The sequence below is a fragment of the Silurus aristotelis genome, assembly GCF_946808225.1.
Source record: "Silurus aristotelis genome assembly, chromosome: 7".
Taxonomy (NCBI): domain Eukaryota; kingdom Metazoa; phylum Chordata; class Actinopteri; order Siluriformes; family Siluridae; genus Silurus; species Silurus aristotelis.
Window position 1 is genome coordinate 6,474,344 of NC_139580.1, and position 115,000 is coordinate 6,589,343.

At 40.3% G+C, this 115,000-nt stretch overlaps 2 protein-coding genes and 2 long non-coding RNA genes across 7 annotated transcripts in view; 1 reads left to right on the top strand and 3 right to left on the bottom strand.

Annotated features, from left to right (window-relative positions):
• The first annotated feature begins 1,097 nt into the window (after positions 1–1,097).
• LOC310729253 lies at positions 1,098–2,406 on the top strand. Its single transcript, XR_014534525.1, has 2 exons — positions 1,098–1,412; positions 2,163–2,406. It is a non-coding gene; the product is annotated as an uncharacterized lncRNA (long non-coding RNA).
• A 41,900-nt stretch (positions 2,407–44,306) lies between these two features.
• LOC310729026 (venom phosphodiesterase CdcPDE) lies at positions 44,307–101,216 on the bottom strand. Of its 4 annotated transcripts, XM_083546981.1 has the most exons (26): positions 101,138–101,216; positions 98,935–99,009; positions 94,698–94,785; positions 85,999–86,127; positions 85,601–85,726; positions 85,052–85,112; positions 83,376–83,473; positions 83,157–83,236; positions 81,884–82,003; positions 78,423–78,532; positions 78,157–78,222; positions 76,801–76,873; positions 74,454–74,562; positions 73,657–73,779; positions 72,046–72,077; positions 71,668–71,795; positions 71,528–71,597; positions 71,307–71,394; positions 63,354–63,526; positions 62,708–62,753; positions 61,927–62,081; positions 56,770–56,911; positions 53,623–53,700; positions 51,202–51,352; positions 48,647–48,803; positions 44,307–44,554 (listed from the first exon to the last, which is right to left on the bottom strand). In XM_083546981.1, the coding sequence occupies exons 2-26, from the start codon at positions 98,977–98,979 to the stop codon at positions 44,381–44,383; spliced, it is 2,622 nt and encodes an 873-aa protein (XP_083403107.1). In that variant the 5' UTR covers positions 98,980–99,009; positions 101,138–101,216; the 3' UTR covers positions 44,307–44,380. The 4 variants fall into 4 exon arrangements, with proteins under 4 accessions (XP_083403107.1, XP_083403106.1, XP_083403108.1 ...); XM_083546980.1 differs by lacking the exon at positions 101,138–101,216 and having other exon boundaries at positions 98,935–99,114; XM_083546982.1 differs by lacking the exon at positions 101,138–101,216 and having other exon boundaries at positions 51,220–51,352; positions 98,935–99,112.
• A 6,718-nt stretch (positions 101,217–107,934) lies between these two features.
• enpp2l (ectonucleotide pyrophosphatase/phosphodiesterase 2-like) overlaps positions 107,935–115,000 on the bottom strand; it is a 32,556-nt gene continuing 25,490 nt past the window's right edge. Inside the window, exon 25 of the mRNA XM_083546963.1 lies at positions 107,935–110,599. Within this exon, the coding sequence (XP_083403089.1) occupies positions 110,429–110,599 (171 nt within the window). The 3' untranslated portion in view covers positions 107,935–110,428. The remainder of the gene's footprint in view (positions 110,600–115,000) is intronic.
• The window catches only part of LOC310729185, a 7,299-nt gene continuing 3,702 nt past the window's right edge, over positions 111,404–115,000 (bottom strand). The window contains exons 2-3 of the long non-coding RNA XR_014534481.1: positions 112,181–115,000; positions 111,404–112,085 (exon numbers count right to left, since the gene is read on the bottom strand). The exon at positions 112,181–115,000 is cut by the window's right edge and continues 3,012 nt beyond it. This is a non-coding gene — a long non-coding RNA (uncharacterized lncRNA). The remainder of the gene's footprint in view (positions 112,086–112,180) is intronic.

Below are 115,000 nucleotides of genomic sequence, written 5' to 3' on the forward strand. Positions count from 1 at the left end.
GACCCTGCCTCAGAGAAAAGGTCCCTCTTGGAAGTAGTGCTGTGATTTCTTCAAAAACAGTTCGCCAAAGGGTTGTCTCCTTCCACCCTAAAGGTTTATGTGTCCGCTAATACTCCGCTTGCCGAACAGTCGTAAAAAAAAAAAAAAAAACGCTAGTGACAGTTTCCTCCACGGCACCTTGAGGCTGAGACAGAGTGCCTGTATGGGACCTGGCTGTTTTTCTGGAGGCCTTGTCTAAGCTTCACTTCAATGTCCAAAGTGCCCTTGAGATTTTTGACAGGCAAGTCAAGTTTCAAGTTTAAGTTTTCTCTAAAGAGGTTCGGGGACCTTCACGTGCTTTCTGTAAGCCCCTTCTGTCTGGAGTTTACCCCAGGCATGGCTAGTGCCTTCCTCTACCCCTGTCTGTGGTGTGGCAGCCACTAAGGCCTTATCCCCTTTGGTATCTCTCCAAGACATTTGCAATGCTGCAAGCTGGTCGAACCTGCTGACCTTAGTCAGGTCTTAGAGCCTTTAGCTTAGTGCCACTCCTGGCCCCTTCAACTTCCACACTGGGCAGGGATTAATCAGTCTGGCGTTATTGGACACTCATTCCCAAAGCGTTGTTGATGCAGCTCGAGTTTCTGAAAGGCAACGTCTCTAGGTTACGTATGTAACCCTGGTTTCCTAATGGAATGATACTCCATGCCAGAGTCCCTGCATCCCACCTTCACTCTCGAAGCTAGCGGCGAGAGTTTCCTCCACTGCATGTGTTCTTATAACTTCCTGGTCGTGATGTCATTCCGCCGGTGACGTCATGCAGTTCCGTTGGACAGATTACACACGTGATTCAGAGTGTGGTAATGCAAAAGCGTTCCCAAAGCATTGTTGACGCAGTGTCTCATTCTATCAGGGTACCAGGGTTACATACGTAATCTAGAGACGATTCATATGCGCATTTTAAACATCCCATCCCACATTTAATTTCTATTTGCTGTTATAAGAAGTTCCACGCTTTTGAGCAGATCCACTACAGTTCCACTGCATTTTGGAGTGTGCTCGTGCAGATTTGTGGAGATTCATTCAGCCACAATAGTGTTAGTGTGGTAGTGGGAACAGTCACATGGTGGAGCGGAGCAATTGGAATGATGGCCAGGTTTCGTTTATCAAATTAGTGGGTCTATAAAAGGAGCAGTCAGTGTCTGGTGGGAGTGTGTTTTCCTGAACACTGGTGATGTCACCGGCAGCTGGGAGAGGTTTGTGTGGTAAGGACTAAGTTGTCATGCCTGCTTGGTAGCCTGATTGTGTGGATTGGGTTTTAAGGGTGGTTTGATTTCTTCTTTTAGTGTGGATTGAGGAATCCAGCCATTATCAGATTAAAATCACCTCACTTCCTCGTTTAGAGTTTCGCGGCGCATCGTGACCTGGTTGAACCGGTAAGTTGGTTAACTTTTGGGTATTAATATCTGATGTCAAAAGATGCTAACTTTGTGCTTATTTCTCTGTAATTAGGAAGTGAGGAACTGAGAGCCGTTGTGATGGGCGGTCTTAACAGGGCTGTCATACCGGGCTGCTGTCTTACCTGGGTGTCTTACCAGGGCTGTTTTATCTGGCTTCTTGCTGGGCTACCTTTTTAGTTGCTTTGCTGTTTTGCTGGGCTGTCTAGCTGTTTGGTTGCTTCACTGCATGGCTGTCGTGTGGTCTGCGGGTCGCGAAAGCACGGACGGAGAGACATATTGCATCTGCGTGCATGCTATCTACATGCCGAGCATCAGTGTGGGACGCATGGCCTGGCCATTCCGTGCTATAGCTAACGGCTTACTGGATTAGCCAAGGAGCTAAATGCTAGCTCGTTTGTGGACTGTGTGCTTTATTTATACACATGTATATGTGTTAGTGTGTTTGTTTTAGTGCTCCTTACTGTGACAGTCATCTGAGAGGTGGCCTAAGAAACTGCTGAGATATATATAATCTCTGTTTAGCTGAGGGGTTTGAAGACCTGGATGCTACTCAACAGCTAGCGGAATGCTAAGAGGTCAGGTGCTTATTTTTTGAGGTGTATTGAATGGAATTGACTGTTTTTATTATTAATGTTGTACTTTCCTTTGCTTTTTGTTGTTTTTGTCCTTTCGTGTGTGTGTGTAGGTAATGTGATTTGACCATACTGTGGTTTGCTTCTTCTCCAGGTGTCTGGGAGACTAGTTCTAGTGTGAGGGACAAGTTTCTCTCTGCTTGGTGGTGGTTTCCTTCGGTGTGCAGTCAGTGGTCGACAGGTGGGGTTGTGGTGTTGTATGAGTGCACGTGTGTTTGCTGTGGATAGAAAGTTATTAGAGTAAGGTCCCCAGCCCTGGAGTTCAAGCATTCTTGTGTGGTATATGATGTATGGTTTGATGTAATTTTAAGAGTTCTTAATAAACTGTGTGTATTATACCTCTGTCTCATGTTCTGACTCAGCTGTAGACGAACCTGGGTGCCTTGTGCATTTCTTTATAAAGGGTTATTTCCGGTAACTGAGCTCCCGGGGTGGCATAGTCGGTTTCTACTAGTAACATTCTCAAATCTAGTTCTTACATTTTATTGTTAAAGTATTTTATGTCCTAAATTTCTCAATTTTTAGGAGTAAATTGGACGTGCTGGTGCCACATTAGTAAAGTCAGATACTGATGTAGGTGAGTTGAGGAGATCTGGCTGGAATAGACATATTGGGAATTATGTCTAAAATGTTCCTTATATTGGTTTAAGAGGGCGATGTTATTATTTTTTTATTTACAATAGAGTTTCTGTTACTGCTGTTTGCTTGTTAGTGCAGAGAATCTAACCCAAACTTCCTTGCTGTGTCATACATTATACATAGTCAGTTTCTGTTGTCCTAATTAGCAAAAAAAAAATCTAGCTGAATCACTGGAAATGTAATTTATCTACAGTCTAAGTCACTCTAGATTTACTTTAGAGTACCACATTGACACAACCGTGTCTGTAAACCAATTTAGAAATACAGACAATATTTATCTAAAATTGCTTGCCAAGCTTGGAGATTGCACAATTGTGTGTGTATATACAGTACGAGATTGATCTTTTGCCAGTAATTAGCGCTATACAATATTACATGAACCATCAATCCCTGCCTGTCACATAATTGCCTCATGACTCATAGATACCTGTTTCATGCTGATCTTTATTAAAGACTTCATTGACAAGCTTTAGTTGTTTACTGTAATGTTTTTTTTTTCCACATAAAGTGTGCTTCATTTTTGTTACTAGGGTTTTGTGTTATTGCCTAGTGTCCAACAAGTCTACGCTTGCATCCACCACCTTTCTGATTACCGAGCTCCTCTATTTGTATGAGATTATATTATACAGTTTCTTAGCAACAACAAACCAAGCCCCAGAACAAGAAATATAAAGACTCAGACAGTGCACAACAGTGCATGGTTCCACTGATAACATTTGGGGAGTGCAATTTAGAAATGCTAACTTTTGCTTGTACTCTTGCATGAGCCTGAAACTCTTAGTAAACTTTAATGTGTGGAAATACCACCTGGAAATGCTTTACTTGTGTAACAAACACGTACCAGTTCATATCAGCTCGGTTTACATGATTGGCTCAAGTGCATTCAAGTATCTGGAAATACAAAAAGAATGATAAAGACCAGATACTAGCTTTTTCCCATAGCAAGTGTACACCAACTTACTAACTTATTATGCTGAATAAATTATTTATTACTATACTATGTTCTATTCTTGTATGCAGTTTGAGACAAAGCCTATACACTGGTACGCTAGAGTTTGTGATTTAGTCGGTAAAATTGGTTTACCGACTATGGTTTTCATGGTCCATGGTTTTCAGTAAATACTTGCTCATTATCAGGGGATCCAAAGGCCATACCATGAGTCACATCATATTAATATAGTAATACAAAATAATTGAGTAATACAAAATAATTTTGTTATCTAATGAATGTACAGTAATAAAGCTAAACATCCACCATATGCACAAGCAGAGAAAAGATGATGATGATCAGATGATCAGGAATGAGTCTGTTTTCAGTCATGTTTGTATCACTGACTTCCTCTGTCTCATCCACATAAACCCCAGATGTCTTGTTGCCTTTTGCCCTACTCACAGCCTATATCTGTGGTTTGTGAGAGCCAGGAAATGATACATAAGTGGTATATTGAAAAAGCGTCACAGAATAGAATAAAACAAACATAACGGTCTGTTTTAAAAATGTAAGAAGTAAAAAGTACAGATATTTGTGTAAAACATTTAATAAGTAAAAGTAAAAAGTGGTCAGAAAAATAAATAGTGAAGTGAAGTGATAATACAAGAAAAATCTACCTAAGTACAGTAACAGAGTATTTGTACTTCATCACTTCCCACCTCTGACACCACTGAATTACCAGATGTAGTTTCACTGTGGTCATTGTAAATAATAATACTGAAACAAAATGGCTACTTTGAAGAAGTCCATTAATGAGCGAAACACTGGCCTGTTGGTCTTTACTCATTCAGAAATGTACTGTAACTATGATGCTCCCCAACAAATTACACAACTCATTCTGGATTCGGTTGAATCAAATAGTAATCTGTATAATGTATTAGGAACTTCTGAGGATGCTGCATGATGAATTTAATTTAGTGTAATCTAATGCCTCCTATTCTGAGTGCTTCCTGGTAAAGGGTCCTGCTGCCTTCCCAGCCATCATACACACACACACACACACACACACACACACACACACACACACACACACACACATCCTCTTCTTCTTCTTCTTTCGGCTGCTCCCATTAGGGGTCTCCTCATTTGTGATCCGCATATTTGATTTGGCACATGTTTTACGCGGGATGCCCTTCCTAACACAACCCTCCCCATTTACCCAGGTTTGGGACCGGCACTAAGAGTGCACTGGCTTGTGCCTCCCTAATGGCTGGGTTCACTCACTCACTCACTCACTCACTCACTCACTCACTCACTCACTCACTCACTCACTCACTCATATTGTCTTGTAATTAGCACTTTATTTTGTAATTAACAAATATACAGTACAGACCAAAAGTTTGGACACACCTTCTCATTCAAAGAGTTTTCTTTATTTTCATGACTATGAAAATTGTAGATTCACACTGAAGGCATCAAAACTATGAATTAACACATGTGGAATCATATATGGAATTAAATACATAACAAAAAAGTGTGAAACAACTGAAAAATGTCATATTCTAGGTTCTTCAAAGTAGCCACCTTTTGCTTTGATTACTGCTTTGCACACTCTTGGCATTCTCTTGATGAGCTTCAAGAGGTAGTCACCTGAAATGGATTTCCAACAGTCTTAAAGGAGTTTCTAGAGAGATGCTTGGCACTTGTTGCCTTCACTTTGCCTTCACTCTGTGGTCCAGCTCACCCCTAAACCATCTCGATTGGGTTCAGGTCCAGTGACTGTGGAGGCCAGGTCATCTGGCGCAGCACCCCATCACTCTCCTTCTTGGTCAAATATCCCTTGATGCCTTCAGTGTGACTCTACAATTTTCATAGTCATGAAAATAAAAAAAACTCTTTGAATGAGAAGGTGTGTCCAAACTTTTGGTCTGTACTGTATATATGCACAAACATATGTCCACACAAACACACACGTGTAAACATTATAACATTATGAGTGGTGAAGTGATTAACACTGATTATCTCTTCGTCATGGCACCTGTTATTGGGTGGATATATTAGTCAGCAAGTAAACATTTCGTCAACAAAGTTGATGTGTTAGAAGCCAGATTATTGGGCAAGCGTAAGGATTTGAGCGAGTTTAACAAATTGTGATGGCTAGACCACTGGATCAGAGCAGAAGAAGTTAATGCTATTAATGCTCGATGGGTCAGGAAAGTTTTGTAGCAAAAAAGGGGACCAACACAATATTAGTGAGCTGGTCATAATGATATGACTGATCGGTGTAGATTGGCTGAAGATCACAAACACAATCACTGAAGTATTTTATTGGAATCCACATATGATTGTTACTTATGACTAAAGGTCGTACGGTATAAATATATCCATATAATTTATATGGATATAAAATGGTATTTACCTTTACATGTGGCAGATGCCCTTATCCAGATTAATTTTTATTTATCTCATTCATACAACTGTTGAGCCATGGGGTTAAGAACCTTGCTCAGGGGTTAGGGAATGACAGATTGGTGTGGCTGGTATTTAAACTCATTACCAATGGTCAATGTCTTAACCACTAAGCTACAATCGTCCCTGCTATAAAGAAGTGAGAGAGTTTACTGACCTTTCCCAATTAAACAGTCATGTCAGGTGATGATGATGATATACCCCAACATATATGAGTTAAGTTTGGATCAGAGTTTTCCAGCAGTTATAAAAAATAAAATAAGGCTGAAAGTCGCCAAGACAAGGACTTTACATGTTATTTGGACTTGACTGAACTGATTTACTGTATAATGAGAAAAAACATGATGCAAGAAAAAAGTGTTCAGTCTTGAAGGGTTTGCCAATTTAAAATCTTGCCAATACAACAACTGTTGCCTGTTCTTTCTGGATGAGGATGATGGCATGTGCTTTATAGGGCATTTTCCTTTGATATTGAAAAGGTTTTGTTGACAGACTTCGTGTATCCCTTTGTCTTTAACTGTGAGAGGTTGTGTAATGCTTGGCATTGTCATATCTCATGATATTCTGCATTATCACATTATTGATTTATTTTATATTTAGCCCTCAGATCTAATATCACAACAAGATAAAAGATATACGGACATGCAGGGTGTCACACACACACACATTTATGATGCCTGAGAAACAAGTAACGAGTATTTTTATAAACCGGAATACTCAAGTCAAAAAAATTTATCTCTTTTCGGATGACAAAGAACACCATCATACTTCGATCATAAATCTCTAGTTCCCAGTCAAGTGCAGTGCCAGTAATACAGAAAAAAAACCCTTGACTGTCAGCTAGACAAGTTCTGGGGAATGTAAAAAGATGAGACATTTCCCCTATGAGAGATTGCTGAATTGCAATCGATCAAAACAGTGTGAGGTGGTAGCTCAGTGGTTAAGACCACCAACTTCTCTACACCAACACAAAATTCCTTACCCCTCAATTGCTAAATTGCTTTGAATAAGGGTTTCTGCTAAATGCTGTTACCAAATCCATTAAAGAGTAAAGTAGAAAACCAATACCACAGTTGTGGGATTTAGACTTGTGATCTTCCAGTCAGAGGTTCACTGTTTTAAGTGGTACCTCAGTGGATAAGGCTATTGGTTACTGATCGGAATGTTGGGAGGACTTCAAGCCCCAATATCACCAAACTGCCACTCTTGGGCCCTTAACCCTTGGGTGCTATATCATGGCTGACCCTGCACTCTGACTTCAGTTTGCTAACATTGCTGGGATCTGTGAAAAAATAATTTCATTGTACTGTAATGTACATGTGACAATGTACACTACCAACCTAATTACCTTTTCCTACAAGTCCATTCATTGAAATCCTGACATGTACATTATACTTTGTTTGGCTTGTTGGTGCAAAAGCCTATAACATGACAGGTCCTACATTAAAAACATGTAATACTAATAATAACAACAGACCCATTCTTTCTACATTTATTAAATACAGTCTGTCCAAAATCTACAAACCACCTAGCCAAGATCTAATTGTGGCCATGCTCACACCTACTTATCAATAACATTTTTGAAATGCATCATAATAGCACAGAGACGGCCCTAGTTAAGGAGGTTAATGACCTGCTATTGGTCTCTGATCAGGGTTTTGTCTACTTGCTTGTTTTGCTTGACCTTAGTGCAGCTTTTGACACCATTGATCACACTATACTACTTGCTAGACTTGAGAACGTTGTTGGAATAAAGGGAACAGCTCTCTCTTGGCTCAGGTCTTATTTGACTGATCGCTATCAGTTTGTTGATGTAAAGGGTGAGTTATCCACACTCTCTGAGGTAAAGTTTGGTGTTCCTCAAGGATCTGTCTTAGGCCCTCTGCTTTTCTCTTTATATATGCTGCCTCTTGGTGAAAGTATTCATAAACATGGTATTCACTTCCATTGCTATGCTGATGATACACAGCTGTATATTTCAGCACAGCCAGATGAGAGAGATCAGCTTAACAATGTTAAAAAGTGTGTAAAGGACATTAGACAGTAGATGCTTGATAACTTTCTTCTGCTCAACTCAGATAAGATGGAAGTAATTTTACTAGGACCACATGCAGCTAGAAGCAAACTTTCAGATTACATAGCATCTCTGGATGGTGTTTCTGTTTCAGCATATACGGCTGTCAAAGACCTTGGTGTTATTATTGACCCGAGTCTTTTCTTTGAGGCTCACATGAATAATATCACCAGGATCGCCTTCTTTCACCTTAGAAATATTGCTAAAATTAGAAATATGATGTCGTTACAGGATGCAGAAAAACTAGTTCATGCTTTTGTTACATCTAGATTAGACTACTGTAACGCTTTACTGTCTGGGTGTGCAAATAAGTGCATAAATAAGCTTCAGTTATTTCTGAATGCAGCAGCAAGAGTCCTCACTAGATCTAGGAAATATGACCACATCACCCCTGTTTTTATCAGTCTACACTGCTCCCAATCAAATCTCGCATTGATTATAAAATACTACTAGTGATGTATAAAGCACTATACCGCAGTATCTGATTGAACTTCTCACCAGTATGATCCTCCATGCCTACTTAGATCAAAAGGTGCTGGCTATCTGTTGGTTCCTCAAATAATGAAGACTACAGCAGGGGGCAGATCAGTGTTCGGGACTCATACACAGTCTCAGTGTTCAAGTCGAGGTTGAAAACATATTTATTCAGTCAAGACTTTGATCAGTGGATTTTTTCTTAGGTAAAGGCTCAGATCTGAAGGGAACATGGATATAGAGTTTGGTGAACTGGGATATTTGAATGCTGTTGTCCCCTCACATTCACACGTTCACTCAGGTTTGTTGACGGTGGTGTGGTGGGTCGTCTCTTATCCCAGAGATCCCTCATGTCTGTGTTACCTTCTGGTTCTCCCTTTTAGTTATGCTGCCATAGCGAGTCTTGCCGGAGTCCAAACTGCACAGTGATATTAACTTTCAAACAACAATAAGGACACATAAAATATCCTTCTCTTCCTGTCACCCTCTTCTCTCTTTCTTTCTCTCTTTTGGTCGCATTAAACATGCTCCTGAGGCTCCAGTGACCACTGTTCCTGCCCCTCTCCCCTCCGTGGATCTTTGCACTTCGTCCAGGCCTGCCTCTGGATAGTGTTCTCTTCGACTGGAAGCCACTCTGTGCAGCTTGGGACGGTTTCTCATCAATGCCTTGGGTGGTTCCATGAAATGCGCTTTGAGGATGGATTGGACTGTAGTTAATGTCAACAGTCTCATACACTGACTCAGGACTACAGTTTGTCATCAGGGACAAACTTACTTATAAAGAACATATTCACTTTTAATCACCACATTATCTGTGTAAAGCTGCTTTGAGACAATGTTCATTGTTAAAAGCGCTATACAACTAAAAATGACTTGAATTGAATTGAATAGTTAGGTACTTTGAACACACATGTCCATGTTTTTAATATAGCAGGATTTATTTATTTGAGATAATCAGGGTAAACAATTGTAACCTACCATGCTGTGCTAAAAAAATCAGTGTATCCTAGACCGACAGACAGACAGACAGACAGGCTTAGCTTTAAAGAACCAAACAATCCCAGATCATGTCAAATCGTCACCAATATAATACAGCTAATTGAGTAATCGATGCAGGAAGAATGGAGCCCATTTATTTAGCAAAGTTTAACTTATTCACCATATTATAATTTTTTTTTCCTGAGAATTACGTAAAATTATGTTTTTGCAGAAAATATTATATCATATTTGAATATTCTGAAGCCTCTGGATGTTGGTATTGAAGCAGATTTATACATAAAATTATTTATGTATAATAAATACAGGGTGTAAGGAAGTGTTTTATCCTCTGCCACCTGGACAGGGTATCCTTCTGTCGTCTAGACAGGATTCACTCGAATTCAGCCTTTCCTCTCAATCTCTGCTGTTCTACAAACGCTTGGGGAGGTCTCAATGAAACACACAAGTCAACTTTCAAAGAGAAGTTCCAAAGCTTTATTGTCTCACACATGACGATAAAATTCCGAAGAGAAGGACAGGAAGGGGGGAGGGCTGCCAGGTGTGTGTGTGTGTTAGAAGAGACAACTTCACAAGGTTATGCTGAGCCTGCAAAAGATTAACCTAAAACAGAAACACAGGAACCACTGCCACAAAAAGATAGTTCAGGGTATGGTCAACAGAGTACATGTACACAAAAATAAGAGGGATCACTTCCAGTGGGACATTTCTTAAATTTGGTAGCATGGATCCACTGTGGAAAAAGGTCAGTTAATACACCTGTGCGTGTAATTGCGACTATTTTTGCTGGCTCTTCATATTTGCATTTACCCAATTGTCTAGTTTTTAGATACGTAGCTTTTCACAACGGACATACTTTACATACATCAACAGTGAAGGTGAACGGTGTGCATTTATCTCTGATGAGCAGCCATGGCAACTGTGGCAAGGAAAAACTCCCTTAAATGTTATGAGGAAGAAACCTTGAGAGGAACCAGACTCAAAAGAGGAACCTATCCTCATTTGGGTGACATCAAGAGTTTGATCATAAATACAAAACACTGGAGAGTAAGAACTAACATGAATACTGGAGTGTGTGATAAGTAATGTTCTTTCTACAGTCTTTTACAGTCATTGTGGTTAATAAACTAGGAGCTACTTAGCAACTCATAAAATAGCTCAACATTTGTGATCATCACAGATCCAACACCAGCTTCTCCATTCCAGAGCCTTTAAACACTCCAGGAGGTCCAATGTCAAAACTCCAAACAGGTAGTGGGATCCAATTGGCACTGGTACATCTCTAGATGGTTCGGGATGTTCGGCATCTACTTCTTCAAAGGTCCATAATCTTAATGAGGTGGGAGGTGACTGGAGCTGGCCAACTTCAGGATGCCTCGGGATGGGGAGAGAAAGAGAAGCAGTGGAGAGGAATTAGCGTAGCTGCGGTTCATGATATTAACAGCACAAGTTGATAATGTGCATGTGATCAGATGTTCTGGAGCACAAGGTTATTATGTGAGACATATATTATGTGTAGGCTTTGCTGAAAAGATAAGTTTTTAATCTACACTTAAACTGGGTAAGTGTGTTTGAGCCCCGGACACTGTCAGGAAGACTATTCCAAAGTTTAGGAGCTAAATGTGAGAATGATCTACCGCCTTTAGTGGACTTTGCTATTCTAGGAACTACTAGAAGTCCAGAGTTTTGAGATCTCAGGGAGCGTAACGGATTGTAGCATATTAAAAGTGTTGTGTTGGTGTTAAAGGAATGACAGGTGTAGATTCTGAAATTAGTTCATAATGTTTTGACAGTGTATTAGTCAGGGCAGCAGAATACTCGGCGATGTGCACATCTAGATCAGTTGTACCTATTGCTGGTTTACCTTCTCTCCAGGGTGTTGGAAATGGTCGCCCAAAAATAATTTTGTGTCGTGGGGTCATTCTCATTTCGGCAAGGACCGCAGGTAGGAGATCCACCCAATTCTTATTATCTGTGGCTGCATAGCCTTAGTCAGTTTGTCCTTAATCATCTCTACAATACCGGAGGACTGAGAGTGATAGGGAATTTGGAAACTCCATGACAGGGATAAGTATTTACATAAGTCCTGTGTTACCGTCGCAGTGAATGGTGTTCCTTTGTCTGAGTCAATCACGTGAGGAACACCATATCTTGGTATAATCTCTTTAGAAAAGATATGTGTGATGACCTTAGCATTTTTTGGTTGACAAGGAAAAGCTTCAAGCCACCTTGTGAATTTGTCTACCATCACCAGGAGATACTCAAATGGGCCTCAGGGAGGCATGTGAGTGAAATCAATCTGCCATTCAGAGAATGGAGCAGTGGGTAGTGGTAGGCATTCGTGTTTTGCCACTCTCTTAGTGATGTTATTCTGGGTACAGATCAGACATCTAGATAAAATCGAGTCTATCAGGCCTTTATAGGGTTAACTATTTATTCTGGGTAGGTTATTTAAATATCTATCTTTCTGCATTATAAGCTAAAATCATGGTTTAAGGTATTTCATTAAAAAAACACACCTGAAATTATTTCTTTTTCATCTTCTCACTCTTCCTCTCCTGCAAGCTGTAACGATGCTTCATTTATCAGTGAAGCCTTAATTTATTTTCTTTTTAAGTATCTTTACAGTACCAGTTATGTTCCCCTAAATATACTGCATTTATAAGATGATTTAATTTTCTATTCTAAGAGCAAATAAAACCAGATATCATTAAATGTTGCGGCGGATTTTTATTCACTGTGTTTGGTTGTGTGTTTTGGCTATAATAGGTCTTCCACCTCCACAACTTTCCTTAATTCTTTTCTGTGAAACTCAAGGAAAGGTTACTGTAGGGTGAAGTAGGGTGAAAGGATACTTTGTTTCTTCCATCAAACTTTGTGATTTAAGCGTTAATATGATTCAATTTTGCATGACGTTTGTGGAGAGATGAAAAATTGGACATTCGGTCTTGCCAAAATGCACTACTTTATAATTTAACAAGAAAGAAAACATTGCTCATCAACTAATAATGACTTATGGTGTACAGAGTTAAGATGTTTTGTCATGAAGCCTGGGTTATTCTGGGAAAAATGATCTTTATCCCCAGTCCCTGAAGTTGGTAAATAGTCCGCTGCTTTAGTCAGAGTTACATTTGTTCCATATGCTTTCGAATTTGTAATAAAATGTATTTAGTTCTCAATAAATATATATATATATATATATATATATATATATATATATATATATATATATATATATATATATATATATATATATATATATATATATATACATATATATTTCCAAAAGTATTTGAGGTGCAGGGGTGGAGTGACCTGGGGTGCTGTCAGCATTCCAATTCATCTGAAAGGTGTTAAGTATGGATAAGATCAGAGCTCAACAGCAGGCCACTCAAGATCTTCTGTTAGGATGTGGGTAGTTTGAGGAAGGACTCAAATGCAGGATGCCGCAGGGCTAAGATGAAAAACAGTTTTTAATTAAAGAAGAGGCAGGGGGAAAAAAACCAGGGCAAACTATCCAAAACCCAAGCGCCAAACCGAGTCCGAAAAAGTAGTCCAAAATCCGATAGCAAGCAGACAGGGCAATGGGGCAAAGGCAAAAACAATGTAAAATAAACAATCCAGGTCCAAATATAAATTTCGTGCATAATCATTTTTTCTTTCTTGTCTTCATGTCATCACGACTCAATTTTCTTGTGACCTTGACATAAACTTTGTATCCTCATGATCAGCACTTTTTTGTTTACTTTTTCGGTGTATTTGGCACAAGAACATTTTCTACAGACGGCATCATCGCAGCATCATAGATGATTGGTTTCTCTGTTACTTTGATCAGTGACTCACTGAAAGTGAGTGTCTGTGTGTCTCTGTGTCTCTGTGTCTGTCAGTTAATGACAAGTTACACATAACACTGTCAGGTTTCAGACGCCAAAGTGTACTCCATGATATACACCAGAAGCCTTCACAATGCATTAGATTTTCTTGCGATACAATATAGAATATATGCTAAATATAGAAAATAATATTTTTATAAATATAGAACTAATCAAATGAATGCAATACACTTTTTATTATATTTATTTAATTCAGTAATCAGTTTAATTGGCCCAAATTAAATTTTTTTAATAAATGAAAAGATTTAATAATTTCGTTAGACCACATTTGGGTAATACAGGTGTGTGTGTGTGTGTGTGTGTGTGTGTGTGTGTGTGTGTGTGTGTGTGTGTGTGTGTACTTTAAGGCTCTTCTCTGTTCTGGCACCGAAGAGGTGGAATGAACTTCTACTAGATGTCCATACAGCGGAGTCCCTGGCTATCTTTAAGCGATGGTTAAAGACCTACCTCTTCCTGAAACACTAAAATTAGCACTTTCCAAGGTTGCTTTGTAGAATTCGAGAGTTATATTTATATTAAGTTTGTAATCTTGCGTACCAGTGTAGATTTATTCATTGCTAAAAACTCAAATCACTTTTGTACGTCGCTCTGGATAAGGGCTTCTGCTAAATGCCGCAAATGTAAATGTGTGTTTGAGTGTGTGTGTGTGTGTGTGTGTGTGTGTGTGTGTGTGTGTGTGTGTGTGTGTGTGTGTGTGTGTGTGTGTGTGTTTTACATTTAATATAACATTTTCTAAAGATCTACTTAACTGTTCTACTTATTTCAGCAGATTTCAACAAATGTCTTCATTCCTTCCATCCTTCATTTATTCACTCTATCGATATGTGGAATTGTAAGGATTTTCTCCTTTGAAGAGAAATTCTTGAAGCTGGAAGCAAAAGAGTCAATAGCATCAGCCGCTAATCAGGCTAAATCAGGCTAATCTCACAGCTAAATGTTATTGTTATGGATTCCAGATTCAAGATATTTCATTTTTTTGACTTTTCATTCACTGCAAGTTGTATCCTGCATTTAACTATGTATATTCTATGACAAGTAGAAAACCTTGAATCATGAATCCAGTACTAATATGTGTACATGACACCCCTAATATATACACTATATGGACAAAAGTATTGACCTTGACCTTTCTTGACCTTACTTGACCTTTCCTGCCATATGTGGTTCTTCTCCAAACTGTAACCACAAAGCTGGAGACACACAAATGTAAAAGACGTCTTTGGATATCTGGAATAACCTGTTCCAGCATGTCTATGCCTGTTCCTAACCTGTTCCAGCATGTCTATGCCCCTGTGCACAAATCAAGCTCCATATAAATATGGTTTATATGGTTTGGAGAGGAAGATCTTGAGTGGCACCTTTGGGATGCATTGCAGCACTGCATGCTATATATATTTATATATATGTGTGTGTGTGTGTGTGTGTGTGTGTGTAGTCAACAAAGGTGCCAAAAGTACACACATCCTTCCCTTAAGTAAAAGTGCAGATATTCATGTTTTTAAAAACTGGTAAAAGTTAAAATACTGCTTATACTTTTTCACTCAAGTTAAAGTAACGACTTTTGGGCTCTCACATGTACTAAAGTAAAACGTAGCCATTACTACTACCTGTTTTAGTGTCACACTGGTAACTGGACGTCACATTATATTAATATTAGGGCTGTCAAGCGATTAAAATATTGAATCACAAAGTAATCGCATATTTCTATCAGTTCTAAATTTACCATTTTAATAGCACCTCCCACATCCATCTCATGCACCAAGTCAGCCTGATATGCCTGCAACACCACCTCAGTATTTCAGAGTGATTCTCAGAGAAAGAGAGGTGGAGCTCTCTGGAGAGGTGGGTTCTGGAGGAACGTTGTTTCATTTCACTGTGTACTGCATCAGCTATATATGGTTGAAGTGACAATAAAAGCTTTTTGAATTGACTTGACTTGACTTGACTTGAGCTGCATGCCTTTGTCACAGGGGGAAGAAACTGCTGAAAGGCATGCTTCCGAAGCCTGTGAGTGAGAGTCTAGCGAGTGTAGTTCTCTCTTTTTTTGAGGAACCCTCTGCAGGTGAGGTCGGAGCCAAAACCGCGAGGAGAGAGGGCACCCTCCTCTGAGAGTGCCCAATGAGACTGGTGCGACTGCAGGGACATACGAGCACAGTGCTCACAGTCAGCTCGCTCGAGAACCGACAGCATGCTCCGCTCCCAAGCAAGCCACAAAAAAATGTTTCTTGATGCTTTGAGATTTAAATCTCAAGTGTGCTTTGCCTTTCTGTTTGCTTTCATATTTTTAATTTTTTGAGAGACAAAAAAAATAGACAAACGATACATACACACATAGCACTTTGTGAACAAACAGAAACTGGCTCTGGCTTCACTTCAAGTGCGTTTTGGACTTTCTGGTCGTGACGTCGCCACGTCCAATTTGACTGATTAAACACATTATTTCACATCATACCGATTACATCATCAGAGAATATTTGTTTTCGATATGATCTGGTTTATGTGAAATTCAGGTTGTTTTATTTATGTGTTTGTAAGGGGAGATGACATGGCAGAGAGCGCCCCAGAGAGTTTTCTTTATTTAACAAGAGCACAGCATTTTGTTGTTATTAGGAGTGTGTACAAATCAAATTAGACCGTTTTCAGATAAAAAATGATGTGGTGGTTCTATCTGTACGATCATAAAATACAGCGATTTAAGTGAGTTTCGGCGTTATGAGGAAAAATGCCACACGTAAATTGTGTGAATAATGGCGGATTTTGGTGTTTGATTTGAGAAAACAAATCACATTCTTTTATATTTTGTTGTTTATTTATGTATTTATATATAAATAACATTTATATATAAATGTTGTTGTTGCAGCAGGTGTCCAGGTGGGTGGTCTCAGACAGTCTTGGATTTGAAAAAAAACAAAAAACAAATAACCCAGCCATTAGGGGGGCACAAGCCAGTGTACTCTTAGTGCCGGTCCCAAGCCCGGGTAAATGGGGAGGGTTGCGTTAGGAAGGGCATCCAGCGTAAAACATGTGCCAAATCAAATATGCGGATCACAAATGAGAATTTCATACCGGATCGGTCGAGGCCCGGGTTAACAACGACCGCCACAGGTATCGTTAGCCGACAGGGTACCGGTGGAAATTGGACTACTGTTGGCCGAAGGAGGAGAAGGAGAGGAGGAAGGCGTCTACAGAGACGGCAGGAAAAGGAACAGTGTAGGAGAGTAGAGGTTCGGGTTGGTACTTTAAATGTTGGTACTATGACGGGTAAAGGGAGAGAGATAGCTGATATGATGGAGAGGAGAAAGGTAGATGTGTTGTGTGTTCAGGAGACCAAGTGGAAAGGGAGTAAGGCCAGGAACATTGGAGGTGGGTTTAAACTGTTTTATCATGGTGTGGATGGGAAGAGAAATGGTGTAGTGGTGATTCTGAAGGAAGCGTACAGTAAGAGTGTAGTGGAGGTGAATTTCTGATAGGGTGATGATCGTGAAGGTGGAAGTTGAAGGGATGATGATAAATGTCATCAGTGCCTATGCTCCACAAGTTGGCTGTGAGATGGAGGAGAAAGAAAGATTCTGGAGTGAATTAGATGAAGTGGTAGATGGTGTACCTAGGAAAGAACGATTGGTGATTGGGGCAGACTTTATTGGGCATGTAGGTGAAGGGAACAGAGGTGATGAGGAGGTGATGGGTAGGTATGGTTTTAAGGAGAGGAATGTGGAAGGGCAGATGGTGGTAGATTTTGCTAAAAGGATGGAAATGGCAGTGGTGAACACGTATTTTAAGAAGAAGGAGGATCATAGGGTGACGTATAAGAGTGGAGGAAGGTGCACACAGGTGGATTATCTTCTGTGTAGGAGATGCAACCTGAAGGAGATTGGAGACTGTAAGGTGTTGGCGGGGGACAGTGTAGCTAGACAGCATCGGATGGTGGTCTGTAGGATGGTTTTGGAGGCGAAGAAGAAGAGGAGGAAAGTAAGGTTTGAAAGAAAAATAAGATGGTGGAAACTGAAGGAGGAAGAGTGTAGTGTGAGGTTCAGGGAAGAGGTCAGACAGGGGCTCGGTGGTGGTGAAGAGGTGCCGGATGATTGGGCAACTACTGCAGGAGTGATGAGAGAGGCAGCTAGAAAAGTACTTGGTGTGACATCTGGAAATAGAAAGCAAGACAAGGAGACGTGGTGGTGGAATGAGGAAGTGCAGGAGAGCATTAGGGGAAAGAGGTTGGCAAAACAGAAGTGGGATCGACAGAGTGATGAGAAAAGTGGGCAGGAGTACAAGGAGATGCGGCAGCAGGTTAAAAGGGATGTGGCGAAAGCCAAGGAAAAGGCATATGAGGAACTGTATAAGAGGTTGGACACTAAGGAAGGAGAAAAGGATTTATACCGATTGGCCAAGGAGAGGGACCGAGCTGGGAAGGATGTACTGCAAGTTAGAGCAATAAAGGATGGAGAAGGAAATGTGTTGACTAGTGAGGAGAGTGTGTTGAGAAGATGGAGGGAGTATTTTGAGCAGCTGATGAATGAGGAAAATCAGAGAGAGAGAAGGTTGGAGGATGTGGAGTTGGTGAAGCAGGATGTAGATAGGATTAGTAAGGAGGAAGTGAGAGCAGCGATTAAGAGGATGAAGAATGGAAAGTCGGTTGGACCAGATGACATACCGGTAGAAGCGTGGAGATGTTTAGGAGAGATGGCAGTGGAGTTTTTAACCAGATTGTTTAACAGGATTCTGGAAGGGGAGCGGATGCCTGAGGAATGGAGAAGGAGTGTGCTGGTACCGATCTTTAAGCATAAGGGAGATGTGCAGACCTGCAGTTACTACAGGGGAATTAAGTTGATCAGTCACACCATGAAGTTATGGGAAAGAGTAGTGGAAGCCAGGTTGAGAGAAGAGGTGACCATCTGTGAGCAACAGTATGGTTTCATGCCGAGGAAGAGCACCACAAATGCCTTATTTTCTTTAAGGATGTTGATGGAGAAGTATTGAGAAGGACAGAAGGAGCTGCATTGTGTATTTGTGGATTTAGAGAAAGCGTACGACAGGGTGCCGAGAGAGGAGTTGTGGTATGTATGAGGAAGTCAGGTGTGTCAGAGAAGTATGTGAGGGTGGTGCAGGACATGTATGAGGACAGTGTGACGGCAGTAAAGTGTGCAGTAGGTACGACAGACTGGTTCAGAGTAAAGGTTGGACTGCATCAAGGATCGGCCCTGAGCCCTTTCCTGTTTGCAGTGGTGATGGACAGGTTGACGGACGAGGTCAGACAGGAGTCTCCCTGGACTATGATGTTTGCAGATGATATTGTGATTTGTGGTGAGAGTAGAGAGCAGGTTGAGAAGAGCCTGGAGAGGTGGAGATATGCGCTGGAGAGAAGGGGAATGAAAGTCAGTAGGAGTAAGACAGAGTACATGTGTGTGAATGATAGGGAGGGCAGTGGAGTGATGCGGTTGCAGGGAGAAGAGGTGGAGAAGGTGGAGGAGTTCAGGTACCTGGGGTCAACAGTGCAAAGTAATGGAGAGTGTGTTAGGGAAGTAAAGAAAAGAGTGCAGGCAGAGTGGAGTGGGTGGAGAAGAGTGACAGGAGTGATTTGTGATAGAAGAGTATCTGCAAGAATGAAAGGGAAAGTTTATAGGACTGTGGTGAGACCTGCGATGTTGTATGGATTAGAGACAGTGGCATTGAGTAAAAGACAGGAGGTGGAGCTGGAGGTAGCAGAGCTGAAGATGTTGAGGTTTTCGTTGGGAGTGACGAGGATGGACAAGATTAGAAATGAGTTTATTAGAGGGACAGCACATGTAGGATGTTTTGGTGACAAGGTGAGGGAGGCGAGATTGAGATGGTTTGGACATGTGCAGAGAAGGGACATGAATTATATTGGTAGAAAAATGCTGAAGATGGAGCCACCAGGTAGGAGGAAAAGAGGAAGGCCAAGGAGGAGGTTCATGGATGTGGTGAGGGAAGACATGCAGGTAGTTGGTGTAAAAGAGGCAGATATAGAGGACAGGGTGGTATGGAGACGGATGATCCGCTGTGGCGACCCCTAATGGGAGCAGCCGAAAGAAGAAGAAGAAGATTTGAGAAAATGTTTACTGATTGAAAATATTTTCGGTGTTTAATTATTTATTTTATATCTTAGTAAAAAAAGAACGATGTCAATAAAGGTATGTTGTGCTGAAAGTCCTAATATCGCTTCTTTTATATTTTGTTGTTTATTTATGTATTTATATATAAATAACATTTATATATAAATGTTGTTGTTGCAGCAGGTGTCCAGGTGGGTGGTCTCAGACAGTCTTGGATTTGAAGATGCTGGTGTGGTTACATGTTGTCTGTGGAAATTAACATTCAATTCACGGGCAACAGCTCTGGTGGACATTCCTGCAGTCAGCATGCCAATTGCACGCTCCCTCAAAACTTGCCTCATCTGTGGCATTGTGCTGTGTGATAAAACTGCACATTATAGAGTGGTCTTTTATTGTGGCCAGCCTGAGGCACACCTGTGCAATAATCATGCTGTTTAATCAGCATCTTGATCTGCCACACCTGTGAGGTGGATGGATTCTCTCAGCAAATGGTTACTACTCGTATTTTTTTGTCATTGCACTGCTTTTTCAATCCACTAGTGCAGGGGTGTCAAACTCAGGCCCGCGGGCCAAATCTGCCGGTGTAATTATATTTGTCCCGCGAGATCATATCAAATGTGTTTTAGAGCTGGCCTGCTATTATATAGCACATACATCGCTAATACTACAAATCCCAGAATGCTTTGTTAGTGCGTTGGCTTGTCAGTCGAGACAGCTGGAAAACTGCGTACTCAGCGCTGAATTTACCCGGAGATTTACTGACTTTGAAGCACAGAAACTTCTCTGTAATCTGTTTGTGGTTGACTTGGAAAGCGCACCAACCAACCTCCAAATGGAGCTGATTGAACTCCAGGGTAGAGATTTTTTTTTTTTTTCACAGTTTCCATGTTTCCTCCTCGACACACTGCCCCAACTCTGTGCCCAAGCTGCTCAAACGCTCTCTGTGTTCACCAACACATATCTATGTGAACAACTGTTCTCTTTGATGAAGATGAACAAAACACCACTCAGGAGTCTCACTGATGAACACCTTCATTTAATCCTGAGGATTCCCCAGCTCAGAGAGAGATGCAGGTATCTGGTTTGAACCAATGTGCATCAGAGTAAATCAGAGTGTAGCAAACGGAGCTTGAATGAATGTTGTCTTTATGCACTCTTTCTACTCCAAGGCATGAACTGTTAATGGTCGAAAGATTGCTTTTTTAATTGAAGGAAATTATTATTATTTTTGGTTGTGTTGTTGTTGGCCTGTGAAAAAAGATTTACATTAAAAAGGAATTCGAAAGGCTACAGATAGAGAGACATAATTCATTCATTCATTCATTCATTTTCTCCCGCTTATCCGTAATTCGGGTCGCGGGGGCAGCAGTCTAAGCAGGCCCCCGCCTTCGACTGCTGCCCAATCCTCATAGCACCGTCCCTCACGGTCCCTCCTGCAGGTGGTGAGCCCACGGGAAGGCGGCCCCACGTCACTCCGACATCACGGACCTTGATATTTCCCTCGTAAGGGAAGAGAGACATAATAAAAAAACGAATACCACTGATGTGTGTTTAATTTTATTATTAATTTCTCGTGTGTATATAATATAAAACTTTGGTTGTTCCAGATTCAATGTTGATGCAAAAATAAAGTTTGTTTCCAAATGAAAAGGTTCAACATTACACATCTGGAGAGACGGGAAAACATGCACAATTGCAGTCAATTTTGAAATAAGTTTGGCCCGCGACCTTATCCCAGTTTTTCATTTTGGCCTACTGAGAATTTGATTTTGACACTCCTGCACTAGTGTATCATTACCTGGCTTTCACACACCACAGCTAGTTTAGGAAGCAAACAATGAGCAGTCAGAAGGCAACAAGAAGTATGAGCTGTTCTCAGTCATGTTTTACATCGCTGACTTCCTCTGTCTCATTCACGTTACCCTTATACTTCTTGCTGCCTTCTGACTGCTCATTGTTTGCTTCATAAACTAGCTGTGATGTGTGAAAGCCAGAAAATAATACACTAGTGGATTAAAAAAGCCGTGCAATGACAAGAAATGCGTTGATGGACTGAAAACAGAGCAGTGAGAAGAAAAATTATTGACATTTCACCAAAACTAAAATAACAAACCTGTTTTGAAAATGTAAGCGATAGAAAGTACAGATATTTGTTTAAAACTATAATGAGTGAAAGTAGTAGAAGTACAAAAAGTAGTAGAAAAAATATACTGAACAAAATTATAAACGCAACACTTTTGTTTTTTTCCCCCATTTCTCATGAACTGAACTCAATAATCTAAGACTTTTTCTATGTACACAAAAGGCCTATTTCTCTCAAATATTGTTCACAAATCTGTGTAAATCTGTGTTAGTGAGCACGTCTCCTTTGCTGAGAGAATCCATCCACCTCACAGGTGTGGCAGATCAAGATGCTGATTAAACAGCATGATTATTGCACAGGTGTGCCTCAGGCTGGCCACAATAAAAGACCACTCTATAATGTGCAGTTTTATCACACAGCACAATGCTACAGATGAGGCAAGTTTTGAGGGAGCGTGCAATTGGCATGCTGACTGCAGGAATGTCCACCAGAGCTGTTGCCCGTGAATTGAATGTTAATTTATGTACCATTAACAGTCTTCAAAGGCATTTCAGAGAATTTGTCGGTACATCCAACCGGCCCCACAACCACAGACCACATGTAACCACACCAGCATCTTCAAATCCAAGACTGTCTGAGACCACCCACCTGGACAGCTGCTATAACAATCGGTTTGCATAACCAAAGAATTTTTGCTCAAACTGTCAGAAAGCGTCTCAGGAAAGCTCATCTGCATGCTTTTCGTCCTCATCGGGGTCCTGGCCTGACTGCAGTTCGTCATCATTAACGACTTGAGCAGGCAAATACTCACATTCGATGCCTTCTGACACTTTGAAGAGGTAGACTCTTTATGAATGAAACCCGGTTTTCATTGTACAGGGCAAAATGTGTGAGGCAAATGGGTTAGGGTTAGGGTTAGGGTCACACCAGATACTGACTGGTTTTCAAACCCCCTAATGCAGTAATACTGCACATTATAGAGTGACCTTTTATTGTGGCCAGCCTAAAGCACACCTGTGCAATAACCATGCTGTCGAATCAGCATCTTGATCTGATGTCTAGATAAATTCACTAAGGTACCAATAGTTGCTGCGGGGGTTTCATTTCAACATTTCAGCCTTTATGTGCTGCATTGTCAATCTACTCTGGCCAGGGCCTTCAGAATCAGTAGTGCTGGCCATTGTACCTTAGACTATATTAAATATAGGTCTGTTTATTTAACTAATCAGATTTTGAATTTTCCTCACAGGGCCAGCTAGCTGGCGTAGAATATCGTCAGCATTTACCCATCCTCTGATTTGTTGATCTGTTACAGCTAAGTTGGACTAGCAAAACACATGCTTTGCACACATTAATACACCTGAGCTAGACTTTTTTTTACAGCCACAACTGAGAAAAAGTTGTGGCTCACTTACAGCTGACTGAGAAAAAGAAATTGATTTGGTCTCAGACATACTTAAAAATCCATTTTCATGGCGGACTTTTCCCGAAAAGCTAGACATCATGAGGAGGTCGGCTAACCCCGAAGCTAGCTAGCGTGTCTCAGCCCACTGAGTTTGTTCTCCACTTCCAGATCGGTGAATACGAGTGGTACCACTGGATTACAGCCTCTGAGGAGCGGTGCAAATTATAATTCTGCATCTCTGGTGAGTAGGTTGTATTTTATTTACATATTGAATGTTTTTGTCATTATATTAAACAAATATTGATTCTGAACTGCTCCAGATGATGTAGGTGCACAGTTGCGTGTGTAGTGTAGAGGTTTGGAGTCTTAACTGGGTTTCTTGCTTTATTAAAATGGTATTCACCCTCCATATGTGAAATGCCTCTCTCTCTGTAATGCCACGTGTTGTTATATTGCCTTTTTGTATAGTATTGATGGTTTCTATAATTGCGACGTGATTGTGGTGGCATTAAGAGGTGGATTAAGTCGGTTAAGTCCCCACTGAAGGCCCAGGTACGAAATGCACGGCCCGCCACTGATGTATATATAAACGTTTAGTAAAACTAATCTTTAATATACTACATTTTGTTTCTAAATTTATGAATATTTAAATGAACACTTTTATTGACAGTTGCATGATTTCTCATGGTAAATAGTTACACCAGGTTTAATTTAGAGGTTCCACAGCAATGGTAATTAATACTTAAACTATTTTGTTTAAATTGGACAAACAATATCAGCAGAATGCACTATTTAAAAAAAGAAAAGAAAATTTTAAAAGGGGAAAAAAAAAGCAACACTAAGCTCAACATCCCACAGTGACACATGGATGGAACATCATGCTATCTGTTAACCTTTGCTTTTTTGTCAGGAAGCCTGGTTGCTACCTGAATAATGACAGTCTTGCACAGTCACTGCCGTTTCTTGAAAAGTCTCCTTTAGTCTGAGTCATAATACACAATACGCAATATAGACAAAAATATTGGGACACCTGACCTTTTCTGCAGTAGGTGGTTCTTCTCCGAACTGTTACCACAAAGCCGGAGGCACACAATTGTACAGGATGTCTTTGGATGCGAAATAATAAAACTGCATTCACTTGAACTTGGAAACCCAAACCTGTTCCAGCATGTTTCCTTCTTAGCTGTTGTGCTTTTCTTTCCCATAAAGAGTGTTTCTTTGCCATTACATGCTTTGGAGAGAAAGATCTTGAGTGGCCTGCTATAGAGCTCTTATCTCAACCCTATTGAACACCTTTGGGATCAACTAGAACGCTGACTGCACCCCAGGTCTCCTCACCTCACCTTCATCGGTACCTGACTTTACTAACACCCATGTGGCTGAATGAATCTCCACAAATCTCCATAAGCACACTTCAAAATCTACTGGCACATCTTCCCAGAACAGTTAAAGGAATAAGAGCAAATTGGGACTAAATATTGAACGTGATGCTCATAAAGCACATACCATATGTGCGACCAGGTGTCTGAAAGCTTTTGGCAATATAGTGTATATGGAATCATAAATGTAATTATGTAGAAAGTAGATTATATCTTTGATACCCTGTAAATATTGAGAGGAGACAAACAATACTTAAGTGCAGTAATGAAGTAGATTTGCAAGCATGAAGTTTGCATGTTTTGGAAAGGAAGATCTTGACCACGCATGACCACGACAAAGCAATGACTTTAAGACCTTTGGTATAGAGAAATGCTCAGCTATGAATGTCCACATAATTTTATTCCAGGCTGCAAAATCTAAAAACAAAATTGAAGAGGTGTAAATACTTGATTATATCATCCTGTATTTATAAACTGCCATAAATTATTAAATGTATACATATAAATAGACAAATAATAAACCACATTGTTTTTGTAACACTAAACCATGTCTTTAGTGAGTACTCACTACTCTCCCTGTGTAGTGCTGTATACAGTAAAGGACATAAAAAAGTGATTTATTTCAGACATTTGTATTGTTGCATTGCCAAAGCAGCCCATATTATTTTTATAATCTATAGTTTATTCCCTTCTGCCCTGCCAATGATACCACCCAAGTTAAAAAGAAATATTATGGCTGGCTTATTTATGAAGCCCATACTCAAACCATGCTCATAAATCTACTCTAGCAAGCAATTTGCACTTCATAAACACAAATTTGGTAGTCTGGGATTCTCTGTAGTGGTTTGTCTGTCTGTCCATATTACAATTCAATTCAATTCATTTTTATTTGTATAGCGCTTTTAACAATGATTATTGTCTCAAAGCAGCTTTACACAGATAATGTGGTGATTAAAATTGAATATGTTCTGTATTAGTAAGTTTGTCCCTGATGAGTGAGCCGGTGGCGACTGTGGTGAAGGAAAAACTCCCCGAGATGGCACAAGGAAGAAACCTTGAGAGGAACCAGACTCAAGAGGGAACCACATCCTCATCTGGGTTGCACCGAATGTCCATTTGTAGCAGATATACAATATTGCGGGGTACAGTGATGATGATCAGAAGCGAAATGTATCCTGAGTCAGTGTAGCAGACTGTTAAAATTAACTACAGTCCAATTCATCCTCAAAGCGCCCGTTCTTACTCCGGAATTTCATGGAACCACCCAAGGCGTTGATGAGAAACCGTCCCCAGCTGCACAGATTACAATACAGTAATCTGTGAACAAATATAGAAGATGAACAACATAATTATAAGCAGGTTGAGACCTGTGATATATAAACGCAGTCATGCCAGACTATGATTGTGTTTATGATGCTGATTATATCATTATGTCTCACCACCAATATCATGGTGATGTTCAAATAATGGAATTTTTTCTTTTTTTTTTCTTTTGCTGTCATAGCTAGTCATTTATTTTATTCATTTTCATTGCAAAGAACCTTCCTTAATTTCATCTCCCTTGTCTAAGTGCTCTATCTGTATTTCTTTTTTTATTTATGTATGTAGATTTGTTGAAACATCAATGACCTGCATCACACACAATAAATGAAGGTCTATGTGTGCTGTATAGTGATTTAGTCAATTAAATTCATTTTTATTTGTACAGCGCATTTAACAATGAACATTGTCTCAAAGCAGCTTTACACAGATAATGCGGTGATTAAAAATGAATATGTTCTTTATGAGTAAGTTTGTCCCTGATGAGCAAGCCGGTGGCGACTGTGGCAAGGATAAACTCCCCGAGATGGCATAAGGAAGAAACCTTGAGAGGAACCAGACTCAAGAGGGAACCCATCCTCATCTGGGTTACACCGAATGTCCATTTGTGGCAGGTATACAATATTGCGGGGTACAGTGATGATGATCAAAAGCGAACTGTATTCCTGAGACAGTGTAGGAGACTGTTGACATCAACTACAGTCCAATCCATCCTCAAAGCTCCCGTTCTTACTCCGGAATTTAGTCTGGTGTGAATTTTAGGTAGTATGAAAATGTTGATGTATGCTGGTCCTTTGTTTGTTTGACTTTAAGACCTTTGGTGTAGAGAAGTGCTCAGCAAATAATGTATATCTTAATGTCTATTTGACTATAAATATGATGTTTGAGAACACTGTCCTGTGTACTGAATTTTTTAAATATTTAATTCATTATTTCGTCAAGGGCAAGTGGATGCCAAAAGATGTGAGAGTAAGTGTCATATCATGTACTGCTTTTTAGCCACAAAATGACTAATAATGTTTCCATTTCCCAGCAGCCTCACAAATTACATGAACAGCAATCACTTGTTCTTTCCCTTTTTAGTCCTGTTTCCTCTATGTTTCCTTGCATTTCAGCTTTCCTATCAATTGTTGTATTGGAATTATGTTAAATATATATTTTATTATCATATCACTGACTAGTTGTATAGTGAAGTTGGTTTCTGTGAGCTGTAGTCCAGACGGATTTGCATGGTGTTGAAGTACGGAACGGTAGCCATGTTGGTTCGGGATTCCTATCACTTTCCGGAATAAGTCTCCAAAAGTCCCTGCTCCAAAACAACCCCAAATCATAAGGCTTTTTAACAATGTTTAGCTGTGGGGTTGAGGCAGTCCTCTAACATATTTTCTTCTGTTCTCTGTCTCTTCTGTTTGTCTCCACCAAACTCTTTTTTTCCAGTCATTTACTTAAATTTTTACATAATTTTAGCTTGTTTTGGGCTTTTACAGAGTTTGACCAAAAACAATGAAAGACTAGGTGTTTAAAAACTTTTGACAGACACTGTACATGTACCATGCACAATATACCCAGTTTCCAGTAAATTCTGGAAAGATTTCGAGGCTCAGCATGTGTTTGGTGGTTAGCAGGACCATCTCATCTTCTGGGCTGTAATCTACTTTGATTCATACACTGTTTACTGATAATTATTTGAGCTCCAGGATTGGGGTTGGCTCATTTCCAATTATCTGGTTTTAAGCCAGAAAAAAAACAAAAAATGTATATGTAAAATATTGGGTCTATTTCATAAGTAGGAGCCCACTGGGTTGACTTGCTTAACAATTTTATATGGACCAGTGGGGAGTGTCTTTGACATGTCTTGTATCTATCTTAAGCTCATCCAGGGAAAAAATCCTGCTTGCAGGGTGAATGTACAAAGTGACCAATTATTTTAGCAATCTCAATAACAAAGTTCTGGAAGACAGATTGGATTAGTAATCCAATATGGCATGAAGAAGTACTCCTAGTAACTATTTTGTATGATGAAGTTGGTTTCTTTAACTTTTTCACCTTTCCTGATGTAGAGGTACATTTTAATGCTAACTGAGAAAAAGGTTTAATATTTAGGATACCCATATTTAACATTAAGTCAATTTAGACCCTTGCAATCAACCCAAGGTTGAATCTTCTATTTCCAGCAGTGGTGGACAGTAAGGAAGTAAATGTAATGTGTTACTGTACATAAGTAGCATTTTTATGTATCCATACATTACTGAAGTATTTCCATTTGGGAAGACTTTTACTTTAACTTCACTACATTTTAAAGTCAAATATTGTACTTTTTGCAAAATCAGTTTTTCCTTTTGGATCAAAACTTAACTGGTCAATCATGCAGCAAGCCACTAATTCGGGTCGAGCAGGCGCACTGTTTTAAACTTGTTTTGATTGGCGCTTGGTTATATATACTTATCACGATAAAACAGTTATGAGTCAGTTCCAAAAAGCAAGCAGAACATTTAGAAAGGAATAAATGATTAAAGAGAAACTCCTGACCCGAACTCAAACCCACAACAACACCTGTGATCTTTTTTTTTTATATATACAGTACAGACCAAAAGTTTGGACACACCTTCTCATTCAAAGAGTTTTCATTATTTTCATGACTATGAAAATTGTAGAGTCACACTGAAGGCATCAAGGGCTATTTGACCAAGAAGGAGAGTGATGGGGTGCTGCGCCAGATGACCTGGCCTCCACAGTCACTGGACCTGAACCCAATCGAGATGGTTTAGGGGTGAGCTGGACCGCAGAGTAAAGGCAAAAGGGCCAACAAGTGCCAAGCATCTCTCGGGGAACTCCTTCAAGACTGTTGGAAGACCATTTCAGGGGACTACCTCTTGAAGTTTATCAAGAGAATGCCAAGAGTGTGCAAAGCAGTAATCAAAGCAAAAGGTGGCTACTTTGAAGAACCTAGAATATACATTATATATCATAGTCATGAAAATAAAGAAAACTCTTTGAATGAGAAGGTGTGTCCAAACTTTTGGTCTGTATTGTATGTAGTTAAAAAGAAAGTTTTGGACTCATGATAATTTGAATAGACATCAATCAGTGTTTGACTCCTTAATATCATTCTTTTAATAGATTAGTGTGTTAAGAGTAACATTATAGTCTTTTCACATAAGTTGATTAAGCAAGAATTATAATAAAACATTATAGCCTAAATAATTCATAGTACTGGAATACTTAAATACATTTGAAGGCAAATACTTTTACTTAAATGAAAGTTTAAAGGGAGCACTTTTACTTTTACTCGAGTAATATTTTACCTTCTGTATATCTACTTTAACTCAACTACATGATTTGTGTTATTCATCCACCACTGATTTCCAGAAAGTCTACAGCAATAGTTGATGGGGAAGAGCGGTGCAAAGGTGTTTCTCCACCACAATATATTCTCCATTAGCTTAGTCTCAGGTATGAGGAGAGGGTAAACCCAGCTAGAAGGTTGATGGCACAGTTGCACAGGTGATGAAGAAGCACATCTGAGTCTTTAGCTTTACTAAAAATATTTTAAACACAAATTTCCTCCTACACCAAGACTCTTATTCTCAGTGGAAGGTTTTAAAACAATGTAGTTTTTCATGAAACCATGAGCAAACCCTTAATAAAATAAACCACTAATGCCAGCATCCTGCATTCCAGGATACACTAAGCTCATATTCATTTCATGGTTATGCTAAGATTGTTGAAACAGTGAGCTTACCAGTGTTTATTGTATATAAAATAGTCTCTGAATGTGAGTTTCCTTTGTAATTACTTTCTTAACCATACATTTCTTTAAGGTCAAGTGAAGGGAAATTTTTTCGAGTGAGAATAAACACCAAGCCGAATTCACAGATAGCATAATTCTTACGCTCAATCATCAACATCTGCAAACTTCCTTTTCTTCCACTGAATAACTGACTTCCATGGTTCTGTGGTTTGCTCATGAAGTCCATTGTGTAAAAGGACACAAGGGCTTGTTTGGCTTAAAACAAATCTGCCGAGATGTTTAGCTGAACCAGATATTCAGCAAAGCAGTGCGAAAAAATATTGTGTTGCAGAAAGTTCAGGATTGGAAATAGCATTTATTTATGTGACAGAATTAATTTGATTATAATGCGAGTAAGAGTTTTATTTCTTAAAAATGGAGAACAACTAACAGATGCAAAAAAAAATGTTGATTTTAATGAATCAAATGCTTATTTTTGGGAGCCCTAGCAGAGATATGCCACCCTATACACAACCTGCAGCCTTGGAAACAGCTTTGTACTGTAAATAATACAGAAATAGGTGTTTTAGTTTTTTTATTTTTATATTTAAGTGGATGGTGTAATGGATTTGCGGTTTGAACGGTATTCTTGGAGTAGGTGATGAGGTGAAAAGCATTTGGGGTTGAAATACAAATGCATGAGGACACGGATAGAAAGTTAGAAGAAAAAAAAGAATGATGCAACAGTAATGAAGCGCATGAGAAAGAAAACAATGTGTAAAGATCTGAACTCCTGAGAACATGGATGGAGAAATGCAGGCAAATGCATGCCCGAGTTCATGCCGCTTTTCACCCTGATAATGAGGTTATGTAAGTTCACCTGAAGGTTTCACCAGAAGCTTTGGATTAGGAAATAAATGTCGAAGGTGCACCAGTATAAGTAAATTCTTCATGTGTGCATATTTTGTAAATAGTATAAATAGTGTAAAAAAAACCTTGACATTGAAAACAATTGTTAAGTATGTGAAAATGTATATTATAAAATGCTCATTCATTCATTTTCTCCCGCTTATCCGTAATTCGGGTCGCGGGGGCAGCAGTCTAAGCAGGTCCCCGCCTTCGACTGCTGCCCAATCCTCACAGCACCGTCCCTTACGGTCCCTCCTGCAGGTGGTGAGCCCACGGGAAGGCGCCCCACGTCACTCCGACGTCACGGACCTTGATATTTCCCTCGTAAGGGATATATTATAAAATGGATATATATAAATAATATATATAATAATTATAAATAAATCAGTTGTTGCAAAAATTAGGATAAACAGATGAAATCTTAAATATATATATTTTTAATTGAGTGAGGTTCAGCAAATTACAATGCTTTACAGATTTCTTAAATTGTTCACCATAATTTCCATGTTTCGGCTTTTTTTTATTTAGGTCTACATAAATTCCATGGAAAGCCTGCTTTCCCAGGAATATTCCGAGCGATTGTATGTTAACTAATTCTGGAGGAAATTCTAGAGAAGAAATTGTTGCAGTAAGGTTAGGATGAGGTCAAGCCAAGGTTTTATCTTGCACTGCAATCCAGAATTTTGTAAGCAAGGAAGCAAATTGTGAAACATTGCATTGTCTTAATGTGGGGGAAATACTAGTGGTTTGGATGATTGACTTTTGATTGAAAGGTCATGAGTTCAACCAAACTGCTACAGCTGAGCCATTGAGCAAGGCCTTTAACTAAAATTATTACCCCAAATGCAGTCCTTTTTTGTAGCTAGCTGAAGATATAGAGATTAATGTTCTGAGATTATTTACTTCCCAAATCAGTACTGAGTTAAATATTTAATATCGAATTATAAATGAGAAAAAAAAAATCCTTTATTAAAGTTGTTCAAATCTTTCCTGTATTTCTTTTGTACTGTAGTGCTTTCCAGCTAAATACAAACGTGGGGTCTATTTCAAAGACATTGTTTCCATGTCTTCCTATGCCTAAATACAAATTTTCATGTTTTCAGTCAGGCCATAATCCTAACCCCAGATTTCCCACAGACGCTACAGTATAAACCTCATCTTTCACCATATAGCTCTTACCTCCAGAAGGCCATCTTTGACAACTAAAGTAATTTTTAAAGGATTCAATCTGACCTTGATGATTTCCTGGACGAATGATTTAATAAATGGATGAATGAAAACATGCATAGTATTCTGTTCCTTGTGTGTGAAGATAAAAAATATATATTTGCATCAAAAAGTAGAAAGTTCTGCAAACATAGTTATTGTTACCACACAATTAAAAGCACATAATTGTATCAAAATGCTGTAGAATCAAATATTCTCTTCTCTTCTCTTCTCTTCTCTTCTCTTCTCTTCTCTTCTCTTCTCTTCTCTATATGCAAAATGTATAGTGTTGTTATTTATGTCTGTACTTGTGAGAGTCAGCAACAGCTAAAATGAAAATTTGTTGGTCTATAAACCTGGTTCTGATACTGACTTGAACTTGGAGACTGAAGCCTGTTCCAGCATCAAATATGTGTGTGTGTGTGTGTGTGTGTGTGTGTGTGTGTGTGTGTGTGTGTGTGTGTGTGTGTGTGTGTGTGTGTGTGTGTGTGTTAGTGTGTGGGCAGGGGGAACACTTATGATAGCATAAGTGTGCCAGTAATGCTCAGTGCTATGCCTGGTGGAAAAAGGGTAGGTTTTTAATCTGAGGAACACACTCCCTACTGTGAAGCATGGGGGTGGCAGCATGTGCATGGGGGTGTTTTGCTAGAAAAAGGAGTGTTCTACTTCAGAAAACAGATCATGGGAAGAAAAAAAAATAGAGAAATATTGAAGCAACACTGAGAAGCCAGCCAGAAACTTGTACCAGTACCATGAATCAAAGCCAAAATCAATTATCAGTGTAACCATCATTACCTGAACAAACAGTGTATTGGATGAAACTAAAATATATTTTTTTTAAACAAGTAGAACCACATGTCTGTTTTAGAATGAAGAATGAGCATGGAATAGAATCTGCAATTTAAGTATTGTGTGAGATGTGTGTGAGAGCACATGTTTAGCAATTAAAAGGCTTAAATTAATTAAAATAAGTTAAAAGGTATAAAAATCTGACTCACTGAAAATCTGATAAGGTAAATGAATTCATTTAATGAAATTAAGCCACATGATGCTACTTGAAGAAACCTTAAAGTTCTTCAGTGGCATAGGAATTAATTGGAAACTTTAACAGAAAAAAAAAAAGACATTTAAGGACTAAAAAAAATCCAAACAACTCAGCTAAGATCAAAATATTGGACCTCTGCAAGTCCACACATTTATTTGGAGCCAAACAACTGAATCTTTGGTACGTTAAGCATCACTAGATCTAAAGATTAAAATTTAGCATGAAACCTACAAGAGCATGGCCTGCAAGGGTGTCACACGAGCCAAGAACCCATATGTCAAGACCAGCATAACAAAAAGACAGTGTGATGTTTCATCAGCAAATTTTGAAATGTTTGGCAATAATTCTAAGTGCAACATGTGGTGGGAAAATGGTTAAGGCTTTTAATCTAAAGAACCATCCCGACTGTGAAGCATGGGGGTGGTAGCATCATGCAGCTTTGGTGTTTTGCTGGAAGAAGCTGCCTTGTACATTAGAAAACAGATTGCACCATAAGAAACCAGATTTATATAAAAGCACTGAAGCAACTGGATATGCTGTCACTTAAAGAAACTTACTTACATGTTAATTAAGATTTTTTTTAACACCTTAAATGATTATCTGGGTCCTGCAGGCTGTTAAAAAGTAAAAAAAAAAGTCAAACAGTTAAAACACAACATTTGAGTCCTTAAAAAGCGTTCTAGGTCTTACGTTTTTGATGTCCATGTAACGCTACCTCTAATGCTGATTGAAACGCTCCAGCAGAACTTGTTTTTTTTGTTCGTTTTCACAAACAAAACCTCTTTCTTTCGCTGGTCCAAATATTATTCACTGTATTACGACTACAAATGAGACCAACATGCAACAGCCAAACAGCTTGTTATTAGTGCGAATCTTTCTTGGATTAACCCACAGACGTAAAACAGATTTTATGTTTCAGTTATGGGGAAGTGCAAGTTTAGCGATACTTGGCTTGGAAAAAAGGTTGGTTAAGGCCAGTTGCTAACAACATATTTGGTGCATGTGTTTTTGAATTTGTGATATAGGTCTTAAATTTTATTCTTAATGTCTTAAAAAGGTTTTAAACAGTCTCAAATTTCAGTTTGTGAAACCTGCAGAAACATTGTGATATAGGACCTTTCCATTAGTGTCATAAAACACTGGAAATTGTGTTTAAGTTCTGTCGGTTGTACATGCTTGTGGAATATCCCGAATTCTAGAGAACAAGCTACTGTATTAAATGCTAATATACAGACAGGACTACTGTATAATGATTTAGACTGGGACACAAAGTCTTGCCTTGCCATGGATTTTTCTTGCAGTGCCTTTAAACCCAGAACTCGTCCTATTATAATTCCACTTTCACTCCATTCACGTTATGGCAATCTATCGACAGGCAGATTGGCATGTCCAAGCAGATATTAGAAACACTATTGGGTTAAAAACCTGCCAGATTTTGATTGCCTAATGATTGTGGATTATTTTCCAAAACATGTGTTTAATCTTTGGCATTTTATTTGGATTTGCTTGTTGTGTTTTTGGTTTGCTTTATTGTTTGTTAGTTTGTTTTGTTAAGTTCGTATTGTAAAATAATGCATGTATTTGGACTCAAAAGGAGGAGTGCTGTATATGAATAATGATTATGATGTGGATGATGATAATGATGATAACGACAACAACAGCAACACTTATTATTGTAAAAAATTATTTGTAAAGATTGCATATAAAAATTATGATGTGATGGAGACAATGATGATGATGGTGGTGGTGGTGATGAAGACCAATACAACATCTAGAAGTAGTGGTAGTAGTAGTTGTAGTAGTAGTAGTTGTAGTAGTAGTAGTGGTAGTAGTAGTTGTTGTTGTAGTAGTGGTAGTAGTTGTAGTCGTGGTGGTAGAAGTAGTAGTTGTAGTAGTAGTAGTGGTGGTAGTAGTAGTAGTAGTGGTAGTAGTGGTGGTAGTAGTAGTAGTAGTGGTAGTAGTGGTGGTAGTAGTAGTAGTAGTAGTTGTTGTAGTAGTAGTGGTAGTAGTAGTTGTAGTCATGGTGGTAGTAGTGGTAGTAGTGGTGGTAGTAGTAGTGGTAGTGGTGGTAGTAGTAGTAGTAGTAGTAGTAGTGGTAGTAGTAGCAGTAGTAGTAGTAGTAGTAGACGTGGTGATTGTAGTAGTAGTAGTGGTGGTAGTAGTAGTAGTGGTGGTAGTAGTAGTAGTAGTAGTGGTGGTAGTAGTAGTAGTAGTAGTAGTAGTTGTAGCAGTAGTGGTAGTAGTAGTTGTAGTCATGGTGGTAGTAGTGGTAGTAGTGGTGGTAGTAGTAGTAGTAGTGGTGCTAGTAGTAGTAGTGGTGGTAGTAGTAGTAGTTGTAGTAGTAGTGGTAGTAGTAGTTGTAGTCGTGGTGGTAGTAGTAGTAGTAGTAGTAGTGGTGGTGGTAGTAGTAGTGGTGGTAGTAGTAGTTGTAGTAGTAGTGGTAGTAGTAGTTGTAGTCGTGGTGGTGGTAGTAGTAGTGGTGGTAGTAGTAGTGGTGGTAGTAGTAGTAGTAGTAGTTGTAGTAGTAGTGGTAGTAGTAGTTGTATTCGTGGTGGTAGTAGTGGTAGTAGTGGTGGTAGTAGTAGTAGTAGTAGTAGTAGTGGTAGTAGTAGCAGTAGTAGTAGTGGTAGTAGTAGTAGTTGTAGTGGTAGTAGTTGTGGTAGTAGTAGTAGTAGTAGTAGTAGTAGTTGTAGTAGTAGTAGTAGTGGTAGAAGTAGTAGTAGTAGTAGTATTAGTAGTAGTGGTAGTAGTAGTAGTAGTAGAAGTTGTCGTTGTAGTAGTAGTAGTAGTAGTGGTGGTAGTAGTAGTTGTAGTAGTAGTAGTAGTAGTAGCGGTGGTAGTAGTAGTAGTAGTAGTGGTAGTAGTAGTAGTAGACGTGGTGGTTGTAGTAGTAGTTGTAGTGGTAGTAGTTGTGGTAGTAGTAGTTGTAGTAGTAGTAGTAGTGGTAGAAGTAGTAGTAGTAGTAGTATTAGTAGTAGTGGTAGTAGTAGTAGTAGTAGAAGTTGTCGTTGTAGTAGTAGTAGTAGTAGTGGTGGTAGTAGTAGTTGTAGTGGTAGAAGTAGTAGTAGTAGTAGTATTAGTAGTAGTAGTAGTAGTAGAAGTTGTCGTTGTAGTAGTAGTAGTAGTAGTGGTGGTAGTAGTAGTTGTAGTAGTAGTAGTAGTAGTAGTAGTAGCGGTGGTAGTAGTAGTAGTAGTAGTGGTGGTGGTAGTAGTAGTAGTAGTAGTAGTAGTAGTAGTAGTGGTGGTGGTAGTAGTAGAAGGAGAAGTGGTGGTGGTAGTAGTAGTAGTAGTGGTTGTAGCAGTAGTAGTAGTGGTGGTAGTAGTAGCGGTAGTAGTAGCAGTAGTAGTAGTAGTAGTAGTAGTAGTAGTAGTAGTAGTAGTGGTGGTAGTAGTAGTAGTAGTAGTAGTAGTAGTAGAAGTAGTAGTAGTAAAATGTGATGGTTGTAGTAGTAGTAGTAGTAGTAGAAGTGGTGGTTGTAGTAGTAGTGGTGGAAGTAGTAGTAGTAGAAGTAGTTGTAGTAGAAGTGGTAGTAGTAGCAGTAGTTGTAGTAGTAGTAGTAGCGGTAGTAGCAGCTGTAGCAGTAGCAGTAGTAGTAATAGCAGTAGTAGCAGTAGTAGTAGCTGTAGTAGTAGCAGTAGCGGTAGTAGCAGCAGTAGAAGTAGCGGTAGTAGTAGTAGCAGTAGAAGTAGCGGTAGTAGTAGTAGCAGTAGTAGTAGCGGTAGTAGTAGCAGTAGTAGCGGTAGTAGTAGCAGTAGCGGTAGTAGTAGCGGTAGTAGCAGTGGTAGCGGTAGTAGCGGTAGTAGTAGCGGTAGCGGTAGTTGCGGTAGCGGTAGTAGCGGTAGCGGTAGTTGCGGTAGTAGTAGCGGTAGTAGTAGCGGTAGTAGTTGCGGTAGTAGTAGCGGTAGTAGTAGCGGTAGTGGTAGTTGTGGTAGTAGTAGTAGCGGTAGTAGTAGCGGCAGTAGTAGTAGCGGTAGTAGTAGTAGTAGCGGTTGTAGTAGTAGTAGTAGCGGTAGTAGTAGTAGTAGTAGCATTGATAGTAGTTGTGGTAGTGGAGGTAGTGGAGGCTTATCGGTTAAGGCATTTATGAATGTTATGAGATCAAATCCCAACCAGACTGAAGCGGCCACTCTTTATAACCTCATGCTCAATTATATTAATGAGATAAATGTAATTCGCTCTGGATAAGGGCGTCTGCCAAATGCTATAAATGTAGTATTAATAGTCAGATGGAATAATTCTTTCTGATGACTCATGTCCCACTCATGAAATATTTTCGGCTCTAAATAAGAAAACTCCCAGTTTTTTATATTCTCAGATAGATTAACTGTCCCAGCAACTATACAACAGTCTAGGGAAGAACACTGTGGGAAAAGATTAACCTCAGAGTACTTTTTAAATAAACTTTAAAAAACAATCAATCTATCTATCTATCTATCTATCTATCTATCTATCTATCTATCTATCTATCTATCTATCTATCTATCTATCTATCTATCTAGATAGTACATATATGTGGTACATATATATGATGAATCTCAAACTGTATATAACATATAAATCTCATGAACTATACTAAAACTAAAATATATGTAATATAAAATGGCAAAGTTTTGTAAAATAATAATTTATTTAAAATTATCCAGAATTCTGAAATTAAAAAAAAAAAATAATTGTATTTATCTCTAACAACCCAAACAAAATGTTCATCATGAAAATCTAAAAAAAAAAAGAATGGCCAAATAAGTATTTTGTACTTAAGATCAAACTCTTGATGTCACCCAAATGAGGATGGGTTCCCCTTTAGAATCTGGTTCCTCTCAAGGTTTCTTCCTCATTAAATCTAAAGGAGTTTTTCCTTGTCACAGTCGCCATGGCTTGCTCATCAGGGATAAATACACACCATTCACCTTGACTGTTGAATTCTGTAAAGCTGCTTTGAGACAATGTCTGTTGTGAAAAGCCCTATACAAATAAACTTGACTTGACTTGAGGTGCGTCAAATCACACTTAGCTCTTAGAATATTTGTTTTTATTTGTTATATTTGTCCATTGATTAACCCAGCCATTATGGATGCACAAGCCAGTGCACTCTTAGTGCCGGTCCCAAGCCCGGGTAAATGGGGAGGGTTGCATTAGGAAGGGCATCCAGCGTAAAACATGTGCCAAATCAAATATGCGGATCACAAATGAGAATTTCATACCGAATCGGTCGAGGCCCGGGTTAACAACGACCGCCACAGGTATTGTTAGCCGACAGGGTACCGGTGGAAATTGGGCTACTGTTGGCCGAAGGAGGAGGAGGAGAGGAGGAAGACGTCTACGGAGATGGCAGGGAAAGGAGCAGTGTAGGAGAGTGGAGGTTCGGGTTGGTACTTTAAATGTTGGTACTATGACGGGTAAAGGGAGAGAGGTAGCTGATATGATGGAGAGGAGAAAGGTAGATATGTTGTGTGTTCAGGAGACCAAGTGGAAAGGGAGTAAGGCCAGGAACATTGGAGGTGGGTTTAAACTGTTTTATCATGGTGTGGATGGAAAGAGAAATGGTGTAAGGGTGATTATGAAGGAAGAGTACAGTAAGAGTGTAGTGGAGGTGAAGAGAGTTTCTGATAGGGTGATGATCGTGAAGGTGGAAGTTGAAGGGATGATGATAAATGTCATCAGTGCCTATGCTCCCCAAGTTGGCTGTGAGATGGAGGAGAAGGAAAAATTCTGGAGTGAATTAGATGAAGTGGTAGATGGTGTACCTAGGAAAGAACGATTGGTGATTGGGGCAGACTTTAATGGGCATGTAGGTGAAGGGAACAGAGGTGATGAGGAGGTGATGGGTAGGTATGGTTTAAAGGAGAGGAATGTGGAAGGGCAAATGGTGGTAGATTTTGCTAAAAGGATGGAAATGGCAGTGGTGAACACTTATTTTAAGAAGAAGGAGGATCATAGGGTGACGTATACGAGTGGAGGAAGGTGCACACAGGTGGACTATTTGCTATGCAGGAGATGCAACCTGAAGGAGATTGGAGACTGTAAGGTGTTGGCAGGGGACAGTGTAGCTAGACAGCATCGGATGGTGGTCTGTAGGATGGTTTTGGAGGCGAAGAAGAAGAGGAGGAGAGTGAGGACTGAAAGAAGAATAGGATGGTGGAAACTTAAGGAGGAAGAGTGTAGTGTGAGGTTTAGGGAAGAGGTCAGACAGAGGCTCGGAGTTGTTGAAGAGGTGTTGGATGATTGGGCAACTACTGCAGGAGTGATGAGGGAGGCAGCTAGAAAAGTACTTGGTGTGACATCTGGAAAAAGAAAGCAAGACAAGGAGACGTGGTGGTGGAATGAGGAAGTGCAGGAGAGCATAAGGAGAAAGAGGTTGGCAAAACAAAAGTGGGATAGACAGAGTGATGAGAAAAGTAGGCAGGAGTACAAGGAGATGCGGCAGCAGGTAAAGAGGGATGTGGCGAAAGCCAAGGAAAAAGCATATGAGGAGCTGTATGAGAGGTTGGACACTAAGGAAGGAGAAAAGGATTTATACCGATTGGCCAGGCAGAGGGACCGAGCTGGGAAGGATGTACTGCAAGTTAGAGCAGTAAAGGATGGAGAGGGAAATGTCTTGACTAGTGAGGAGAGTGTGTTGAGAAGGTGGAGGGAGTATTTTGAGCAGCTGATGAATGAGGAAAATCAGAGAGAGAGAAGGTTGGACGATGTGGAGTTGGTGAAGCAGGATGTAGATAGGATTAGTAAGGAGGAAGTGAGTGCAGCGATTAAGAGGATGAAGAGTGGAAAGTCGGTTGGACCAGATGACATACCGGTAGAAGCGTGGAGATGTTTAGGTGAAATGGCAGTGGAGTTTTTGACCAGGTTGTTTAACAGGATTTTGGAAGGTGAGAAGATGCCTGAGGAATAGAGAAAAAGTGTGCTGGTACCGATCTTCAAGCATAAAGGAGATGTGCAGTCTTGCAGTAACTACAGGGGAATTAAGTTGATCAGTCACACCATGAAGTTATGGGAAAGAGTAGTGGAAGCCAGGCTGAGAGAAGAGGTGACAATCTGTGAGCAACAGTATTGTCTCATGCCGAGGAAGAGCACCACAGATGCCTTATTTGCTTTGAGGATGTTGATGGAGAAGTATAGAGAAGGACAGAAGGAATTGCATTGTGTATTTGTGGATTTAGAGAAAGCGTAAGACAGAGTGCCAAGAGAGGAGTTCTGGTATTGTATGAGGAAGTCAGGTGTGTCAGAGAAGTATGTGAGGGTGGTGCAGGACATGTATGAGGACAGTGTGTCGGCAGTGAAGTGTGCAGTAGGTACGACAGACTGGTTCGGGGTGAAGGTTGGACTGCATTAAGGATCGGCCCTGAGCCCTTTCCTGTTTGCAGTGGTGAAGGACAGGTTGACGGACGAGGTCAATCAGGAGTCTCCCTGGACTATGATGTTTGCGGATGATATTGTCATTTGTGGTGAGAGTAGGGAGCAGGTTGAGAAGAGCCTGGAGAGGTGGAGATATGCGTTGGAGAGAAGGGGAATGAGAGTCAGTAGGAGTAAGACAGAGTACATGTGTGTGAATGAGAGGGAGGGCAGTGGAGTGATGCAGTTGCAGGGAGAAGAGCTGGAAAAGGTGGAGGAGTTCAGGTACCTGGGGTCAACAGTGCAAAGTAATGGAGAGTGTGTTAGAGAAGTAAAGAAAAGAGTGCAGGCAGGGTGGAGTGGGTGGAGAAGAGTGACAGGAGTGATTTGTGATAGTAGGGTATCTGCAAGAATGAAAGGGAAAGTTTATAGGACTGTGGTGAGACCTGCGATGTTGTATGGATTAGAGACAGTGGCATTGAGTAAAAGACAGGAGATGGAGCTGGAGGTGGCAGAGCTGAAGATGTTAAGGTTTTCGTTGGGAGTGACGAGGATGGACAAGATTAGAAATGGGTTTATTAGAGGGACAGCGCAAGTAGGATGTTTTGGGGACAAGGTGAGGGAGGCGAGATTGAGATGGTTTGGACATATGCAAAGAAGGGACATAAATTATATTGGTAGAAGAATGCTGAGGATGGAGCCACCAGGAAGGAGGAAAAGCCTTCCAAATAGGAGGTTCATGAATGTGGTGAGGGAAGACATGCAGGTAGTTGGTGTGAAAGAGGCAAATGTAGAGGACAGGGTGGTATGGAGACGGATGATCCGCTGTGGCGACCCCTATTGGGAGCAGCTGAAAGAAGAAGAAGAAGATATTTAAAGAAGAAGATGATTACTAATGGTTCTTCTACTTTGTGATATGAAACTGTAATTTTATTTGTTAATTGAAGATCCTTTTTTGAAAGAATATTTGACAACTTTTTATTTATTTATTTTTTTTTATTCGCATTAAGAAGAGACCGTCGTGTTGATTTTGGTTAATGCAGTGTACAATTTAGTGTGCAATTCAAATTGTATTTTAGATAACTACCTCAGAAAAAACTGTTTTAGGCTTTTCACTAGCATGTGTCTTGGTGTTGAGGACTAGTGCATCTTTGAGAATATTCAAGTACTGTTTAAATCAGATACTTTAAGACTTGTACTCAAGTCACATTCATATTAGTGGTCTTTTAACTCAAGTTCTGAGTAAGGTATCTATACTTTTATCCAAGTATGATTTTCAGGTACTCTTTACAACTCTGCATATTCCTGTATGTTAAAATTAATTACAGTCCCATTATACAGAAGAGAAGGTTGAGAGCCTTGCTTAAGGGCCAAAAATTGGTAAATTGGCAGTGCTGTGGTTTGACCCACTTACCTTCCGAGCAATAACATAATGCTTTAACCATTACGCTCCCACTTGCCCAAAAACCACTTGACAGCCTTTAGGCAGTTTATTGCCATTTTACAGTTTGCATTTCACAGGGTCTGGTAGACCCACTTATCCAGAGCTGGATCTCATTTTTGATACAACAGAGCAGTAAAAAACTTTGCTCAAGGGCCCACAAGACCTCACAGCCCCAACATCTCCAACAAGTCCAACATCTTTAACCACTGAGCTTTCACTTCCTGCAAAGTTCTAAGCCATGCAAATGGAATGAAACCCAATAAGTCACGGATAAAACATGCAAACGACTACACAGACAGAAAACAGAATTTGAGGGGCCCTGCTTGCATTTACTGAATAAACATTAGATAGCAATATAAGCAGACGTCCGCTGCCTCATTTGAAACTCATTCCCTGGTATTTCCATTTTATTCCCATGCTCCATGACATTTATAGCATTTGGCACCCTCAACCAGAGTGACTTACAACTGAGCAGAGGAAGGTTGGTGGTGGCGGGATTTAAACTTGTGACAAAGTCCAATGCCAATGTTTCCTTATAACATTTGCTTTTTCTTTTCTATTTTTTTTTTATAATAAACATTTTGTTTTAGTCGTAAGAGATAAATATAATATTTGTATTACATTGTATTACAATATATATGATAGTTTTATTACAGATTTTCATAATTAATTTTACAAAACGTTTTCTTTTCCTTAAGCGTACTCTGTAACGAGATAGCTTGACATTGCATGCAAGGAAACATTTGGTCTAGCCACCACCACAACCCTTCCCCAAAGCTACAGTGCATCCAGAAAGTATTTACAGCGCTTCACTTTTTCCACATTTTATGTTGCAGCCTTATTCCAAAATGGATTAAATTAATTATTTTTCTCAAAATTCTACAAAAAATACCCCATAATGACAACATGAAAGGAGTTTGTTTAAAATATTTGCAAATGTATTAAAAGTATTTACAGCTTTTGCCATGGCACTCAAAATTGACCTCGGGTGCATCCTGTTTCCACTGACCATCCTTGAGATTCAATTCATTTCAATTCATTTTTAATTTCTATAGCGCTTTTAACAATGAACATTGTCTCAAAGCAGCTTTACACAGATAATGTGGTGAATATGTTCTTTATAAGTGTAAGTTTGGCTGCACAGAGTGGCCTCCAGTCGAAGAGAACACTATCTAGAGGCAGGCCTGGACGAAATGGGAAGATCCATGGAGGGGGGAGGGGCAGAAACAGTGATCACTGGAACCTCAGGAGATGCTTCTACAACTTGACTGGAGCCCACCTGTGGTAAATTCAGTTAATTGGACACGATTTAAAAGACACACACCTGTCTATAGAAGGGCCCACAGTTAACAGTGCATGTCAGAGCACAAACTAAGCCATGAAATTGTCCAAGGAATTGTCTGTAGACTTTCGAGACAGGATTGTATCGAGGCACAGATCTGGGGAAGAGTACAGGAAAACTTTGCACAGTGACCTCAATCATCTGTAAATAGAAGAAGTTTGGAACCACCAGGACTCTTCCTAATGTGGGTCACCTGGCCAAACTGAGCAATCGGGGGAAGCATATATCAGGGAGGTGACTAAGAACCTGGTGGTCAATTGGAAAGAGCTCCAGCATTTCTCTGTTGAAAAAGGAAAACCTTCCAAAAGAACAACCATCTCTGCAGCACTCCACCAATCAGAACTGTATGTTAGACTGGCCTGACAGAAGCCATCCCTCAGTAAAAAACACCACATCCCACCCCCGGCACCCTAAGCATCATGTCTGGAGGAAACCATCATCTCCTGGCCAATACAATCCCTACAGTGAAGCATGGTGGTGGCAGCATCAGGTTGTGAGGATGTTTTTCAGTGGCAGGAACTGGGAGACTATTCAGGATAGGGGGAAAGATTAATGCAGCCATGTACAGAGACATCCTTTATGAAAACCTGCTCCAGAGCACACTGGACCTCAGACTGGGGTGACGGTTCATCTTCCAACAGGACAACAATCCTAACCACACAGCCAAGATAACAAAGGAGTGGCTACGGGACGACTCTGTGAATGTCATTGAGTTGCCCAGCCAGAGCCCAGACTTGAACTCGAATGAACATCTCTGGAGAAATCTGAAAACAGCAGTGCACCAATGCTTCTTATCCAACCTGATTGAGCTTGAGAGGTCGGAAGAAGAATGGGAGAAGCTGCCCCAAAAGTAGGTGTCCCAAGCTTGTAGCATCAAAATCAAAAAGACTTGAGGCAGTAATTGGTGCCAAATGATCTTCAACAAAGTATTGAGCAAAGGCTGTGAATATTGTGATTTTTTTTTCTTTTTCATTTTTCATTTTTCATAAATTTGCATTTCAAACAAACTTCTTTCATGTTGTCTTTATGTATGTATTTTTGTAGAATTTGAGAAAAATAATTTTCCATTTCAGAATAAGGCTTTAGCGGGAAATATGAAACAAGTGAGACGCTGTTAATACTTTCCGGATGCACTATAAACACATTTTACAGAGCAGATTCAATTCAATTCAATTCATTTTTATTTGTATAGTGCTTTTAACAATGAACATTGTCTCAAAGCAGCTTTACACAGATAATGTGGTGATTAAACGTAAATATGTTCTTTGTAAGTATGTTTGTCCCTGATGAGCAACTGTGGCAAGGAAAAACTCCCCGAGATGGCATAAGGAAGAAACCTTGAGAGGAACCAGACTCAAGAGGGAACCCATCCTCATCTGGGTTGCACCAAATGTCCATTTGAAGCAGATATACAATGCTGCGGGGTACAGTGATGACGATCAAAAGACATTTCTGTAGCAAAGCACAACCTTGAAATCAAATGAGATCAATGCACAGGTGAGTTATTGAAAATATTGATAGATTCTTTAATGAACTGTTTCAGGTCTATTTAAATACAGTAAATACAGTAAATCATTGCTTCCTGTGCACGGTGGCTGTTGGGCGAGTCTTTATCTGCAAAACTTCAGGTATCGGACGGCCGCTTTTTCCCAAGAAATCCAATCCCGTGATCCATTCGACGTCTCTGACACGTACCTGGTGGAACCAAAGCAAGTCCTCAACCCAATGTGACTCCTCCTGGTTGCTCTGCATGGAAAAGAAGCCGCTGTTAATTTCGAACTAACCACATGCTCATTATAGAGTTATTATTGTGTTAATAATAACCCCAGTGTTGTGTGTGGCATGTATTTATCTTTCTCCTATTTCTCATTTACCCCCCTCCCTCCCTTTTGTCTTGCTTTTCTCCAGTTGTAGACCCTGTTTCCATTCATTGGGGCATTACAGAGAATTGCTGCACCCATCGGGGATGTAGATGTCACCAATTAAAGCTGTGTTGCGGAAGCAGAGAGAGAGATGGGTAAAGAAAAACCAGGCTCACACTGTGCAATTTTGGCCATGATTTTGGTCGTCTGAAATAAATCTTAAAAATCCTAAAATATTTCTATAATCCTGGGCTAAAATCTGTAATCTTGGATTGCTGGTTTGTTGACGGAAAGACGATTAATAGCTGTTGCAATCATTTATTTCCACTGATGAAGTTCTAGCAGTGTCAGAAGATTTAAGACTCTTTCCTCCAATGTGACTTCTCTTACAACGACCGTTAAACCAAGAAGCGCCAAACCTGATGATGCAATTAGCGCGACAACTTCAAACCATCTCAGGGAAAATGTCGAAGCGAGTCAGCCAAGACCTGCTACACACACGTCGTCTCTGTTTTTATTTTCAAGGCATGTCATGAACAAAATGAACGCTGTTTTTAGTTGCTGTTAGCTAACATTTTAGCAAGAGTATGCTGGTCTTGCTTTGGCTTATTTATTCTGCAGGAAAGGCCATATTGCCATCTACAGGATATTGAAGGTCCTCAGAGGTGGGAAGTAAAGTAATAAATACTTAACGTAATAAATACGTAACAAATACTTTGTTACTGTACTTAAGTAGATTTTTCTGTTATCAGTACTTAACTTTTTACTTTTACTCATTACATTTTTACACAAATATCTGTACTTTTAACTTCTTACATTTTTATAACAGCCTCGTTACTTTTTGTATTATTTCTTCTCTTGAGCGCTGTTTCCAGCATTTTTCACCATCTCACTGGTGTTTTATTTCCTGGCTATCAGACGTAGATGTTGGCAAGTCGAAACTAACAATGAGCAAGGCAACAAGAGGAATGGTTCATGTGAATTGAGAGGGAGTCACAGATTTTTATATATACAATATATATATATATATATATATATATAGGTCTCCTGGTGGTCTAGTGGTTAAGATGCAGCGCTCCCAGCGCTGCGACCCGGGTTCGATTCCCGGTCAGGGAACCATCCCCAGCCACTCTTAGTGCCGGTCCCAAGCCCGGATAAATTGGGGAGGGTTGCGTTAGGAAGGGCATCCAGCGTAAAACATGTGCCAAATCAAACGTGCGGAGGATCCGCTGTGGCGACCCCTAACGGGAGAAGCCGAAAAGAAACTTTATATATATATATATATATATATATATATATATATATATATATACAAAACTTCTGGGTCACCTGACATTTCCTGCTATATGTGGTTCTTTTCCAAACTGTTACCACAAAGCTGGAGGCACTCAGTTGTACGTCTTTAGTTGCGCTATAATCAAATTTTGCATTCACTTGAACTTGGAAACCCAAAACCTGTTTCAGCATGGCGATGCCCATGTGCACAAAGTGAGCTCCTGGAAGATCTGGTTACATGCTTTAGAGAGGAAGATCTTGAGTGGCCTGCTATAGAGCTCTGATCTCATCTCTACTGAACGCCTTTGGGATGAATGTATACACTGACTGCGCCCCAGATCTCCTCACCTACATCAGTACCTGCCTTTCATAACACCCTTGTGTCTAATGAACACAAATACCCATAAGCACACTGCAAAATGTAGTGGAACATCTTCCCAGAAAAGTGGAGGGAATTATAGGAGCAAATTGGGACTAAATGTTAAATTAAATGCTCAAAAATTACATAACGTACTTATGACCTCAATACTTTTAGAAATATAGTGTATACGGTGAGGAAAATGAGTATTTGAACACCCTGCTATTTTGCAAGTTCTCATACATAAAAAATCCAGAAATCACAATGTATGATTTTCTAACTATTTATTTGTATGATACAGCTGCAAATAAGTATTTGAACACCTGAGAAAGTTAATATTTGGTACAGTAGCCTTTGTTTGCAATTTTAGAGGTCAAACGTTTCCTGCAGTTTTTCACCAGGTTTGCACACACTGCAGGAGGGATTTTGGCCCACTCCTCCACACAGATCTTCTCTAGATCAATCAGGTTTCTGGCCTGTCGCAGAGAAACATGTAGTTTGAGCTCCCTCCAAAGATTCTCTATTGGGTTTAGGTCTGGAGACTGGCTAGGCCATGCCAGAACCTTGATATGCTTCTTACAGAGCCACTCCTTGGTTATCCTGGCTGTGTGCTTCAGGTCATTGTCATGTTGGAAGACCCAGCCTCGACCCATCTTCAATGCTCTAACTGAGGGAAGGAGGTTGTTCCCCAAAATCTCGCAATACATGGCCCCGGTCATCCTCTCCTTAATACAGTGCGGTCGCCCTGTCCCATGTGCAGAAAAACACCCCCAAAGCATGATGCTACCACCCCCATGCTTCACAGTAGGGATGGTGTTCTTGGGATGGTACTCATCATTCTTCTTCCTCCAAACACGTTTAGTGGAATTTTGACCCAAAAGTTCTATTTTCGTCTCATCTGACCACATGACTTTCTCCCATGACTCCTCTGGATCATCCGAATGGTCATTGGCAAACTTAAGACGTGCCTGGACATGTGCTGGTTTAAGCAGGGGAACCTTCCGTGCCATGCATGATTTCAAACCATGACGTCTTAGTGTATTACCAACAGTAACCTTGGAAACGGTGGTCCCAGCTCTTTTCAGGTCATTGACCAGCTCCTCCCGTGTAGTTCTGGGCTGATTCTCACCTTCCCTAGGATCATTGAGACCCCACGAGGTGAGATCTTGCATGGAGCCCCAGTCCGAGGGAGATTGACAGTCATCTTTAGCTTCTTCCATTTTCTAATGATTGCTCCAACAGTGGACCTTTTTTTTACCAAGCTGCTTCGCAATTTCCTGGTAGCCCTTTCCAGCCTTGTGGAGGTGTACAATTTTGTCTCTAGTGTCTTTGGACAGCTCTTTGGTCTTGGCCATGTTAGTAGTTGGATTCTTACTGATTGTATGGGGTGGACAGGTGTCTTTATGCAGCTAACGACCTCAAACAGGTGCATCTAATTTAGGATAATAAATGTAGTGGAGGTGGACATTTTAAAGGCATAATAACAGGTCTTTGAGGGTCAGAATTCTAGCTGATAGACAGGTGTTCAAATACTTATTTGCAGCTGTATCATACAAATAAATAGTTAAAAAAATCATATATTGTGATTTCTGGATTTTTTTTTTTTAGATTATGTCTCACAGTGGACATGCACCTACGATGACAATTTCAGACCCCTCCATGATTTCTAAGTGGGAGAACTTGCAAAATAGCAGGGTGTTCAAATACTTATTTTCCTCACTGTAGATAGATTTTTTTCATTGTTTGATATATGGTTCATTCTGGCATGTTAAAGAGGCTGTTGTGTTTATCTTGGTTAATGCAGTGTGCAATTTCATTTGTATTTCATATTAAACCTGATTAATGACAGGGTGGGGAATCCTCAGGGTGGAGAAATAAGCCCCTTGGGGCACACTAATAATCACTAATCAAACTTCTGCCAACATTCGTCACTCATGTGTAGTGTGATGTATGTAATGACAAGACTAATCTGGAATTAACGCAAAATCAAATTACATTACTTAAAATACCTCATCAGCTCTCAACGAAAACGCCCAACAAGCTAGTCGCTATTTGAAATCATAGAAGGCAAAATAGTTCCTGTCAGAACATGACACTGATTTAATAGAGGAGTGTAGAGTGATGGACCACAAACATCTGTCGGTCTCTCTGTGTACATGTTTGGAAAACCGGGAAATTGCAATTAAGAATAAAATTAAAGCCAAATAAATCTCCCAGTCACAGAAAATGAACATGACACGTAGACAGTGGTGGGTGTGTGTGTGTGTGTGTGTGTGTGTGTGTGTGTGTGTGTGTGTGTGTGTGTGTGTGTGTGTGTGTGTGTGTGTGTGCACGCCTGCTCACCATGCAGCTTTCAGAGTTGTTGGGTCGGTGTGGGATTAGAAACGACACTGTATGTAATTGGCCTTTACACTTGCTCACTGTCTGATTTGAGTCCGAGCAGCTCGTCAAGATGGCAAAGTAATGTGTGGGGATGGGGATACGAGTGCCTGTAACAAACCTACACACACACACACACACACACACACACACACACACACACACACACACACACACACACACACACACACACACACACAGTATTTAAAGTACAAATTGCTTACTATTACTTCCATAGCTGTGAGCCATAATATGTTGATAGTAATGCATCTGAATCACATTTCAAATTTTACTTGGTAACTACAGGATGTTCCACATTATCAAAATCTACAGAAAAATGTGCTGTTTAAGAAAAATATAGAAAAAGAACAATACTTTAAACAAAACATACTAAAGTAAAAGAAAAATGGCAGATTTTAAAAACTACTTTTAAAAGTAGAAGTAGTAAATGTAACTTTAATTTTCACCTCTGATTATTCTAAACATGTTATATAATAAATATTATAATCCAAATAATTTTTTTAGACATACAGTAATCCCCCACTTTACCGCGGTTTAAATCCCATGCCCCAGGTTTCTCCCGGAATTACATTTGCCACATAACTAATTTGTTTGTCTGATATTCCTGGTCTTTTGTGGATATCACATAGACCAAAAAACTTCAAGGGAATAGTTTTTATGTTAAAAGTTTTATGTTGAAATTATGAAATTTACTAATAAAAATACAATTATTCATTCTAAAATGAAGTAAAATATTAATACAGTACAGTACTGTATACATAAACTATTATTTTTAGGGTGGCGTCAGTTTATCTCGGTGTTACTTTCCAAAACCGCCCACGATAAACGGGAAAAAAAAGCGATAAATGTGGGATTACTGTACTTCAGTAGGACAAGTGCATGAACATGTCCTCCCGCCATCTAGTGGTTAATATAACGATCATCAAACCTGTAAGTCTATCAATTCCTATGAATATTTACATAAACCATACACACAATGTTGCTGCAATCACCAGATCTAAACAATTTTTTCCGATTTATTCATTCATTGTGATTATTGTAATCGTATAGAAAAATGGGGAATATACTATTTTAAAGACTCTAAAAATGTGATCTAATATTTAAATGTAAAATTTGCTATAATAAATACAATGGATATGATTCAATACACTATATGGGCAAAAGTATTAGGAGACCTGACTTTTCCAGCCATTTGTGGTTTTGCCACAAACTGTTACCACAAAGTTGGAGGCAGCAGGGTAGTAGAGCCAAACCTGTTCTAGCCTGACAATGCCCCTATGCACAAAGCCAGCTCCTGGAAGATATGCTTCACATAGTATGAAGTAGAAGATCAACTGGAATGAATGTGAACACTGACTGCACTTCAGGCCTCCTCACCTCACCTACATCAGTACCTGACTTTACTAACACCCTTGTAGGTAAAGAATCTCACAGAAAATCTACACATTGAATAAATTTTGGCATAACAAAAATGACCATCTCCTATATCTTTTAGCTCGATTATTGTAATAAATAGTTCTTTGGATCATACCAAGCTGTCAATAAGAATTAAGTAGATTGCGACTATACATTTTATCATCATAAATAAACAAGTGGCGATAGTTCCAGGAAAAAACTTCCTGAAGAAACCATGAGAGGAACCAGACTCAAAAAGGAACCCATCCTCATCCTCAACACTGAATGTCCATTCATTACAGTTCCTACAGTAGCTTGTTGAGGTTATCAGCTGTCTACTGATGGACACTTAAATCTTATACAAATATTTTATCGTGAATGTCCAAATATCCATTTTCCAAAAACAAATATTTTATTTGTATAGTGCTTTTAAAAAAAAGGGACATCCTCCCAAATTCAGCAGCTTTACAGAAATTAATAAAGCGACTATATATTTCAACATCATAACTGAGACCCTATAAGTGTATCCCCAATGAGTGAGCCAGTGACGACAAGGAAAAACTGCCTGAGACAGAATAAACAAGAAACCTTAAGAGGAACCAGACTCTGACAATGAATGTTTATTCATTACAGTTCTATCCTTGTTGAGGTTATAAACTGTAGCCCTAAGCCATTGTTGCAGACTGTTTATATTAATTACAGCCTAAATCTATCTTCATGGTTCTTGTGTTGAACCTCCACGACAAGTACACTCAAGGATCTTTGGGCTGTTCATTTGAAACCATTATTAGCTGCAGGAAGTGGTTTCCAATTTAAATTAAAGACCAGATTAAATTCTCCACCAGATGTTGGGCATCAGGTTGGATCAAGCTGTGGCAAGGCGAGGCTGAGGCGGGGCCTGTACTTGCGCACACCATCATTGACCGTAACACACAAAACTCCTTAATACTACCAAAGACAAGATTATATTTTTTCTTTTCCCTTTCTTCAAAATAAATATCACCAGTTTACTTTACGTTGATCTCCACTCATATACATATAAAATGTAATCAAACATAATCGATCGGTTTGGAATCCGTGAGCTGAAACGCAAAGCTATAAACCTAAAAGCAGAGACATACTGCTTGATCTGGTCCATAGAGTCAAAACGTCCATCGAAGTTATAATCGAACACAGGTCCTGTCACAACGTTTATGCCGTTATACTGAGAGGAATACTTCAGCAGCAAGACGTCATGGAAATACTGCCACACTCCTGCAAAATACACACACACACACACACACACACACACACACACACACACACCAGTGTAAATAAGCCACATAATACAGCATATTATATTCAAAATAAGTATTCAAGTCAAGTCAAGAAGTTTTTATTGTCATTTCAACCATATATAGCTGACGCAGTACACAGTGAAATGAAACAACGTTCCTCCAGAATCCTGATGCTACATTTACAACAATCACAGAAACAGAAAACACAGGGCTGAGGGCTAGTAAGTGTCCTCACCACATAAATTGCATGTGTGCAACCTGGTGCAAACAGTGCAAAGACAACACAAGACAGTACAAAGACAAAAGACAAAACACAAAATAGCTCCGCCAGTAAACCTGTTGTAACGAGACAAAGTGAACAGTACCAAAAATGTAAACAAAATGTTGTGCAAAAGAGCAAATAGCAGCAATTCAGAAAAGATGTGCAAAAACGGCATGTAAACAGTTAATGGTAATGAAGTGATGTGATGTCAGTGGTACTGAAGTCATGGATTACGAAGTGAGTATGAGTGTGTGTTGAGTCCGGGTTGTACAGATCAGTCACACAGTGTGTGTGTGTGTGTGTGTGTGTGTGTGTGTGTGTGTGTGTGTGTGTGTGTGTGTGTGTGTGTGTGTGTGGGTGTGTGGGTGTGTGTATAAGAGTTCAGTTCAGTTCAGTCCTTTGTTGAGAAGCCTGGTGGCTTGAGGGAAGAAACTGTTACACAGAAAAGTATTGAACTTGTCACCATTGTTCTCAGTAAATATTTTTCTTACTGTAAGGTGCTATTGACATTCGATGCAATATTAAATTTTTAACCAGATGTTGGCAAAACACATGCAATCACATGCAAAGAAATCAAACCATAGATGTCTATAAATCATGTGTAATAATGTGAACGACACAGGGAAAGGGTATTGAACACGCTTACTGAAATGTATTTAATACTTCGTACAAAAGCCTTTGTTGGTAATGACGGCTTAAAACGCATTGCTCGGGTGTGATTTCAGCCCATTCTTCCACACAAACATTCTTCAAATCTTGAAGGTTCTGTGGGCCTCTTCTATAAACTCTGATCGTTCATTCTAGCAGCTTTATTTTCTTTCTCTGGAACCAGTTTTCTTGGCTGTGCCTTTGGGATCATTGTTTTGCTGAAATGTCCACCCTCGTTTCAGCCTCATCTTCCTGGCAGATGGCAGCAGATTTTGATCAAGAATGCCTCAGGACATTTTTCCATTCATTCGTTTTTTTCAATTATATGCAGTTTGCCAGTACCGTATGCTGAAAAACAGCCCCAAACCATGATCTTCCCACCTCCAAACTTCACTGTTGGTATGGTGTTTCTGGAGTGATGTGCAGTGCCGTTTGTCCTCCAAACATGGTGTCTATTATGGCATCCAAAGAGTTCAATTTTGGTCTCATCTTACCAGACTATATTCTCCAAGTATTTCACAAGGTTATCCAACTGTTGTGTGGCAACATGTCGAGCTTCAACATGCTTTTTCTTCAGAACTGTAGTATTGCGTGGCGAGCGTGCACACAGGTCATGGCGGTTGACTGCATTACTAATTGTTTACAATTGTACCTGCTAATTCCGGGTGTTTCTAAAGCTCTGCACAAGTGGCTCTTGGACAACTCTTCTGATATTCTTTTTACTCCTCTGTTAGAAATCTTGCGAGGAGCACCTGGTCATGGTTGGTTTATGGTGAAATGTGGTGATGTTCTTTCCACTTCCGGATTATGGCCATTAGCAGTGTTTACTGGAAAATTCAGACGTTTTTTAATCCTTCTGTAAACAATAGCATTAGTATGTTTTGCAACAATAAGGTTGCGAAGGTCTTGAGAGAGCTCTTTGCCCCATCATGAGATGTTTCTTGTGTGACACCTTGGTAAGAGGACCCCTTTATACAGGCAATCAGTTGGGACCAAACCAGCTGATATTAAATTGCACTGACACAGGGCAGGACTACTTTCTATTTACTGATTGATTTCAGCTGATGTCTTGGCTTTCCATGTGTTTTTTCACCTCCCTTTCTTCATGTGTTCAATACTTTTTCCCTGTTACATTTCACATTATTAAACATAACTTAGTTTATAGACATGTACGGTTTGATTCCTTTGTATGTTTTGATTGGATGGTTTGTTACTAACATCTGGTAAACACTGAATGTCAAAAGCACCTTTAGAAATGTATTTACTGAGAAAAATGGTGACGTGTTCAATTTTACAAGCTGTATGTTGCATATTCTGACGATTTAAAAAAAAATTACTCTTAAATGCCGGATACACGGGAACCACGTTACTCAAAGTCAATCCGTCGTACTGCTCTTCTGAAGTGCTGTTAAGATCTGCAACACACACACACACACACACACACACACACACACACACACACACACACACACACACACACACACACACAATTAGCACTCCACAAATCATTTTTCTACTCTTTGAACTAAAACAACTGCAGCTTTAATCAAGTCCTTTGGCTAATCCCAGGATACTTACTCACAATCCATTCATGCAGTAAATATTTTCTCCTGTTTATCTTTATTCTCCTACACCATGGTGGGTTTAATCATTTCAATGCAACCATTGGTAAAATTGTGTGATGCACAAGTAATCGTGACTCATCCCTTCGACACGCACCATATCGGCTAAAGTATTTGGACACCTGAATTTTTTAGATATGTGTCAATCATTCCCTGAACGATTACCACAAAGTTGTACACAAAGTGACCCTTATCATAAGTAAGACTATTTTTTTAAGGGCGAGCATTTCCAATTTTGCGATCCGGTGCTTGGGAAGCTTTTTGCATGCTGTGGAACAGACTTTGCCATGACAGAGAGCGTGAGTGGTCAGATTTGATTGCATTTTTAAATCCACATCGACTTATTTGCATTCATCACGGGGTGTTAAATGAAAATGCAATTTTCAAACGTTGTTTCAATGCATTAAAAGCATAAAAAAAAGTCATGAATCACCATTTTGCTACAGTAGCCTTTGGCTCAGAATGCATTTAGAAATACGCAATGAAATTTGCAACAAAAATATCACATGGCGTTATGTGGCGACCCCTAATGGAAGAAGCCAAAGAAAAAAAAGAAGAAGAAGAAGAAGAAGAAGAAGAAGAAGAAGAAGAAGAAGAAGAAAACCTTACATTGTTACCTTTAATGCTTTTGGTTTTGTTATTATTAATTATATTACATTACATTACATTACATCTTCTCCCGCTTATCCGAGGCCGGGTCGAGGGGGCAGCAGTCTAAGCAGAGATGCCCAGACTTCCCTCTCCCTAGACACCAGGTGGTGATCAGTTGACAGCTCCGCCCCTCTCTTTACCCGACTGTCCAAGACATACGGCCGCAGGTCAGATGAAACGACTACAAAGTTGATCATCGACCTACGGCCTAGGGTGTCCTGGTGCCACGTGCACTGATGGACACCCTTATGCTTAAACATGGTGTTCGTTATGGACAAACTGTAACTAGCACAGAAGTCCAATAACTGAACTCCACTCGGGTTCAGATCAGGGGGGCCGTTCCTCCCAATCACGCCCCTCCAGGTGTCACTGTCGCTGCCCACGTGGGCATTGAAATCTCCCAGTAGAACGACGGAGTCCCCAGTTGGGGGCACTGTCCAGCACCCCTCCCAGAGACCCCAAGAAGGCCGGGTACTCTACACTGCCGTTTGGCCCGTAAGCACACCCCCCAGCGAAGTGACATTCCACGTCCCTAGAGCTAGCTTCCGTGTCCAGGGATCGGGTTGTCGAGGGCCCCGCCTTCGACTGCTGCCCGATCCTCTCAGCACCGGCCCCTTACGGTCCCTCCTGCAGGTGGTGAGCCCACTGGAAGGCGGCCCCACGTCGCTCCTTTGGGCTGAGCCCGGCCGGACCCCGTGGGGGAAGGCCCGGCCACCAGGCGCTCGCATACGAGCCCCAACCCTGGGCCTGGCTTCAGGGTGGGGCCCCGGCTGCGCCATACCGGGCGACGTCACGGTCCTTAGTATGTTTTTTCTCATAAGGGTTTTTTGAACCGCTCTTAGTCTGACCCATCGCCTAGGACCTGTTTGCCTTGGGAGACCCTACCAGGGGCATATAGCCCCGGACAACATAGCTCCTAGGGTCATTCGGGTACTCAAACCCCTCCACCACATTAAGGTGGCAGTTCAAGGAGGGGCCATCATTATATTACATTTTTTCAAAACATACAATTTTTTTTTCAGTTTATTTATTCCGATAGGGAAAGTATGATTGCAGCATTGCACCAATTAACAATGATTAAAAATTTAAAATTAAATAATGATTTAATTTAATGCTGATAGCATGGTATGGTTTGGAGTGGAAGATCTCCTGCTATAGTGCTCTAAAACCTATTGAACACCTTTGAGATGAATTTTAATGCTGACTGAACTTCAGGCCTCCTCACCTCACCTACATCAGTACCTGGCTTTAATAACACACTTGTCCCACTTGAAAAGAGCACACATCTTCACAAGAACACTCTAAAATCCATTAAAACATCTTCCCTGAAGATTGGAGGTTTAGAAAAAACAGGGACTAAATCTAAAATGGCACGTTCAAGAAGCACATGCTAATCTTATAGCCAGGTGTCCACAAACTTTTGTCTGTATTGTTTGTATTCTTTCAATATAGTTGTTTTTACATTGTATGTGCAAGTAGGGGTTCGATTTGGTTGCAGCTTTTGATACCAGCATTTTTATTGTATTTTTTTTAATGATTTCTCATTAAATTGTGTTTAAAAAAAAAAAAGAAATCGTTACACTCGTTTCATTTAAAGTCACTATTGTTTTTAGAGTAAAAAAAAAAAAAAAAAACACTCGTCATAGTCTCCAGCTGCTTTTTTTTTGTTATTTCTACTATTTCTTTTTTTTTCCTTTATTTGATCATTGCCACATCCAAATAAGGAAATTGTTATTTTAGCCTGATGAAGCATTATTTTAAAAATATGTAATATCTTTTTCATATTATTATTATTATTATTTTTTGTATCAATTTGCATGTCGAAATTCTTTCATTAAACAAAAGACCACTTCTGGCTCATGGGTTCAGAGTCTAAAAGCAAGCAGAATGTGCAATATTACATTGCACTCCTTTGGTTCTGGTGGTCTGCTGACTAGGTATGATATTATATTGCAACAAATGGTTTGAGTAACACTGAAATCTGGCAGAAAAATTATTGAATTTAGCATCCTAATACAGCCACAAAGGAAATGAGTGTTAACGTTTAACACAGAACATATTCTCTGGTGAGCATGAAAATAAAATAGTGCTTCATTAGCGCATAGGGTTGGATAAGAAAGTTAAAGAAAACCTTCCAGTGTGTGTGTGTGTGTGTGTGTGTGTGTGTGTGTGTGTGTGTGTGTGTGTGTGTGTGGAAGTAGCTGTACATACTTGGTGGATAAAGGAATGCGTATATAACATTAGTGCTGCTGTTGTACTGGTCGCATGTAGGACTCTGATTGGCTGGGATTCTCACATCAGCTCTCAGACAGTCTGGTATCACTTCAGGCAAAGTTCCAGCTCCTCCTATGGCCTGCAGGGGGCAACCCACACATTTAGACTAGTGATTGGGAAGATCATATAATTTTAGTGACTTGGTTCTTTAAATCTCGTTCACCAAAATTCAAAAATCCATTTTTCAATAATCAGATCCTCCAATACGTCTACATACACAAACTTTGATTATAGTTCCAATAATTGTTATGTACAGTATATACTACTACATAGCATCTATGGGAGTCACGTGATAAAAGAACAAGCGACACGGATTAGAAGAGATTTTGCGATGCTTTGCTAATGAACAAATCGCTGTTTGAGCCAACTCGTTCTTCTGTATGAATCGTTCATGAACGACCCATCATTAATTTACATTACATTTACTACATTGACAACTTTAAAACGTCTGTAGATGATGAAATACGGCGAACGGCAGTTTTGCCTTCTCGCACTGCGGCTTCGAGTTACTATCCGTGTGGAGTTTTGCATAGATTCTAACTGGTTTTCCTGTATTCATTTTTACTTTCCAGGAAGGAAAAGGCTGGCACCTGAACTGGCTATGATTAAATGTTCAAGGATGTGAATGTGTTTTTTGGAGAGTGTGCTTCTAGTGTTCCCAGTATAGTCTCCACATTCACAACAACCCTGAGCAAACAAATTCAAATGCAGATAATTGATATGCAAATAACTAATGAATAATTTTAAATGTGAAACTCTAACACTATTTAGAAAAACAACCAGATGCATTAAAGAGATACACTGCATGAACAAACGTTTGCAGACACCTGATCATAAAATTGGTATGTACTGCTTTTTGGGGATCCTATTCCACATTTGGTCCTCTTTTGCTGTTATAATAACCTCCACTTCTCTGGGAAAATGTTTCAGCATGTCGTAGAGCTTGTGGAAATATGCTCATCTAGTCACAAGAGGCCTGGCCTTGAGATGCATTCAGTGTTATAATTAAACGCAAAGGTGTTTAATAGGGTTGAGGTCTGAGCTCTATAGCAGGAGATGTGTACTTATTCCAGATGAGCAACCTGGGAAGATTGTGGAAAGGAAAAAAATCCCTTCAGGAGGTATGAGGAAGAAACCTTGAGAGGAAACCAGACTCAAAAGGAAACCCATCCTCATTTGGCTGACACCAAGAGTGTGATTATAAATCATTAAAGCGTGTCTAAAGAGTGAGAAATATTATGAGCATTATGAGTAATGTTCGGACAGATAAGGTTGTGGAACCAGGTGTTTTTGAGCAAGTCATAAATTAGCTCAACATCTTTATAGATTCAGCACCAACTTTTTCATGCCTGAGCCTTTAAATGTTCAAAGATGGAGACAATGGAAAAAAAGCATATGGAGAATGTCTGTTTTGAGAATTTATTAAAAGGTTGCTTATCCTCAAAGTTAGCCAATTAAGTTAGACTTCATGAATTGGGATCCAAGTGGAGCTGGTACATCTCTAAATAAATACATATAAACCGTATCTTCATTGTCATGCTGAAACAGGTTTGGGATTGCCAGCTTAAAGGAAAATTTCATGCTACCACATCCAAACACATCCTATACAATTTGTGGCTTATACATACATATGGCTGGAAAAGTCAGATGTCCCAATAAGTTTGTCTATATAGTGTGAAATAACTTGTACATTCACAAGGACAACATGGGAAGACAAATGTGAGACGTCTGAGGTGCCCGGTGAGTCAAAATACAAGTGCTAATACTACTACTACTAATAATAATAACTAATAAAACTATTAATACTAATACAGTAAATGTGATTCAGGCGGGGAGAGTCATTTGACTTGACATGACATGAAGCGAGGTGCAGTGGCTGGAAACGTTCAGCAATGTTTGTTGTTTCTAACAGTGCTGCTCAACAGTGTTAGTCATAATCTTGCTTTTTGGGATATCCTAGGAATAAAAACACTAAAGATGTATATAAACTGGATTGCTATATCTGGAAATTGATCAAAAGATTTTTTGAAGTGACACCCTATGACACTCTTCTAGAATAAGGGCTCTATAATGTGACACAGACTTAAAAGAAATCGACAGTAATCTCTCAAATAAAAAAAATAAAAAAGGAGGTGGTAGCTTTGAGGATTAAGCATTTTACTTTGGATCAAATCTAAATTTTGAGTTCAAATCCCTGACACAGCAAGCTGCCATTCCTGGGCCCCTGAGCAAGGCTCTTAACCCCATAGCTGCTCAGTTGTATGAATGAGATAAATAAAAGTCGCTCTGGATAAGGTCTTTCAAATGATATAAATGTAAATATAAAAATCAATCATAAAAAGAGTTTTAAGTGAACCAACCCCTACCCATTAGTATTATACCTCATCAGTGGTGTAAAGTGTTTGATTAAATGTACTTGTTTACTGTATTTAAGTATTTGTTGGCTACTACACTGACTATGTCAGCAATTTTTACTCTCTACTCAACTACATAAATGATTAAAAATATGAAGTTTTACTCCACTCTATTTTTATTGACAATAGGCATTACCATTTACATTTTGTACTTTTAATGAAAATGCCATTAAGGCTCAACTCTCCCCACATCTGTGGACTGGGAGGGACTTTTTAGCACTGCTGGCCTCACAAAAACATCAAATCACAGTCTGAATATTTTGTTTTATTTGATCTTTTATTTACTTCAGTTTAATTTGTCCATTGTATACTAATGGTTCTTCTACTTTGTGACATGTTCCTGAAATTTTGTTAGTTGAAGATCCCTTTTTTAGAAATTGCTTTTTTTCCCCGACTTGATTGATCTCTGATTCATTCTGGCATGCTGAAGAGGCTGTAGTGTTGTTGGTTAATGTAGTGTTGAGGTGTACAATTTCATTTGTATTTTAGAAAATAAAACTTAACAAATCAACTGTTTTTTTTTTTTTCAATAACATGCAGAGGTGTGAAGGACTAGTGCATCTTTAAGCCTACGTTCAATACGAATCAAATACTGAAGTACTGTACAAATCAGATCAAGTCATATTTAATTGGTGACTTGTAACTTGTAATAAAGGAGGTTTTGCTTTTCAGGATCTGTACTTTTACTTAAGTATTTTTTACACATCTCTACCTCATCAATATAATGAGGTTTTATCATAGATGGAAAAAATACTCTTAAAAGTAGTGTTTTGCTGCCGTACACTCAAATTGTCCTCTGTCTTACTTTCCTAGTTAACATACAGAGAAATTTGCAAAACTTACATTATATATAAGAAATACTGTATTGACTAATGTCTATTCACATCATGTCCACATAAAAAAAATCACATTGAATTGCTATGGTGAGACATCAATATGCATGGGGTTTGAGGAATTGTCTGCTACGTCTAAAATTGATTGACAAAAAAGTCAAATTCATTGTGTCCAATTGGATTCCCAATAGTCACACAGGAATCCAATATAGCTGACGTAGACTCTAATACGTTCTCCTATTTGCAATCACCTGGCTGATTGTGCACACCTGTGCCCAATTATACACATGCACATCCACACACACAAACACGAAAACCTTTTTAAAAAGCCCCTCTTTTATCAATCTCTAACTGTTGCTCTTTTTCAGGGACTTTAGAATTATTAGAATGGTTGGAAACATTAGAATGGTTGGTATTTTGTTGGTAGTTTTTTACTTTTCATTAGGATATATCTACAATCTTTATTAAACCTGCATTTCCTGCACTTGTGTCTATTTGTGATAGCTTGATACATCGACAGCCATGATGCTAGGCTGGCTCATATGCACAATATCTCAAATGTAATGGACTTACAAATTCTATATCATTAATGGGGAAAGGATCTATCAAGCTATAGAGCTTCCAGATTTTCTATATTTTTTTTTTTATTCTGGCCAATAATGCAAATATACAAGATAAAACGCATACTCATTCATGTATTTACATATATTTTCATATATTTTATATAGTTTATACTTTTTATTTATCTACCTTATTTTGTTTTATTTTTATCTTCAATTCTATTCCTTTTTATGCTTAAATGATGGACAGTCACACAAAGCATTTTCTGCATGTATGTGACAAATAAAATTAGATTTAATTTGATTTGACAAACTACAAAGCAATCAGTGTTTAAAGAGGACTTTAAGGGAAACACCAAATTTGCTGTACAAACTAAACTTTAAATACACCAGGCATCCAAATGCTATATAAATGCCAGATGGAACAATTTACCTGAAACTTCTGGCAACATTATAATGAACTGAGGCTCAGTAATACAAGTGGGGATCGAAGGCTGGCCCGTGTGGTCCGAACCAACAGATGAGCAACTGTTGCTCAAATTGCTCGAGAAGTTTCTGCTGTTAATGCTCGACGGGTCAGAACTGTTTTGGCAGCAAGTGGGGACCAACACAATATTACGCAGGTCGTTATAATGTTATGCCTGATCAGTGTATAATATATTGAATATCCGGAAGTCACTCAGATAAGGATGTGGGTTTTTTTTGTGTGTCTGCTTTCTCTCAAGGTTTTTTTTTAGGAAGGATCATAGACTCAAACTATATAGATAAAAAGGTTGTGGACAGGATTTGTATGTTTTTTTTAAATCGTCCGATTCCAAATATTATGTTTCAATAACTTCCACTCTTCTGGGAGGATGTTCCACTAGATTTTGTAAGACACTGGCACATCCAATGAATATTTTAAAAGAAAATTAATGTTAAAAAAAAGTCCATTAATGAAAATCAATTAAACTTGCTGTTGAGATACAGGGCAAAAAATAATGTTGCTCTGTTATGGGAAGTCGATGTGTCAATGTAGTTAATAAACTGCAGTGGCTGAGCTTCATTATGAATATAACATTTAGCCTCAGAAATGTGTCCCTCTAAGTTTATCCTTAATAAATGAGCCAGTGGTAACAGTGGTAAGGAAAAAACTCCCTGAAATGGTTTAAAGAAGAACATCTGAGTGGAACCAGACTTAAAATGGAACCCATCCTCATCTGGGTAGCCTTACTGAACATAAGATTATTCTTGCATCTGTATCTGTATCATCATGTGTGTGTGTTTGTGTCTGGTTTTAATGCCCACCCGTCTCTCCACAGTGAACGAGCTCCACAGAGGCATGAGCTTCTCTTTGCTGTATGCACTGATGAATCCGTGATTGTACAGGAGACAGTAATCCGAGTTGGACTGCAGGACTAGCGGCTGTCCGAACAGCAGGTGCTTGCTTTTGCTCTGAGACACTAAAAACACACACACAAAAAAACTTGGTCATTATTAGATTTCCAGGCAACAAAATTAATGTAATGGGCAATACATTGAAGCTTATACTGTATTTGCTACCTATTGTATAGCTAATACATATATAATTCGTCCATTCTTGATACAGCTTACAATCACTTATATAGATTCTATTTGGCTTTGGACATTATTGTTTACTGAGAAATGTGAAGCCATTTACCACCTTAACAATACTGTTTCCTGTACATATGACAATTAACTCTTGAATGTAACTGCTCTACTTTGTTACATTTTCCTGTCTCAATACACAGAGTAAACATTACATTTGAGATGATTAAGTGTCTCTGCAGGTGAGGCCTAGCATAACATTGTTTTCCTGCAAAGTAGATTGCTGTAGCAACCATATTGATAGTACCGTGTGTTTGATTTAATTAAGAAGGCAGCTGTATAATGAATATAATATATATAATAATATAATATAATTATAATGAATCCTGGATATAAAAGGTAAGCTTTCTCAAATAATGAAACATCTAGACCTTGACATGCAATCACACACCCTTTGTTACCAATCTTGTTCTCTAATGTGTAAAGTATCTCTATGTTAAATACACACAATGATTATTACCTTCTGTTTCGGACAGGTTGAGGCGAGAGTTGGGGTTGATGCCGCCCTGCAGCAAACACACCGTTAGACCACTAATATCTTTAGACAGCAAAACATTTAGGTAACATTTAGATTTCAGTAAATTTGCTAGTGTTGGCAAGGATGAGTGAGTGAGCGCTAGCATGTGATATTGCAAATGAGTGGACATGTTAGCATAGTTTGTGTATACAGAAGAGAAAATATAATGAACTACCCTCTGCATATCCACTCCAATACTCATTAACAAAATTAGTGATCAAGGAGCAGCATGAATTCTGCCCCAATGGACCTTCTTTAGCGTTTTTCAGATTTTTTTTTTTACCACAAAGTGCAATAAAATTTATTTCAAGCTAAATGAGCAGTGAATGGTCTAAAATGATAGGGAAATGATTAGCACATCACCTCATATTTGTTATATACAATACAATACACTCATATCAATGTTCTAATTAATTTTTTTTTTTACTCAAAGTAGGTAATTGATATTTCAGTGGAATTTAAAATGTATAAGGTTGATAACTTTTTGAAGATATTTTGTGATAATACTTAGGGCTGGGCTTTGCCTCACCTGTCCCTATAGACAAGCCAGTATTGGTATAAAGAGTTATTGTGAGATGTGAGTGCATACCAGGGCAGGGCAGGAGCAGCCGAGTGGGTCAGTAGGATATAGGCTGTTTAAAGAACATTGGCCTGGTGGACTCTGCTCCACAGGAGGCTGAGGTGTATAAGGTGGCAAACGCAGCAGATGGTTCAGGCTTCCATGACTTCCATTATTAGGTGCTGGGGTGATTTCTAATACATCTGTATTACAAAAGCAGAAAAGTCTATTAACTAGATGTCTGGTAATTTAAACCACTGCTTAAATGTTGTTAGAAAAGTAACAAAAGGAGCTGAATGACTTAAAGGCTTCATGCTTGAATGTTGACTAGTGGTGCTGGTACATTTTAGTCACATACTGTATTTCTTGTTATTTAGTCAATTCAGTTTTACTGATTGTATCCAGTAATACTGACCTGAGAAAAACATAATGGCAGGATCCTGGGAAGTACAAGTAGTAGTGGTGATAGTATTAGTAGTAGTTGAGTTAGTGGTATTGGTGGGAGTAGTAGTGGTAGTATTGCAGTGGTGGTAGTAATACTTGTATTTGTAGTAGTACGGGCAGTATAATTGGTGGAAGTGGCTGTAGTAGTTGTGGTACAGTTAGTAGTAATACTGTCAGTGGTAGTAATGGTACTACTAGTAGTAGTATTAGTATTAGTGGTAAAATAATGGTAGTAGTAGTAGTAGTAGTAGTAGTAGTAGTAGTAGTAGTAGTAGTAGTAATAGTGGTGGTAAAATAGTGGTTGTAGTAGTAAAAGTAGTAGAGTTAGTGGTAATAATAGCAGTTGTAGTACTGGGAGTGGTGGTAGTGGTATTGGTATTAGTAGTAGTAGTAGTGATAATAATGGTTGTTGTAGTAGTGGTAGTGATAGTAGTAGTGATATTGGTGGTGGTAGTAGTAGCAATAGTGGTGGTAAGATAGTGGTTGTAGAAGAAGAAGTAGAGTTAGTGGTAATAATGACAGTTGTAGTAGTGGCAGTGGTGGTAGTGGTATTGGTAGTAGTAGTAGTAGTAGTAATTGTGGTGGTCGAAAAGTGGTTGTAGTAGTAGTAGAAGAAGTAGTGTTAATGGTAATGGTGGTAGAAGTTGTGGTAGTACTGGCATTGATGGTAGTGGTAGTATAAGGGGTATTGGTAGTAGTATTTTCACTATTTTCAAAAGCATTTCAGTATTTTTAAAAGCATTTCACTGCATGCGGTACCCTGTATATATGTCTATGTGACAAATAAAATTAGATTTGATTGATTTGATAGTAGTGGTGAAAAAATAGTGGTTGTTGTAGAGTTAATAGTAATGATGTTATTAGTGGTGGTGGTAGTAGTAACACTAGCATTGATAATAGTAATGTATTAGTAGTAGTAGTAGTAGTAGTAGTAGTAGTATCAAGGATGGCAAAATAGTGGTTATAATAGTAGTGGTGGTGGTAGTAGTAATGGTGGTGGTGGTAGTAGTAGCAAAGTTAGTAGCAATGGTAGTAGTGGTTGTACTAGTAGTAATGATGGTATTGTTAGTAATAGTCATAGTACTAGTAGTAGTAGTTGTTGTAGTAGAGTTAGTGGTAATGGTGGTAGTGTCAGGGATTCACCCTGCCACGCCCCCCTCTGTAGCTGTCAGGGATTCACCCTGCCACGCCCCCCTCTGTAGCTGTCAGGATTCACCCTGCCACGCCCCCGTCTGTAGCTGTCAGAGATCCACCCTGCCACGCCCACCTCGATAGCAGTCACGCTGCTTCCCAAGATTACCGACAGCTGTGGCTCATGAAAGATCAGACTACATAAACTCACGTTCTTGAGTCACAGGCTGTCGGTCGTTATATTGTCAAGCTGGACAATCGCGTGGCTGCTCGACCGCCGGCTGTATATGCGAATTCCACTTCCGACTTGGATTACTCATTGCCGAAGGCTTTATGGATTATGCTTGGGACATTCGAACTCATAGCGGACAACGCGTATCGAGCGGATGTCTTTGTTTGTTGTTTTCAACGGCTTATGAGTGTTTTTGTGTTGTACGGTTGTTGAAATAAAAGGACAATGATCGGATTATATCGGCTTCCGCGTCTGCAGCCTGACAGAACGACCGACCTATGACCGCGGATTCGCCATTCCGCGATTCCGACCGCAACGGATCGGCAGCTGAACCCGGCTTCGGATTTTCTCCGGAAGCTCAGTGCCGCTTCTCGCGGTTCAGATCCACAGAAGCCGGATCATGAGAGCGCGGCTGCGCCACGCCCCTCAGAGAGCGCGAGGGGATTACCGGCTCGTTACTCGGGGAAAAAAGACGAATTGGGCGGATTTCTGCAAGGCATCGGCGAGTATGTGGCTGTTAACATTTCCCGGTTTCCTTCCGAACGAGCCAAGATTGCCCTCTGTATTTCCCTCCTGTCTGGAGAAGTTCTTGCCAAAGCCAGCTCACTATGGAGCGCCAAAGGGGGCAAATTCGGCTCACTCGCCGAATTCAGCGGGCTGCTTCTGGGGAAGTTGGGGATAGAGGTGGTGGATCTCCACTACAGTCCCCTTGAGGAGGAAGGTGCTCCATTCCAAGGTTCTCAAGAGCACGCGGCTCCGTGCCGGATCTCCCATGAGCCTGCAGCTCAGCCCCAATGTTTTGATGAGAGGGCTGCTTCATCTCAGGGTCTCTACCAGCGTGCTGCTGTGTTCCGGGGTTCTCGTGGACGCACCACACCATCTCCGAACATCTGCGAGCACACCATGCCGTCACAGAGCTTCTACAGGCGTGCCGCTCTGTTCCGAGGTTCCCGTGGGCGTGCCACGCCGCCACACTGTCTCCAGGAGCGTGCTTTCCCGCCACAGAGTCTTCACGAGAGCGCCGCGCCGCCACAGAGTCTTCACGAGAGCGCCGCGCCGCCACAGAGTCTTCACGAGAGCGCCGCGCCGCCACAGAGTCTTCACGAGAGCGCCGCGCCGCCACAGAGTCTTCACGAGAGCGCCGCGCCGCCACAGAGTCTTCACGAGAGCGCCGCGCCGCCACAGAGTCTCCAGGAGCATGCTTTCCCGCCACAAAGTCGTCACGAGAGCGCCGCGCCGCCACAGAGTCTCCAGGAGCATGCTTTCCCGCCACAGAGTCGTCACGAGAGCGCCGCGCCGCCACAGAGTCTCCAGGAGCATGCTTTCCCGCCACAGAGTCGTCACGAGAGCGCCGCGCCGCCACAGAGTCTCCAGGAGCATGCTTTCCCGCCACAGAGTCGTCACGAGAGCGCCGCGCCGACACTTCCGGTCACAGAAGGCGAAGTGACTCCTCCGAGTCTCTCTCCAGACGACGCCCCATCCCAGAGCCCCTTACAAGGCGACATCTCGCCCACGGAAAGCTCGGCTCCGCCCCAGGACCTCCAAGAGAGCTCCGCCCAGCTCCAGGTCCCTCCAGAAAGCTCCGCCCAGCTCCAGGTCCCTCCAGAGAGCTCCGCCCAGCTCCAGGTCCCTCCAGAGAGCTCCGCCCAGCTCCAGGTCCCTCCAGAGCGCTCCGCCCAGCTCCTGGCTCCTCAAGAGGGCACGACTCCGCTCCAGGCTCCTCCCGAGAGCTCGTCTCCGCTCCAGGCTCCCTCCGAGAGCTCGTCTCTGCCTCCGAGCGACCCCACGAGCTCGTCTTCGCTTCAGTGTCCCAAAGAGAGCTCAACTGATGTCGTGGACCTCCAGGCGAGCCCTTCTCCGCTCGTGGATCTCCAGGCAGGCTTCACCTCATTTCCAGGCTGCTCAGTAGGCTCCGATCTGCTCCTAAGGGTCCCAAGGAGCGCCCCTACGCCCAGGGGTTTCCCTGTGCACTCACCCCGGCTCCAGGACTGCAAAAGGGAAGTTGAACCGCTGCCCCCGGGTTCCACCGACGGCGACGGCTCACCCCACAGTCCCGCAGAAGGCGACGGCTCGTCTCCAGCGCCCACAGAAGGCGACGGCTCGTCTCCAGCGCCCGCAGAAGGCGACGGCTCGTCTCCAGCGCCCGCAGAAGGCGACGGCTCGTCTCCAGCGCCCGCAGAAGGCGACGGCTCGCCCCCGGGCTCCACAGAAGGCGACGTTTCGCCCCCGCGCCCGCAGAAGGCGACGTTTCGCCCCCGGGCTCCACAGAAGGCGACGTTTCGCCCCCGGGCTCCACAGAAGGCGGCGTCTCGCCCCCGGGTCCTCTTCAGGGCGAAGGATCGCATCCAGGCTCCACGCAGGGCGAAGGATCGCATCCAAGCTCCACGCAGGGCGAAGGATCGCATCCAAGCTCCACGCAGGGCGACGTCTCGCCCCCGGGCTCCACGCAGGGCGACGTCTCGCCCCCGGGCTCCACAGAAGGCGACGTCTCGCCCCCGGGCTCCACAGAAGGCGACGTCTCGCCCCCGGGCTCCACAGAAGGCGACGTCTCGCCCCCGGGTCCTCTTCAGGGCGAAGGATCGCCCCCAGGATCCCCGCATGGCGACGTCGGTCCTCCAGGTCCCTCTGACGGCAAAGTCGGTCCTCCAGGTCCCTCTGACGGCGACGTCGGTCCTCCAGGTCCCTCTGACGGCGACGTCGGTCCTCCAGGTCCCTCTGACGGCGACGGCGGTCCTCCAGGTCCCTCAGAGGGTGGTACGACGTTCCTGGTCTCCGCCCGGGATGTCCTCCACTCCCCGGTCATTGTCATGGTTGGCGTCCAGTTCCGGTTCCCCGCCATGGAGGTCGCTCCGGCTCCAATCCCCGCCAGGGGCTTTACTCAGCCTCCCGTCAGCACCGAGGGCATGGCTCCGTTCCGGATCCTCCTGCAAGGTGTTGTCCCATGCCGGCTCTCCGCAGAGGATGCTCACCAGGCCTCCGTTGCTCCCAGGCGTCTAAGGAGGCCTTCCTCGGAGTGCCCTGGCCCGCCTGGCATAGGTGGGTTTTGGGGCGTCAGGTGTCGCCCCTGGAGGGGGGGGTACTGTCAGGGATTCACCCTGCCACGCCCCCCTCTGTAGCTGTCAGGGATTCACCCTGCCACGCCCCCCTCTGTAGCTGTCAGGGATTCACCCTGCCACGCCCCCCTCGATAGCAGTCACGCTGCTTCCCAAGATTACCGACAGCTGTGGCTCATGAAAGATCAGACTACATAAACTCACGTTCTTGAGTCACAGGCTGTCGGTCGTTATATTGTCAAGCTGGACAATCGCGTGGCTGCTCGACCGCCGGCTGTATATGCGAATTCCACTTCCGACTTGGATTACTCATTGCCGAAGGCTTTATGGATTATGCTTGGGACATTCGAACTCATAGCGGACAACGCGTATCGAGCGGATGTCTTTGTTTGTTGTTTTTAACGGCTTATGAGTGTTTTTGTGTTGTACGGTTGTTGAAATAAAAGGACAATGATCGGATTATATCGGCTTCCGCGTCTGCAGCCTGACAGGTAGTAGTTGTTGTAGTAGTTTTAGTAGAGTTAGTAGTAATAATGGTGTTAGTGGTTTCAGTAGTACTAGTAGTATTGGTAGTATTAATGGTGGTCAAATGGTGGTTGGAGTACATTTTATGGCATTTGGCAGAAGTCCTTGACAACTGAGAGAGGAGAGGGTTAAGGGCCTTGCTCAAGGGTCAAGCAGTGGCAGCTTGGTGGTGGTGGTGGGATTTCAAATGGAGGTTTCGATCCAAAGGCCTTAACCATTGAGCTACCACCTCTACGTAGTGGTAGTAATGGTAGTGGTGATAGTAGTAGTAGTGTGGATAGTAATAGTGGTATGGTAGGTTTAAAGGTGGTGGTAGTAATAGTAATAGAGTTAGAAGAATTGGAGGTAGTAGTAGTAATTGTAGTAATTGTAGTATTGGTTGCAGTAGCAGTGGTAATAGTAATAGTAGTGTTAGTATTAATGGTTGTTGTAGTGGTAGATGTACTGATAGTGGTGGTTACATGCATTTCAATTTCAAATTGAAGGTCTGAAACTGAACTGAATCCTCAAACTCATATCACAATAGGATACACATGCAAACCATTTCCTTGAAAAGCAATTTGTGAGACTGATGTGCACTTTAAAAAATTATCAAAAAATCGGTCACTATAGTCACAAAATAAAGTGACTAGCCGTAAACAGATTTTTGATACTGACTGAAAATTGGTGTTAATCCTGATTGCATAACATCTGAAGAATATCAAATGTTTCCACAACAATGTATTGTTGAGAGAAGAACCAGAAATGTAACATAACAACAGGGTGAATGCCCTAATAGGAGCCATATGCTGTATGGTTTCCTTATTTAAATATGATGGGAGATACACAAAATACAAAATACAGGGGATTAGAGAACAAAGTAATAATGCGTATGAAATGAAATTAGGCTCCAATGATAACCAGCAAAAGACAAAATGTAGACAGCGCAATAGTGCTCATTAAACCGAAGCCATAATGAGGTGAAAATGTGTCTGAAAAGAACATTTCCGACATCCGTGGAAGGTACGAGCAAAGATATGCAAAACAAAGGTGCCTTAAAAAATTATGAAATCAAATGTTACATCCAAAATTGCCTTAGGAAACTTTTGCATTGTCCTTGAATAAACCATAAGGAGCCTTAGGTACACTCTGTGTGGTTTTAAAGGAAATCGTCTCATACTGTGTTCTTGCTTTTTTTGGAGACCTGTTATTACTGTCCCACTTGTTTCGGTTTTGCAGCTTCCTAATTTCCAGTGACTTTCATTTTTATTTTGTCTAAAAAGTTGACTATTATTATAATATCGTCATTTTACTGGCATACAATGGGTTATTTTTATTAGCATTCAAAAATTGTGGGAAAAGTTTAAAGGGTGACTTGTTTTATTAATTACTACACATTTAACAATGGACATTGTCTCAAAGCAGGTTCTCAGGTTTTCACTTTTAGGCTGTAAGTGACTTTTCAAATGCTAGAACTTTTACAATTTGTGCTATTTGAAATAAGAAACCCTCATTAATTGAGGATGATCTATACTTTTTGAAATGATATACAGTAGAAAACGATACTGTCATTGTGTATTTTAGCTTTAAGGTTAGCTTTCTATATCATTCATGTAATGTACATGCTTGTAGATGGATTAGGTTTATTCTTTTTAGTTGTCATGGACATAAAAATGTTCCCAGAATTTGGTGTCACTAAACCACATAGTAACCGTGTACTTTCTGGGAAAGCAATGTTTTTCTACTCAGGCTCTGAAAACAAAGCACACCAACCCTCACTGCCTTACTGGGAAACTTGCTTTGCCTTTCCTCCCATATCCACACACACACACACACACACACACACACACACACACACACACACACACACACACACACACACACACACACACACACACACACACACACACTGTTTGGCTGAGAACATTGCTTTACTCTCTGGCCTCTATGTAGTCTTCACTCTCACACCTTTATACCTTTATACCTCCCCACAAAGTCCCCACTATTTATTGTCTATTATAAGTAGGGACGTCAATCTGCCCCTGGCATTCCAAGCCCCACTGGGTTTTAGTGGCTACATGAGTCAAACCTGAAACTGGGAGGGGCAAATGACAGCAAATTCATGGAAATTAGAGGCTACAAGAAACCATTAGAGTAAATAAATGTTATAAAGTGACACATAAAATTATGAAGGTATAGTCAGACTTATTGGAGTTTCCAATTTTAATAGGGTCTGGTGAAAATACCATTAAACCTTGAATTGGACTGGATAATGTGACGACAGGCCTCAACCCTAAGTACCAAAAGGGGCAACTCAACCGTCAGCAGGGTGCAGAAGGACGGCGCTGAGGAGGCGCAGCCCAAAGCAGCAAACCAATAGGCACCAGAAAACTTTTCCCCTTCCTTTTACTTTCATTTCTGGTCCCTAATAAAGAGACCTTTACCCCTGATTTAACTTTCCCATGTCTGTGTTCAGCCTGACGCGCAATAATTAGAGAGTAGTGTTGCCTGGACTTTAATGGATTGCTGCTTCGGGATATAGATTTAAATTTGGATTTATGCTAAACAATCTATTCAAATTTTTTTTAACCAGGACTCTAGTTTATAAAAACAACTCACCACACATAAGATTGTAGAGCTCGATGTTGGAGAAGGGCTCAACTTTAGTCTGAAAGTGAAACTTGGGGCCATAACTGAGAAACATCGCCTAGTATGGAAGATGAGAGAACCAGCATGAATGAGACTTAGTTAAATAATAGCAAGTAAAGAAACGGAAATGTACTTGATACACATGAAAGTTGTTTAGAACGATACGGAAACATGAAAATATACACACGCACCTGCATGTTAGGGTCGTCGTTGTCATATCCATGATTTCCACCAGAGCAAAATGTGAGAGAACCTGCATATCTACAGAAAACACACATTCTAGACGTTTTGCCAGATCCAAGGAGTAAATATGTGCTTAGGAAGATTGTACCTCTCGAACAGCCATAGGGAGTCGACGAGGATGTTGACGTCCTCGATGCGTCTGCTGTGTGCATAGTGGAAACGTTTGGGCAGGTCAGGTTTGAGGTAGGGCTTTATCTTCTGTTCAGGCTTCTTGCACTACACAACCCAACACATGTATATTGTAAATACACTCCCATTGCATTGTTCCAATTGTGTGAGGCAGAATGGTGGTTTCTCTGGTATGGTCTTTAACCGATATGCTCTTTAATAAGTAGTAGTTGGGTTTGAGGAGAAAATGCCATGGTCTTGCTATAGGATTGCTGTATTACTATGCTCATGTATTCATTTTGCTTTCATTTGTATTGGTAATTATTCAACACCAGTACAGAGATAAAGATTTGCATACCGTCAAACTGGTCACTAAGCCTGCAGGATCAACTGAAAAACAGAAAAAACAACTTGGATCAGTCATGGTCTAGTAATTAGTGCAAAAAATCTGATCACAAAGAATATTGGTTTCCAAGCAATAACAATAACCACCCCAATAGTGTTATTAATAACAATAACCACATCCCCTCCTGCTGCAAAATGTTTTAATCCTCTAACATACAACTAAATTTATTATTAATTAAAAGGCAGCAAACTTATTAGCGACATACACTATATAAGGGACTTTCATAGAAATGATAATGAACAGCAGCTACGCTAATTTCTCTCCACTGCTTCTCTTTCTCTACCCATCCCAAGGCATTCTGAAGTTGCGCCAGCTCCAGTCACATCCTACCTCATGAAGATTGTGGACCTTTAAAGAAGTAGATGCCCACAAATATCCAGAACCATCTAGAGACGTACCAGCGCCATTTGGATTTAACCTCATGAGGAATTTGAACATTGGACCTCTTTGAGTGTTTAAAGGGTCTGGCATGGAGAAGCTGGTGTTGGATCTATGATGGTCACAAATGTTGTGCTATTTTATGAGTTGCTCCGTAGTTCCTGGTTCATTAACCTTAAATGATTGTATAAGACTGTAGAAAGAACATTACTCATAATCTTACATTCCAGTGCTTATGTTAGTTCTCACTCTCCAGTGTTCTGTATTGTTGAAAGATTTATGATCAAACTCTTGATGTCACCCAAATGAGGATGTGTTCCCCTTTTGAGTCTGGTTTCTCTCAAGGTTTCTTCCTCAAAACATCTAAGGGAGTTTTTCCTTGCCACAGTCTCCATGGCTGCTCATCAGGGATAAATACACATTGTTCACCCTAACTCTTAAATTCTGTAAAACTGCTTTGAGACAATGTCTTTAGGATTTAGGTGCAGTGACTGGGCAGGTCATTCTATGTTAGATATCACTCCAGAGTTCTGTTATGCATATGAGCCAGTAATACATAATGAGCTCTTGGCAAGCTTTACATAATGCATGGAAAAAGTGTTTAATGAAAACGTGTTCCCTTTTGAGTCTGGTTCCTGTCCTGTTTGTTTCTTATACCTAATTACAAGAAACACACATATACATTTTTTTTTATTACCGATCTATCTCAGTAAAGCTGCTTTTGGACAATGTCCATTGTTAAAAATACAATACAAATAAAAATTAATTGAACTGGCTGGATGCCAAGTGTGTGTAAAGCTGTTATTTATGCAAATAGGAGGATTTTTTGTGAAAATACAGTATACCATCTTTACATTTATACAGTATATATGTTTGGTCTTGCTCGATACTGCTAAATAAACAATTTTTCGCTAATACACAAAAGGAACATTCCCGTGTCTCACAAAAAACATAAAAGACTATGTGTTTCCAAACTTTTGATAGGTCTGTACGTGAGCTAATATACTATAAATGAGTTCTGAGCTAAAGGCAGTATTTAGCAAATTGCAAAATATGTCATTTTTCACAGAAAACTTTCGACCCCAACTTTTGTGTCAGCGTGTGTGAGCGTGTGTGTGTGTGTGTGTGTGTGTGTGTGTGTGTGTGTGTGTGTGTGTGTGTGTGTGCGCACAAATGTATACTTACAGCTGACTGATTTGTTCACTGCTCTGATTCGGCCGAAGGGTCCCTCGTACACATAAAGATGTGACACATCACCTATGTAATTCTTTAGAACCTCCTTTCGATCACAGCTAGTTTCAGCCATTCCTACGCACACAAATACACACATGAACAATCAATGTCAAATTTGCAGTCCAACAACACAGATGTATATGAGAAGTTGTTCCATTTGGGACAATGTTTTCCCACGTATTCATTACAGCCACAACATTCACAACTGTTCCAACCCATTCAGCTACATTCATTCCAAATGTTTAAAAAGCAATGTAATAATAATAAAAACCATATGCATAAAGGAAATAGATTATTTTTTTTCTATTTATAGCTGTAACATTTTGAAGTAAAATCTCGATGTATGTTTTGTAAAGTCAAATTACAAATTGCAAAAGCAATAAAAAAGATTTTTAAGGGGGGCGCCGTAACAATTTTTAGAATATTTTTTTTTTTTCGTTAGCTTAATACATTGAATTTAATACCTTAATAACTAAATACCTAGTAATACATCGGTTATAAGCCACACAAAACATTAAAGTCATATACTTTAATATGGAATTCTATTTATTTAGAACATTACATATAATATCCATATAAATAATCCACAGTGTGTAATAATGGCATATATACATCTTGAACCTACTTTATTTCATAAAATGGCAGATATAACAGATGCATTGTGTTTAAAAATGTATTTAAAAAAGAAATGAAATACTGTTAATACTTTTTCACTGTCTGTGGGTTAGCCAGCTAAGAGAAAAACTCACCGTGATCTGCTACAATGATAATGTTAATGCATTCATGAAGGTTGAGCTGTTTGAGTCCATTCATCAATTGTCCAATCACTTTGTCCACTCCTTGGATTGCACTAACCAGCTACAGAAAAGAAGTGGCAAAGCAAAAAGAGACTATACATATATACATAAATATTATATATGTTTTTTATTGTATGAATTTCTTTTCTTTTCTTGACAGCTTTACGCACTCTTGGCATTCTCTCAGGTTAATGAGGTTGTCACCTGGAATGTTTTTCTAAACAATATTGGAGTTCGTAGAGGTTTTGGGTGATTGTTGGCTGCTTCCCAAATGATTTCCACTAGATTAAGATAGATTAAGATCGAGACGGAAATGCTGAATTAAGGGGTGTCCTGTCCAGGGGACAGAAGGCAATCCTGCCCAAGCGGCAGAGGATAAAACATTCCTTACAGTGATTGTGGAGGCCAGGTCATCCGATAGAGCACTCCGTCGCTCTCTTTCTTAAATAAGTAGATCTTACATAAATTAGAAGTGTGTTTGGGGTCATTGTGCTGTTGGAATATAGATGATGGGATGTCTTGTGAAAAGCTGTGGTAGCCATACTGGTTAAGTGTGCCCTAAATATTTTACTAAATCACCACCAGTAAAAGCACCCCCACACCATCACACCATCACAGTGGAAACCAAACATTCAGGAACCTTGTGTTTACCCTCTGTGCTCAAATTTGGACTCAAAGGACAGTTTTTCACTGATCTAATGTCCCCTCCTTGTGGTTCTGAGCCAGAACAAGTCTCTTCTGCATATTGTACTTCAAAAGTAATGGTTTCTTTCACGCAATTTGACCTTGAAGGCCTGACTCACGTGGTCTCCGCTACACAGTGGATGTTAAAATATGTTGACTACTTGAACAAAGAGAAGCGGACTGTCTTTTCTCTTTACTTAACTGAGTGTTTCCTGCTATAATATGGATTTGTACCGGGGTTATAATAGCACTAATAGGGCTTTTGACTGATGGTCTAAAGAACATTAAAAATGCAAGAAATATCACAAATGAACTGAAAACTATTCAAGACGACTACCTCATGAACATGATAGGAGAATGCCATGAGTTGGAGCTATGTTAAACATTCTAAAATATAAAACATATTCAGTTTATTTAACACTTTTTTGTTTACTTATTGAACACATTAATGACACGTTAACGCAAATTTCTGTTTCACCATTTTTTTTTTATATAATTAAATAAATATAAAAGAGATGAAATTTTAAAGCTTTAATACAACACATTTATTCACAATATTCTTTTTTTTTTTCTGATGCAGAGTGTGTAAATCTGTTATTCATGCTGGGAGGATTTTTCAACTGCAACAAAGTAGAAAATCTGTACATTTATATATGTGCTTGGTCAAAGACAGTCTTTTTCCGCAGTCTTTATTTGATTAATTATAATTCATAATATTTTTTTTAGATAATAATATAATCTAAATAAATACATAAAAAAGTATACATTAATGAATAATTTCATTATACAATAATTTATTAATAATACTTGTATTGCATTTTAAATAGTTAAATTAATAAATTTAATATATTAACATTTCATTAATATTAGTTAAGAATATATTTTGTGTGAGAGACTACTGAAATACAATACTGTTAATATTCTGGTGCATACAAAAATCTGAACTTTACACTATGACTTATATAATTAAACACACAATCACACACACAGTAACAACGCCTAGTCTTTATTGGGCTATAAAAAATTTAACACAGGGTGTCCGGGTTTTTATAAGAAAAAGGCCACGCAGACATGGGAATCACGACAGTTTGTGGCCACAGGATTTAGGTGTGTTATAGAAAAAACCTCAGTGTATTCAGTTTAGAGCGTTCTTCTAATTAGAACACAATCCCGACATCTAGTGATCAGAAATTGTAAAATGATTGGAATATATTTATTAATATTTAAATTGCATGTGAACTTACTGCATTTTTATTAATATACATGTACATATGGCTATCAATGCATTTACACCTATTTCTATGAAATCCTTCTTGAGGATTTTTCGTTCTACACAAGTTGTTATGAACCAGATTTGTCAAGTTTCTTCTCTGTATATATTCTGTTGTGATTTTTTTCCAGTCACTTTCAGTCACAGTAAAACCCTTTGTGCTGCTTTCATATTTATATGAATGTAATGTACTTTACAGGAAGTCTTGTAATATTTTCTGTTGTTCTGATCTTAAAATCTAACCTAATATTGTAACATAAGAGTGTGTGTGTGTGTGTGTGTGTGTGTGTGTGTGTGTGTGTGTGTGTGTGTGTGTGTGTGTGTGTGTGTGTGTGTCCTTCTCACCCCTCCACTGACAGGTCCGAACTTGTGTCCTGATTTATCCGGCTCCTCCAAATACAAAGTGAAAAAATCAGGACTGTAAAGAAAAAAAAAGTTTATTGTTTTAATTACGTAAAGCGATTAATCGACCCACTCAAACCTTCAAAACACAAGCAGTTTTGTTCATCATCATCATCATCTTTCTCATCATCATCATCTTCTTTCTTCTCCTTAACATCATTCTCCTCCTCGTGCTCCTCATTGTCAGCATCTTCACCACCATTCTCCTCCTTATTATACCCTTTCTTCTTCTCAGATAATCCTCCTTCTCCTCATCTTCATACTTCTCCGCCTCCTCATCATCATCATCATCATCATCCTCTTTTTCCTTATCACTATCTTTAACATCTTAATTATTTTACTGTTTGTTATCATCCCTCACTCCATTAACATCATCACTATTCTCCTTCTCATCATCCTACTTCTCATCATCAACTCAATCATCATCATCATCATCATCACCACCCTCCTTATCATTATCATCATCAATGTTCTTCTTCATCCTCCTATTCTCCACCTCCTTCTCAGCATTATCATCATCAACATCACCCTGACTGCTATTCTCCACCCTGTTCTCCTTCTCCTCTTCCTCCTCCTTGCCATTCTCCTCCTCTTTCTCATTATAGGAAGAAAAGGAGGATAATTAGGATGAATAGTTATAGTTAGGAGAATAATTATCCTCCTTTTCCTCCTATAATAAGAAATAGCTTATTGCAATTCTCTACCCTGTTCTCCTCCTCCTCTTCCTCCTTATTATGACCACTTTCATCCTCTTCATTATGATCATCATCATCCTCCACATCATCCTCATCATCCTCCTTCTCCTCACTATTATCATCATTAACATCACTATTCTTCTGCTCATCCTCCTTCTCATCATCATTCTCCTTTCCTCCACCTCCTTCTAAGCGTCATCATCATCATCATCATCATCATCATTGCCATCCTCCTCCCTGTTCTCTTCATCACATCATTGTCATTTATATATCAATCAACACATTTTTATGAATTATGCAAACATGCACTAAATGTTTTACCCTGAAGCATAAAACAATAAATACAAATGTTAAAAAGAACAACAGCACCCCATGTCCCTCCTCTGCACATGTCCAAACCATCTCAATCTCACCTCCCTCACCTTGTCTCCAAAACGTCCTACATGCGCGGTCCATCTAATATCCCACAAGGTTCCAAAACCCTTTTGGTCAAACCTACAGTTTGATGGTGTTTTGTTATCCAGCATTCTGATTAAATGATCTAAATATCTTCTGATGAGATAAATGTGTAGTGTATATGGAAGAAATCATTATAATAGTTTACCGCTCGTCATCCGGCAACTGTAACCACTTCAGTACGCTGAATACTCGCTGTTCAAAGGGGACTGATCTGTAGAACATACACACACACAAACACACACACACACACACACACACACACACACACACACACACACACACAAAGATCAGCTTAAACAATAAGTTGACATTGCCATTCCTCCAATATGAATAGAAATAAACCTAGTTTGGTGTATTACATATACTGTATGTTTTAGATTGTATATGATATATACAGTGTGTGTACTCTACCCATTGTATTTCTCATAGATATTTGGGAATGTTCCATTTATTTTCACATCTGATCCTGGCCAGAAGTATGTTCCAGCTCGCAGACCCTGATCCATCACCGTGAGCCAGATCTGAAAGAGATAAGGTGGGACAAAAATATATTTCATATACACTGTATTTATACAAACAGTGAGATGTAGTAAAGCACTACTAATTCATTATATAATGTTTGGTTTATATACTGTAATGGAATGCAATACCATATACAGCTTCCTTAAACCCAGAGGTGGAAAATAACAAATCACATGTACTCATGTTTCTGTAACTGAGTAGTTTTTGGTGTAGTTTTAATTTTCAAAGTATTTTTTCAAAGTCATTTAACTTTTGCTGTATGTTTTGTTTGAAGTATTGCACTTAACTACATTTTTAGTTCATATCCGTTACTCAGTAAAAAAACATTAATAAAAATATTGCAAGGGGAAAAAAAAAAACATGCCCCAAAAATTACTGAACTGATTGATGGGCGGAGAACAAACGTTAAACTCACAAGAAAGAAAGATGGAAATGGACAAGACAAAATGAGCTGCAAGCGAAATGCCTTTGAATCGAAAGTTGTTCAATGCGTGAGTTCACTGCCTGAAATCTAAACCTGCCTTTGCGATTTCTCTTATTATTATAAATGACATTATAACACGAGAGCGCATAAATTACATTAGGCTCGAGTCATGGACTGTAGTGGGTTTTTTTTTTTGTGTGTGTGTGTGTGTGTGTGTGTATTGCACTTTAATTTGTAAAGGTGTTCCTTCAATTAAAAAACAATTCGTTTGAGATTTATATCTCCCCAGCCACTCTTAGTGCCGTTCCCAAGCCCGGATAAATGGGGAGGGTTGTGTTAGGAAGGGCATCCAGCCTAAAAACATGTGCCAAATCAAACATGCGGAGGATCCGCTGTGACCCCTAACGGGAGAAGCCGAAAGAAAGTTTAGTTTGAGATTTATATCTCCTTGTCCTTTTTGAACTGCAAAAAAATCCCCCACCCCACACCCCCTTGTTAAAAAAAAGTAATTCAGACAATTTTTCACTGAGTACATTTTCAAAAACTTACTTTTTATTTGAAGTTCATTAGATTTTTAGACCGCTGACTTTACATGTACCGTATTGTTCGGACTATAAGCCGTTACTTTTTTCCCACGTTTTGAACCCAGCGGCTTAAACAACGAAGCGGCTAATTTATGAATTTTTCCTGGGTTTTTCCCGGTTTCACAAACTTAAAGCCAAAAAACTGAACGCCATAACATTAGACCAATTAAATTCCCGAACGGAAACGAAAAAACGCACCTCACCTGTGTTCTGAGCTGCACAGCATCGGGAGAAAAAACTTTTTTTTTTAAACACACGACGATGCCAAAAGATAAACTCCCGAGGGAAATAGTTGTGAAAGGAAGGAGGAAGACAGTGAACAATGACTTTTTGGGTAGGCTACTGTTTAGATACAAGCCGTTGTAACGCGTTGAGTCTGGGTGAAGGGAGAGCTCACTAACTCCAGTTGCAACAGAAATCATATAAGCACAGACAGGGTTCCAAAACTTGTGCTTTTTTATTTTTCTTGTCAACAGCGTTACGGGTTAGTCAAAGAAACTTAGAAATGAGCATCAGAAAATAATAAGGACATATTCCTCAGTCTCCACACATGCAGTAATAAAGAATGCGGCGGCATGCTATTCCCAAAATACCGCTCTGCTCCTAAAGGAAGCGCAACATATTTCACCCGTTACACCGTGTGTAATGTGTCTTTCGTTAAAGCCTGAGTAAAGTTCATTAGTGTAGACATTAGTGCGGCTTATTTATGTTAAAAATAAAAATATTTGTAAAATTCAGTGGGTGCGGCTTATATATGGGTGCGCTTTATAGTCCGGAAATGACAGTACTTGTGTCAAATTCTATTGAAGAAAGTGGGATATATTTAAGTACTCTTTCCACTTCAGCTTAAAATTGGTCATTATTAAACTTACAATTTGCTATAAAAGCTTAACCTTTTTATTATGGGAAAGATGCCCTTATTCACAGCAGCTTAAGGGCGACATAAAGGTAAGGGTCTTGCTCAAGGCATCAGAAGCAGGATCTTGGTGGTTCTGAAATTTAATGGATTTGTTAGAGTTATTTGAACCCATGACTCATTGTTTGAGCTACTGAGCTACAATTCCCCTATGGTAGTATAGGCATTGTAAGAAAGATATAGGAGGGGTGGTAGCTATTGGGTAAGGCATTGGAATCTGGATCGGAAGGTCACAAGCTCAATACCCAGCAGCTGCTCAGTCACTCTGGATAAGGGTTTTCGCCAAATGCTGTAAATGTAAATGTATAGTAAGTTGTATTGACACAGGAGCAGTGGTGAATGAAGAAAACAAACCATATATTTGAGGTAAAATAGAGTTCAGCATCAGTTTAACAGCAAGCAGAACATTTAGGAATAGGAGGAATAAATGATGGAAGAAACTCCAGACTTTTTTTTGTTTGTTTTGGTCTCATGATAATAAAACTAGCTAACAATCAGTGTTAATTAATATCATTCTATTAATAGATCGGTGTTTTAAGAGTAACATTGAAGTCTTTTCACATAAACTGAGTTTATTAGGCAAAAAGTCGTATGATCATTTGACCATTAGAGCCATAATTATAGAACTTTGGATACTAAAATACATTTACAAGCAAATACTTTTGTACTTGAAAGTTTAAAGGGAGCACTTTTACTGGAGTAATAGTGTAACTGTAGGTTGGTGATAAGTAGATACACCGAGCGCCAATCAAAACAAGTTCAAAACAGTGTGCTCGACCCTGATTGGTGGATTGCTGCGTGTTTGACCAGTTAAGTTTTTATCTGCTCATAAATAAAAAGAATCGATTGATTTCACAAAATGTAGTTGGGTTAAAATGTATGAGATTTGACTTTGAAATGTAGTGACAATAAGGTAAAAGTCTCTCCAAATAGAAACACTTTTTGAAGCCATAGATTGTAACGTTTGAGTACAAAATTGGCAGTTATTCTTTATTAATGGGTAGTGCATCATGGTCTTGCATGCATCATCTTTTTTTTTTCTTTTTGATAAAATACAGATTCTGCTCCTGAAGGAATAGAACGTGTCTAGCATTTGAGTCAGAGTTTTCCAGATTTGAGCCAAAAGAAGCCAAACATGTTCCGCTCTATCTCATTCCTATCATCCAAAATCCATTGGAGTATAGTTTGGCTTGTGTTCTGATTCATTCATCTTTTCCACTGTATTGAGGTCAAAGACTCTCATTTCCCACATCATACAAATCATACAATAAAATGGTATTTGTTAAGTATGTAGGTTTGTAGTGGATTTTATATGACCTACATAATGGTAACACTGCTCTATCAGTCTGTACTGTGTCATGTCTGTCTCATGATGCAGGCTTAGGTCAAGTGTTAGCAAAAAGTCCTGTAGGTGTGTGATGATTACCGGTTCTCCCAGGTACCATCGAGGATTGTCCTTCTCTGTATTAGACAGACTAAATGAGGCATTAAATTCAGGGTCATACATGTTGTTATCCACTAAACCGTGTGATTCTGAGTACAGGCCCTACAAAAAAACAAAGAAAACATTGTAACTTAGCAACATTATAGCCAGCGCTACATATGGTAAGCCCCTCCCACCTCAAATTGTGCAAGCTTCTATTCATGCCATTTCCTGATTTATAATCTGCCGCCATGAGGTCTTTAAGCTGCTTCTGGATCCTACAAGCATTACCCGGCACATCCTGAGGTCTACAAGTTTGTACTCCTGCCATTTTAAGGTCCCCAAAGTACCTCGTCTGGGCAGAATAAGCTTAATTGGCTGCTATTGCTGCCACCCTAGATTGATGAAGATAATATTTCTGCTAAGCTGAAGCTTACAAGCTTCTGAATTCTGTCATTATACGTCTACAATATGCTACTCTTGCAACCCTTAGGTCTTTAAGCAGTTTCTGCTGCCACCTGAATCCGTTCTGGGGTCTACCAGGCACCTTGTTCTGCGACACGGTGCTTTATAAAGTGCTACAGCTGCAATCCCTGAATCCGTTAAGCTCCTGCCTTTACATTGTAATGTCTCCTGCCACCCTTAGGACTATAAGCTGCTTCTGCTGACAGCAATTTATTAAATATTCAAACCAACGCATATGGTGTCATCAACCATGATAAGGTTTATAATGTAATTCTTCAACATGCACCACCTCTTACATTCGGAGGTCTTAGTACCTTTCTCTGCCACCCTTAGTACCATTTTCTGCCACTCTGGGCTCTATAAGCTGCTCTTGCTGCCACCCACAATCTATAATGTGCCAACAGGTATTTAAGCTGCTGCCACCCTGAAACTTACAAGCTCTTTTTCCTTTCATCTACAAAGCAACTTTTTCTGCTACCCTGCGCTCTATATGTTGGTCCTGCTGCCACCCACAATCTTACAATTTGATGCCTACAAGGTTCAAGCTTGTCACTGTGAGGACCACAATATGCTTCTCCTTTAACATTATGGCTGCTTCTGCTGCCACCCTGAATCATACATACATATTTATTCCTTCCATTCTCAGGTCTTCAAATAACCTCTTTCTGCCACAGTTAGGCCTATAAGGTGCTTCTGCTGTGGATTTAGATGGAAATCTGTAATGTTATTTTTCCTGCCAAATATTTCATCTAGTATTATTTGTAAAAGGATTTTCTAGGAACACCGAGACAATAACGCACATTCTACTAACCGTAACAATGGAATAGTGGTTGGGGAAGGTTTTACTTGGAAATACAGGCTGCATGAATGCGGAGGATGTCCCACATCTTCCTAAAAGTATAAACAATCAAACAAAAATCAAAAAAAAAAAACCCCACAATTCATTGCACAATGAGGTTAGTCGATGTGTAGTATTGCATGAGTCAACGACTTATTTCTCTTCCTACACTTGGTCAGTGTAAGGACTCACGTAGCTTGTCCAAGACTGGAATCAAGGAGTGCCATGTTTCTTGATACTCCGCTCTTAGTCCATCGAGAGAAACGAGTAGCAGCGGCTGCTTCTTGAAACTGAACCAAAGAGAGCAAGAATAAGCTATAGTAAAATTTGGAATGGGATAAATAGAATCGAAGGGCAGGATTCCAGTAAGTGATGCGCTGATGCACTAATACTCATACAACCATATGTTTTTTTTTATATTCATGAAAAAAAATTGTCACATAATAATATTCAGTAGCAAGTAAACTAGTGTGATGACTGATAGACAGAAAACACACTATATATTGTGCATTAGGGATGGTAAGATTCACTGATTTAAAAAAAGTGTGCATTGAATACAACAAGCATTTGTATCGTGATGCATCTTTTTTTATCAGTTAAAAAATAATGATTTATATATAATTATTAGATGATCTATACTTTTATAATTTAGAAAGTGAACAATAATTTGTGACCAGTATTTTATATATAGGTTGATTTCTCCTTGCTAAAAACACTGAGGGAGTGTCCTGAGAGTCACATAGAATACAGATTAACATGGCAGAGGTAGAGCTGCATCTTCCTGAAGACAGGAAAAGAACGTATGGTCTTATTTAATGGTTTATTTTTTATTTTTTTATGTACAACAAAGGCCTGTTTGTGAAAGGGCCATGCGTTAGAAGTCTGAAGGCACTTAAATAAACTGTCTGTCTGAACCAAAGAAATAAAAGTGAACTATATGTGCCATTTTGGATTGCAAAGCATCATATTCTTTCCATTGAATCGTATTGTGTTGAATCAAATTGAAATCGGATCATACTGCATCGTTATTACTGCTTTAAATACAAAATAAATACCAGTACCAGTGTAGATATATTTATTGATAAAAGACTAAAGCACTTTTGTATGTCGTTTTGGACAAAGGCATCTGCTAAATCCCACAAACGAAAATGTAAATGTTATATGTATTGTATTGTTTGCTATGCATCGAAATGCAAATCGCATCAGCCTGAGTTACGGAGATGCACATCCCAAGTGCTTATACAGTATATTTAATACAAAATGTAAGCTTAAGAAACCTGTATCTGCATAGTGACATAGGTGTGCTTCCTTAATATTTAACCGTATTTTTATTTTCATTTTCTTTCTTTTTTTTTTTTTTTTTTTTTTTATGAGCATACTCCTCTAATTCTTCTTCTTCTTTAAACCTTCTCCCATTAAGGGTTGCCACAGTGGATCATCCGTCTCCATACCCCACCCTGTCCTGTCCTCTACATCTGCCTCTTTCAACCCAACTACCTGCATGTCTTCCCTCACCGTATGAGCATACTCCTCTATACAATTCAATTAAATTGAATTTTATTCGTATAGCGCTTTTAACAATGAACATTGTCCCAATGCACCTTCATAGAGTTGAAAAAATTTGAAAGTTGAAATGTATATGTTTATCGCCTAGAAGTTTGTTTCCTTATAAGCTTTACGTTTATCCTTATTGATCGAACCAGTGGTGACCGGTGCAAAGGAAAAACTCCCTGAGAATGAGGGCATGAGGAAGAAACCTTAAAAGGAACCAGACAACCTACAGGTCTATGCACTCGGGATTAAAAGTATTGTTTGATCAGAGTAGTGGTTAAAAAGGATGATCTTTAAAGGATGTAGGAAGACTTTACTTGGCGGGACACTTGGGGCTGGTGATATCCACACACTGATCCTGCACCCATGGTGTCATTCCTTGGGGAAATAAAAATAAAAATAAAAAATGGTTGTATAAATAAATGATAGTATGATTGAAATAAATAAAGAGATAAATAAATAAATAAATAAATAAATAGATAAATAAATAAATAAATAAATAAATAAATAAATAAATAAATAAATGAAACAAAATAAACACAATTGATTAATTAATTAGGTTTATTTTCTATGCACTTATTGAATTTGCGCCTAATAATAAGAAGAAAAAGAAGAATTTATTATATTAATGTAAATGTTAATGTAAATGCTCATGACCCTTTGGTGCTTGGCCCCCTAATAAAATAACAAGTGTCATCATCATAAAGGGTAAGTGTGGGTGTAGACGAATAAGAGACTGTGTACTGAGTTATGAGATAGCAGGTGTGTTTCTGTCCAGCACGTGCACCAGGATTGCATTGTCAATGCTTTATCATATGTTTATCATATGTGAGTGTTTTTGTTTGTGTGTGTGTGTGTGTGCTCACCATTGCAAACAATGCCATAGTTCGTACAGCAGTCTCCAGAGCTCACACAGTCTGCAGAGCAATGACACTTACTACCAGAGACACGTTTTTCCCCACAACGCATCGGAGTGCACTCCCAGCTCTCAACTACACACACACACACACACACACACACACACACACACACACACACACACATTTAATATAAGAACAGTACACAAATTCTAACCACCACCACCTGTTACTGTGTGACAGTATGGAAGCCTTTGAGAATGAGTCATTGAATGGATTATAATGATAAAATCACTGAAATTATTTTTGCATATCGCATGTTGTTACAAAGAATTTCAAAGATTGTGTGCTGACTTGCCCTGTTTTACATTTTTGTTCCCATTGTCAAATATGTACAAATGACATACCGGGCTGGAGGCAGATCTCCGCAAAATCATAACAGCAGGTGTTACTTTTCACACATTGCTCATCACATCGACAGCCCGGAGACTCATAATCATATGGCTCATAACAGCGGCTTCGACATGTATCCGGCACTGAGAGGGTTAGGGAATAGAAAAGATAGATAAAGAAATAATAATAAAAAAAAAAAAAACATACCATGATATCATCAGCATTCTTAGTGGTATCAGCTAAGCATGAAGAAACAAGTAGTTCTAATGTTTTGTAGTAGTGAAATATGTGTAATCAAAAGTAGTAATAATGTTTAATATTAGAGATTCTCTATAGGTATCTAGTTATGAATCGTTACAATAGTTATAAATAGGAAGAACTGTAAGCATAAATAACTAGCAGTTAATAGTGGCTAAAACACCCAAGCACTCAGAATTGGACTTATGTAAGACGGAGAACAGGAGAGATGATGTTATCAGTCTGAGCCCCACAGTCAAACATAGAGGTGGAAACTTAGCGGTTTGCAATTGTTTTAGAGTAGGGAAGGCTGGAGATTTATTCTGAAAAGTGAAAGAATTAACATGGTTACCGTTCCATACTTCAATATAATGATGAGTGTAACCGATTTCACCATACAACAAGACAATGTCCAAGCTCTGTAAGCATAACTTAAAAGAGCAAACAGTCTATTTACAGCATTATTTAATAGAGCAAACAGAGTGATATCTATCTATTATGAAATGACCTGCCCAGTCACGGCACCTAATTCCTATTGAACTGCTCAGGGATGAACTGGAGAGTTATTTTTGGTGTCCTGATGATTTACATGATTTATTTACAAATTATGTGTATGTATGTATATATATATATATATATATATATATATATATATATATATATATATATATATATATATATATATATATATATTATGAGTAATAAGTCATAATTATTAGATCAGGATTTCATAATTATGAGATATTAAGTCGTAATTATGAGATACCAAGTCATAATTATGAGATCCTTTCTGTGTTTTTTTTCTTTTTGTGAATGCAATGCGCTTCCATAATTAAGCATATTTACATTTATTTACAATTATGGCTGGACGGAAGCACCCAAAAGCAGGACAGAAGAGGCCAGACAGCATGCCTGGACAGATGTGAGGTGGAAGACAGACATAGATGCATAGGATTTTGGTGAGATTAAGACATACTTCCATGGGGTTTATGACTTTGGAAATTGGGAATGGACCCATAAAATGAGGGGCAAGCTTCTTGCTCACGGCTTAGAAAAGTAGGTTGCGAGTGGAAAGCCAAACCTTTTGTTTGAATCAGTAGTGGTGAGCAGGACAGCATCTGTGGTTAGCCCATCTTTTGTAGCTCTGAGAGGACTTGAGGAGGGCTGTGCGGGTTATCTTACCCCCCTACTAACCGTGCCTGAACATGGCTAGGGCAGATGAGAAGGCTGTCTCGTGCTCCTGGGTGGAAAACAGTGGGGGTTGGTAGCCCCACACAACCTGAAACAGTAAGAGGCCATGGTGACAAATACATAAATGTCCCTGAGGATGGAAAGCCACCAAAAACATTGTAGGAGCATGGCCAAGGTGCAAGGGGTGCCCAGGTAACAGAACAAGGAAAAGGGAAAACTGTGACACCACTGGAGGACTTCAAACTTTTAGGCACATATAGTTTTCATGGCTGGCAGCACTCACGGACAGGTTGGCAAACAGTGGCTCGCTAAACCTGGGTGAGAGTCAAGCTAAGACTGCAGACGGTAACAGAGCCAGGGAGTATAGTGTCAGGTGGAGACTCATTGTCAGGAGAGTGCAGGCAGGACAAGATGTCATGTTTCCCATTGCAAGATTCCAGCCAGTAGGACAAGAAAAAGGTTAACCGCCCGAAGAACAGTTTCATCGCGCTTGGCGTCAATTCAGGTGCTTAGCCTACCGCAGACACTCTATATTTTGATGGTCGATCCACACAAGGAATGGAACTTGGAACCCCTCTAGCCAGTGACACCACTTCTCCAGAGCCAACTTTACCACAAAGAGCTACCATTCACTGACACAGTAGTTCATTTCAGCAAGGAAAAAAATGATGCATGGGTGCTTTCACTTTGAGAAAGATGGGTCCAACCCCCTGGTCAGAGGCATCCACCTCTACCACAAATTGCCGGGAAGGATCTAGAACGACCAGGACAGGGGCCGAGGTGAACTCCTGAGCTTGGTAAAGGCCCATTTAGCCTCTGGATTCCAGCTGAAGGCCCAGTGAACGGAGGTAAGTTTTTCAAGGGATGAACCGCCGGTAGAAATTGTTGAATGCCAAGAACCTCTACAATTGCTTCCAGGTGCTGGGCTGGGGCTAGTCCTTTACCGCCTGAATCCTGGCCAGGTCCATCTGGATATTTCCAGCTGAGAGGACAAACGTGAGAAAGGAGGTGCTCGAAACGTGGAATTCGCACTTCTCCGCCTTGATGTATTACCCATTCTGGAGGAGCTGCCTAAGCTTGTTCATTAATGGAGCACGAGAACACTAGGAACACAACCTCTCCTTGAACTGCCACCTTAACGTGGTGGAGGGGTTTGAGTACTCGAATGACCCTAGGAGCTATGTTGTCCGGGGCTATATGCCCCTGGTAGGGTCTCCCAAGGCAAACAGGTCCTGGGCGACGGGTCAGACTAAGAGCGGTTCAAAACCCCTTATGAGAGATACTACATCAGGGACCGTGACGTCGCCCGGTATGGCGCAGCCGGGGCCCCACCCTGGAGCCAGGCCCGGGGTTGGGGCTCGTATGCGAGCGCCTGGTGGCCGGGCCTTCCCCCACAGGGTCCGGCCGGGCTCAGCCCGAAGGAGCGACGTGGGGCCGCCTTCCAGTGGGCTCACCACCTGCAGGAGGGACCGTAAGGGGCCGGTGCTAAGAGGATCGGGCAGCAGTCGAAGGTGGAGGCCTCGACAACCCGATCCCTGGACACGGAAGCTAGCTCTAGGGACGTGGAATGTCACCTCGCTGGCGGGGAAGGAGCCTGAGATTGTGCGTGAGGTTGAGAGGTTCCGACTAGAGATAGTCGGGATCACCTCTACGCACGGCCTGGGCTCTGGAACCACACTCCTCGAGAGAGGATGGACTCTTTACAACTCTGGAGCTGCCCATGGTGAAAGGCGTCGGGCTGGTGTGGGTTTGCTTATAGCCCCCCAGCTCAGCCGCCATGTGTTGGAGTTTACCCCGGTGAACGAGAGGGTCGTTTCCCTGCGCCTACGGGTCGGGGATAGGTCTCTCACTGTCGTGTGTGCCTACGGGCCAAACGGCAGTATAGAGTACCCGGCCTTCTTGGGGTCTCTGGGAGGGGTGCTGGACAGTGCTCCGACTGGGGACTCCGTCGTTCTACTAGGAGACTTCAATGCACACGTGGGCAGCGACAGTGACACCTGGAGGGGCGTGATTGGGAGGAACGGCCCCCCTGATCTGAACCCGAGCGGTGTTCAGTTATTGGACTTCTGTGCTAGTTACAGTTTGTCCATAATGAACACCATGTTCAAGCATAAGGGTGTCCATCAGTACACGTGGCACCAGGACACCCTAGGCCGCAGGTCGATGATCGACTTTGTGGTCGTTTCATCTGACCTGCGGCCGTATGTCTTGGACACTCGGGTAAAGAGAGGGGCGGAGCTGTCAACTGATCACCACCTGGTGGTGAGTTGGATCCGATGGCGGGGGAGGAAGCTGGACAGACTCGGCAGACCCAAGCGTACTGTGAGGGTCTGCTGGGAACGTTTGGCCGAGCCTCCTGTCAGAGAGATCTTCAACTCCCACCTCCGGCGGAGCTTTGACCAGATCCCGAGGGAGGCCGGAGATATTGAGTCCGAGTGGACCATGTTCTCCACCTCCATTGTCGAAGCGGCCGCTCGGAGCTGTGGCAGTAAGGTCTCCGGTGCCTGTCGAGGCGGCAATCCCCGAACCCGGTGGTGGAAACCGGAAGTAAGGGATGCCGTCAAGCTGAAGAAGGAGTCCTACCTGGCCTGGTTGGCTTGTGGGACTCCTGAGGCAGCTGACGGGTACCGGCAGGCCAAGCGAACTGCAGCCCGGGTGGTTATCGAGGCAAAAACTCGGGCCTGGGAGGAGCTCGGTGAGGCCATGGAGAAGGACTATCGGCTGGCCTCGAAGAGATTCTGGCAAACCGTCCGGCGCCTCAGGAGGGGAAAGCAGTGCCCCACCAATGCTGTTTACAGTAGAGGTGGGGAGCTGTTGACCTCAACTGGGGATGTCGTTGGACGGTGGAAGGAATACTTCGAGGATCTCCTCAATCCCGCCGTCACGTCTTCCATTGAGGAAGCAGAGGCTGAGGGCTCAGAGGCGGACTCGTCCATCACCCAAGCTGAAGTCACCGAGGTAGTAAAGAAACTCCTCGGTGGCAGGGCACCGGGGGTGGATGAGATCCGCCCTGAGTACCTCAAGTCTCTGGATGTTGTGGGGCTGTCTTGGCTGACACGCCTCTGCAGCATCGCGTGGCGGTCGGGGACAGTGCCTCTGGAATGGCAGACCGGGGTGGTGGTCCCTCTTTTTAAGAAGGGGGACCGGAGGGTGTGTTCCAACTATAGGGGGATCACACTTCTCAGCCTACCTGGGAAAGTCTATGCCAGGGTACTGGAGAGGAGAATACGGCCGATAGTAGAACCTCGGATTCAGGAGGAACAATGTGGTTTTCGTCCAGGCCGTGGAACACAGGACCAGCTCTATACCCTCTACAGGGTGCTGGAGGGTTCATGGGAGTTTGCCCAACCAGTCCACATGTGCTTTGTGGATTTGGAAAAGGCATTCGACTGTGTCCCTCGCGGCGGCCTGTGGAGGGTGCTCCGGGAGTATGGGGTCGGGGGCCCTTTACTAAGGGCTGTCCGGTCCCTGTATGACCGAAGCAGGAGCTTGGTTCGCATTGCCGGCAGTAAGTCAGACTTGTTCCCGGTGCATGTTGGACTCCGGCAGGGCTGCCCTTTGTCACCGGTTCTGTTCATAATTTTTATGGACAGAATTTCTAGGCGCAGCCAGGGGTCGGAGGGTGTCCGGTTTGGTGACGACACGATTTCGTCTTTGCTCTTTGCAGATGATGTTGTCGTGTTGGCTTCATCAGACCAGGACCTTCAGCATGCACTGGGACGGTTTGCAGCCGAGTGTGAAGCGGCTGGGATGAGAATCAGCACCTCCAAATCCGAGGCCATGGTCCTCAGTCGGAAAAGGGTGGCTTGCCCACTTCAGGTTGGTGGGGAGTTCCTGCCGCAAGTGGAGGAGTTTAAGTATCTTGGGGTTTTGTTCACGAGTGAGGGAAGGGTGGAACGGGAGATTGACAGACGGATCGGTGCAGCTTCTGCAGTAATGCGGTCGATGTACCGGTCTGTCGTGGTGAAGAAGGAGCTGAGCCGCAAGGCGAAACTTTCGATTTACCGGTCAATCTACGTTCCTACTCTCACCTATGGTCATGAGCTCTGGGTCATGACCGAAAGGACAAGATCCCGGATACAGGCGGCCGAAATGTGCTTCCTCCGCAGGGTGGCTGGGCGATCCCTTAGAGATAGGGTGAGAAGCTTAGTCACTCGGGCGGAGCTCGGAGTAGATCCGCTGCTCCTCCACATCGAGAGGGGTCAGCTGAGGTGGCTCGGGCATCTGTTCCGGATGCCTCCTGGACGCCTTCCTGGGAAGGTGTTCCGGGCGCGTCCCACTGGGAGGAGACCCCGGGGAAGACCTAGGACACGCTGGAGAGACTATGTCTCCCGGCTGGCCTGGGAACGCCTTGGTGTCCCCCCGGAAGAGCTGGAAGAAGTGTCTAGGGAGAGGGAAGTCTGGGCATCTTTGCTTAGACTGCTGCCCCCGCGACCCAGCATCGGATAAGCGGGAGAAGATGGATGGATGGATGGATGGAGAACACTAGGATGCCATCTAGGTAGACAAACATGTCATGATTCAACATGTCATTAAGCACGTCATTCACTAATGCCCGGAATACCGCTGGCAAATTATTGTTTTCTAATCATCCCCCTGCCGGATGTGGACAAAGTGGTAGGCATTCCGGAGGTCTAAGTCAAAGAAGATAGTAAAGCCTTAAAGAGAGTCAAAGCAGAGAATATTAGGGGCAACAGGTAAGGGTCTTGACTGTGTTGGTATTCAAACCCAAATAGTTGATTCACAGTCTAAGGCTCTTGTTTTTCTTTTCCACAATAAAAATCCAGAGCAGATGATGCCAGCAGTAAGGCAGACCTAAATGTATTGGGTCATGGCCACCAGCTTGGGCATTAAAAGATAATAGAGGGGAGGCATAGTTCTGGGGAAAAGATTTATCATGCAATTGTAGGGCCAGCAAGGAAGTGGCCCAGGCTTTACAAGTCAAGTCAAGTCAAGTCAAGTCAAGTCAAGTCAAGTCAAGTCAAGTCAAGTCAAGTCAAGTCAAGTTTATTTGTATAGCGCTTTTCACAACAGACATTGTCTCAAAGCAGCTTTACAGAAAACAACAGTGAAGGTGAATGGTGTGCGTTTGTCCCTGATGAGCAGCCGTGGCGACAGTGGCAAGGAAAAACTCCCTTAGATGATATGAGGAAGAAACCTTGAGAGGAACCAGACTCAAAGGGGAACCCATCCTCATATGGGTGACATCAAAAGTTTGGTCATAAATCTTTCAACAATACAGAACAATTTGTGATCATCATAGATCCAGCATCAGCTTCTCCATGCCAGGGCCTTTAAACACTCGGCATCTACTTCTCCATGATCATCCATAGGTCCATAATCTTCACGAGGTGGGACGTGACTGGAGCTGGCCAAACCTCAGGAAGCCTCGGGATGGGGAGAGAAAGAGAAGCAGTGGAGAGGAATTAGCGTAGCTGCTGTTCATGATATTAACAGCACAAGTTGATAATGTGCATGTGATCAGTGTTTACAAAACACTGCTGCAATGTAGTGAGGAGCTGAGTGGAACTGAGGTCGGGAGGAGTCTCTGGGGGACAAGAGACCAGTGTGGGGAAAGAAAGTGTGAGACAGTGGGATTGGCAATATGTTCCTTACTCAAGTACCCAGCCACTAAACCAGTCCAATAAGGGTTGTGATGACGAAGCCAGTGGAAGCCAAACATGACCGGGCATGAGGCAACAAAGTTTCCAAAAAAGTGAGTCACTCCCAGTGTTGCTCAATGTCCTGGAGGGTTTGATAAGTGGCTTTGTCTAAGTAATATCCATCCAGAGCCTGGACCTGGAAGATTTCCAGTAGAGGCTTGGTTTTCAGAACTAGCTGGTGGGCAAGGTCCTAATCCATGAATTCTGAGTCCACACCGGAGTTCACAAAGGCTGCCAGTTGATGATCCTGGACCCCGGAATGGATGCTGTTCTTGAGCAAGGGTTTAGAAGAAAGCATATGATCGGCCTCTCCACAGTAGAGACAGAGCTCCAGGGAATGGCATCTTTTTCTCAGTTGAAGATATGTGCTGACGTGCAATCTCCATGGCCAGGTCAATCAAGGCATCCAGGTAAGATAGGAGTTCCTGGGCATAAAGGCCCCAAGCAATGGCATCATATAAGGTGGTGCAATCCGCGGCAGACTCAGCCACCGAATGGTTGCTCTGTGTTGAAGACAACAGAGAGCGAGTGGTGTCCTGCCAAGGAATGGATAAACCAAAAACCTTGCAGAGTTCCCTGGAGAAGGTGATGAAAGAGGAGACTGATTTTCCGACTCTGAGGGCTTGTCCAAATAGCAAGGAGAAGTAAGCCAACCCGGCCTTCTCGGTCAAAAAGGAGGATGGTTGGAGACTAAAAATCAGATTGCACTGCACAAGCAGAGACCGGCAGAGAAGCGTCCTGAGTAACAAGGTGCAGCTCCAGTGGAAGGATAGCTCCAAGTACGGGCTAAGCCTGGAGGATAATTGAGAACTGCCCAACCTGCCGCTATGGGAGGAGTTTCAAAGTGTTAAATGAGCTGCTGAATGAGCTTCCATTGTTATCTCCTAGTTCATGTGTGGCAGAGACCTGGACCAGGGCATTGACAGTAGTCTGAAGATCAGGAGCATCATAGGATCCATAGCTGGGTCTAAAGGAATACTTATAAACACAGGAATACTTCCTGCCACACAGGGGATTAATACCAATAGTCCAAGATGGCATAGCATAAAGCAGGGGGTGAAAGCAAAAACGAAAAAACAGTCCAAAACAGTTTGAGATAGAAAGACATCAAACAGAGCAATAGAGAAAAAACTAATCTGAGTCCAAGAGGATGCAAATGTCTGAGAAGCAGAAAAAGAGCGAAACCAAAAATAAACTTTCTCGAAAGAAAAAGAAAGGCTGGAAGGTCTCAAATCAAGCAACAAGCCAAACAAGGAAATCTGTCAGAGAGCGCATACAGATGTCATCTATATATACAGAGGGAGGATGGCCACCATTTCTCAGGCATTGGCGCCGGAATGGTGGCCATCCTCCCTCTGTATATACAGATGTCATCTATATATACAGAGGGAGGATGGCCACCATTCCGGCGCCAATGCCTGAGAAATGGCGCCAATCTGGAAGCGGAAGGGGTGACCCTGGAAGTGTCTCTGCGACTGACTGACAGTTGTGGCATTAAGTTAGAAGCTGCACTATCAATTGATATTGTAGCTCAATTGGCACTACTTCTTCTCAAAGCTGGAATATGAAAACTATTTGCTAAGTATATTAATAATACAAGGAATAATAAACAATATACTTACACTTGTTTTTGCATTTTTGCAGCTGAAGTCCAAGCCCTAGACTGAGTCCTAGTATGATAGTCACAACAGATACAGCTAAGGTGCCGATCTGTATGAACACACACACACACACACACACACACACACACACACACACACACACACACACACACACACACACACACACACACACACACACACACACACACACACACACACACAAGCTTAATCAATGACCTGTTTTCTCTATATATTGCAAAATTTTGTTGGCAACACTCTATCAATTAACATATAGTGTATATAGTTGCCCATAACTTTGATCCTCAGTAAAACTAGAAAGTAACCAAAAAAATTACTTAAGCAAAGTAACAAAGTACATTTACTCAAATACTTTACACTCGGATTTACAATGTCCACTTACAATTTGAGGATTGTAGAAAAGAAAGTATGGTACTCAGAATATTTGATCTGTTAGTTCTCAATTAAATGGAAACAAACTACTAATAGTGAAGGATTCGAAGGCAATTTGACTTTATTTCAGTTTATATGGTAATAGAGTTCAAGACAACATATTGTCTAAGGTATTGTTCCAAATTCCAGAATCCATAGCTGGGACAGGCATCTGAAAAAAAGGCTACTGTAGCTACCGTATTTGTTCAAATGGAATTTGGCTCTATTGGCTTGATGATAAAACACTTCTTTAATAATCTGATTGATAATCGGATCAGATGACTGATTGATAATCCCTTTGGACCTGCTGGATTCATCCTGATTCTTCACTTTTGTTTAGGGCTCTCCTGCTGGTGTGCATGGTTTCACATGTATCATTTCTCTTACATCCAATGGAACTGATGCAAACTAATGTTTTTATCCAAGGACTTCACAGCATGTGCTGCTTCGGCCAGTAAGAGTTTCTAAGTAATAAAATTAAGTAATAAAACTAAGAACTTAGAATCTTTATTGGCTACATTTTCCATCAATCATTTAGTTTCCAAAATGCTACTGGCTGAAAATAAAAGCTTTGAAATGATAGGGGTTAATAATAAACATCACCTGGACACCTGCCATTTGTTTTGTAACACAATATTCTACCAGCCATATTTGGGTTTTTTTGACCAGCAAGTTGTCATTATTAATGCAGAAGTTATTCCCAAACATATACAAACAATATGAAAACTTTGTTCTGTGACATAAACAAAAGAATAAGCATCTAAATTACAACACTATTGTTTGGTTGGAGCAAAAATGCTTCATGGCATGTTGTTTAGTGGACCATTTTCTTTCCTAATAAACCGGGATTTGCAGCAGTGGATGTATGATCATTTACTGTATATGTACTCAATACTTAGTAGTGGCTCCTTTTGCTTCAATTACTGCCTCAATTCAACGTGGCATGGAGGTGATCAGTCTGCGGCACTGCTGAGGTGGTATGAAAGCCCAGGTTTCTTTGACAGTGGCCTTCAGCTCATCTGTTTTTTTTGGTCTCTTGTTTCTCATTTTCTTCTTGAGAATACTTCATAGATTCTCTATGGGGTTCAGGTCTGGAGAGTTTGCTGGCCAATCAAGCACACCAACACTATGGTCATTTAACTAACTTTTGGTGCTTTTGGCAGAGTGGGCAGGTGCCAAATCCTGTTGCAAAATGAAATCAGCATCTTTGAAAAGCTGGTCAGTAGAGGGAAGCATGAAGTGCTCTAAAATGTCTTGGTAAACATGTGCAGTGACTTTGGTTTTCAAAAAACACAGTGGACCAACAACAGCAGATGACATTGCACCCCAAATCATCACAGACTGTGGAAACTTAACACTGGGCATCAAACAACTTAAGTTATGAGCGTTTCCACCCTTCTTCCAGACTCTAGGACCTTGGTTTCCAAATTAAATAAAAACTTGCTCTCATCTGAAAAGAGGACTTTGGACCACTGGGTAACAGTCCAGTTGTTCTTTTCTTTAGCCCAGGTAAGACGCCTCTGACGTTGTCTGTGGTTTAGGAGTGGCTTAAAAAGAGGAATACGACACCTGTAGCCAAATTCATTGACACGTCTGTGTGGGGTGGTTTTAATAGTTTGACCCCAGCCTCAGTCCATTCCTTGTAAAGTTAACTGAAATTCTTGAATCAATTTTGTTCGACAAGCCTCTCGAGACTGCAGTTCTCTCCGCTCGTTGTTTATCTTTTTCTTCCAAATCTTTTTCCTTCCACTCAAATTTCTGTTAACATTCTTGGATACAGCACTCTGTGAACAGCAGCTTCTTTGGCAATGAATGTTTGTGGCTTCTCCTCCATGTAAAGGGTGTCAATGATTGTCTTCTGGACAACTGTCAGTCTTCCCCATGATTGTGTTGCCTAGTGAACCAAACTGAGAGACTATTTTGATAGCTCAGGAAACCTTTCCAGGTGTTTTGAGTTGATTAGCTGATTGGCATGTCAGCATATTCTAATTTGTTTATATCGTGAATTGGTGGGTTTTTGTTAAATGTGAGCGGAAATCATCACAATTAAAAGAACCGAAGACTTAAACTTCTTCAGTCTGTGTGCATTGAATTTATTTAATACACAAGTTTCACAATTTGAGCTGAATTACTGAAATCTTGTCCCTTTTCATTTAATCTATTGTTAAACATTAACACCTGAGAATATTGGGATATCGGTCCCGGGGGTGCGCCGCTGACGACTAAGAGGTTTAAAGCACTAACCTAATAAAATAAGGTGCATGATAAATACAGTGCTGGACTGTGACACTGTATTTACTCTGTAATGAAGAATCGGTTTGTACAATGAAACAGTGTGTGTGATGATGGTGTACCTTAAAATCTGACTTGGAAAATTACAGCATTTGGAAGACGCCCTTATCCAAAAGAGGCCCAGCAGGGATAGCTTGTTGATGCATTGATTTTAACTCATAACCCTCTGTTTTAAAAGCCAAATCTTTAACCACTGAGCTTCCACCTCCCAGAGGAAACCGCCTAACTGGAAACTGGGTGAGGATAAAGGGAGCTGGAGTTCAAAGCAAGTGTAGACACAGATGTGCGATTCAGAACCAGAGAGTCATAATTAACTAATAAATTAATTAACCATGTAGTTAAACATTTCTGGACTATGTATCTGCTCTATGAACTCTGAACGAACACCATTTAATGTTTGCACTATAACTTCTGGTTATAATAAAGGCACACTTTTAGCTATTTTTGTAATCCAAACAATGTGAACCATTTTTGGCACATTTAATAGAGTCATATAGTTGCATAAACCTATTTACCTCGGCTACACTTCCCATTAGCCGATACACTTTACTAATCATTTACTTACTGATTACTTTACTAATTATTTTCTAAACACGTTAAACACCTTCAGCGATTCACGCCAGATCTCGGCAACAGTGTCAAAACAGCTGGATTGTCATCTTTGGGAAGAGGGCAATGTCTGCAGGAGCCAAATCTGTGCAGAAGTGAGATCATGTGGATTGTTCTCTGATGATCTTTATGCACAAGTTGCCGAACGTTTTCAACATTTCCGGAGGTTGAGCTCGTTGAAGATCTTTCTGATCTCTCATCGCGTTCCAGCGATGATGTTCTGCTCTTCCGCCGTATCTCCAGAGTTTGTCATGTCAAAGGAATCTGTGGCAGATTTGCCCAGTTTTTCACAGAATTTTACGTTTGCTCTTTGTTCTAATTTGCTGTCTGTAATGAAATAGTAGATTTGGTAATGCACGTGGTCATAATAGCACCAGTTAACGCCGTTGGTCTCGAAATATTGATACCACCTTGTATATTTATAAATATATGCATTTGGCCGACAGCTTCATTATAGGACACTGGTGAAAATGTATGCATTCTATTTTGATACAAAAATAAAAAAAACAATTATAATAATTGAAGTAATCACTAACTGGATTACTGTCTACCTATAGTCTGGTAAATATCAGAACACAGCCATATGCTAAAAAAAAAGCAACCCATATGACAAGGCACCTGGTTGAAGAAATATGTATGCATGTAGCCCTGTGCACAGAATGTACCCTCAAGTGTCAAGTGCAAATAATACATTGCTTGACAAGGCATTTCCAGACAGAGGAGACAGTAGACAATGGCAACAATCCAGACCAGAAGTATTTCTCTTCCAACATGAAATTCACACACACACACACACTTTCCACTGTATTTACTGTTTGTCAAAAAAAAAAAAAATGTAATCAATGTTATCCACACACATATTCCCACATTAATAAAAAATGTATTTAATCTGACCCTGACTACTTACAATAATGTGTTTCTTCTTGTGTTTCAGGGTCTTGCTGAAATCCATGCTGGTCTGTGAAGTTGTTGCTGGAAAGAACTGCAAGAGATAAGTATATGAGAGAAGATAACAAACAAATGTTAAAGAAGTGAGCAGAGCATGAACTCTGGAACCTTGAAAGTGTGTGTGTGTTAGTGCAAGTGTGTGTGCGCATGTGTTTGTGTGTGTGTGTGTATATGTGAGACAGCGTAATGATTTTATTTGCTCTGCAAACATTAACTTCATGTCATGTAGATATCGCTGATATTCCCATATTGTATAGATTATATTTTGATTATTGCTCTGTAGAAGATATTGTGATTGTTAACCGGCTTGGGTGGATCCTGAAGCCCTGAGGTCATTCTGTTTTTGTAGAAGTATGATATATTCCAAATGTTAAAGCAATGGATTGTATTTTTTTAGATAACACGGTGCATTATAACACTTGCAGGAGTGGGATCATTTTGGCATATTTTAATCTTAATCTTAATATCTTAATACCACACACTGAGAGAATATGCCATCAGTGTGTGGTATTAAAAGGCTCAGTGTGACTGCCAAAAAACATTCTTTTGCCCCATTGCTGGAAGCCTGAGCTGTTCAGACAGGTTGGGTTCATGGATTCATGCAGTTCTACCAAATTCCAACTCTTCATATCACAGCAAAAACTCAGGATTTACAAATATAAAGCTTTTTTACTCTTTATCTGTCCAGTTGAATTGAGTCTGTGCAGACTGCAGCTTTCGAATTTAGAATTTAGCTGATAGGACTTGATCCTAATCTGTTCTTGTGCTGTCGCAGCTTTGTGTTGTGCATTCTGGATTATGTTTTCCATAATATTAACATTTATGTCATTTGACAGATAGGTTCCCTGGTGGTCTAGTGGTTAGGATGTGGCGCTCTCACCGCTGCGGCCCGGGTTCCATCCCCAGTCAGGGAACCAACCCCAGCCAATTTCAGTGCCGGTCCCAAGCCCGGATAAATTGGGGAGGGTTGTTTTAGGAAGGGCATCCAGTGTAAAAACGTGTCAAATCAAACATGTGGAGGATACGCTGTGGTGACCCCTAACAGGAGAAGCCAAAAGAAAGTTTTTGTCATTCGACAGATGCCCTTATTCAAAGCAACTTCTCTCATTCATGCAACTGAGCAGCTATGGGGTTAATGGCAACAGGAAATTCAAATTGATGTGCCTGGGATTTTAACTTTCAACCTTTGTTACCAAAGATCAATGTCTTTACCACTAAGCTACCACCCACTGCTCAATGTTTCATGGTTGTTGTTTCGATTTGAGTGGTTTAGGATGAATGCAGAAGGAAATTTCTTTGCCACACAGAAAGCCTGAGTGAAATTGATAGACAAGGAAATACAGTAGAAAGCCACCAGGAGGGATGGGGGGGTGAGGAGATCACACTGCGTCCCTGACATGCTGAGGATGTAGCCCCGCCGTCCGGTCCTGCTAAGGATGTCGCACAGGTTGCAAAGACTGCTTACTTGAGTAACCCAAGCCTTCTTGATAACTTCTGCTCTTTCTTATCTGACTTCTCTCATTTCAGAAAAGCAGTTTTTTTTATTTCCTTACAATTCTGTGTACAAGAGAACGTTGAGCCTTAAATAATACCAGTTAATTAATAGTGACTTTAATACTTAAACCTGCCTGTCTAAATCAATGAAATCTTACTGTTTTGCTCATTTTAATGTTTTAAATAAACATTTATTGAAGTTTTTGACCTGGCGTGATATATTTTTTGCATTGTGTTGCCACAACAAGACTGTTGCTGTTGAAATTCTTTTTTCAATGGAATGGAGAAATTGTTCAATCTTAGCTTTTCAAAATGATGAGACTTATCATTCTCTCTTTTTTTTTTTTTTCATGAGTATAGTGAGCTGATTTGATTGCTTGCAGGCAAAGCGATTGTGTTGTGACGGTGCAACGAGAAATGAAAAGGGATAAAAAGCTCATGCTTTATTCAATAACTCATAAACCGATTTTTCAAATTAATCAGCTCACTGCAAAACAATCCATTGTACAAACTCTTGAAATTTGTAAATCACAGGTTAAATACATTAGAACGTGAGAAACACCAAGAAAAGGTTTAGCCTTTTATGGCGTACCAGCAGAGCTTGTTTATAGATAAAAAAAAAAAACCACCTTGTTTTTCTAAGCTTCCTGGTCTGCATGGAAAATTACCTCTGAGAAGCTTTTAGCCAACCAGCCTAGTCTTGTCCTCTAGAATCTCAGTTCAGACTGTTTCCAAGCAGTGTGTTTTAATAGATTATGTGGCACTAATTCTAACTTCCTGTGGGTTGACCCCTTCTTACACACTGTTCTGCCTCTATACACATGTAGCAGCATGCATACAGTCTGGAAATATTGCACATTTCAATCCTAATTGCAACCATTTTTTTTTTTTTGCATTGATTCTTTAAAAATGATTTTGCTGCTGTATTAAGTGTATTAAACGTATCAAAACCTTACCCAGTATGGAGCTGCAAATGCTTGGGAGTCTCTAAAAATAATACAATGTCAAGAAAATACAGAACGATCAACAGCATTTGAGCATTTCATTTCCAAATAACATCCAATTGCTAAAATAAATTATATATACAGTACTGCAGCATGCATAACATTTACATGCATTTTACATCTAGGCATTCATTAACGTCCTTCCTGAATTAATCCACCTCATAAAACTATCACTATAACACTACAGCTTTATCAAACATTGATATTACAGAGAAACGCAGTATACCAGAGCGCTGCATCACAGACAGGAATCTTATACAGCGAGAATGAATGTCATTACTAAAGCAAGAAGCGCAATAAACACAATCCAAAAAGTCTCCTTTCACTGTAGCCACAGCTGCACCGCCCACATACATCATCTCTAGCAGAAGCATCGCTATTAACCTCATAACCTGATTCCGGGTTTTCAGGGCATTTTTTTTTTTTACAGTGCATTACAGTTTTCCTGAGGATTTAAAATAAAGACAGATTATGTGTTTTAGTGCAAATTCTACAGGAAATATTTATAACTGGTTTAGGAAAAAGCTTAACAACTGGTTTGAACTGTTTTAGCTGACTTTTTCTCCAACAGCTTTTCCTGGAAAGTCTGTCTTGTAAACGTTCTTGTAAGTGTATCTGTGACAAATCAATTTCTCCTCTTAGCCATTGTGGAATAAAAGAAAAACCCAAACAGCTATTAAATTCACTATTACATTCGAGCTTGTGCAGTTCGCTACAGACGTGGGTTGCAAGCTCTGACTAGTGTGCATAAAAACAAAGGACGTGAAAATGCTAAAGTGACTACATGCCTGCTGGGTCTTGGAGTGACAAAATCGCAGTCTGAGTGGTTAAACGCATCAGGGTCAACAGCATCAAGCAACATAGACTTGTATTTAGCTAGAGCCTGCGCTGCTCACTTGAAAGAACACGTGAAATAAATGATATAAATAAATGGATGGACCATTGGGTATCATTTAATACATATTCATGGACAAAATTATATTAAAATGTGAGTCAGTGATCGTGAGTTTAAGCTGGCAGAGAAAGCCTAGTTCATGATTAATAGCGTACAATTGTAGCCAGTTCCCAAATACTTGCTAGCTCTCTCCTATTAGCAGCCAAGCAAGCAGTCTGTATGCTAACATGTGCATGATATGAGACCTATGGATTCATCACTGCTGCTCATGTCACATCAAAGGGCAACTCGAGACCCTTTTTCACACATATAAACACCCAGATAACCATAATTGGTACAATATTTTGGTTGAATTTCATCCCATGTTATCTACCCTATTTTTTATATTTCCACCAACTTTTTTGTCAGCAATCTTATGTTTGAATTGTTTTTTGGGATTTAAAGGATCCTCCAATATTTCCAACAATTACATTTTATTCTGCAAAGCAGATGAGTATTAGCACACGCCAGCACCTCTGCAGCATCTAGACATACTTTATAACTCGTCTCAAAATATAAGGTTGCAGACGCATTCAAATTAACCACCGAAACAGAAATCAGAAGTATCAGGTGCCTGAGCATAACAACCCCTGGAGCTCAGTGTGTGGGCGCAATTGCTAATCTAGACAAATATCCTAAATACCAAATGGACCTCCTTATAGTACTTATTTAAAAAACAACCACCACCACCACCATCACCACTACTACCACAGATTGTCCTTTAGTTTCCGTTCCCAGACCACCTAGAAGCAGAGCATTCAATCTCCCCGGCCTCCCACATCGCACCATACCATCTCGACCTGAGAAACTCATGTTTGGATGCTTTCAAATTTAACTTGGCATTAAACCCCCTACACATTCAGGTTTTGTTGACATAGTAAAAAACTAAAAACTTTAGATATCTAGGGCTGTGTTCCAACATTCGAACAGGCAAATAAAGCGTCATGTTTAAAGGAAAACAATGTTTTATTTCAACAGGCAAATTCAATGGAATTCGATCATATAATAGGCATTGTGGTGGTTTCAAATGGCCCAAGATGCCACATTCTTGGTGGGTTTTGCCTCAACTTCCCCCGACCTCCTAGTCTCTGATAGTGGGTAGATAAGTGGTTATGAACCACCTGTAGGTGTTGATAAGTGTGGGAATGTGTATGTAAATTCCCGGGGGGCTTCCTGCCTCATGCTAAGCGTTCCTGGAATAGGCTCTAAATTCTCTCTGAATCCGACCTGGCCAATGAAAACAAATATACTAATACGGGTTAATAAATGAATAACATGCACATAACACTGGAAGGTCACCTTAGAGGGCACCACAGAGGGTGTCATGTTGTCCCACATTTAGTGTCACACAAGAAGGTGTTTATTCATGGTTTATTATTCGAAGGGCAGCCATTAGGGCACCTCATCATACTTTCTCAAGCATAGACACCCTGTAGCAACTAGTTTTCTATGAGGGCAGCATAGTTTATTATTTTTTTAACAAGGGGGGCCGGATTTCTGTAATAGAAAATGACATGGGACGCATGTGATCACCAGTATTATTGTTGAGATTATAATTATTTTATTTATTGTATTTATTATGCCTCCTAATGCTAGATTTGTATGCCCCCTACAAATAAGCATTACATTTTTCAAGAGATAAAGAGTCTATTAAAAGAGCATTATTTCTATAATAACAACATTGCTTATATATTCATTGTATTGAAATTATAAACATTTACTTTCTCAGGCATATGCGTCTTGTTGGTGGGTAAATCGAACAAATAATTAGGCTATGCTAATAACTTGGTTGTATCGTACTTGCCGATATACCGATGAATCAATTGATAGCTTTTAAAATGGATAATGGATAAAAACCAAATAATATACAAAAATACAATACAATACACTCCATGTAAAATAGTAGTGAACTTTATAAAAAAAATTAATTATAAAAAAGAAAACAGTACTGAATAATGAAAATGTGCTAAAGAAAATAAATATAAATATATTAATTAATAAATATAATTGTATAATTAATACATTAAAAATAAGCATTATAGTTTTCTCCATGCAGCAAGCAAGTCTCAAGTGTAAAAACAAACAGCACATGCTGTCATTGATGCGCCTCTAGAGGCCGATCTCATTATGACAGCGGACCAGAACCCGGAAAATCTATCAGTATGCATTTTTGCTGATAGATAACAGTTCCAGTGTTCAGTGCCTTGACGTTTATTATCAAATATAGATATGATAAAAGTAAAACATATTTTTATAACATTTTCAAATTATGTCTCTGTCTGTATTTTGGGGACCCTGGCCCTAGGGGGCTAATTTGACACATTTTGCCTTGACGAGTGCACGTTCACAGCATTTTATTCCAGAGGATACCAGAGGAACATTTGTGATGTAAATTTTATATTTATAAAGTATGGGGGAGAGGAGCTCAGAGTAGAGCCGCTGCTCCTCCACATCGAGAGGGGTCAGCTGAGGTGGCTCGGGCATCTGTTCCGGATGCCTCCTGGACGCCTTCCCGGGAAGACTATGTCTCCCGGCTGGCCTGGGAATGCCTCGGTGTCCCCCCGGAAGAGCTGGAAGAAGTGTCTAGGGAGAGGGAAGTCTGGGCATCTCTGCTTAGACTGCTGCCCCCGCGACCCGGCCTCGGATAAGCAGGAGAAGATGAGATGAGATGAGTATGGGGTAATAAATACACTGATATCCCATATGCTTGCGTAATTTCTAATAAATTTATAGCAGGATCAAGTCCGTGTAGGGATAAAGTTTTATTGAAGTTGGTTGACAGTTTAATTCTATAGATAAGATCCTGTGACATGGATGCAGCTGTGTTTTCTGTTGAAATTCAAATTCTGCACGTGGTTCGGCCTGGTGTGTGAAATAGCTCTTGAGGAGAGACTTTTAAAAATGTGGACTGCATATTTAAAGCAAATGTGTGGCATGGGATTTCAGACCTAATCACCCAGCGAGATGACGACTGCATACTCTGGGAAGCAAAATCATCCAGTTCTTATTAAATAAATAAGTACGGTTAGCTTTAAAATGCTGGTGAAATATGGTTTTACACTTTTACTTGTCATTAATTTGTATTACATGCTGTATAATTATATTTTCCTTCCTTATTTTCTCGTGATGTTGACATAACTGGTTGTTTTCTCCTCATCATTTTCTCGCCATAAAATTCTCGAATTTTTCAAATTCTCGATCTTTTAAGAACGAGTTGTTGTCTCATAATCTCGACTTCATTTTCTGGACATAATTTTTTCTTTTTTTCAGTACTTCATTTCTCAGTGTATTTGGCATAAAAGCATGTTCTAGAGGCAGAATTATCTTAGATGATTGCGTTCGCTTTTACTTTGATCAGGGACTGAAAAAGCTCTGTGTCTGTCAGTGATTGACAACTTACACATGTAGCACACTTGAGAAGGAGGCTGTCAGGTCTGCAACTTAATCGCTATAGACAATATAGCGGCCCTGAACGTGTAGTCAATTTCATATCAAGTCAAAATCACAGGAAAATTGAGTTGTGATAACAAGAAGACTTTTATGTCGTAAAAGAAATATAATAAAGTATGGCCTCATATGACTACCGTAAATTAAAAAAAATAATTTTACAGGTTATTACAGGTTTTAAAGAATTTTATTTATAATTATTAAATTTCCCTCTTTTTTTGTGTCACTGAGGACGACTTTCTATGTAATGCATTTCACGAGAAAGTATTTTTGGTTTTCTTTCTGCCACTGGATACTACACTACTACACTGTTTTGCGTTTTCTGGTTTGTCATTGATTTTTTTAATCTTTAAGCACCATTACTTAACATTTAAGCATGTTTTTATTGCTTTATATTCGGTATGCTACTCGCTATTATAAACCATCGTCAGTGGTTCTTTCCAGTCAAAATACAGTAAATATATGCCCTCTGTTAATTTAGGACACTGCATTAACTTGAGACAAACACATTTATTATAGTATAACCCTCACTCTAACCCTAACCGTATATTTTCTGCCTTATTCTCGGAAAGAAATTCGGAAAAAAGATTAGTTTTAGCATTCCTGTCAGCATTACCCATGATCCTTTGCCTCTATTGCTATGGAGACGAAGCCAGATATAAACACACTTTTTACAAAAGTGTCACCTTTTAACACTGTACTAAGTACAAGTTCTTGATAATCATGCTTCTACAGATACAGTCAAAAGTTTGGGGACACCTGAACATAGGATTTGTATGGTCTTTTTGAACATTCCTTTTCCACACTTAATCCTCATGTACTGTTTTAATAACCTCCACTCTTCTGGGAAGATGTTTCACCAGTTTTTAAGGAAATTTGTGGAGATTCATTCAGCCACACGCATGTTAGTAAAGTCATGTAGTGATGTAGATGAGGTGAGGAGGCCTGGGGTGCAGTCAGAGTTCACATTCATCCCAAAGGGTACGGCGGCCGAGAAGTGCAAAACACATCACCAAATTCAAAAACAAATGAACAAATCCGAAAACACAACGACAAAAAAGGTAGGTGTAGTTTGTAAATGGAAACTTACAGATCATTGGACGAGACACCTGTCATTCAAAATATACAGGAAGTACAGTCTTTTTATTTTTTATTTATTTATTAATTTATTAAGCAATTTACCATATACAAACCAGAAAAGGTAGGTATAGTTTGTGAATGGAAACGTATAGATCATTGGACACGACACCTGTCATTCAAGATATACAGTTGAATGACAGGTGTCACGTCCAATGATCTGTAAGTTTCCATTCACGAACTATACCTACATTTTCCGGTTTGTCTGACTTGTCATTGTGTTTTTGGATTTGTTAATTAGTTTTTTCATTTGTTCATTTGTTTTCGGATTTGTTAGTGTTTTGCACTTCTCGGCCACCGTACAAAGGTTTTTAATAGAGCCGAGGTCAGAGCTCTATAGCAGGAGATATTCCTCTCCAACCTATGTAAAGCATATCTTCATGAAGCCGGCTTTGTGCACAGGAGCGTTGTCATGGTGGAACAGGTTTTGGTCTCCTAGTTCAAGTAAAGGAAAAGGCATCCTATACAATTATGTGCTGCCAATTTTTGCCGTTTGAGAGAAAAAAAACAAAAAAAACCACATATGGTTAGAAATGTCAGGTGTCCTAATTCTTGTATCCATATACTGCACATCCTACAATATGGATAATATCTTATCTATTGCTCTAAATGATATGTACTTTGTAGCTAATGGTCAGTGCTACTTCTAAGTAAAGATCTTTTACGGCCTTGTTATCGGCAGCGTTTCATTTGTCTTAGCAAGTGTGTAAAGATAGGACACATTATCCCGAACATTTATTGGCTTCCCTTTGATAGCTTCAGCATTTACTTCGTATTTATAGTCCATTAACCAAAAAGGCCTGCTTACAACAGGGCTAAATATGATAACACACACACACACAGTTCAAACTGATCTGACCCTGGACTGTCATGTGATCTAGCTATTCGAGACAGTAAATTATTCGTACACTTCAGGAAATAAAGAGACATCGTCACATCATCGTATTTAGCAATTCTAACGTCCATTTATTATATATCAGGTTAGTCTTTCTAGTATTTAGAACTACCATCTAGAAATCAACATTTTTATACACCACACATACAGGCTTTAGCCATAATGATATTTCTATGAACATTCATGACGGGTATATAGGAATAAACATGTGGACAGGTGCAGGATATGAATGTGTTGCTATCTAGCCTTTGCTTTTTAATCACACCAGATAATATTACGTTCCCTAGACTTGCAGTGTAGCAGTGTATAACAAAAAAAAAAACTCACAAAAAAAAGAATTATATGATAAAAAGTGGTAGCATTGGCTTGTCATTGAAGTCAAACCTATGAACGTTTTGTTGAATGACATTTTCTTGAAGTCTGATGATTGCATTCGGAACACGGCCCTCATCTTGTAGCTAGCGCGCTTTGTTGTTTAATCAGGCTAGTGAATGTAAAGGTAAACTCCTTTCCCGTGGCTACTTTTAGCTAGCTAATGTCATGTCACTGACAGGCAGCAAATATAAGTTGCTAGCTAGCATTAGTTATATTTGCTTTAATATATTGAAGGAAAGAAATAGAAGCTGGAAACAGTGTTGTTGCAGTGCAAGACCACCGCAAACCACCAGAGCATCTTTAATGCACCAAGGTACAGATTCCACAAGAGTCTGGAACTTTAAGAATCATCGTTCTTCCAAACATGATTTTTAGATGAAGGTTTAGATGAAGGTAGTGGAAAATGTTGCCTATTATAATTCTTGATAACTTCACATAGCATTTTTCAACTGACTTCTGGTCTTTTCCACATCTACATAGAAGCACTGGACTATGAAACATTGTTTTTTCTAATAATGGGGTCCATACACGATAACACTAGTTCTATAGAGTACTGTGTCGAGTGGCATCACTTCCAATTAAACAGTGTTCTTTGAACTCAGCCTTTATCCTATGCCAAAACATTTCTCTCCTCAAAAGGCCAGTGGTGCCCATCCAAGTGATTGATAGAAGCGATAGAGTATACTCCTGCAATGGATGGCTGTGGCATTTAAACTCATATACACTATCTTCCTTCTTAAAAGCACTGACTTATTTTTGCTTTTTTGGATTTTTGCCCATGGATGGTGGCATTCAAACTCGTACAACATTCTCTTTTAGAAGGGAATTTAGAAGCGCCATTTTCTAGAGTGACTTACATTTATCTCATTCATACAAATGAGCAGCTATGGGGTTTAGGGCCTTGCTCAGGGGCCCAGGAATGGCAGCTTGCTGTGGCTGGGATTTGAACTCACGACCTTCAGATCCAAAGTCCAATGCATTAATTACCACCTCCCTATATTTGTCCTTGGTCCCTATATCCAAGTCTTCTCACTAAATAAAAATTTTCATGTAAAAGCATGTCATCTGTTCGTATTTTCGTATAGATTTAATTGTCTAGCTTAGCGTAAATATTGGTGTTATTCCAGTGGTAAAATTAAGCTTGATGTAGTACTGTATGTAGTATGAGTTTGCAGTAGGTTGCATTTGTTATTCAGTAAGCTTTTGCTTGTTAATTTAGATTTCAAGACATGAGAATTGGGAGAACTGGCACTAGTCACTAAATGAGGCCCTAAACACCCTGTGGTCCAGGGAGTTTTATTGACTTTGCATATTGAGCATAACTCCCAATAAAGCTGGGATATCAGTATCTCTTGCCTCATTTGCATATTTCTCAATGAAGTTTTCCGTCAAAGCCTATTATACCTAAAAATCAGCATTTAAAGGTGCTAGAGAATATATTCATAATGCAAACTTGGGTGAAAACCCAATCTACAGAGCTACTGAGCTTAGAGGAGGAGTTTGGAATTACTAACAAATGTATTTATATCCGTAGCAATTGTATGAATTCAAAGATTCAACTAAATAATATTGCAATAATATGCTGTATGCATTGGATATCAGTATCTCTTTCTTTTTATAGATGTTTGGTTACAGTTTTCTGGGCCAGGAATGAACTTTTACCCCCAAGGCATACACAGTTTCAACCTAGAGAGCGGGGGCAGTTGGTGAAAAAGCGGGACGGCACGTCTTTCTTTTTTCTTTGCAATTGTGCGTCACCTCACAGCCAGGAGACAGGGGTACGGCTCTATTATGCATACATAAACGCGATAATCTCACACATACATTACGGTAGGAATGCTGAAAAGGATTATGGGCCATGCCGAGTAGAGAGTTCTGTAGGTGAACGTTACTGTGTGGTCACATTATTGTCACATAAAACCTAACAAACTGTTAACTTACAACACACACGCACACACATACACACGCAAAGATACTTATGATAACCCAGTGTATTTCAGATATGTTTAGTGACTCTAAAGCTGAAGCGTTTGAAACAATGTACCATCGTTATTTTGTCTGAAATGAACAATAAATATGAAAAACTGTATAAAAACTATACACCTAATCATCAGCGGATCTGGGAAGAGAGGTGATGTGGTGTTTAGTGATGTCGCTTCACCAGGCGTTAGATGTTGTCCTCGAAAGTGTGCAGATAGGTTTTCAGAGAGAGTGTGTTTGTGTAGGGCAGCGGCAGCGAGCGGTAGAAATCGAGTCCGGTGAGCAGTTCTACGTCGCGTACGCGAGCTGTGTGAGTGCGCAGGATCTCCTCCGCCCAGTGGGATGGCTCCTCTGAGCTCTGGAAAGCAAAAGCAAGAAGAGGTAAGAGGTCAGCTATGGAGTTTTGTGTAATATACATATATATATATATATATATATATATATATATATATATATATATATATGTATATATATAATGTATATATATGTATATATATATATATATATATATATATATATATATACACACACACACACACACACACACACACACACACACACACACACACACACACACACACACACACAAAACGATGGAAGTGTCTAATCAGATTTAAGCCACTTTTACTTATGTCAATGTATATATATTTTTTTTATGTAAAATCGGGGTCCCCAAACTACATCTGCTTTCTCTCAAACTTTCTTCCTCATACCGTTTCAGGGAGTAATTGTAATTGATAGGAACAAACTTATACATTGTCTCAAAGCAACTTTACAGAGATAAAGCAGTTATAAAACAATGCCCATTGTAAAAGCGCTATACATTCGTCCCCCGTCTATCAGTTACGTACCAAAACTGACCGCGAAAAAACTAATTTCCGCAAAAAAAATTTTTTGTTGTTCAAACAATAAATCATCCCCCCGCACTCTTTAAACACACACAGAAAACATTTGCAAGAACACAACGAGATGATTTTCGTGTAAATGCATAAAAATATCACATTTATAGTGAGTACTGTACAGTACAGTACTGTAGCGTAGCCTATGTGCTCTATGACGTGAAAAGTGGGCGGGGTTAAATATACACGTCACTGCATTCTTCATTTTTATTGGCTAAATTTGGTGGCTAGATTCTTTTTATATCACTTTATTTAAAGTGGCCATAAAGGATGTCATAAAATGTAAGTGCCAGTAGATGCAAGTGCAGATAAAGGGAGGTTTTATTTACAGAACCAAAACCTAAATCAGGGGGAAATCAAACTAGAGAAATTGATGACGTGAACATAAGAATGAAAACGAGACCAAAACTGTGAAGCTGAGAAACCAGAAAATCTGAAATAAAGAGCTGGTTATAGGCAGCAAAATTACTTTGCAGTCGTGACCCAGAAACAAAGGGGTATATACACAGACACAAATTATACTGCATGTGGAATTGGATAAACATTTAAATGAAAAGATATGCAAGGACAAAACCTAATAACAGGTTGACCCAATACTTAATAAAAGTTGTGGAGACATAACATGCACGAAAACAAACACACATGGAACTAAATAACAGACAGGGTTTGGAGACAGGACATGAATTAAAACATTATGCAATGTTGCAGACAAATCAAGGAGCAGACGCTGCGATACAGGGTCTGGACCGTCTGGCTGGCGGTAATGTTGGTCCTGACATAATGGTGGCCCTGACACATAAATACACTGATCAAGTAAATTGTGGTCAGTAATTTTTAGGCCAGTTTACGGATTTCTGACATTCCGTTTAGCTTAAATGACATCGAACCTGGTCAGATTTAAGATGATGTTGAGTTGCTCAGGAGCACTGGGTTCCACAACTCCAACTGACTTTAGGACATGCCTCACAACCACACACTCTGGTGCTCATATTTCTCACTCCCTGGTGTTGCTGATTTATAACCACATTTTTTTATGCAACCCAAATGAGAACAGGTTTCCTTTCGAGTCTGGTTCCTCTCAAAGTTTTGTTCTTATATCATCAAGGGAGTTTTTCCTTTCGTCCCAGTTTTGCTCATCTGGGATTGGTATATGTGATTTTTGTTCTAGAATTCTTACATTCTAGAAAGCTGCTTGAAAGGAATATCCATTGTGAAAAAAGCTATAGAAATATTTTTGAACAGAATTGAAACCTGCTCAGAGTGCAGTCTTTTGCGTATTATATCTTCAACACTCTGCCTTGTAGCCAGTTCTTTACTCTGTTGCATGTTACGTTATTTGTTCTCAGGATATTATGATGCCTGATACTGTTGAGTTTAAATCAATAGCAGATGTCCTTATCCAGAGCAACTAACAAAGAATGATCTCATTTAGAAAAGCAGTTAAGGTTTGGCAGTTTGGTGCTGCTGAGATTTGAACTCACAATCGCGAGATCAAAAGTCCAAATCCAAAGGATACTGCAAGCTTCCATGGACAGAAGTTTAAAACAGTAAAATAAACCATGCACCCTGAATGACAAGGATATGATACTGTTTGCTTGGCAAGCAAACCAGGACTAGACAATAATGGGCTTTATGAGATGATCCTTTCCAGTAATGATCTGTGATGCAGCACATTACCCATTACATATTACCCTTTCTAATGTGTGGGGAACTAGAAAATGACCTAATTCGGAGGAAAATGCATTTGGGTCCAAGATACAAACTTCATTTGGACCTTGTTAAAATCTGAAATTAACTGCAATCAATTTGTCCCTAAGATATCCTTATATCGGAGTGATAGGAAAAGAATATTAATCTAATTTCGAAAGCTATTAGCCTGCATACTCAACCTTTCCCTTTAAAACTACCCTTATCCTCTTATCATAATACTGGCAAAAAAAACTTTGCTGTAAAACAGAAAGACACCTGGCACAGAACACAGGATTACATTTACTTTCTAGTTCAATAGAAGTAAGAATTTACAGCCCAGCCAGCTGCACTGACAAAAGACAAGATAATCAGCAGTGTCAAATGCTGTGAAAAATATGGTCAATTCAAAACCCGATGCCAGGAAAATATGCAGGTTTTTTAGAGAGGAACCAGTGAGACAGCTGGGACACAAAGTTTAGCAGTGACAGGAAGAGCTGCAAGCTAAACAAATCCCGGGAATAATGGAACAAATCAAAACACACATTTCCTGTACCCTCGCCCAGTCTCGCATGTATATCAAAGCAAATGACACACACACACAAACACACACACACACTGTTCACACTTCCTAAACAAAACGTTCATAATTCACTGCGCTCAGGTCCTGACTGGAAAAGCAGTTCTGCTTTATGAAGTGTATCCCGTAACGCTTCCAGAGGAAAAATTTCCATAGTTCCAGAGGAACAATTAGTTCCAGAGGAACAATTTCCATGTCCTCAGGTGTCCAAGCAAGGTGATTCAGAGGTAAAATCATTTCTCTGGAACCCTTTTGTACTCATTTTTACTACATACACAATCAAATCTATGTTACTTCTATACTTCTACTACAACAAATTGCCAGCCCTTCTATACCTTTCTGTATTAAAGAATTTAAATGTGCTTTAGCTCTATCTTGAATCTATTCTCTTCTGGTAAGGTAGGATTCTGACTTTTGTATATCTACTAAACTCAGTTGATTATAGAGTGTTGGTCGATGCTTATTAGTTATTAGTAATTCTCTCAGGTGATTAATCAAGGGTGGTTTTAATCTCACTTGAGGTGTGACTTGTGGGCAGGGCTTACTTACTTATACTGAAGGTGCTTGTAGGTAACCCTCCTAAGGCCGGTAATGGTTAGTGCTTATTTATTAGTACATTGTGTTCTTCAAATTCATACATTGAACTCAAATTGGCAGATCAGTCAGGTGTCTTAAACCCATCTTTGTAGTTACCTCTTATAGACACAGACATTCTCATCCACAGAACAGAGGTCACATTGCCAGTAACCTCATCTACCCTCCTCTGTTGTCTCAATCTCAAACAGTGGTGGTAAGTGGGCTCTGAAATTGCCAGTCTGCTCCAGGGAAAGCTGACTATCACAGCCTAAGCTTCCCACTATGCCTTTGACTTTCTGGCACTCACTGAGACCTGGATATCCGCACAAAACACTGCTACACCAGCTGCTCTGTCTTCGGACTATGCTTTCTCTCACTCATTAAGACAAACCAGTAAAGGTGGTGGTACGGGTTTACTGTTGTCATGGAGATGGTGTTTCACACCTCTCCCTTTGTCTCATCTAACAACCCAGTCAGCAAACAAATTTGGCATTCATTTGGCACAGCTGGCATTCATTCGGCACTGGCATACAGCATGTGGGCCAAACATGGCCCGGTTTAGCAGAGGTGGTACTGTTAAGGCAGCTCACAAGACATGGGCCAGATGTCATTTAGGACCAGTTATGGGTATTTAACTTGGCTGAGACTTGGGCCAGTTATGGCCCATGTGTGGCCCTTGTCTGGAATCCAGACCTGGTCCACATTAGGACCGTAATTCATTGCGGTATGTGAGCCAAGCAAAAGCTGGTTGTGTGGGCCGGAGTTGGGCCAGAGAAAAATTGCTATGTGGGAATGTCTTCTTTTGAATTCCATGCAGTTTACCTCTTCATCATTGTCTTCTACCGCCCTCCTTGTCCCCTTGGACACTTCTTAGAGAGATGGACACAATCCTCAGTACTTTCCCTTCTGACAGCACCCCTCTGAAGTTTGTCAGATGGGAGGTTGAAGTCACCAAGAACAGTCAGTCATTTTACCTCAGTTTTTTAAAATACCTTCTCCTTGACATTTAACAGCCGTC

Coding starts and splice junctions, on each gene's coding strand:
- LOC310729026 (XM_083546981.1), bottom strand. CDS start 98,979: ATGGATTTCAGCAAGACCCTGAAACACAAGAAGAAACACATTATT. Junction 78,533..81,883: donor GATGGTACCTGGGAGAACCG/GTAATCATCACA, acceptor TATCTCTTTCAG/ATCTGGCTCACGGTGATGGA. Junction 74,563..76,800: donor TCGGACCTGTCAGTGGAGGG/GTGAGAAGGACA, acceptor TCTTTTCTGTAG/CTGGTTAGTGCAATCCAAGG.